The sequence below is a fragment of the Oxyura jamaicensis genome, chromosome 1 (genome assembly GCF_011077185.1).
Source record: "Oxyura jamaicensis isolate SHBP4307 breed ruddy duck chromosome 1, BPBGC_Ojam_1.0, whole genome shotgun sequence".
Classification (NCBI taxonomy): domain Eukaryota; kingdom Metazoa; phylum Chordata; class Aves; order Anseriformes; family Anatidae; genus Oxyura; species Oxyura jamaicensis.
In genome coordinates this window covers 34,555,728-34,668,727 of record NC_048893.1, presented here as the reverse complement: position 1 = coordinate 34,668,727, position 113,000 = coordinate 34,555,728, and the positions used below count along the sequence as shown (strand labels likewise).

Here is a 113,000-nt window from a genome sequence, read left to right as displayed (position 1 = left end):
AGGCTTGGCTGCCGCGCAGGATGGGGCTGGCTGGGAGCTGCTGTCTGAGGGGACCGTCCTGGCGGTTACATCTCACAAAATGTCCTTCTTGCAATAAGCGATTTCCCCATATTCTGCTTGCTGTATGTCTTCAGCCTCAAAGGCTGTCTGCCCGTAATGCAGGGCAATCCTGTTCTAATTCCCTAACTCCACAGAGCTGAAAACTTGTTCATTTGTAGTCTATACTTTCTACCAGAAGTCTTGAAAAATTGTCTTAAGCAAAATGGGGGATAACTTTTTACAGCCAATTACTTGAAATAATTCTATTTTAAATAATGGATTGTCTTCAGACTTCCCTGGAGTCTCCAGTTTTATTCAAAGAATGTTCTAAGATTGTGTTTTGTCTTATTTGTCTGTGCCTTTTAATGACAAAAGGAAAATAAATGGTCATAAATTAGAGCAGATTGTTGGTGTTCATTTATTATGATACACATTGCAAACCATACCGTAAACAGGCTGCCAGTGGCGCAGTGTTACTCTTAGTAAGCACATTTATCTGTAGACGCAAGTCTTCAGGTACGCTTTAAGAAGCAAAAAGTGCGGGATTGCTTGATAAATAACTTACCTTAAGATATAAGATATAAGATATAAGATATGCCTTCAGGTAAAAAGTTCAAGATTTCACCAGTGTGTTTAGTCAAATAAAAACCAGGAGTCTACTGCATTTTTAAGGTTTCAAAATGCATTTATTCGTGTATTCTCAAAGGCTTTGATTTTTATATGTTTAATTTTAAAACAAACAAACAAGTCTTTTCAGTAGAACTATTTATGTGCTTAACCAGTAAGCATTTTCTAAGGATTTTCCTAAGTACTTAAACTCGGGGCTTCAGGCTCAGTGGCAGCGCACAGCCCGATCCAAATACCTCGATAAGAAGCCCGGATGGTTTACTTGGAGAAAGAGGAAATGAATTAAGTCAATTTATGACTATGCATAGGTATTTCTTAAGTAAGCTTTAATTGTTTATTTCCTTTTTGTTGTTTGGACATTTCCACCTGTCTGTTTTGGACAACTGACTGGACACGGTTAGCTGTGGGCCTGTCAGTACTCACCAAGTCTGCCTATCTGCCCAAGTGAAAATAACTAATCTGTTGTGGAATGAGGGTCAGCAAACTGTTTTATAACACTGCCTTACTTATGAAAAAGGACCAGGTATTTTGGGTAGAATTTGAATGAGACATCTTGAGCTAGAGTTTCACGCTCTCATTATTATCCCAATAATCAAAATGAGGGAGATGAGCAAGAATGTCATGTAGCCATAGGACCCTATTAACAATTGTGAGACAAGTAAGAAGAATTGGGATTAATCACATTTAAAGGAAGCAAATTAGTATGTATTAGATCGTATGTATGTACTTCCTGCAGGCCTTGTTTTTAGCTTAATGAAACAATACTGTAAACAGCCAGTTTAGGTGGGAGGCCTCATCTGCATTGTGAATGCCTGTTCAACTCATGTATATGAAAGATAGATGAGTTTTTCTTTAATCAAAGCCATAGCAGTTGATTTTCCACCCTTCTTCACGGAATAATGCCTTACTTCTGAAGTAAAAGTACCGAGGGAATAGAAGATTACTGCACTGGAGTAAAATTTACAAGCCGTTGGTGTATAATACTTTTGATAAGGATTCTGTAAAAAAATAATGTAAAAATATTTCAGAATTGTAGTGATAAATATTTGGGAATGTAAAATATTACACCTCTCTTAGGAATAAATGTTTTATGTGTTGTTTGTGTTGTAATTAATACTATTTGTGTGAAATGATGGTTTCTTGAGTAAAAGAAAAAAGACTATTTAACAATGTTAATTATCTTTATAATGTCAGCTCATATCTGCTGTATATCTGTCTTTTCTTATTGCAGGTATGTATTGCCATAGAACTGGAAGCATGCCACAGGCCTCTTGTATTTGCAACACCTTCATAGCAACCCCGTCACCTCTATTAAATGTAAGATCTAAAAAAAAATTAAGCTTTTTCTAGCTGATATTCCACCCTTTTTGCTAGTCTTAATTTGTTCAATGCTCAGTGTTGCAGATCAGGAAAAAGAGGACCATATGTTAATCTCTGCACACTCAAAAAATATTAATGTGTTCGAGTCTTAAAATAATTTTCTCATTACATTAGGCTCATTGGTCTGTTGAGACCAATGAAAAAAGTCTTTTCTTTAGCTCTCTAGTTGTCTATTACGATCCGGGGTGTTTAGTTTTAGTTGTCCCCTCTCCTCTGTGTAAATTAACAGCACCCTCCTTTATCTATGTCAAATGAAAAATGGACATAAAACTGTAATAGTGCCCAACACTCAGTACTAGAATTCAGAATTATTCTTAAAAAATACTGTGACAGTGTATTCTGGGGATATTTTCTGCTACTTAAATTAAGATTATTATTTTATATCACAACTTCTGCTTATACATGGTGACGCAGTATAAGCAGAAAAGTGATTCAAATCAAGTATCAAGTGGAGGACTTCTGAATTTGCTGAGACCCGCAGTAATTCCAGGTTTTAGGTAATTGGGCATAAAATAACTTTAAAAACAACATGTGTATTAATTAAAGTTTGCTTTTTTTCAGGTTAAGCACAGTCTTTTGTGTATCTTCTCTGAAGGCCGTTGTGTGTTTGACATTTACGTCTCAGTAATTTAGTTCAAAATTTGTTCTATTTGCATTCTTTCACTTCTTGTCATTTATGTTTCTCGTGCGTTATCACTTCACCTGCTGGCCTTGACACTCGGTCTGCTCAGTGTAGGCAGCCAAATACCGCAGGATTGCTCACAGGTTTGGAGGTGAATCGTGTAAGTGCGTGCAGCATGGTATCCTCCTTCAGACCCGCTGAATACCAGAACTGGGAACTGCACAGTTCCTGAATCTCTGGCATGTCTCTTAAACATAAGATGATCTTTCTCACTGCTTTGATGTATGCCTTTTGTAAATGCAGATTTATTAGTTAAGCTAAAGCAGAGTGGTTAAACTAAACTAGTCAGGATCTTTGACACTTAATCAGGTGTGAATGCTGCTTATAGTAGTAGCATATCATTGCAATTGGTATTACTGCACGTACTCCTAGCCATAAGTAAAAACACTAGCCTGTCTTGGTATGTTTTAAATAAGTCAATTTCTTTTCAAGTACCTTTTGAATCAGAAAGTAGAGCAGGTGTATTGGGACTTTTCTGAGGGCATGTTTTGACTAGCAAGTTTAAAATGTTAGCTGTTAAGTTAACTTTGTGTTGTGCTGTAATTATTATATTGTTGTTTGCTTTGATACTAAATTGTATTATTTTGTGATGGGCAGTGGGTGATTGAAATCGTTCCCTGTAGCTTTATTGCCCTAATTACCAACAAAAATGCTCATGAGACCTATTGTGATTCATTCAATTACCTCTCAGCACCACTGCTCATGTTCATTCCAAGTGATGTGCATCAGTCCTTCTGATTCAATTAAAGATGGGATGGCACTCAGCTGTATTAATTTCAGGTGTCTACTCCTAGTTCTAATCCATCCTGATAGGCATTTACAGAATCAGACTTTGAATACAAGAACAGGGTTCTGCTGCTACAATGCACAGAAGGAAAACTGACAGAGTTCAACATGTTAATAGAAGTGGTTTCACGTTAATGGGAAGAATCATATTCTTTCCTCTGAGTTTGTTTTACCAATACTCCTGTACTCCTGTATACTTTTGTAACTAGTTGAATCTATACGTAGTCACAGTACTAAACAGTCTTCAGGATATGAGATACCATAAACTTATACGCCATAAAGATAAGGTATTTTTACACATTTCCTGTGCTTTTGCCACTGCAGAGTTAAGAGATTTGGTGAAGAAAAGTTTGCCTCATAGTAGATTGAACATAGATATCAAAAGGCAAACTTAAATTTTAAATTAAAAGAGTGGGGTATGGGTTAATATAAAATACTTCTTGTTGGCCTTTCTAAAAAAATGTGCATTTTATTGGTCTGTGTAAGCAGAAACAAGCCCTGAAGATGTGCAATACTATGGGAACACTTCATAAGCTCATTAAGTTATGAACACTAGAAGTTGGGCAAGAGACTGTTCCTGTTGTGGCCACAAATGGGTTAAAAGCAGATGAAATAACCTGCCCTCTGGCACCTGTGGTTGGCTTGTTTGTTTTTTAATGGAATAACAGACTTGTTCCTTTGGGATGTGGCTGTATTGGGAAGATAGATCTTCCAGTACGTTGAAGAATATTTTATTTTCCAGCATGAATTCCCCTTCCTGTGAGTTCAGGCTGTTCCTTTTTGCACAAATATGAGCGTGTTTACAGGCTAGTACAAATTTTGTTTATATATTTGCCTGTTAACATAGATTTTATTTTCTTCAGTCAACTACGAGAGCAATCCCAGTTGTCTGCCAGTGACTCATTCTCTTTGTCATTTGCAAACTCTCAGTAATTATGTTATATTTTCTTTACAGACACTAACAAAAATGTGAAGTGGGAATGCCCAGAATGTTCCACCTATGACATGCATTAGGCCCTCAGCAGTGATTCCCTACCACGTTACAGCACAGCTGCTTCAGTCACTACATACAAATCTCAGCCAGAGGCTTAGGTGCTTTCCTGACTCCTGTGTAACCAGCCAGCAAAGCTCTTTTTCCACTTTTCTTGCTTGACTCTTGTCCAAACTGATTCTCAAATCAATGTGGTTTTGTTTGCTTGTTTGTTTGTTTGCATTGCCCTTTTGAGTACTGGTAATTGAATCAGGTGAACCTGTTAACATCTTTTCCGAGGAAGAACTGCTGTCCACTGCTGGAATTAATTTATTGCTGTCTTAGAGCTAGCAGTGTAACAGCAGACAAGCAGATGCACGATATTCACCAGATCTTTGCAGCAGTTCCCGTCCCCTCAGTATTTACAATGGAGGATCCCTTCAGTATTTACAATGGAGGATAAGTCAGAATAGATTAAATAACTTTTCCTGCTCACACAGGAGGTATGTGGCTGGTCTGGGGAAAAAAAAACAAACAAACAAACAAACAAAAAAAAAACAAAAAACACTTTGAGCATTAAACTGAATCTGTACATTCCAAAATAATAACTGATTTATCTATTCAGGTAGCAACTGTGAGTTTTCCCTGGAAGACAAGAAGCAAGAGTCAGCATGGTATGTAACATGGTGTATTCATATGTTTTTCTCCTGCCAAATGTGGAATGTAGAAATACAGAAACTGCGATGGAGACTTTACTTGACAGTCCATTACACTGAAAACTCTCACACTGAACATCCCTGCTACCAGCTGAACAATTAGCACAGCATGAGGTGAGGGGTAGAGGATGAAGAAACTTCAGCAATGTTGCGCTTCTGATGAGAATTTACTGCAAGCTCATGTCTGTTGTCAGGAATTTCAGTTTAGAGATGAAGGCATAGATCTGTTGAAGCAAAAACTATCCTGATTCTTCCTGTGTGATTTGACCCAGCCCCTACTGCCCTGGACAGTGTGTTCAGCTGCCCTCTCTGGAGAAGTCTTTTCCTGAGCATCTCATTCTGACTGCAGAGTGTGTAACATGAAATTGCCTGTCAGCAATGTCAGAAATACACATTGTGCTGCAGTCTGTTTGTTTTGCTGTTCTCGCATCTATTTGCCAAGAGTCTCCCTGCATCTTTTTAATCATTTCCTTTTTATTTCTATTTCAGCATGTATGAGAAATACAGAAACATTTCCAGACGCCTTGTAGCCTACAGGCAATCTACTAATCACAAAGCAGCACCAGAGAGTAGAAGGGTGTTCCCCTGTGTAAAAATAATTCTTTTTGGCTGCTGCAGCAGAGAGACAAAGCCACTATGTGCTTTCCCCAGGCTTTTATGAAAATCCTTAAAGAAAATTGTTCCATATTGCAGCCCCGGGGCTTCAGAGTGATACTATTACTGCAGGAGGGTTTCCATCTACTGAATGGAGTATTAGGTCCTTTGCATTAGGGGTGACCTCCATCTATGTGGCCAATGTTGCAGCAATGTCTACAAATACAGAAATTATCTAAAAAAATAGTCAAACTCATATGAGTAGCACAGAGGCCAGCATGCTATGTAGGTATTTTTTTCTTCTGACACTGCCACAGCTGTGCTGCGGGCATGACTGCCAGGACTCAGCGTGGCCATGTACTTCTGAGATGTACTTGATGAAGAGCTGTTCCGTACAGAGGCATTGTTTGGTACAGAGTGTAGAGCTCTTCTTAAAACAGTCCTTTCTACATGTTTCATTCAAAGGACTTTGCCCTTTTTACAAATATTTGCATAGCTGCCTGTGTGGTTGTGTTTATAAGCAGCATCTGAAAGAAATTTTGTTACTCAGGTTGAGCCAAAACAGATAAACAGAATGAACACACTTCTCAGGGAGTTTGGAAGATGTCCAAAGAAATCCAATCTTGAAGATGCAAAAGCAGTAGTTAGTACGGTGACTACACAGATCACTTTCACACATATTTGGGATATGTATTCCAAATGAAGCAGGGCTGTACCATAGCAGGTATCTGTATCCTGGGCTGGGGGCAAGCAGGTGTGTCTGTACCCTTGTCTGCTGCATGTCTTGCCTACATGCAGCAAGTTCATAACGATTACTGGCATTTTCAGAGCACTTCCAGAAGTTGCATGGGGTATTTCCCAAACAGAAGGCTATTTTTGGTATTAGTTCACAGGCACTGTGGATGACCTTGTCTGCTTCCTCCTGCCAGCGTGTGGATGGGTTTTGGCTGGCTGCTAGCTTGAGCACAGGGAATACCTGGTCTGAACAATCCCTGCTCCAAACAGAGAGCCAAGCCCTGGAGCTACTGAAGGGACCATTTAGTGGGTTGTGTGAGGAGCTCATCTGAAACTTGTGCAGCCAGTCTGAGACCTTATTTCCCCTTTGACAGCATGGTCATCAGTAGATTTCTACGACCATTTATTTTTAGAGGTCTTACACCTCTGATCCTCTCTTACCTAACAAAACCTCACCGTGATCTAAGATCTGATAAATAATTTAGTTATAAAATAACAGCATGTACCAAGAATAGCCAAAGTCTTCATGAAATGGCTGTGCTCCTCATCAGCCCAGCCATGCTTGGCATGCAGGAAACGCAGGTGGGCTTGAATGTCTTATCTTGCTGGAGGCAAGATCATAGAAAGCCAGGACCAGCCTTATTGACAAAGTTACAGCAGTGTTTCAAAGCACTTGACACTTCTTTACTTCTTCCCTTCAAGACATTTGGAGCCTTCCTTTGTAAACATGTTTTTCAAAATTATACGGTCCTTGTACACACGAACTGCAGTTTTCTAGCATAAGTTAGGACTTGTCACATCGTATGGCTCTTCTTTTACTGTCTTATTTAAAAGATAACCTCATAATGTATGAAAACCACTTGTAGATTGTTTCCTTTCTAGTAGTTTTCCGTATGTTTCACTAAGAAGTTAAATCCACTGCTAGAACCAAGTTACTTTTGTTTTCTCACATTACAAGGCAACTCATAGCTATCAAAGATTTTGGTATTTGTTTGCCTGTTAGTGACTTCTTTTTTATATTATTATTATTCATAGGATGCTGCTTTTTTTATAATTTATTTGAAACCCCAGGCCCCAATCCCTATAAATATTCTACAGCTACTTTCTCATTACATTCATTTTTTCTATTCATGTGGTATAGTCTTTTGCTTAATCCTGCCCATGTCTCAGCTGTGATACATTGCTTTTATATACCTTTACAGTTCTGCACCATTTTTTCCTCTTTGCCGTGAGCTTTTTTTTTATATTATTTTTTTTTTTTTTTTAGGTCTCATTTTTTTACTTTTCTTTTTAACAGCACATTTGTTCATAGACCATTTTTGGAAGGTTTTATGGGTTAAATAAATTAAGTTGGTATGTTTATATGGGCTTTTTATTTCAGGGAAAGAATTACATGTCAGTCAAATTCTAATAATATTGTCAAATGCTACAGGGAAAACTGAGATATTATAATCCGTCACACTTGATATTAAGGGAGTAATTTGCATCATAAAAATGAGGTCTCTAAATGACAATCTCAGACCGAGCATGATGTTAACCAAACAGAAATCCAAAGACTGTAGAGAGGATGCTTCCCACAGTGCGTAATTCTACAAAGTTCTTTGATTTATCTCTTAATCTTCACCATCTTATTTAAAATTATTACCAAAACATGTAAGGTTACATTTCCTGAAGACAACTTCTAAGTCATCATTTCCTATACCAAAAATCAACCTGTTTAATTTCCTCAAATTCTATAAAAACAAATTAATTGATCAATTCAGAATAAATGTTTTATGAAGAAACTTCTATTGCCTCCATCCCATCAGTTGATCTTGGTTATTGTTTATTGTGAGCATCAGAAATTCAAATTTTTTATTACATTTAATCAAAACATTTCCATTGACTCTATTCCCCAGAAGCTTACTGGCTTGGTCTAAAAAAAAATAAATAGTGCGTTTTGTTTTAAATTGAGAACTTGAAAAACAAAACTTTTTTAGTACATAAATGATTTACAGTAAACAATAAAAACATTTGCATAGTGTCTGTAGCCAGAAACTTAATGATGGCAAAGAAATTTTTTAAAGGGAAATATATGAAAATTAAAGTGCTGCAATTGGCAGTCCCAGCACAGTCCTGAAAAATGTCCGAATCTTTGTTTCTGTTCTATAAACGCTTGTGCATGAGATTATTTGTGTTTGAGGTACTGCTTTATGAGTGTCTGAGGGTTAAAAACTTGCATGTGCTAATAGACTTATTTAACAAAGTTGAACAGAAGTCTAACAAGAACTGCAAACAAAATTATTTTTGCCCACACTCCAGGTTTCTCCCATTTCCAAATCCTTTCAGCATTATAAATATGCCACAGCTGCTTAAACTGCTATAAACTCCCTACTATAGTCAGGGGTGTATTGGAAAACCTTGCTGTCAATAGTTTATTTGATTCCAGCAGACAGGGTGGTGGCACCTGGCGCAGGAACATCTGGAGCAAACCCTGGGGTGCTGCAGCGTGGGGACACCCCAGGGGAGTGCTTGTGGAGGCAGCAGGGCAGGGTGCCTGCTATGAGATGCATGTCATGGCCCGTCCTAAGGGGATTTCAACACTTTCCAGCAGATAAACACACACAGACATGTTCATCCGTATTCATGTTTAAGAACTGGACATCTGAAGACTGAACGAGGCGCCGTCTCAGCTTACTGCTTATGATCCTTGTCACTCATGGCAAAATTACCCAGGCCACCAGCCTCACCAAATAAATAGGTCATTCAGACACTGCATGTAATTCACCGAGCAGCTATTAGGTCATGCAGAATCAGTCAACACGAGAGATGATGTTCTTTATTTGGTTTTGCAATGAAACCGCAGAGCAGCAATGCTGGGTAGCTTTTATTGACCCGCTTGCTTGTGGCTGAGGACACCAAGCTTGTGGCAGCTGCCGCTTCACCTTGGATGGGGGAGCAGAACTACAACGGGATCTGAGTGCCAGTTCCTCTCTTAAGCAAGTTGCAGAAGGAAACAGGTACAATGTGGGCACTCATACACCACGTATTCCTTCAATACCACAGAGAAACATATATCTGAGTTGGCAGAAGACATGTTGTTTGCAGTAGCTCTTAATAAGTATAGATGGTGCAGAGTTACTAATTACTGTCCCTTCTGTCTGAGCATTTTCTCCTCAGCAGAGACACTCACATTTACACAACACCCCCAGAGCAGTATGTTTTATAGCATCAACAGATGTTGAAAACAAGCAAAACTCATTTGAAGTCTTTCCCCATGCTTTTCATTGTGTATTAGAGAATGGTTTCCTGCCCTCAGACCCAACAGCAGACTTTATTTTGATAGCATAGTTTGTAGTTTTTAATTTTTATTTTTGAGGATCCATGTATTTTTCACCATGGGCATGTCAGCATCTGTCATTGTTCATTAGTGGAAATTTAACAAAAATAGCTGCAATACTCATCCAGCATTACAATGAAAGAACAAAAAGGAAGGTACATGTGCCAGTTTGGGAAGTAATCTGGCCAAGTGTTACCTTTGGAAAATGACAAAAAACCAAAGCTGTCATTGGTCATTCAGACAGGATTTGACGGAGCTTGATGAGTATGATTTGTATTAATAGCAATGGTACAGGGGAAAAAAATTATTTTGTATCCTGAAGTAAGAGTATGTTTTTTGTTTTTTTTTGTTTGTTTTTCCCTGAGTAACAAAAACCTACAATGCTAGCAAGTGAAAACCTTGACTCAAACTACATTGAGCTCAGAGGAAATAAATGCCTGCAGGTTCGAGCCTCCATTCAGAGCACCTCAGAGGTCTTGTAAGAGGTGTCACTTGGTGTGAACAGGCAAGAGCATTCCTCTGATAGAATGTGGTGTTTGCATCATATGCAGGGATTTTAAAACTAGGGCAGTTAAGGCAGATGGAAGTCTCCATTCTGGCAGAGGAAGGGCTGGTGCCATCCCAACTGCCTCTCTACTTGGTCTAGAAGAGGTGTCCAGCCAAGGTTTAACACACACACACACACGCACACACACATTTACTGTGGAGTTGCATTTTTTTTTTTTCCTGGTATAATGTCTCCCAGGTTACATCTTACCATTTAAAAGGTCATAACTCACATGGTGTGTTTTCCCAGGATCCTTACCACAGGAAGATTGAGCCACCCTCTTGTATCTGCTTATGCATCCAAGAAGTTCCTGTGCCACTGTTTCTCACTGGAGCTCTTGTGGAATCACTTGTCCCCTAGGGCAGCACAAGATTTCAGATATTTGCTACTTTCTGGGGTAGTAGCAAATATATATAGGTTATCCCCCACTTTCTATAGCTATGATTTGAGTATTTCATACGCTGAATAAGAACATTAATTTAAGAACAAATGCCACCAATTTCCCCAGTAATGCCCCTACAACAGTTTCCTAAGGAAAACTATTTGGAGACTGTTGCTTGGTTTGTACTCTTTGGAAATGTATTGGGTGGTACCTGTAGTGGGTTTACGTGGCAAGGTTTTGGTAGCAGGGGGGCATAGAGGTGGCTTCTGTGAGAAGGATCTAGAAGCTGCCCCATGTTTGGTAAGGGCCGCACTGCTGACCAGAGCTGAGCCAATAAGTGATGTTGTTTGCGCCTCTGTGAGAGCATATTTAAGACAGGGAAAAAAAAATGCTGTGCCACACAGCAGCTGGGAGAGTGAGAGGAGTGAGGAACAGCCTTGCAGGTGCCGATGTCAGTGAAGAAGGAAGGGGAGAGGTGCTCCAGGCGCCAGAGCAGAAGTCCCCTGCGGCCTGTGGTGAGGCCCATGGTGAAGCAGGATGTCCCCCTGCAGCCCATGGAGTACCACGGTGGAGCAGGGTTCCACACTGCAGCCTGTGGAGGAGAACGTGGTGGAGCAGGTGGACCTGCACTGATGGAGACTGCGGCCTGTGGAAGACCCCTGCCGGAGCAGATTCTGGGCCAGACCTGCAGCCCATGGAGAGGAGACCACGCAAGAGCAGGTGACCTGGCAGGAGCTGCTGCCTGTGGGGGACCCAGGTTGGAGCAGTGTGCTCCTGAGGGATGGACCCCGTGGTACAGACCCATATCTAGAGCAGTTCTTGAAGAGGTGCTGCATGTGGGAAGCCCACACCAAATCAGTTTGACAAGGACTGCAACCCATGGGAGGGACCCCACAGCACAGGGGACGAGAGTGACTGAGAAGGAGCGGCGGAGAAGAATTGCTATAGACTGACCATAACCCCCACTCCCCCATTCCCCTGCGCCGCTCGGGGGGAGGAGGTAGAAGAGGGTAGATGGGTTGGGGGGGGGGGGGGGGTGCTTTTGGTTTCTTTCCCTTGTTTCTCTGTTCTCTAGCTTGTTAGTAATAGGCAATAAATCTTACTATCTCCCTATGCTGAGTCTGTTTTGCCCGTCGCAATAATTACTGTGCAATCTCCCTGTCCTTATCTCAACCCTTGAGCCCTTTTCATCATATTTTCTCCCTGTTCCTCTTTGAGGAGGGGGTTGAGGAGGGGGTTGTGGTGGAGCTTGGCCGCCCACCTGAGTAAAACCACCACAGTACCACATGATATGCAACGTGAAACTTGATGTGATAATTAAGTGCCAAGCACTTATTCTAGGTGCACCTGGATTAGAATCTTTATCAATGCTATTTTGCTCTTAAGAACACCATAATAACTAAATAAAAAATATAAATAACAGATAATTAAACTTTTCATAGAACTACATTGACTGACGTGAATTCTTTATCATTTGAGTCCTGTGTCAGCTTTTCCATTATGTGGCCCAGGTTAATGCTGCCTGGCATACAGTAACCCAGTTCATTCCCTACCTAATGGTACACCTAGCTACAGATTTGTAACATTTGGACTCTTCCAGAGTTTCCATGCTATTCCAAGATTTCATTCTTTTCCCATGAGATTGCTCCCTCTGGATGCATTAGGAGCATGTGGTGCCCCTTCAACACTGGAAATAAGAAAATGGAACTGTTTTCACAATTTGTTTACCCAACCAAGGAAAAGGACAAAAAAATCTGAAGGAAAAAAAGCAGTTTGCCTGCACATTAAGAATATGATTATTCTGTCAAATATAGCTTTCATATTAATTGTGTCTTACTATATTTGTAGCGGTTTTCTTTGTCAAAGTAACTGGTACTTAAAAACAACATGAAAACATTCTGAAATTAGAGTCTGATATCACAGATTAAGGCATAATTTTTGAGGAAGGTTGATAGATCTGCCAATTAGTTTCTTTGCCTGTCATACTGACTTCCCCCTGATGATTTCACTTAAAAAATACATTGCACTTCATAACAGAGGGCAAATTTGCTGGCAAGGCTATAAAGGGTTGAGCCTTCCCATTAGCAACTAGCTGTAGATGCAGACGATGTTCCTGCATCATCTGGCAGGGTAACATCTGACAAGTTTTCTTGTCTGTCATCTCAACTGTAAGTCACAAACATTACTTCAGTGTGCCAGGATGACAGGCAGGACTTCAATTTTAATGGATGACAAAAAAGATCAAGGGACTGGTTGGCACCGAAGCACCCAGAATGCTGGGTGAGGCTAACTAAAACAGGAGGTCACAGGCAATCAGGCAATGGCTCCTCACCTCTCCTTGCCCCTAGCCAGGCTTTAAATAATAAGTCACTGTTGAAAGACCCGTGGAGCAACTGGGAATTGCAGGCTGTCTCCTGCCTCCTACTCTATTTTGTTTCCGTGACTCTCACATTAACAAGGTTTACTGTATGTTGCCTTTTTTTTTTTTTTTTTTTTTTTTTTGTTTTTGTTTTTGTTTCATGCTGATTCTTACAGCTGTTGAAAAGCTTGCTGTCACTGTAAATGAAATAAAAGAAGGCATGCTGTAGGTTTTTTGTCAGAAATGATTTGTAAAAATAAATGGCTGGAACCACTTTCTTGTCTATTTATAAGACTAGATGAGTGCCAATAACTTTTGATAGACATTGTAAAGAATAATGATTTTTCTGTAGTTTTAAGCATGTCCACACCGAATGAATTATGTGTGAATACATAACAATTTTACCAAACTAACAATTTGGCTAAATTCCCAGAAACCTTTGAGACATTCACATAGAAAAGTCATTGATTTTTATGTCTGGTTAGGAAGCTTACAAACTCAGTGTGTTAGAAGTCAAGTTAAAAATAACAGAACGTCTCTTAGAAACTAAAATATCTATTTTTTTTTTTTTTTTTCTAATTGACATTTTCCAAGAACTTCCAAAAGTTAGCCTGGGCATCTTATAAAATGTCCTAAAATACATAATCCTCATGAAATTTCTGCCTCCTCTCTCAGGTTATGAAAGTGGCATTCTGAGAAGGTCTGCTGGGAACAGGCTCTAAAAGAAAAAAGTGAGCCTGTCTTTCACTTCCAAAGAAGCCCCTCAATCACTTGAATGAAGAACAAGATTCACAATAATGAACCCTAGCTTCACAGTTGCCATTGCTCTGGGAAAATTGCGTTAGCTCAAGAAAGCTTCCTTGGAACTTTTCACTCAGCATGTTAAACCTGTAGGTACACGTGTCTCTCTGCGTCCTGTTCTCTTTCCCAGACAATACAAATCATTTAGGGAGCATCAAGAACTAAAAAAGAGCAGGTGAAAGAGTTTCTCTATCCCAGGTCACGCAAACTTAAAGCAACTATGATCTGGAAAGAAAAGCTGGGTTAGAGTGGTATCGTGCTTGGGCTGCTGCAATTACTTCTCACCACTTGCCTCAGGTGGAAGGCATTATTAAAAACATCAGTTTCCTAACCAGATGTCTAATAGCTAACTAGATAGTCAGGGAAATAAATATGCAGCCACATGCAAACTGCAGCAACAAGCTCCATATCTCTTCAATGACAGCCACTCAAACCTACAATTTAACAAAATCTTAAACCACGCAATAAGAACCAAGAGTAGGCACCTATTTTAAGGGACCAAGGCTCTTTATTGTAGTTGCTGATGTCAGGCTGGGCTCTTAAAAAGAGGAGGAATCTCACAGACAATACAAATATTAATGTCACTGATATTTTTGTTTGCAAGAATGAGGAAAAAAAAGGAGTATGAGCTACCTATATAGGATCTTCTTAACCTTGTTATTGAGGACCAAATAGTATGCATAGATACCGTTCACATGAAGTAATACAGTCACAGCCCTCTCCTCTCAGGCAAACTAACCTGAATAAAGATTCTAATTTCCGAACTCAAATCCAGAGTTTCTGTATCTTAACATTCTGGCAGCCCCCAAACAAGCTGCAGAAACACTGTAGAACTGATAGTCTAAAAAGGAAAATCCATGTAAGACCAACTAATACACTGGGGGGGAACTAAGTGTCCTTAGTTACATAAGCCCTCTTCCAGGTCTGAAGCACAAAGAGAAATCCTGAAAATTAAATATAAATAGTTAAAAAATGCTTTGAGATTAAAACAGTGATGTTAAACCAAGACAAAATTACCATGGTATCTTGAAATGAAGCTGGGAGAGGAGAGAAGGAAGGTTTGTCAAGTAAGTATGATAAAGCTTTTAGAAATAGTGCTTTATTACTTGCTGTATATAGACAATACTGGGCAGGTGGAAGCAGGGAAGATTTGCATTGTGTTGTAACAATCAGCATCATATCAAAAGCACATAAAAGCAGCTATTTTACTGTCTTGGTATCATCTTTTGAAAGGGGCTGCTCTCTTTGCAGCCTATTGCTGTCAGTGGCAGATCCATGAAAGACATTCCCAGTGTTGATTTTTTTCCTCCGTTGCTAGCAGTCTGAATGAGTTCTGGTGAAGGTGGTTAAATTTCATCTACTGAGTTTCTATAAGAACATTTGAATTACTGGACAAAGTAACTGATTTCATGGCACCTCCATCTAAAATGAGGGTTCTGATTATTCTCTTCATGGAAGATTTCCTGCAGACTTGAGTTGGGACAATCCTCAATATCAATACAGGCTAGGTGATGAGTGGATTGGGAGCAGCCCTGCAGAGGACTTGAGGATACTGGTGAATGAAAAACTGAGCATAAGGCAGCAGTGGGCACTTACAGCTCAGAAAGCCAACTGTGTCCTGGGCTGCACCAAAAGCAGCGTGGCCAGCAGGGCGAGGGAGGGGATTGTCCCCCTCTCCTCTGCTCGTGTGAGACCCCACCTGGAGCCCTGTGCTCAGGTCTGGGGCCTCCAGCACCAGAAGGACATGGACCTGTTAGAACTAGTCAAGAGGAAGGCCATGAGGATGCTCAGAGGGCTGGAGCACCTCTCCTATGGGGTCAGGCTGAGGGAGTTGGGGTTGTTCAGCCTGGAGAAGGATCCAAGGAGACTTTATTACAGTGCTTCAATATATAGAAAGACTTTATCAGGGCCTGTAGTGACAGGATATGTATCAATGGCTTTAAACTGAAAGAAAGTAGATATAGATGGGATAAAAGGAAGACATTTTTCACGATGAGCATGGTGAGGCACTGGCACAGGCTGCCCAGAGAAGCTGTGGATGTCCCATCCCTGGAGGTGCTCAAGGCCAGGCTGGATGGGGCTTCGGGCAACCTGATCTGGTGGGAGGTGTCCCATGGGTTGGATTAGATGGCCTAAGGTCCCTTCTAACTCAAACCATTCCATGAATCTTTGATGTGTGGACAAGTTTTACATCTGGTGCTCAGGCAGTCTGGTACTATTTATTTGGCACATACATCTAGCAACGAAGCTTCTAGGAAAACTTCTTTCAAATTACAATATCAATAGAAATAAACTCTTCTAAGCAAGGTAGAGGCTAACGTGACATAGGAAAACCAATGGGAGTATGAATGAAAGGGGCCTTCTGTAGGAAAGTAAATTTGTGTGGTATTCAAGGAGGTGGTTACTTTTTCAGCATTGCTTTCACACATCATCTTCTCTCAAGTGTTCTTATTAACATTAGCAAGTTCACCTGACAAGCTTTCATTTTGTACGTAATTTTGTACTGGACTGCTATACTCTATACCTAAGTATGAGGCTTTAAGCAAAAAACTTAGACCATTTTTTCCCTACCATGTCAGTTTGTCTAATCTTAAATATATCACCTCATTCCACAATCTAAATATAGGGTTAATATCTTCCCCACTTGTTAATTATTACAGTATTCTTTCTTTAATTCATCACTTTTTTTTTTTTTTCTTCTTATAAGTGCTTTTTAGAACCAGACAACGACAGAAGAGAATGTTTTACACATACTATCTTATGGAAATGCTATTAATCTTACTCTGTGTTGGTAATTAACTGTTTTGTAACTGATGATAATAGAAATCCTCTGCTTAGACAATGACTACCCACTACACAAATACTGTGGTGAAAGTTTTTGTAAGAAACTGAAAGACTAAATAAGGCCTTGAATAGCTTTATTGAAATCTGTATAAATAAACATGCGCATTTCAAATGTAAACCCAAGTGAACTCAAGTGCAGACAAAATTTTAACCTCTGTCATGCAGGAGGTTAGTTTACATTAAAAAAAACAAACAAAAAAAAAACAAACAAAAAAACCCCTCAAAGCAGCTTTAAAATACCAGGATGAAACACCAGTTTTAATATCAAGGTATAAAGCAAAGCCATGTCCAACATACCTCATTTATATCCTGGTCAAATGCAATTTTTTAAACTTTTTAATGCTAACATAAATAAATAATTTACCAAAATGTGCACTCACAGAGTGAACTTTTATTTACAATACACAATTTATAACCTATTGTATTTGATTAGTTCAAGTGAAGAACATCATACTTTTTGCTTTTTTTTTTTTAAATTATCTGTTTAAACAGTGGGACACAAAGCGATTCTCCAGGTAGTAGATATGTGAAGTGTGCCCCTGCAGTTAAGGGTTCCTCTCAAAGGCAGTATTGTATACAAATCAACAATACATTCTTCCAACTAGATCAGAGGGAAAACAGCAAATTAAAAAAAAAATGTTTCAAACTGTCACACTTATTTTGGCATCCTGGACTCCTGAACATAGTCAACTGAAATCCAATTTGAAGTTTTTATGCCTTATATACTGTACAGGTTCTGACTTGAACATGCAAATGCCAATTCTCTTATTATAATGAGTTACCTTTTCAGATATGCTGTAAGGCTATGGTGAATTCCCTCAGGAACACACACAGAAAATTAACAGGCCTACCTTTAAAACCAATTCGTTCATTGACAATTTAAAGGCAGGTCATATTGAAAAAAATCTCATCTAAGCCCGATGCACAGTCATTACTATTGATACAGAATACTATTAAATCTGACCCTATTACAGAGCAGTTTGCAAGCTGTCAGACTGAAAACTGGGGAGAGAACTTACAGCACAATTTTAAATTTTGGACTGACATCAGATTAAAATTATGCATGTCTTCTAAGCGAGATAACAGGAATTATGTCTGCAGCGTAGATTCCAACAAGCAACAAAGGATACTTACATTTAATTGAAATTTTTTTTGTTAATGCAGCATGACATCCAGAACCTGTTCCACAGCAGCAGTAAGGTGAACGTAATATTCTGGATGCTCAACTATATCACAAAAGGTTAAAACACCTTTTCAAGCTATTTCTTCTATCATGATCGAATTTAAAATAAAAATTAATTTTTAGGGAGAAACAAAAATTTGATGTTTCAAGAAAACTACTGCTTATATATTTATGACATTTTTACTCGTAGTCTGTGTGACAGCCTAAGATACATGAATGTATTCATCTAGGAACTAGACTTGGCAGTAGTATTCTTGCAGTACTAAGAAAATAAATGTCAGAAGTCCACAGACTTAACATTTTAGTTATTAATTCACATCCAAAACAAAAGAAAACATAATCCATCAGAACAGCAGCAGAAAACTTAAAAGGGGTTTATTTGTGATTTCCTATATATAGCTTGTGAATACAAGACTAAATGCATTAGAGACAATTTCTGTTAAAGGTTTTATTGTTTCACTTCAAGTACTGCACATGTTAAAATGTAATAAAGATTTACATTCTGTTATCTGAAATTCCCCATCTCAGATTTTTATTTTTAATTTGTTGGGCAATTTCACTCTTCCAATAGGTATCCCCACTAAGAAAGTCTCTTTTATGGCTTCTAGTTCTTCCATTAATTAGTGTGCATACAATTTTCATTTTCTATATCATTATCATTTTCATTGCTATCTTCATCACTTTCTAATGGGATGCCTGTGGCAGCTGAAGCACCTTGTTTAGTTTCCCGGTCAAGAGGAAAAAAGCCAGTTCCACTGATTGTGTCCTGTCTCTGGTAGAAGAGCACATATGCTGCTTTGGACTGTAAAAAAGAAGAGCATAATATGTTGATGAGACTCCAGACAAAATATTTAAAATCAGTTTTCTTTTTTTTTATTAAAAAAAATCTTTTTCTTTTTTCCTTCTAAGCCCATAAAGTAAAAATATATAGAAAAACAAAGCTTTCGTAATAGGTTATTTTTACATGTTGAAGCAAATAATTGTTATTTTGCATGGTCCTTTAAAACGAGACAAACGACTCCCTACAAATTTACTGCAAGGTTCATGACTAAGACTTTGCCTTTTTTTTCCTTCAAGTTAGTATCATCAACAGTGTCAGTTTTAGAAAAGCAAAAGGTACTTGCCACTATTTGGTCCTCACATGCAGTTGACACACTACTGTCATCAAAGTAGTACCATTTTCCATCATCTTTATTTTTTGCAAAAGCAGTATCTAGAACAACAAAAGTGCAATGTTTAAAGACTTTGTACCTTCTTAGATCAACTGAAGTCAGTTGCTACAGTTTGTACTTGTCAAACACTTGACTTTTAACTACTAAAACTGTTATCACTATTAGAAAGTCTACACTTTCACTTTTTAGATTATTTTAAACAACACAACCAATAATGTTCCCCTTCTAAGTAGAATGTATATAGAGTTGTATATATAGAGTATACAGTATTGCTGTATATAGAGCTTACTTCAACTACAGATAGTTGAAGTAAAAGCCCTCAGTCACTTTTTCACTTTTCTCTCTCCTTTCAAGGAGATGTACGATGTACAAAATAACAGACGAGTAAGACAAAATAAACTGTCAGCCTACAGTAGCTCTTACGGATCTCCTAACCTTTCTCTTTTCACAATATCCATAACTAGAAGCCAAAAAGGACTACAATCATCCTTGAAAGCTCATTTCATATGGTTTTTATTAGAACACCTGTGAAAATATTTCAAGGTAATGAAAAAGCTATCCCTCAATCATAAAAAATGCCATTGACTGAAAATGATCAATACTTAAATAAACATAAAAAGTTGCTATGTAAAATGATTATACTTGAAATAACTTACAATGCCCTCCTCCCATTCCTCCATAGTGGTTGGAGACAGCAATCAAATTGTAGCGGCAAGGCCCTGCATTTGGATTAATAAGAAACTCTGACATGTCCAAGTCACTGTTAAAAAAACACAAAAATAAATTAACACTACTTATCTCTCTCTATGTATTTATCCATTTTGTGTTTTAGTGGTCTTTCAGCCCTTTACTTTACATTTTTCACAAAACATGCATATACCACACCATACTGACAGTGTATCTCTGTCAGTCTGAAGAGTGGAACCAGAACCAGTAACCTTACCCCAAATGCTTGGTAGAGCTCTTCCATACTTATCTACTCTAATTATGTTTTTATAGAATTCATACTTTTCACCTACAAGCATTTTATCATCAGTAGTTACTGGATCCATGCGTGGAAGCTGAGAACAAAAACATTCTACACAACTGTTGGATTAAACATATGTCATAGTCATGCTGTTACACTTCTAGCACCAAAACACTTTGGTTTCTTACTTTATTGGAAAGTCAACCAATGTGTCCAACTTGTCCCTCATGTATCTGCTGTAGGAAAAGCGCTTCAGATGAACTACCAATACTGGGGGAAGTGACCACAAGTCTAACTTTTTGGTAGCTTGCTGATGTTCTTTACAGTTTGGACAATACCTGAAAGAAAAACATACTAATTAAATAACTGCAGTCCATATATATGTTCAATACACTGCCATAGAGAAAGCCAGCATCATGGGAGGAACTGAATGAGCAACAGTTTACGCACGCTGATACCGCTTCTAGCTTAAAACATGAGATACTGCTGTGTAAGAAGGCTTACAGTGAAGCTTGACAGTGTTTAAAACGCATTAGTAGCACCCCCCACTATAGCAATCTCTTCTGCTATAGTAGTCTCTGTAGTCTTTACTTAAAGTAGTTTTCTCACATTAAGACAAAAGGTCAGGAAAACTCACTACAAGCAAGTCCATAATTAACAGGCAACTGTGGTTCTTCCAAGTTTCGGTTTTCAAATCCATCCATCTCCCACCCCATCCCCCTCACCACTAAAACGACTACTGGAACCTGCAAAAGATCTCTACGCCTGTTCTCTAATTAGACAAGTGCTAAAAAGACTGTGACTTTTAATAAATGTTTCTGCTCCCTGCAAGGCATACTTGAATCTTTCAAGAACTAATGCTCAAGGAGGAATGAAGTAAGAATCATGCATGAAAACAACTCTTCTGTAAAGCTGCCTATGCATATTCTACTTCTTGGTATCTAACAAGTAAAGATCTAGGAAAAGAAGATGAGCCCTAATTAGTAAGGGCTGCAAATGACTGCATTGCACTAATTGTAAGGGAAGGCTGTGACTGAAGAACTGCATTCTCATTTGTCTGAGAATATCTGCAATACAAATATCACTGGACTAGGAGTCATGAGACCTGGGAAGACCAGACAAATCAAGAAAAAAATGTGATGAATGACTTCTTGTGAAACGTATCTAGAAGCAGCTGCTCTACTTCAGCAGTACCAGTATTTTATTTTATTTTTAATTTCCAACACTCTACTTAAAACGTGTTGCAAAAATGGAAGCACTTCATGGTACTTGAGCTATATGATATCTCAAATAGTTTGTCCAATGTTGTATAATCTACTCAACCTAGAAAAAATGAGAAGTTTTAAGTCAGCCTTCTACCCTGCTTAAATAAAGGAGGATCTCTGGTTAAAAAAGTTTGGAACTCTCCAAAACTTTTAAGTATCTACAAAAGTGGCAGACCCTGTTTTCAAACTGAATTCTGAGCTTCAGGTGTTGAGGAAAACTCTTAACTGTTAGAACAATCCTGGAGAAGGATGATCTTATGGAAGCATCCTATAATTGTAAATATTCCGATATCCTTCCAATTCCAAATTTGGAACAACCATGAATCACAACAGTCTCTACCAAAAAGTTAAGGGCATATGGTTGGAACATGAATTTGAAATGTTCTGTTGATTACAGACATCCCCCATTCTTTCCCCATTCTTTCAGTCTGTTGTTTAAGCACATCCCTATTTCATATTTTATGCAAAGCAATTTATATATTTGCATACCTCTAGTATGCACCAACCTCTCTCATCTCAGAAAAGAATACTTGTTTAATCCATTTTATTACACCCAGCACAGTATTTATTCATTCACTGTGGATCGTATTTCACAGACTATGATATCTTATGCATCTCACCCTTCCTTATAATTCTGAATAATCATCTCCCATACAAACATAACCTTCTATGTACAGTGACAACTTTTAGTTGTACAATGAATTAATATAGAATATTATTTTAGAGTATAACTATGCTTGGAATTTAATATATGGAAAGATTCAAAAAGACCGTAAGAAATCAATTAGGTATTTGTGATGTTTGTTTTTGAGTAAATTTGAGAAACACAGACTACAGAATGGGACAATTTTAATGTCCTTACCATGGGTCTTCAGCACCTAGTTTTTCCTTTGTTGTGAACAGCTCAATGCAATCTTTTAATTTCACAAAAGGCTTTTTGGGAGGCTTATATTCCACACTCTCATGCTTTTCAAAATCCTAAAGAGAAGTATTTCTTGAGTTAAGAGAACAAATGAAACAAAACTCATTTTAGTGATGTCGTCTTACTATGAACAGTAACTACATAGCTCCTATATATGGAAAAACTGATCAGAAACCATTCAAGCAAAAGTACTTTTCACAGTTTTAGATTTATTTCTAGAATTGTAAGCCTCAGGTTTGGTAATTACTTACATGTGTAAATGAAGTTTATTTATGGTAACATTTACTATCAATAACACATTAAAAAAAAAAAAAAAGATACCTTAGCTCCTTCTTTTGAAGAGTTTTACTATCTCTATGCCACACGAAGTTAAGTTGTATTTTTCACATTTAAATTTTATTAGTGCTGGAAAGGGGAGCAACATGAAAAGCTTACCTCTGCTGCAGTATCATCAAAGTATCTCTTCTTCAGTTCAGGATCCCAATCCAAAGCAAGGAAAGATCTTTCTAAGATTAAAAAAAACATGTTTTATCTTAATTTTACTTCTTGTTTTACATCAAATTTTATCAACTTTGGGCAAACACTCAAAATGAATTAAACAAAACTGACATGAATTTAAGACGAAAAACTGAAGTACAGACAATTTCTGCATTTCTAAGAGTTAATTACAAGAACAAATTATTTATACAGAATTTTCTCTTAAAAAGTTTATCAAATAGCATAGAGAGAGAATGAAACATTATTCTGTGGAAGTGAGAAAAAAGCATCAGAATCAAATGTTGCCCAACCTGTTCCCTGTGACTTACCGTCAAGCCTAGGTTGCCTGTCATCAAATCTAATATGTCTGGTATCATCTTTGATGTAATTTATGTCAGTATTGCCTAAATTATTGAACTGGAATGTAAACAATCGCTTTTTGTGTCCCGTGAGTGGTTGACCTTTGCAAGTATCCTCAGTACATAATCCATTTTCAGAGTCATTGTCACCTCCAACTGAGTCTTCTGATTGGCTGTTTTCGTTCTCTGAAGGAAGTTCCTGATCCTGGCTGGATTCATCATCTTGTTCATCTGTCTCCATTTCACCTGAAACAATCGAGGAGCGAGAAATGAGGCAGAATAACAATAACTGAAAGACAATACATAATTAACTTCAATTTCAAATCGAACACAAAATACTGTACAAGTTTAGATATTCAGTCTTACTTGGAGAACCTTCTTCGTGTATTCCATTTGGGCCATTACCATTGATACCATGGTCTTTACAGCAGTGTAGGGATCCTTCAGTGTCTTCACTTTCAGTGCATGTTTTTACATATCGGCTAAATGTAACAAATGAAAGCAACACTTAGATTCAATGGATTTTTTAAATACTTACATTGTTCAAGCCAGAGAATTAAATGGTTACAGCAAATCCTTTATAATGAACTGTGTTCCTGCAATCCTTTCTGATTTATTCAGAATAAATAAAACTACTGCTTGTCTATTGCTACAAGCACGTCTGAAATTCTGTTGGTCTATGATCTCACGTTTTTGGCAGTTATTTGATTTTATAAAACTTGATTCTTCTAACAGTTTTTATCTGATGAGCAACAACCTCTTTAACTGTTAACTAACTACATTTTTAAAATAAGAAATATATGCGTTCACTTATGGGGAGAGTTACATCAACAGAAAATAGAGCATAGATTTCAATTGGAGGTTGTAGAACTAACTTCTTCCATATGACACTTAGTCCAGTCTAGTTTGAAAGAGTGCCTACTGTATAGTTTAGTAAGATAAATTAGTATAGAAACTTGTATAGTAGATACAGGAGGTGTAACTACAGCAGGCTAACTGACAAAACACTTCTGTTTTACCAAGACCTAACAGATATGAATTACTTCTGTAAACTGACAAATATAGATTAACTCTCCACCTACCTCTCAAGTTTTGGATGAGGTCAAGCTAACAAAAAAAACAAATTAAAATCCACACTAATTCATATCTCAAATGGCTAAAATTTGAGATTTAATATAATTAGCAGAAAGCAAATAAAAAAATTACTGAAATCTAATCAATTTGTTAGCAATGCATGTAAAAAATAGGTACCTACTGATTCTAACTATTAGCATTTTGCTTTTTTGTTTTTCTTTAAACAATAAGCTTACCACATTCTTAGCAGCAGCAAATTATATAGTTTGTCTTCAGTGTTGTTTCTAGGCACTGCTATGAGAAAAGGTTGACCAAACAGTGAAGAACCACTATGGCTGTAGCTGGTGTGCCTGCACTTTTCCCTTAAACAAACAGGAATTATAACTTGTTCAGTATCTTCTGTTCGATTGATAGCAATTTCAAACCTAAAAAAAAGAATTGTAAACAAAGGATAATTATTATTTAAAAGATTACGAAGGAAAAAAATGAAGAAAATAATAAAAAAGCCATGATTTGTCTTTATCTTATGTTTTAATCTTGTTTTAATCTTATGCAAATAACTAAAACTGCAAAAAAGTCATGAAGCATGTAAGCTGTACTTACACATAAATGTCATCACGTTCCATAATACTACTCAAATTTTCATCCATGGCAAATATCCTGTGGAACCTGTGATTGTATATATCAGTAACAATCATCTAAAAGAAAAAGGAGTATGTACGATTAAATCAGGTTGATATAAGTTAAAGTGTTCAATGTTGTGCTTTCATATAAGAAATTATTCTCACCTTATCTGCAGCAACACCTGACATAACTGACAATGCTGTGCAAAGATCCAGTATATTTCCAATTTTTGGAACAACTACTTTGTACTGAAAAAAAATAAAATAAATAAAAATCACTTTATTTCCTAATAGATCAAAGATACGTGAGAAAAAACAAAAACCAAAACCTTAATACGTGTTCAGTATACTTCATAGACATATTTCACTCTTGAATTTAAGGTACAAAGTATTTAAATCAACTAACAAATTCAGTAAGATGTTGAAAACAATGTGGTTACCTTCACAACTTATACAAAATCGCACGCATTGAATGCTTTTATTGGTCTATAAAGTGCTTTTTCAGATTTTATTTTCTCCATAAGAAGACTTAACAGCACCAATTACTTGTACTTCAACAGCATCTACTTATTTAGGCACCTAAATATTATGCATGCTATTGACTATATATATTCTTTAATTTGGAACACAGTACAAATTGTTTATAAAATACCACCAGAACTTATTTTTATTTTAACTTGTCCTATGAAAATATTTTGGCCTAAACTTCATATGTAAAAAGAAAGGAAAGAGAAAAAAAAGTGAAGCATTATTTTGTGTACTCTTAAAACCAAAGCCAAAAATTTTTGGTAGGAAAATGCAGAATATCTTTCCTCCCCCACACCCTCAGGATGGTTACACTCTGGAATTCTTTCCTGATTACTAGTCTTAGCCATTGATTCTCAAATATCTCAATGGCCTTTACTGAAAGTGCAGCATGGATTGCTATTGTGTTAACAGCTTTTTCTTTGGTACTTTCTGCCTGAAATGCAATGGCTAATGGCTGAACTCTATAATTTCATTTGAAGAAACAGAATCTGATAATTAACAGTCAGAGAAAACCTCTCTGTGGCTTCTTAATGCAGTACACTTGCAGTTGGTAATGAAACTCCAAATAGCTGAGTTATTTGCATAATAAATGAAGACACAATTAAATATAAACAGAATTAAAAATAAGGCATTATAAATTCGTAATTAATTAACACATACAGCATATATTTGGTATCTCATTAAGTCTTATAGTTTGGAAAGAGCATGAGTTCAGGTGCACTTTTATGAGTCAATCTCTATTCATTCCTCCATTCCTATCTCATGTCATAGAGGGGTTAGCTTCAAATATTGTGGATCACTCGCACAAATCCAGTCAGATTACACCACAAGTTTATTTATTTTTTCCTTAATAAAATATATCCTGTTCTCGTAACTTACTGAATTACTAGAAGACTCATCTTCCATTAGTTAATATCTGCTCCTGTACCTTTGATTTCCCTAACTCATATTGCCTTTGAGAACACTAAAGCATTTTTGCAAGTCTGCCTAAAGTGTGTATTATTTTATTTCACCTATCCTTCCTTACAGCTAGAGCCATTTCATTATTATTTTGTTACCATTAACCTATGTACATTTTTTCATGCCATTCTTAGGTGTGCAATACTATCCTTCCAAAAAATTAGGCAACAGAGATTATTTTATAAAGAAATCCTATATATATTTTTTTTCTATTAAGTCAAAGCTTATTTTGCCTATTAAGACAGCATGAAGAATTCAGAACAACCTAACACATTTCATCCTTTTTTTTTTTTTTTTTTCCATCACATCAGCAGTCCTCTGATATTTTTCTTTTGAGGCTAATAAACTCAGGAAGTAAATCTAGATTAAGCCTATATATATTTTAAAAAAACATATAAATCCATTATAGCAACATTAAAAGCAAAAATGAAGAAAACATGTTTAAGATTAAGAACCTTATTAACACAACCATAAATAAATTACCCATATATTCCTTAAAATGGATAGAAATGTATGAACATATTTATAGTCTTCCTCAGACATTCTAAGTGGCATTTCAGAACATATGCCAGAAAACTAAAAATTTGTTGGATTTGCTTATTGTACTCGTAAATTTCAGCAATATAAAGGAGCTCAGATTCATTGTTAATGCTGCACGAATCAGGCATTTCATACATAAACCAAGAGGCTTACCTGCATAGGCTTAGCTAGTGGATCCATTCTAACTAAATAAACTTCCAAAGTGCGTTCTTTTTTCATGGGTAATGGAAGTGTCAAATAACAAAATGGATCAAAGGTTACAGAAATCTTAGCACATTCAGGACAGACTAGGGTGGATTTAAAAAGGCCATGAAATATATCTACAATGATGGAATCATTTCTTTTTAAATGGTTTTCCCAGGCTTCTTCGGCAACCACCTGTAATAAAAGCACATCTTGGGTTATGATAAAGCAGTAGCAAATGAATAGTAAGAATTACTAATAATGGTATTGGTAGAACATTCTCAGTTCCCAACAAGGCATTGAAATCTTACTCCAAAGGACTCTGTAAGGTATGTTACTACTACCACGATCACAGTTTAAATGACGTATGCTTTTCCTAGGACAGAGATCCTTTCAGTTTTGGGTATCACATATCCTGTGAGAGACTTCAAGAGGCTTGGGGCAGGACAAAAGAACATAAAACTAAAAATCCCATCTGTAGTTCCTCATACTACAAGAGTAATAACTTGTATGTTTGTAGCTCAATGCCAGAGGAGTTTCCCTGAACTAAGGGTATTAAAGACAGAACACTGCATACTACAGACATAAAAATAAAGGAACAACAGAATGGAAATTGTTTTTCCAAGTGAACTCAGCACTGAATTGAACAAAAAGCAGTTAAAACCTCCCTTGCTTCTCTTCAAATGAAACAGAAGTATACACATATATTTGAGTAAGATCTCCACATTAAGGTCTTGGCTTATTTTTTGAAGTCTCTTCCAGAAAAAGCAACTCCTCATCAATGTCCCAACCCTTCAGCGCACAATTATGCAAAAGTATCTTGCAACTTATAGCTTTGACTAAAACCAAGAAGTCCAACACCAGAAATACTACCTTGTCTGGTCTCCCATCTGCATCTTTTAACTGAATATAAGGCTTTTTCCTAATTCGATTCAAATCCTCATGTAAGCCATCCAAGAGAAAAGCCAGTAGCTCTTGACAATCTTGTTGCTGATAACCAGAGAACTGTGGTGCAAATCGTCCCACTTGTGTCTACAAAGACAAACAGAAATACTTCTAGCATCTTAATTATTATACAGAACAGCTTCTTCCGAGATGCTACAGCATAAAGTTGAAGAGATAAAACTTTAAGAAGATAAGCTTTTCAATGGAGACAGGAAATCAAAACTAATTTACAAAGACCAAACCAAAATGACAGTTGACACCACTAACTGGTTGTTAAAAAAAAAACTTGGATATATATTTAAATATATGAATGGACAATACACAGTTGAATATTGCTTCAAATTCTTATTTTTGCATATTTTTGTAAGTTTTGCATGCTTAAACTACAAAAACAAACCTTATATTTTACATTCAGGTTAAATTCCATACTAACCTTAAATGCTCTTGGGGTAACGTAACTGTATTTTCCTGACCACATTTGCTTGATGAGCTCTGCATAAGATTTTGCTATTTCACCCCGCATTCCCAAAGGATTGTCAAAATTCAACTCTTCTTGGTATTTATCATTGAGAAAATATTCTGTAAGAGGAGGTGTGTTGCTCAGACACTGTAAATAGAAATACAGAATCTTTAGAATGATTGAATTAGTTCTAAAAAAAAAAAAAGTTTGAAGTTTGCTAAAGTAGTCATAAAAATACTTTGAACTGTAATACTTAGTGCCAGAAAGGATTTTTTTTTTTTTTTTTTTTTTCAGAAATAATGATTTTAAACCAAGACTAGCTATGGCTATCATCACAAGTCACGTATGGATGATGTTTCTTGAAATCTTTACATCAGAATTTATTATATACAGTAAACCAACCAACCACTGTGTGACAACATAATTTCTATCCAGGTTCAAAACAAACAGAAGGTAGCTCTTGACAAATGAATAGCAGCATTATGAAACTCCTTGCTGAAAGATGTTATAAATGCACAAAGATACACAGTGTCAGAGACAATAAAAGTACTTGGAAAAGACTGCTTATTAAATCAAAGTGCACAATATTCAGTAAAAAAGTGAGCTGGAAATTGTTGGAAACACTTTTTGGCAGGGGTAGAAGGAAGGAAACATGAGGATGTTTGCCCAATTCCTTCTCCTCCTAGGCATCTGCTTCTGGATGCTGTTGAGAACAATAAACTACGCTGAATGGACCAGACTCGGGATCAGAATAGCGCAGCCCTTCCTATGTTCTTTGAAGTTCTGTGAAACATGTTCTTTTAAATTTTGTGAAGCTGTTCATTGCTAAAAGTAGCTCAAGGAAAGCAGGGACTTAGTTTAGACTGAAATAATCATTTATCCTCTGTACCAGTTTCTCTTTTCTGTCAGCACTTAGAAATAACAGGATGTAATCACTGCGCTATCATTTACAATTTTAGGAAACCACTTTGAATTTGTGTGCACTTCTCGCACTTTGAAAAAAAATACCACAAACAACATTTCCATCACTCAGAAATGCCTCAGCATTATAGATTTAACAAAGCTTTTTCATCACGTATTATTAGGCTTTCTGCATGCTTCATTACAGATTCTAAGAAAGATCAGATATTTAATCAGTCTCACCTGCCTTTCTGTAAAAAAAAAAGGGGGGGGGAACAAAAATTCTGGTCCACATACATTACTGTGCAAGATGCAACAATTGAGACTGGAAGAATTACAAGTTTATGAAGCAGGGCAAAAAAAAGTTATTCTATTTTTTGCCTGTTACACTTGTGAAATATTTCAAAGAAAAAACAGTTATATGCTTGAGAGTTGAGTTTCATGGCCATTTCACACTCCTTCCTCTCTTTCCCTCATCACCTGAGGCTTTCACAAGCCGTGAACATTACAAAAAGTATCCTTATGTTATGGGCCCTTGTGGACAGAGAGTTGACAAAAGCTCATTTTTCTCTTGCCAAATGGCAAAGGGGTTTAACTCCTGTTAGTGGTCATCCCCAAATCCCCTGACCTCACAGACTTATGTTGTCAGTTCTGAACTGATCCACGCATATAAGAGTTGGAGATTGGTCTCTCAAAGCCAGAGAGAAATGGTCAGAGCTTTCAACAGATTATTTTTAGTATCAACCTGAACAAGTGGATTGACTTCCACGTTCAGCCAGATACCTGGAAACAGTACAATGCAAACCATGCTAAACTAACTATAAACTACAAACTACATTTCACATAAAACTGAATGTTCAGTCTGAGTGATATGGCACATCCTGCTGGCAAAATAAGTTCTCCTTCTCTGCTGGTTCTGATAGTCAAATCATCTGATTGCACAATAAGCATATTTATCTCACTAACCTGTCAAAAAAACTTTTTCCTCCTCACTCTTCTTCTGGTCTGTATTACTTTTGGGCTGGTTTAGGAGATCAAATCAGTTCAGCTGATCAGCTTAGTGTTAGAAATGTCCAGAACAAGGAACTAAATAATGCAGAAATAGCCATTTTTTCTATATATTTTTAGTAAAGCACTACACTTAATGTGCTGACAGTTTGTTGTTTCACCAAAAAAATAAATATATGTTTTTCCACTTTTCACCTGAAAAATTAGTTTTGTCTCTTTCTGAGAATATTCATTTATATCTGTACATATAAGGCAGGAAGATGTCTATAGTACATTTCACTTTTTCTTTATAACTATTTCCACATTCCAATATAAGATGACATTAATAGAAGAACTGTAATGCACAAATATCTACCTGAATCTGGTCATTTCTGAGATGGAGAGCTACCATCTTTTCTACAATCTCAGATACCTCAAGTTTTGGAGATGGAACCAGGCTCCTCACAGTATTAAATAGCGGGAGGACAAGAAACAATGGGCTTAGATCCGTAATCTCTCTCATTTCAATGTAAGGTAAAAAGTTTTCACCATGTGGAGAGTAAACAGTGGAGCCAGTTGCCCAAAGAGGTTATGCAGCCTCCCTTCTTGGAGATTTTCAAGACCCAACTGGGTAAAACCTTTGGCAACACTTTCTGACCTCAAATCTGATCTTCCTTTGTGCTGGAGGTTGCACCAGTGTCCTCAAGTCCCTTCTAATCTGCATTATCCTTTGATACTACGGTAACCAGGAAACAACTTATTCACATCTCATAGGGGATATTATATGGGAGTGATAATAAAACTTCAAAGCAAATTACCTATTACGCCAATAAACTGTGGAAATGAGAAGTAGACAATGAGATCATGAAATTAAGCTAAACATTGGGTATTCATATAGGTATCATACTTCTTGAGCTGCCCTACTTAATACAAATTTTACACAAGGGACACTAAAATTTCCTATTTCAGCTGCCTAATATGAGACCAAGAGCTGACTGACTGAAAAAGAGATCCCAGTTGTAGAAGAAAAGGTGAATTACTTTACACCTGTCTGTCCTACTTTTTTGTCTGAAGAGCTTAGTATCAGATGTGGTGACAAAAACATTCAGCTAATACACTCTTTAACCCAGACTCTGTATGCCTATGGCAACTGAAACAGAACAATAAAACATACTAATTTCAGTTTTTGGTGAAAAGCATTATGTTTTGTTTGGATAAAATCACAGCTGTAACATTGATCATCAGAGGGCTGAAGCACCTCTCCTGTGAAGAAAGGCTGAGAGAGCTGGGACTGTTCAGCCTAAAGAAGAGAAGGCTCCGGGGTGACCTCATTGTGGCTTTTCAGTACTTATAGGAGTGACTCTTTGCTCAGTCAAATAATGACAGGACAAGGGGGAACAGTTTTAAACTGAAAGAGGGGAGATTTAGGATTAGAGGTTAGGAGGAAACTCTCCACTTGGATGGTGGCACGGCACTGGCACAGGCTGCCCAGAGAAGCTGTGGTTGCCCCATCTCTGGAGGTGTTCAAGGCCAGGTTGGATGAGGCCCTGGGCAACCTGATCTAGTGGGTGGCGTCCTTGCCTATGGCAGGGGGTTGGAACTAGGTGATCTTTAAGGTCCCTTCCAACCCAAGCCATTCTATGATTCTATACTAACCATACCATGATTCTACTAACCATAGAAGGAATGCTTTTCAGCTTTCTGAAGACATTTCCTGAAATACTCCATTTCAAAGTTCTCAACAACTGTTGTTCAAAAGTATACATAATGATGTATATTGAGTGATGGCAAAAACAAAACAAAACAACAACAAAAAAAGAAAATTATAAAAAACATATGAAATGTTTTTGTTTAAAAAATACTTTAATTCTTTTCCTATTTTTGCTTCATAAAATGAAAACTGTGAATTCTCAGGTTTTCATAGCAAAAGAAAAAAAAACTTTACCCACTAAGATCTTAATACTATTAACACACAAAAGAGCAAAGCAATACATAGGAAAGATCCACAGGTGGCAGTACAGCAATACTTCAGAAAATGCAACCTCAGTGCTGGGTGGGTAGAACGAAAAGCAGAGAAAAGTGGGAATCAGTAGAAGTGGATAAATTATTCTTTGTTTCTGTTCAAGGAAGCTACATTGAATATACTTCAGCACTGACTCAATGGAAGGAATCAAGACAGAGCTTTTGCTACAGAACGTACATGAATGTAACTGGAAATTATTCCAGCACTTAAAAAACTCTACATCAAACTATTTAATGACAGAGTTAACCAGCTCCTTAATCATCTTTGTCACCTTTCAATTGTTTCACTATGTCCAGGTCTCTCCTGTACTGGGGAGCCCAGAACTGAACCCAGCACTCCAGGTACATCTCATCAGGGTAGAGTGCTGAGAAGAGGACGAGGCTCACCTCCCTCAACCTGCTGGCAGTGCTTCTCCTAATACAGCCCAGGAGGTTGTTGGGCTCCTTTGCCCCAAGGGCACATTGCTGGCTCATGCTAGTTTTTTTTTTTTGTTCACCAGGACCCTAGGTGCTTCTCTGCCAAGCTGCTTTCCAGATGGTGGGCCTCCATTCCTCCCTCAGTGTGTACTGGCGCTGGGGGTTATTCCTTGCCACGTGCATGACTTTGCATTTCCTTGTATGAAAGTTGATGAGGCTCCTGTCTGCCCGTTTCTACAGCCTGTGGAGATCCTTCTGAATGGCAGCACACCCATCTGGTGTGTCAGCCACTACTACCAGTTTTGTATCATATCTAAACCTGCCGAGGGTACGGCATACTCCATCATCCAGGTCAAAGACTACAGCATCCAATATTCCCAAGGAGAATTCCCTAGTTTCCAATCAACATCAATGTACTGAGCCCATCCCCTCTTTGCTTCCAAAATCAAATGTGTTCACAGTGCTTTGGCCATAGGCTTTACAAATTACTAAGCAAGCACTAAATACCTTTAACCTGAATAAGCAAATGTTAGCCCATTAACGGTAGAAGTATTGGTAAATTGACACAGTAAAATCTACACTTTTAGTGCAACTGAAAACATAATTGGAAAAAATGCAAAATTTAAGTGGTTGCAAAAGGAAAAAGACAGTAGACCTTGCAGTGTATGAGACTATAGCACGTTAATATCATGTCATACTCCCAATAAAAAGCATTTTCATGGATTTCTTGGATAACATTAAACTCTGAAAAATCCTTTCCTTGAGAGATATAGCAGATAGAACTGAAAGATACATCACACTTCCTTGCAAAGAATGCTGCCGAATAATGCATTTGAAATAAATGTGCTGCCAAGGACAAATGAATGGTAGCAAGCCAAACTAAAAGCTGCATTGCTCAAAAAACACGAGTCCTTTTAATTTTCTTACAACGGCACTCTCTTGTGAATCAGCAAAATTCTGTTTATTCACTTACACTACATTTTCTTATAATTCTTATTTAAACACTCAATTCTTTAGATAGAACTGAAAAGCAACAAAGGCTGGCTTGTTTTGGAATATAAACATCAGAATACATTTTTGAAATCCTGTTAACACAGTGGGATATTGATGTAAAGTGTAATAATCTGTATAAGATACCTAAACACAACAACCCATGCTAATCATTCTCACCTAAAAGTTTTTATATCTACATGTATACAAATGCAAGCTTATCTGTTTTACAAAGATTTGAACAAATAATCAAAATTAGCTTTGTTTTTAACCAGTCTAGCCTGAGAGAGAAGTAAAGTTTTATTAAAAAATGTTTTGCTATGTACTAAGAATATTCTTAAGCCTCTAAGTTGATTTCTGGCTCACTCACTAGACACAGAAATATACTCTTAATTTTTTACTTTCTAGTAAGTAGTATGATGATGCAATTCAATAATCAAGAGAGGTTGATTACATATACATATATATACAGTTGTGTATATGTATACATGTGCATATATAATTTTATTCATAGAATCACAGAATGGTTGAGGTTGGCAGGTACCTCTAGAGCTCATCTGGTCCAATACCCTGCAAGAACACCCAGAGCAGACTGCCCAGGACCACATCCAGGTGGCTTTTCAGGAGCTCCAAGGAGGAGACTCTACAGCCTCTCTGGGCAGCCTGTGCCAGCGCTCAGTCACTTGCACAGTAATTAAGTGCTTTCTGATGTTTAGACAGAACCTCCTGTTTTCCAGTTTGTTCCCACTGCCTCCTGTCCCAGCACTGGACACCACCGGTTCTGTCTTTGCATCCTCCCTTCAGGTATTTATACACATTGACAAGATTCCCCGAGCCTCCGCTTCTCCAGGCTGAACAGTCCCTGGTCTCAGCCTCTTATGGGAGAGGTGCTCCAGTCCCTTGATCATCTTGGTGGCCCTTTGTTGGACTTTCTCCAGTATGTCCAGGTCTCTCATGTACTGGGGGGCCCAGAACTGGACACAATACTCCAGGTGCAGCCACACTAGGTAGAGGGGAAGGATCACCTCCTTCCACCTGCTGGCAATACTTGGCTTAATGCAGCCAAGAATACCATTAGCCTTCTATACCATTAGCTTTCTCAGTGCAGAAGGCACATTGCTGGCTCATGTTCCCCTTAGTGTCTACCAGAATATCTACATCCTTGTCTCCAAAGCTGCTTTCCAGCTATGTAGCCCCAAACAATTACTGATGCCTGGGGCTTTTCCTGCCCACTTTATACTTCTTGCTGAACTTCATGAGACACTTTTCAGCACATTTATACAAACTGTGGAGGTCCCTCTGGATGGCAGCATGATCCCTCGTGTATCTGCCACTCTCCCAAAGCACATTTCTATCTGCAGCTGCCTAATGGGAGGCTATAGACAATGTAGAGCCAGACACTTTTCAGAGGTACACAGTGACAGGACTACAATCAAGCATGCAGAAGGCTGGACCTATGATCATTCTGAGATCCCTTCTAACCCAAATTAATCTTTGATTTTATATACAAAAAAGGATAGAGAACCTGCATAGGCTATTCACCTCTGGAACATTTCTTCCTCTGAACAAATTTCAGCAGCTTCATAAACTTACAAAGACAACAAACTTACAAATGTATCTGAAACTACTTCTTTCCTGAACAGGCTAAAGAAGAAATTCAATGTAAGTCAGGAACCCCTGTGATGACTATGGAGATTAAATCTGAAGTATGCTTGGTAAAGACCCAGGATCTTTATACTCAATAGGAAAAAAAACATGAAAAAGAATTTAAACACACTTCACAGTTTTTTGACCTAAGACTGCTTTGGTGACAAAAATATGAGTTCCAGAATTAAACAGAAACAAGCTAAATTATTGGGTCTTTCTGATCAGTAATGAATTTGATTTAGAGAAGAAAAGGCTCTGGGGAGACCTCATAGCAAACTTCCTTTAAAGGAGGCCTGCAGGTAAGATGGGGAGAGACTCCTTATCAGGGAGTGTAGTGACAAGGCAAGGGGTAATGTTTTTATACTAAAGAACAGTAGACTAGAAATAAGGAAGAAATTCTTCACTATGTGCGTGGTGAGCTACTGGAACAGGTTGCCCAGAAGCTGTGGATGCCCCATCCCTGGAGGTGCTCAAGGCCAGGCTGGATGGGGCTTTGGGCAACCTGGTCTGGTGGGAGGTGTCTCTGCCCCTGGCAAGGAGGTTGGAACTGGGTGGTCTTTAAGGTCCCTTTGGAACCAAATCATTCTGTGATTCTGTGATTATCCTACTGGAGCTTCCACTTTAAAAAAAAAGTTGTAGTAATTTCACTTTTTTTTTTCTTGCCCTGGTAGGACTACAGGTATACTAGTATTTCTACTGCAACCAATAGCAACTATTCAAAGGACAGGGGTGAAGCGGAAATGTATTTGAAGTTAACCATGTTAACCTGTGCACCAAAAGCCCATAACAATTGATTAGAAATTAAGGTCTAGTAGTCCACTGGTCAACTACTTTTTGACATCTTAGCTCTACAACCAATACACAAGTATATCTCAAAATGGAAAGGTATTTTTCAAAACACGCCTGCATGGCAATCATTACAAAATCAATGAATCCCACTTAAGTGTTCATTCATCTAAAATGCTGGTCAAATCTCTTTCTGACAGTGACGACTTTCCTCACTGCAAGAAACATGGGAAACAACGAACACAGCTACATAAATCGATTTTCCCAATATACCAATATAGTTGTATTATTTCTCAGTATTAAGTCTATCCTGCTTCTTAATGGAGTCTTTTAATGTTAGTTTCCAAATATGGCAAGATATAATAACATATTTGTTTCCAAATAATAAGATGAGCTCATTTTATTCTAAAGTACATACCTGAATTGCTGAATTCATGAAACATGTATTCCCCAAGTTACTCAGGCCACAAAGGCCTGGTTGTTCATTGTGTCTTCCTGGCTCTGAATAATCATAATTCTTATAAGCAGTATATGATGGGAGACAATAGTTTGAATTTTTCACACTGTAAAAAAACAAGACATCTTTTAAAAATGTAAACATATATACTATAGTACTTCCACACATATAAGTAAATTAAATGATGACAAATTTTAAAGCAACTTCTGTGAAAAAGAAAGGATTTTAAAAAATGTTTAACATTGGTAATTACATTGATTTCAGTTTAAAAGTCATCTCTGCAAACAACCAAAATCTAATGTACTGCAATAACTGCAATTATTACATCCCTACCCCTTTTTGATTGGAGCAGCTTCACAGCTTACTCTTTTCTTCGTTGCTCCATCAAATTTAACACACTCAGACTTTAGACACCACCAGCAGCAATCAATCATTTATGTCTCTTTTGCATCCTGCTACTGCGAGAGCGAGGACAGTGGGAATGTGAATGCAGATTTACAGGTGAGAGCTGAGATTTCCAAGGCCACTGTGGCATAGCTGCCTCACTGCATCAGGCGTTCTATTTATAGCTCCCATGCTAGGGCAGCACAATCCAGCATGCAAATGCAGGAAAGCCTTGAGAGGTAAAAGAATGCACAAAGTGCCTTGTAACAACGTCCTTATCGATCTCTATGACGTGTCTACTTGGAAAAACTGGACTGAAATAGATAAAACAACAAGATTCAAAGCAATCTGCTTCCAGGTGAAATCATGCAAATACTAAATACAGAAGGACCCCCCCATGAAGTGAACATATTGGAGAACAATAGAAAAGAAGAAGAATCATGTAAGAGGATGCTCTGCAATATCACAGATGTTTAAAACAAACAAACAGAAAGGTTAAACTCTTTCTTAAACAATTTCAGGCACTGACCATACTTAAATCTGCTTGATAGCTTTGGCTAAAGTTCAAGAACATTTCTGCAGTCACTGAGCATTGTTCACATTAGAAGAAATGCGAAAAAAAAATCTGAAAGCTAACTGTTAAGGATGACAAAGAAAAATATGCAGTGAAAATAATCAATCGTGATAAATATTTGAGATTTATAATTTCAGAAGTCTGAGGATGCAGCAGTTTCCCTTGGTATATACTCCAGCCGTTATCCCTCAATAGTGTAACACACTTTACATCCAGCTGCATTCCAGCTGTCCCCACAGTGGATAATTACTCACTTTTCACAAATAAGAGTTGTTGTTTGAATCACGAGATTTATTGAAAAATTCAAACAGAAGGGGAAGAAATTTGCCCCATATTTTGATGGCCTCACAAACCTGTGTAGTTTATAGCTCTACTACTCCCTAGAGACATCATTCTCAAACTTTAGCATCTGACCATTTTTATTTAATAGTTAACTTTTTAATCCATATGTATCCATACCTCCATTTTCAATACTTAAAAATTTTCTCCACTGTCTTGCCCCAAAACTGGCTAAATGGCATTTTGTTTACTGACCATCCTCCATGCAAGACCCCTGTAAAGCTAGTTCTGCCTGTTCAATTTAAGATTAACTTCTATCCTGTCCTAGTTTAGATATTTTCTAAACTCCATGCCCCCCTTACCCTTTTGAAGCTTGTTTCTGTGGTCAGCCCTCCCCCCTCACCAGAGCCGGGTCCATCCAGGGAAAATTACCTTCTGTCCCCCCCTGGTAACTGCAGCCTAACTACTGCAACCAACCCCAACTCCCTTAAGCTGGCAGCCTCAGTTCCCCCAGGAAGAAAAAGCACAGTCCGGTCACTGGTGCAAAAGGAACGTGCTCCTCACAAGCTGCACACATACAGGGTACGCAGTAAGCCTCTATTCTCATCCCTGCTTGCTTGCTGCTGCTTTCCGCAAATGACTCAAAGAGCATGCATTTCACATGGTTATCAGGAGAGACCTCTTTGGGAACTTTAGGAGCTTTATCAGTTTAGTAGGGATAACAAACAATTTTTTTTTTTTTAACTCTCTTCTTCACCACATCTCCCCCAACCCCCAACTTTAAGAACCATTACCTTAGGAGGGAACTAGAAAGTTATGAAATGCAACTGGTGTCTTTTGGTTACAGTGCATTCATGTGAAAGATTTCCCTAAATTAGCTGAGTAACATCATGGTATTGTAATTCAAGATAACTGTAATGCAGACAGATCCCCAGTGTTGCTCTGCTGTAAGAAATATAAACTATCAGTGTTTACTTAATATGGAAAGTCGTGCCTATCTCATATTCTGTACTGGCCCACAGAAGTACATTTTAGGGTTTTAGAGAATATGGTTACCAAATTCATCCCTTGAGTCAGGTGTATTCATTTATTTTTCTTCTCAGGGAACAAACAGTCATAGAAAAAATTAAGGTAGAAAAAACCCTTCAAAATTATCGGGTCCAACCATCCCCCTACCACCAATCTCACCCACTAAAGCATGTCTCTAAGCACCATGTCCACTCTTTCCTTGAACACCCCCAGGGACGGTGACTCCACAACCTCCCTGGGCAACCCATTCCAATACCTGACCATCTTCTGAGAAGAAATGTTTCCTCATTGTTTTAATTGTTGAAGAGTAGGGGCATGATGTTTCCATTTTTCCACTCACCAGGGACATTGCCTGACTGCCAGGACTTTTCAACTACGATGGAGAGAGGCTTGGCAGCTACATCAGCCAGTTCCCTCAGGACCCTGGGATTCATGTCATCAGGTCTCATAGACCTGTACCTGTTTAGATTCATCAGGTGGTCTCGAACCTGCTCTTCACTTAAGAGTTGGTAGGACTTTGATCCCCCAGCCTCCATCTATGGGTTCAGGGAAATTAAAGACTGGGGAAGCCCGTCTACCAGTGTAATGAAGGCAAAGAAGTTGCTGAGTACCTCAGCCTACTCCATGTCTGTCATTACCAATTAGTCAGATATAGAAACTCACACCTAATATAAGAAATTAGCCACCCATAATCACTTACACACACTACTATTTTCACCCCTCAATCTTTCCACAAATGTTAAAGGCGCATAGGGGCCCTCGGGGACCCCTCCTGTCACCCCAGTACAGCAGCCCAAAGGAAGCTGGGTCCTCTCTTGTGCTCTTCCTCAAGGCCCTGTGAGGAAGGGATGCCACCTCTTGCACAAGGGCTGGGGGATGGATGGGAAAGAAGCACTCACGCAACCACTGAGAATCGACAAGTTCTTTATTGCCAAGACATCTTGCAGGTAAGCCTGCAGGATGTCCAAGGTGTTTGGTGGCTCCAAGCTAATGCTTGGGATGGAGCCTGTGAGATGAGTAGGGAGCTTGCCGGGCACTCCTGCAATGCTGCTGGTGTGCTCTGATGGCAGAGAGTGAAGACATGCCAGGGTAGTTGCAGGTCTGATCTGGCTGAGGTGGATCCAATTCCATTGGTTCCTCCACATCTTTTGGTGGATCCAGCTCCATGGGCTCGATGGTGTTTGGCAGGAAGATAAGCCAGTCCTTGCCTGGGACTGCCCAAACAGGATGCCTTCCATCAGGAATGTTTTCTGGCCAGGGTGCTGAACCAGGGGGTCATCCAGTTCCACATCCAGGTCCCATGCCACTCTCCAGTTGATTTCCATGCATGGGTTCGACACTGCCGTCTGGTTTACGGCCATGGCTGGATCTCACACTGTGTTCTGGATTATGGGCACGCCTCTGCTCCACACAGCTGTCCAGCTGATGCTCCTGCCTTTTCCCCACACCACCACTGCACTGATGGGAAGGCCCAGGCCCCCTGTTGCTGTATGGCTGAGGGAGAGGCCTGTTCCCCATGTCATTGCGGTACCAGTGGTACCGCCTGTAAGTGTCTGTGGGCTGCGCGCCAGGTCCCCTGAGCACTGGTGTCAGTTGTGTTGCAGGCGCAATCCCTCTGCCCACAACACTTCTTCTCGTTAGCTGCCTTCCTGCTCGGTGCTTTCTTGGACTGCATCGCTGTCCTCTCACACCAAGTAGGCCTGCTGCTCGCCTTACTGCTTCTGGTCGTCTTCCCGCTGCACAAGCTGGCTGCCAGAGGGCCTAGAAGCTCAGAGAATGGTGGGCCAGCTGCAGGGGGCCTTTTTATATATTGGGCCCGGAGCAAAGGCGGGGCACTGGTGGCCACTGTGACCTCAGCAAGACTCTGTGATGGAGTGGCCCACACGTGGCCAAAGGCGGCTGTGTTGGGAGCAGCCTGGAAGATGTCCTCACGTGGAGGAAGGAGGAAGGTTGAGGGCCCCTCTTCTGGGGCTGGCTCCCCTTGGCCATTTGGCTTGCCAGAGAGAAAGGATGCCCCATGCAATCCTGCCTCAACCCGTTTTACTCCAGATCTTCAAGGGTTAGAATCTCTCATTAACAAAAGAAAACACCACCAACAAAACCAAGAGACCAATCCAAAAGGCTAGAGCAGTCAAGAGTGAAGCACCCGTCATGACTGTTAATAACTTGCAAAAGTTCTTACTGCACATTTGGAATGTGATGGTAAAATTCTGCAACACGCACATGGTGTAGGAGGAACAGAAATTACATTCAGAGTCTGAGTCTGGAAATTTGCCTTAACAGGGAAAAGCAAGGGATGTGTTTAATCAACAGGCTTGAGCACTCTCTTCTTATAAGAAAAAGACAGCACTTAAAGTTGATAACTCCTTACAAACCACAAGTGAGGAACAAAGATAGGACATCAGCATTCCTCAAGAGGGAGAAGAAACATGAAATGGAGTTAGAATGAAACATGTCCTTTACACACACACATGCACTGTGTATTGTAGAGTACAGTGTGAGTGCACGTCTAGTGACTTCCCTACCAGCACTCCCAGTTGGATTACTGGTCTTATTTCTGTGCCCTGCAGTACACCCTTTTATAAACCATATGCTTGATTCACTGGGGGGGGGGGGGGGGGGAGGGGCTGCAGCTGAGAGTAGGGTCCTTTGGTGGGAGTCATTAGATACTCACCCTCTTCGTAACACAACAGCATTGAAATGAGTAAGAGGAAGGAGACTGAAGCACTAAAAAGCCTTTTTAAACTAAGGTTTCCCCTGTAGCAAAGCCAGGAACAGCAGTCAGGGTGTCTGATCAGCAGCCTCGTGCCCTCAGTAGGAGAGACCAAGCAAGCAAGGTTGGTCTTGTGTCCTTGCCTGCCAGGGCAGCAAGAGCCGCGGTGAAACACCCAACTGGATTTAATTTTAAATGGGAGCAAAAGGGGCAGGATAATGAGGAACTGAAAACTTCTCTCCCTCCAACTGGACATCTGAGTGGGACTGAACTCATCCTGGAGAGCACCCCCACCTTGATCAGACAAGAAACAAGCCACCAGCACCCTTCTGGAGCTCTCCCCAGCCTTAGGGACCAGGAGCCAGACTTTTTGCCTGATTCACAGGCATCACTGTGGTTTTCTATAAAGAGCTTATCCTATCCATCTGTCCTTCCACAGCTCATAAGGCAGCACTAAACACTTTCCCAAGCTGATACCAGGACTGTCTCCAGTGGGTGTGGAGGAATGAAGCCATCCATGGACTAAGGCTTCTGGACAAAGTTGTTGGCTCACCTTCTTCATAATAGGCTTCACCAAGTGGAATTCAGTTCTGCGTCAATCAGAACACAGGGATCAACACTTTGGTCATCGCAAAGCTTTTGCAGACTTCAGGGAAATTCTTGAAATATTCATGCCCCATTCACATCAGACAAAGATCTTGCATCTCCCCTGCTAGCACCAGTTCCTGTACTGGACTAGCAAAATTTGGAGGATGAGCTCAAGCAGCAGCTGTAGCAGAAACAGCATTGAAAATAAGGATATAAGGGGGTGACCTGCAGATAGCAGGACTTTTATTTTGCCACCACAAATACTGGCATTCAAATGACCCTATCAATAGCACATATGTTCTGGAAAGTCTTCCCAGCACAGGCTGGAGCTTAAAGGCCACAGGAACCCATCTGATTATTGCATGCAACCCTCCAGTGTTAGACCAAGAAATGCACCTCAGGCTTCCTGCATCAAACATTCACAGCTCATAACTGAGATAGAGCTCTTCTTCTCAAAAGGCACCCAATTCTTGATTAATAGTCCTTTCACTGGTGAAATAACTGTGCTACCTGATTTACGAATAAGTCTGACAATCATAATGGGCATCAATGGACTGGAGAGGATACCAGGAAGCCCATAAACCCCTTTTCTTTTTGAGTTAAATACCACATACATGCAGAAGCTTTCAGGTTTCCGTGATATTTCATCCAAACTCATCAAGCAAAATACAGTGCCTACTATACTCAGCAGACCAGGAGATTTCTCTTTATAGCTTTATATAGTCTGTAAACTTCATTTTTTCTGTAAGTTATTTTTGTTTAAAACTACACTGTGTTTCTTTCATTCCTTTAGGACTGGACAAAAATACAGGATTAATAACAGCCATTAGTAAACGGCTAAGAATGGAAAACAAGACGAGAGGCAAGTCTACATGAACTATTCAAACATAAAATGCCCCAGAAAAAATAACTTCTCATAATGTACCCTCACATCTTCTTTTCCTGAAAAACCTTTAGAAAGCTGCCTGTAATGAAGGAATAATGCATGGAAAAGCAAAGGGGTAGTACAAGAATGGGGGCAATCAAGTAAGGGTAAAAATGGAAAGAAAATACTGATGGCTCTTATAATAAATTGCTGCTCAAAAAACAAGGCAAGACCTGGAGGTGGGGGGAATCTTCAGACCCCTGAACAGCTAGCCAGAATTCTTGGAGTAGTGAAAACGGTAATAAAATGTCAGTCAGAAACCTACCTTTATCTGTAAACTTATAAATTTTGAGTTCAATGTCCGGCAGTTGAAATGAGTTTTATGTACTGCCTTTGTATCATGCCTTTTAACCTCCCAGAAAATTTCAGATTATGATACCGTAATGCAGAGCATTCATTGTACAGTTGGAGTTCTGTGAAGTGTGCCTTCAATACAGAAAAGTTTGGAATAGCATTGCTAGCTTTGGAAATGACACAATTTGACTGTGCAGTGCTCCAAAAAGAATGTGAGCAGCAAGAATCAACTCAGAAGATGAAAATTTTGGAATATTTACACAGTCCTATAATATTTCAACCATTTTAACGTATTGTCAATGTGTTTTTGTGACCAACCACTTTAACAAATGCATAATTAGGTTCTATCAGTTTTTGGAGATGCCTGAAGCAGCAGCAGTGTATGTCACTATGCAAGTACTACTACTGTCTTTTAGATTTTTCATGATCATCTATAGTTAAAAACATCACTTTCCCCACACTATTTGCTTGTGTGTCAGGTGCAACAAGAAGAAAGTGTTTCTATGGATGATATGCAATTAACATTTATACATCTTTAAAGTTATACTTCCCCAGCATTAGAAGGTCATGGACCTGTTGGAGTGAGTCCAGAGGAGGGCCACAAAGACGATCCAAAGGGCTGGAGCACATTTCCTATGAAGACAGGCTGAGGGAGTTGGGGTTGTTCACAGCCTGGAAAAGGTTCCAGGGAGACCTTACAGCGGCCTTCCAGCACCTGAAGGGGGTCTATGAGAAAGCTGGAGAGGGACTCTATCAGGGAGTGTAGTGATAGGACAAGGGGTAATGGTTTTAAACTAAAAGAGGAAAGATTTAGATTAGATATTACAAAGAAATTATTTACTACTGAGGGTGGTGAAGCACTGGCATAGGCTGCCCAGAGAAGCTGTGGATGCCCCATCCCTGGAGGTGCTCAAGGCCAGGCTGGATGGGGCTTTGGGCAACCTGGTCTGGTGGGAGGTGTCCCTGCCCATGGCAGGGGGTTGGAACTGGGTGGGATTTAAGGTCCCTTCCAACCCAAACCATTCTTTGATTCTATGATCAGTAATTTTAAACAAAAACAAACAAACAAAGAAACATAAAATACACCCCAAAACTTTATGCTATATTCTACTATATAGAAATGCATACCACGTAAAGAAATATGATACTTTTCAGAGTGTTAACAAAATTTTATTAACATGACCACTCTATAATGACTGCAATAACAGCCTTGTAAAGTACTATCATCTCTAACTATCCCTACACATAACCCGCTGTTTGCTTTTTCTGCCTCACAGATCAGCTGTGTCAGCTAAAATTATCTTCAAAAACAAATGCTGGTATTTTCTTAGAGTCACAGTGTCTTATATCCACATAGAGGTGCCAATGGATCCTAGAAAGCCACAAATGCCTAATTTTGCTTTTGTTTTGGAAATAATGTGAAATGTAAAAGACAAGCAAGGCATAAACATGAAAATAAATTCTGGGCAAAGCTGACCTAAGTAGTTATTTAAGAAAGCAATGAAAAGATGATAGCATGAATTAAAGGAAAAGAAGTACTTTCTTAGAAAAGGAGGTATTTGGGAGAAGAGTCGAAAACAGGAGAAAACTGCTGCTCTTACTCCTGAATTATATAATTAAATACATGTACTTTTTGAAAACAAAAATTCTTCATGTAAGAGTACATAGTATATTAATGGATATGACTTCTCTATTACTGACCTAGTCCATCTTGAATATATATTCTGACAGAAGTTCTGCTACAGATTTTTATGTATTATCTATTTTAGCAAATTGTAAATCTGTGGATTTGTTAAAAATATATTTTTTAAAATTCACCATAAATAGATTATTGTACTATAAGGAAAAATACATGCTTCTGAATTGAGTATCTGCGTTACATAACTGTCAGATATACAGTGGTTTGAGTTACAACAAAAAGATGGCTGATGTTTCATAACACTATAGAGCACACACACCTATTCTAATTTAGGTTTTCTGATGTTATATTTAAGGCACTTCAAATAACCAAAAACCTCATCAAATCTCAATTTTATATCACTTCCTTTTAAACACGTATTTCTGCTGAAAATCCTCAAATTATAAAATAAAAACAACAAAACCACAACTAAAAACCACAACCACAGCTCCCATTTGGCTTCAAAAGAAACCAAAAATTAAAATCAGCTAAAGCAAGTGGGGAAACTGTCTTTAAAAGCCGCAAGAACTGGCCACAGGTTTCAAACCTGCTTCCTAGAACTAAAGGAAGCATCACTAGAGAGACAATAAATTTAAATAAAGAAAAAAATACTAACAATTTAAAATGGGACCTCAATAAGAAATAATGACTGCTGAGCTTCGCTTTTGGCATTACAATTGCCTTTTGCATATGCAATGGGGGAAAGGCATTAGTTCTCAGCTCGAGGCTCAGCTCGAGTCAAATGATTTTTCAGACAACAATAGATACCGTATATTTATTTACTACACACTCACACAGAGTACAATGGATTGCAATTAACTACATGGATTTCAAACTGAGACTTGGGGCTACTCACAACTGGTAGAAACACAAGTGACACGTCACCCCTTATGAAAAATTACTTCTGATAAATGCAGTATTTAACTGGAAAATACTGTATAAGACATTTAATATTTATATCACCTTTTTAATACTTAACATCTTCACGTTTGACCACAAAATGCATGTTTGGAAAAATATTCTCAATTTGAAGGAATGGTAAGAATAAGCCTCTTTAATTTCCCCCAGCTTACATTAGAGATGGGTGCTTTCTGGCGTCAAGTATTTGAAAGATGCTCTATCAAGTATCTGTTAAAGTGAAATAATTCCATGTTTTTCTGTATTCACCAACTTTTTACATTTGCCACATATAAAAAACATTACACACAAAGTTGGCCACTGGCATATGAAAGCCCCTCTTTTAGATTTTTATCACAATCCTAATAAAATATCTACTTTGTCACAGAAAGGAGAAAACCTTTACAAGTGAAAAGTCTCTTTTGCTAAGCTCCTGTACATTGCAATACTTAAGCACATCAATTGCAAACAGATCTCTGAAGTCTCCTAGCACTAAGACACAGAATTTATGCTGCTGATAGCTAATCAATGGCTATAATTACTATGACAACCATTACAGCTAAAACAATTCAGCTGCCATGGTCTCAAATCAAGGTGTGCCATCATACATCCCGCTATAATACCTTAGAATCAATAAATAAGGGAAAACCCGACCATCACAACTGAAAGCAGTTTATACTTTTTTGTTCCCCATCTAAAACTAGACAGTATAATAATGTATTTTTGGAAGGAAAATAATCTAAGAAAGTCTTTATACATTTTCTTACAGTGCTCAGCATTGTATTTAGCATCCGAGGGCTAAGAGTTACTAAACATTTTAATTGAGTTTTGTTTCCTGCTATCATGCTTTACAACACCTACACTGCAAAATAGTGACCAGTAACAATTCATAATCCAAATACTGTACAACCAAATCAAAATTCTTAAGATAGGTAACATGGAAATCTGTTTATATCACACTGAGGTGATTCAATTAAATAAAGTTTTTAAGATATATTTGCTTACTTTCTGTTGTTCATGTTGTTATAATTATTTGATAGAGATGGAGAGATCTTTGGTAAAGTTGAAAAATTGGATGCACCTGGGGACCTTTAAAAATATGAAAATGGTAAATTAGATAAAAATGCTGAGATATTAAAAACCTTGAAAGCAAACTAACAAAAGAGCAGTGCATATAAACAAGCATGGATTTTTTTTTTTTTTTTAAAAATGGGCAAAGCACTAAAAATACTCATGACACACATCTCTCAGAATTCCTTTTTTAAAACCTAAAAAGTTTCACAGTTTCATATTATGTTGAAGAAATAGTGCTATTAAAACAAAAAGCAAACAAAACTCACAGACCACTTTGCTAAAAAAAAAATGCTTTCAGTTTACAGTAAGACAACAGATATTTTGATGTTCTACAACCTAGAATGCAAGTCTTCTAACTTAAAAATTTTAGGGATTTTTCATTTAACCATAAATGGATGTTGAGACGTGACATCAAAATGCTTAAGACACATATTCCAAGGTTAGTTTAACAGCAGCATGAAACCATTTCAGTAAATTTGCCCTATTAACATTGTTAAAAGAACTCCAGGATATAATGCAGAATATTAAGCAAGCTATAAAACCTCTTGAGCCAAAAGTAGTATCATCACTGTTCATCCCCAGTGGTTAAGTAGTTTCTTCTTAACTATAAGAATACTGAATATTTCAATCGTAACCCCACCCTTAATTTAACAATTAAATACAATACACAGCAACATTGCTGAATTTTTCTGTTTGTTTCTTCCTTTTCTAGATCTTACAGAAAACCATGGAAAAGGCTCAATGGTTTTTAGGCAACTTCATGCATTTTTTTTTCTTTTTTTTTGTGGGCCCTGTGCAACTCCAGCTGGGTTGGATAAAGCTCCAGCTGTCCTTGGAAAGCTTTGAAATACATCTCACAACATTAAGACAAGAAATTCTGCATGCTCAGGATATTTTAAGCACATTTCAAGCAATAAGCTCTGCAAGGAGATAGACATATTTACACAGGGAATTTTTCCAAGTACATTTTCACATTTATTTTAAACTTCTTATTAATAAACCTCTTCCAAAAGAAAAGCTGTATTATCACATGAAGAAAAATGTTACTTAAAAGCTTTCCTGTAGATTTCCATTATCAATCTAAATCCTTTGAGCATTATCTTCAAAGTAAAATACCCAGATTATGTCCACAAGATAAAAATCTGAAGTTAGTTTAGCCCTATTTGAATTCAAGACGAAAGGTAAATTATGCACATTTGTTATTTTAAAGAAGGTATTTGAACGGAGTCATTTTGAATGGAAACCTAAATTTTCAGAACAAATGTGAAGCTTCTTCTCTAATTTAAGCCAAATTCTAATGCAATATTGTTTTAAAGTTCACAACTTGATGCATAATAATTGTTGTCTAATGGTTCAAAGAAACCAGAATAAATTACACAAATACAAATCTCGTTTCCAGCCAAAAACTAAAAATAATTTGTTTCTGAGAGAAAGTGACAGTTGTTTTACTCATTGCTTTGATGCTCTGCCAGTATGATAAAATATCTAGTTAAAACTCAGCATTTGCTATCAAATATGAAGTGATGACATGTAAGAGATTCCTACAACTCTGAGGTGTGCAGCCTTTCTATTTGCTTACAGATGGTTACATTGCTAAATCCTATGCACAAAGATGAGTGGAATTCATTCATAGCTCTTAAGAACTTTCAATATATTTCAACACTTGTTGGAAAACTTGGTAACAATATTGGCAGAAATCCCCCCAGTCACTAAAAGGAAGATGAAAACAAGAATAACAAAAAACCCTGAAAGGACAGTAAGCACTAAAGCTGAAACTACTGCCCTACTTTCTGTTCCTTAACACTGTATAAGAAGAATGACAAAAGTATCCATCAGAAAAATAAAAATAAACAAACTGCAATAACTTAGTAATTTCCTAAGCAAAAATGAGCCATCAAGAATACAACAAAAATTCAACTCTGTTTTAAATACAAGGTTCTAAGACAAAACATATACTCTTTTAGGAGTGTGCTAAATTCAATATGTATTAGTGTGACTGTGGCATTTCTCAACTGTATACTTAGTAATCTGTGTAAAAGGTAAAAATTTCCAGTTAAAATTACTGGTAGAAGTAAAAATTTCACTCCAAATATACTAGATTAAATGATTAAAGTTAGTGCAATAAGTCTCCTGCATTTAGATATAAAATAAACCCTAGATTTTCTGTGACTTAAGTGGCATTATTTGCATTATTGCACTATCTGTATTTATTGAGGCTTTTTGACATCAGAAGATAGATGTTATGTATAGGATAAAAATATTTGTAATGTAAAGCAAGAAATAAAGCAAGAGCTCCAGAGTAATTTTCAAGTGTCTAAAGATTTAAATGTTTGATGTAAAAATCATTTAATCAGATTGACTACTCACATGTATTTAACATTTGCTTCATCAGTGGTATGTACTTTACTTTCTTGTAATCAGCTGTACAAAAGTTGGACTTTGTTATTGAGTCTAAAAGTATTCTGTATAATTTTCTTATCTGTGTCATTGCTAGTTAAATTATATTCTGAAAATTGAATGTGAACAACGAATACTTAATTTTACTCTGAAGTTTCAAGGATAATTTAATATGCTAGAAGTTGTATGGACTTCTTAAAAGCATGCATCATTATTCAAGCCACCCTTTTGGAATTGATTTTGATCTTATTTTAGGATACAATTACAAAGAGATAGTTGAAATAAGAAATATTTATTATTTTTTTTTTCCCACTCAACTTCACTCTACTGCAAGAAAAAAACAGCATTAATGAGTTGTTTCAGCATTCCCTCTTGTTAAACAGAAAAAGAAATAAGAAATATGACTAGTATTTAACATCCCTATCTCAAAACTTTGTAGATAGCTGTTTCACATAGTAACTTAGCCGACAATTGAACTCAAAATTGTAGAAGAATGCTCTTCTATCCACTGTTGTGGGCAGCTGGACTAAGCTTTCCAGACTACACTCTCTTCCATGGCCAAGCTGCCAGAAAGATTCTGAGTAGCAAAACCAGAGCAATTCTTGCTCTGAATTTCTGTTCAGGATGCATAGAAGACAACTGTTTTGGCTAGAATTCCTTGCCTAAAGCATTTCGGACTTATTGGCAGAGTACATTTTATGTTTAACACACCCTAATGTATTAGATTGTATCAGTGAAATGAAGCAAGTTCCCTGAAAAGCCAAAGACCTGTTCTCCAGTGCCTGTGTATCAGACACTAAGCCATCTTAAGTCCCATTGTTAATAGGAACCAAGACGTCAAGCCTTCTACAGGCATATTTTCAAGAAGCACTTTGCAAAGAACTTACTCTATTCATTCATATTTACAAGCACAGCTTTGCAGACATACACACGTGTCTCCTTGAAAACGCATAATCAAGCAAGCAATAGAAGACCATTAAAATTAAAAAAGGAAAAAGAGTTGAGAAAAAATATAATCCAGGCATAGTGATCTCATTTACCAGTTATTCTGAAAAAAAGAAAACGTCAAGAGTGAGTGATCAAACCACAGTATGCCTGTAATAGCAGAGGCTCTGCAACACTTGAGGGGAATAAAGCCAGCCAGAGTGTACCTAGGGGATAGTGTACCTAGGGGATAGGTCTGATGAAGAAAGAAGAGGCAGAAGATACAGATACTATAAAGGTAGGAAAGAATAGCATGTGTACCTCATGTTCCTCTCCTCACAGCCCCCATACAATCCTAACCTATTCTTCACTAAAGCCTGGGTTTCAGAGGTTTCTGAGTTTAGCACTGCCCCTGATTTCAGCACATTTTAAAGTGATTTTTAAACCTTTGTAATGCACAAGCATATATTGCTTCTTTAATTATTTTACTTTTGGTTAAAAATGCTAGGGCACTGCCTAGCAAACACACAAAATGCTTATGTTCTGCAGCAGAATGTTACGTATTAGTAAATGCAAGATTTTCCATACTAGTTTTGGCAGTAATTGTCTTGTCTTTATGGCTAATAACTGAAACTCCTTTCATAAGGAAAACGCTGGAGCTGCATGAAAACATACAGTCTGAGATTGTAACTGGCAGTCTAGTAGGTATATATAGGGGAAGACTGCTATGTAAGTATTTGTTAGTAATTTGAAACACAATTGTAATAGTCAAATTCTCCCTATAATAAAAAGCAATACCCTTTAAGAAAAAAAAAAACTTTAGCAGGAACACAGAAAAATATGATTGCCTCAAACCAAATCTACCAGCAGTGTTCTAAGTAAATGTAATTTTATTATGCTAGATCAAATTTCTGCACATAAATTCTAAGACAACATCCAGAAGAACAAGGTAAGCTAGCAAACAACATGAAATTACTTAGGCTTTAAAAGAGTTTTGTGTGGGACTTGCCTTTCATTGGTTTATCATAAGAGCTGTCTTAATTAAATGATATCACCACAACTTATACCCTCTTTGCCCAGTTCGTTTAAGTCAGTAGACCAATTCAGAGCTGACACAACTAGAGACACCAAAAAGAACAAGATAAAACTAAAGTATTAGAATTAAGATTAAAAGCAAGTCTCAACGATTTTTGTACGTCCCTTCTAACTTGAGATATTTTATGACTATCTCTGCATGGCACAGGACAAACAGCCACCTTGTTTCTCCACTCCCAAAACAGACTGAGTGGTAAGGTAATAAATTCTCACATAAAATGATTCAGTACTGCTTTAGAATTGATATAATAGGCTTTAATGAAGATACTAACTAATCACTTGAACAAGTGACTTGCAAATACCTAATCTCATGCTTAATCCAGATCTGTGAAGGACTTGCGCACTCTTTTCTTGAACTAATTCTGGTCAACTGAAGACGGTCAACAGGCAGCACTGTAACAATCAAAAACCTTCTCCTTTTTGGCAGACAAAAGTTGGTATTAGCATCCAGAGCTCACCACAAGAAGTCAAAGACATTGAAACTAGTTTGATACACAACAGTTCACCTACCAGCATGAGAAGGGCAAGGAGGTAAAGGACCTTACAAACTTAGTAACAGGATACAGAGAAGTTACTGTAATCCCCGGCAACAGTACACACTGAGGGAGGAATGGAGGCCCACCATCTGGAAAGCAGCTTGGCAAAGAAGCACCTAGGGTCCTGATGAATAAAAAAACTGAGCATGAGCCAGCAATGTGCCCTTGGGGCAAAGGAGCCCAACAACCTCCTGGGCTGTATTAGGAGAAGCACTGCCAGCAGGTCGAGGGAGATGAGCCTTGTCTTCTTCTCAGCACTTTGCCCTGATGAGACGCAACTGGATTGCTGGGTTCAGTTCTGGTCTCCCTAGTACGGGAGAGACTTGGACATATATTGATCTGGGTATATATTGAAATACCTGAAATTCCATCTGAAAATAAGATTATGTTCACCAAAAAAAGTGATTAAACAATCATTTTTTTATAGTGAGGGTGGTCAAACCCTGGAATTGGTTGACCAGAGCAGCTGTGGATCCTCCACTCCTGAAGATATTCCAACCCTGACTGGACACAGTCCTGGGGAACCTGCTGTAGCTGCTCCTGCTTTGGGGATGGGGACTGGACAAGATCATCTTGTGAACTCCTTCCATCCTCAAGGACTCTGATTCTGTGAAGGTGTGGTTATAACTACGCTGACAAAGAATTTCGTATCTTAAAGCTAGCTTTAGTAATTTCCTACTTCAGTTTGGACTATCCTCTTCTTACAAAAAACAAACAAAAACACAAAACCCCATCAACACCAATTGATTCAGTTAATTGTATTTCTTTGGGAGTATGAAAGATTGATATTCTAACAGGCAGCAACCAAAAAAAAAATTTTTTCTTTGAGTTCAGGGCATACATTTGTTAGAGCTTCTCAACCCTGTATTAACTGGTATTAATGACCACTTTTGTTAAACTAACATGAAAACGTCTCTGTTGTACATTACCAATGTTTGATGTTTACCCACAGGGGCTCAGACACATGGTTATTGCAGTTGAACAAGTTATTATGCATCAGCAAACTGCAGGCTAGCTCTTGACTGGCAGAAAAGCTCTTGCTTTTACAATTTAAGACCTAAGAGTAAGTCCCCAGTTGCCAGCTCTGTTCTCCACAATTATCTTTCTCCCAGCAATGTCAGCAGAAAGGCACACCTGTCTGTGCAGCAACTGCTTCAGGGAAAAACACTAAAACTTGTGGTTTTAGATACTATTCATTCCAATACACAAGCAGTTTTTCTTTTGAAGAATTATGGATATTTGCTTCCTACAAACTTAGGATACCCAAGCATTAAATTATTTCTGAGGGGATAGCTATTTATCTTTTATTCCTTTTTGTTTCTGTAAAAAGCATAGAGATTGAGCTCAGAAACAAAACAAAAAAAAACAACAAAAATCAATTGAGAGCCTTTAGTGATTCTCCAAGATAAAAGCATGTCGTTTGGAAACAGAAAAGAACTTCTTACGGAAAAAAAACAACATCTTACCATATGACAAAAATTATTTATTTTACAAAGAAAAATATAGGATTGTTTCCAGTTTCAAATTTTTCTATGGTCAAAAAATCAACGTATTCCCTTTTACATAGAAACGTATTAAAGCTAACAGCACTCAATCTGTAAATCATGCAAAGTAGCAGCTAGCTATTTGGAGGACTTAACTCCACAGTGATGTCTAAAAAAGCAGGCCAGAATTAAATTTATTACTTTTATTGTCTACAGATACATATGATAAATAGGAACTTCTTAGGCTTTTGCCATGTAAGAAGCAGATTGAATTTCTGAAGAACCTGATGGATTTAAATTAATGCTTTTTTATTAAGTTTTCTAGGAAAACGGCATACAACACCTTTCTAAAATTAGAAAATAAGTTTTTACTAAATAGTCTCTATGTTTCTCTGACTTGCTTGTATATATATTTGCATATAAACAGGTAACAACTTCTTAAAAAACTATCAGAAAGCTTGTCCTGGCTATTCATTTGGTACCTAATTGGAACTTCAAAGCTTAAGTTTGTTTTTTCTCATCTCGTTTTAGAATCACGGATTGCATGAATATTTTAATTGTTGCAGTTTTTCCTGAACACAAATAGTTTGGTTTTGTAGTAAAGTTGCTCAGTTACGCAAACTACAGCCCGAGATTTTTGTTATCTTAGTTTAAAACATGTCAATGACAATAAGCCACTAAAATATTTTTCCACACACATCCCAACCCCCGCACCCGTGAAATAATCTTCAGTAGAAGGATACAAACACGCAGAGTCAGTTTAGCACAGTTTTCTGCAGAACTATCCATTAATGCTGAATAATAGCTATTTTAGGAACAGATGACAGTAAAGACATTTGATGAGAACTCCCTATGAGCTCCCTAGAAACAGTTTCACAGAAGCCAAACTTCCTGAGCAACAAAATCCCAGTAGCTGATACAAACAGTTGATATAAACAGAACCTTGCAGAGTGCCAAAAATCCAGCTGTTCCCAAGGCAGAAGACTGACCCTGTACACATTAAAAAATGCACACCGCATTCAGATACTTCCAGACAAAAACACATATCAAAAGCAGTGTGAAATGTGTGTGAGACAATGGCAGATATCAGTAAACTTAAGAGGTGAGTGTTTTTTTTGTGTGTGTGTGTTTGTTTTTAAAACAGGAGATGTTGCAATTGCTTCCAAAATAACCTAAGTTCAGACGTTAGAAGAACAGTACACAAAAAACAAATCTAAGCACTGACAAGCTTGGACATAGAGCTGGAATTCTCAATTGCACAGCAGTCTCTCATCCTATACAAAAACAATCTCAAGCCTAAAATCAATTCCTCCAAGTTCTTTATAAGGAAAAAAAACAATTGTTTTTGTAACAAAAAGCTCACTAACAGGTGAGCTTGTAATCACTTGTACTGATTCATTATGAGAAAACCAGAATTATTTTCCAAGGTGTTCTTTTCTATACCAAATTGAGGTCACAGTTTTGCCTCTTTCAAAGTATGTTCTCTTGCTGCAGGAAAAGATGATCATGCCTTTAACATGTTACTTACGGAAAAAAAGCCTCCCATCACTTACAGTAGGTATAAAAGCTGCCAATAGAAGCAATCAATTTAAAGACTGCTTGTTATGCTTCTGCTACGAAGAAAAAGGCAGGGAAAATGTGCAAAACACCTTACTATCTCATTTTCAACTGTCACCACACAGGCTGTGCTGCCATTCAGAGGGACCTCTGCAGGCTGGAGAAATGGGCAGACAGGAGCCTCATCAAGTTTCATACAAGGAAATGCAAAGTCATGCATGTGGCGAGGAATAACCCTGTCACCAGTATACACTAAGGGAGGAATGGTGAGAGCTGAGATTGTTCAGCCTGGAGAAGAGAAGGCTCCGGAGGGGATCTTACCAATGTGTATAAATAATTGGTGGTAGAGAGACCTCAGTGGTGCCCACTGAAAGGACATTCTTGCAGATGCTCCAAACCTGACTGGACCCAAGCAGCCTGTTTCAAGGGACCATTCTTTGAGCAGGTGGTAGGTACGCTTCCAAGCTTGGCTATTCTGTGATTCTACAAAAAGCTCAGGTGATGTTCTGAAAATGGTCCTGGCCTTTTCAAGCATTAGAAATACTTCACATTTTCCAATACTCTACATTTTGACCTTTTAAAATGAGGCATTTTATTCTCTGGACTCAGAAATTACATTTGCAATTTATACTCTTCTAAAAGAGGCGCTACAAAGAGCTACTCCCAGCTCTCAGTGAAATGTATGTACTCAATGACAGGACTATAGGCAGGTGCATGGGGGCATACGATTACTGATGACAAACTAATACTAACAATCCCAGAGTATCTCACACAGAAGACTCAAAAGCAAGTGTATTATATTCTTACCCCTTTAAACATTTTTCACAAGGTTTCAGATAGATGTAAAAACCTTGGCTCAGCACTGCTTGCTTACAGCTTCTATGTGAATCTACTAAATATTGCAGACCCTCCATTATTACAGTGCATCTGAATACCAAATTTCAATCAATGTTTGTGACAGTTGCCGAATCTCAGAAACATACCCCCGTTTCACAGTAAAACCATTCACCCTCGTTTTCCGATTTACTTATAAGCCTTCTCTGACACCAGAACTTTCTATTTTACTTGTCCCCAACGAAAGATTTTCCAGATGATATACATTAATTTACATACTGTTTCTCAACGCCTTCTAAAAAGTGTAATAAAAATTTGGCAGAATTGAAGCAGTTACCAGTACTGAGAATATCTTGCTATCAAAACTTTCAAAAGAAGCCATGATACTCAGTTATCTATATGCATATAAACTTCAAAATCTACATTTAAAGTTTGACTCAGAACTTACATTTTAACTAGAAGCTTTTTGAAGTCAGAGATTAAACTTCAATTAGTTTGCACCCTATTCTTTCTGGTGCTCTACATTCTCATTTCTTTTTGTCATAATATCTTGCTAAGCAAGATTACACTGTTCATATTAAACTTAAATTGAACAACTCAGATTTCATTAAGCAATGTAATATAAACTGTTACTCCCAATAAGTGCTTAAGATAAAATGCAAAAAAGATTAAGAATCTCTGTCCTTCAAATGACAAGCAAAGATTCTACAAAAATATCTCAAAAACAGTGAATCTCATTACATGAATTCAGATTAAAAAAAAGGAATAAAAGAAACTTAAAAGAACTTTTCAGTAAAAGATATGCTTGAAAACCCATCTACAAAAGGGAAAAAAACAGTTAATTGTTTGTAAGGCTGGAATCCTGCAAGGTTACTAGAAGTTCCAACTGTTCTTCAAAACCCATGTGTACCTCAGAGAACATGATTTAGATTCTAGAAACAAAATTTTAAAAAAGTATCCAGCTAAATGAAAAAAGCCATACACGTCTTCTATTTACTTGCTGTTATCAAGATACTGGTCATAATGGCAACAGAAAAAAAAAATGAAAAGAAAAATAACATCATAATCTGTAAATTGATGACAGCCCAACAAAGAACAAAAGCAACATCCTGGCAATGCAGACTGAAATTTAAGTAACGTTTATGTGTAAGTATTACGTGCTCTGGAAATAAAAGGACAAGCTAGTAATCAAAACATTTACATGAAAGAAAAATACTGATAAACTGCATGCATCTATGTTCTCCTAGCAAATACACTTGAAACAGAAATCTTAAATAAGCTAAGTTTTACAATTTTCTACTACAGACTTTTTTTTTTCCTATTTTAAAACAGGACAAAGTGTATCACTGGCCTAAAACAAAAAAAATATGCAATGCATATGCAGGAAGTCACTTTTTAATATTATGTTCTATAATGTGCAGCACTTAAAACAAATACACTATTTTGCATTTTTTCAGCTGAAACATCTAAATGTTGATTTTAAAAATAGAATGCCACTTTTAAAACCAGCTGTGTTTGAGAGCAAAATAACATGGGAAAATAGTTAAGCTACAGCAAACGTGACAAACTCACAACTTACTTAGGAGTTGAAGGACCTCTTGGCCATGTTCCATCCTCATTCTTCTGTTCTATCACCAGTACCTACCACAAAAAAAAAAATGTCATAAAAACACTTTGGGCAACTTTCAGCACATCACTTAATATACCTCAACAATTTTTGAGTAAATTGGCAAATCTTAAAGAGGTCAGAAGACCAACACAAACAGAATCCATGAATTTGTAGAAATCATGTCTATACAACAGCCCTGTTAAAGAATGGAACCAAAGGAATTTTGCCTCACATTACACAGGTAGGTAACAAACAAACAAAACCAAAAACATTTTCTGCCTTGATATTCTGAAAATCATAGTCTTGAGGTTGTTTCGTTTGTTTTCAGAAGCATTCATCTAATACTGATTTTCCAAACAGGACAGTTGTTTAATGAAATTCATTTAACTCAAGTTGTTATTGGTACAAACAGGAGTACAGAACACTCAGTCCCAAACACAGGCAAGTGCCATTTGAAACGCCTTTGGGTATTTGAGATATCTACCCTACGCTGGCAGACATGACACAGGACCTACAAAAAGCTCACGCCTTTCTAGATTGACAGCTGGGATAGCCAAAATCATTTGAAATGGCAACTAGATTCCAATATTTGAACTGAATCTAGCTCTTCGTTTTCAAATGAAAATAATTCACCCTAATTTTATGCTGATATTTCAGGACAGTAACTGCCAAGCTATATCTTTGTGTGTCTACACACAGACATACATACACATATGCACTTGTCCTCAAAACCTTACATAAATCATGCTGCCATTTGAAGGTGAAATCATATTTTCAGTCTGAACAGATTAAGATGTGCCATTGAAAACCAGCTTTCTATCATGAATAATTTTCTGTCTGGAAGATGGAAGCTTGCTATCTTTGGCGCTGAATGCTAAAAAAAAAAAAAAAAAAAAAATTCCTTTTGGTTCTCAGAGACCACTAAATTAAAGGAAGATGCAGATGTAAAAGTTCAATGGAATCCTAAAAGGCTCACTTCAGAAACAAACTGAAAAATTCAAAACAACTTATAGATTATAATTACATGGTAAAAAGTAACTACTAGATTAGATAGACTAATATAATAACTATCTTTAAATTAGGAGGCTAGACAATAAAAATAACAACCTTGTGTGTCAGCAAGTACAACTGACCCAAACACATTCTCTGACATGGCATTTAGCATTTTCAGAAACCATGGTTAAACTCTGTTTTGAAAAAATATTTGTTCTGCTGAAAGTATAGATGTCACCCGCAGATCTTTTTATAGCTATATAAGACCACACGTGCTTCACAGTTAATGTTTCACTGGAATAGAGGCTATTTATTTGCATGTTGTATCTTTGACGCAAATCTTCATTGGGACTTACAGCAGGACCTCTACATTGTGAAAATTAACTGTGTGAGGGTTTAAGTGCGTGCGGCATGAAGTTAAAGGGCACAATAGTTCAAGCTGTTATTTTGGTGCACTGATTACTTACCTTCCATGCCATAAAAGAAAACTGAAGCACAGCATGAATACTGCTGTTGAGTAGGCCAAAAACAGGTATTTAAAGGTAAAAGGAAATATTTTAACACAATGTTGTGTACAATTACTGCCATCAAATCTTATCAACTTATATTTTGCAACATGACTGCATGAACCACAGCTGCTGAAAAAATCCAACTTTATTTGAAGACTAAAGAATCAATGTAATCTGAAAAGATATTCTGATGATAAAATTCTTCAATCAGATCACACTTATATTTGTATAGCTTTATTCTCATTTGTAAAGTTAAAAGAACTGTAAAGTTAAAAATATATTGTAAAAAATCTATAAAAATTATTTTTAAGTGATGATGTAGTCTCATGCAAAAACAGGTTATTGAGCTCTTATCTCTATGGTTCTTATCTGAAAAAGATTTCATTTTTTCTTAACTTCTTTCTGAAATCTGGACGCTGGAATTTCAAATCCTAAATGTTTCAAATCCATTTATTATCCTAAATGTAGGTTTCATTGTGGAAACATATCCCGGATCCTATTTCAGGTTTCTACCAAGTTCAAGTCAGCAATGTAACATTCATTTGCTTTTAATTTAATTGGAGTGTTAAACTCATCTTTACTTATGCATATATACCCAATGACTACTTTAAGTTGTTTAAAAAAAATCCTCTACCCCAACATCATCTATTAGGACAGGAGTTAAACTGCACTTAAAAAGATTGAAAATTTATTGGAATGAGCTATATTTTCATAAGCAAAAAAGATATGTATAAAAAAAGGAAATGATATTACACAGTACCTGTCCCTGGTATAAACCAGCATCTTGTATGGTACTATCTGGTTTATTCAATGGTTCAAAAGTATTACTCATGTATTTGTTCCACAATCTGGTCTCTTTTTCACCTGGAATATTGAAGATTTTTCTTATCTCTTTTTCAATTGTATCTGTTTTGAAAAGGAGAAAACAGAAGTTTATAGTGTTTATCTAGTTAAATGCTAAAGTCAAATAAAGCATTACTATTTTTTTTTATATTGAAAATACAGATCAAACCGTAGAAATGGACATACAACTACACCATGCTGTAAGAAAAGCAGGAAGTTGCCAGTCGGCATGCTTTTAAGATGGAAATAGTCAGAAGTGTATTTTATTCCCTCCTGAATCTCCTAGCAAAGCATACCAAATAAAGAGAAGTGCATAAGTAACAGATGACAGGAGATACCCCTAGGTATCGTCTACTCATTTCACAAAGCGTGGTACCACAGGAGTGTGGGTAGATAGGGAATGATTAGATGCGAAATTGGCAACAACAACAAAAAGGGGGCTGGGAGGGCAAATCCTTCTGTTCCTCTCCTTAAATTAATCCGTTGTTTTTTTTTTTTAAACCTTCTACTACCCGCAGCCCAGTGCAATTAGCACTGACCACCACAAACACATACTAAATTTAACTCTCATACTCACAGAAATTAAGGACTACTCTGTAAAACTGAAGTACAGAAATATATTCCAGAAGAACCATGAAAGATTTGATGTTCCTGAAATATTTGTCGTAAAAGGTCTGTCATCTCCTACTCTACTTGCCAGAAACATAATTTTGAGGCAGTATAACTCCAGTACAACTGGAGTTTAAGTTCATAATTAACTCCATTCTCCTTACGCAAAATCAAATTTATGAAAGAGTGCTTTAATTTGAACTAATATGTGCAGTGCTACATCACAGCAACCTCATTTCGATGTTTTTAAATTGGTACATTCATAAAGCCCCCTGGCAGTCAAGCCTTGTAACAACTAGCACAGAAACAAAACAGGAGTCACGAAACATACAGTTGCCTTCCTGATGGTCACTGAAAACACTATTATTCTCAGGATAAAAACATCAGTGCTGAAACACTAGAATTCCCCTTGCCCCCTTAAGATTCTCTTCTAGTATCACTGTGCTAAATATGAAAAGTCAAAATGAGACCTGATGCTTGGAAGTACCTTTTAAAAATCCAGCCATTGATTTGAGAAATGCATGACAAGCGGCCAATGATATTTGTAGATATTGCAGACAACTAAATACAATTTCCTTCTAAACTAGTTAACTTACATTTTAGTATGAAAGCAACTGTTTAATTGGATCATCTGTTTCTGTAACAAAGATGATATGTAGGCAAGGTAGGAGCTAGAAATAAGGCTTTTTGTTGCCTTTTTGGTCAGAACCAGTTTTTAACCAATTATTTCAAATAACTACATTTGAATGTGAGAATGAATCTAGCTGGCACAATTTTCCAAAAAAAAAAAAAAAAATCTAGATCTATCAATGGCGTTTACTGGAACAAATAATTACAAAAGATACTTTTCCATTAACTTATTAATAACCATGAAAATTAAATATTTGAGCATTTCAGCTCTTGTTCTTAGCAAATACTAAATTAGTATCTCCTATTCCAGCTTCACTCAGAGAACTGTTATGGGACAGGAAGCATCAATCTTATCAGATAAGATACAACATACAGGATGTCCAAGACCTTGGGAAGAGTACATTCCCACCAAGTATCACTGAACTGCTGGCGTATGGTCTAGAATGAATGTGCCTGTTCAAGTACAAATATGACCAAAAAAGAAAAAAGAGAACAGATGCATGATTTAAGCAATATTCCGCAATGCTATGTAGAAGAGTCAGAGTGAGACAATTGAGTTCAGAGGATCCTAATAAAAATACACCCTGGCTCCTAAGGGCTAGTGCTATCGCAACTACTGTCTAAAGGAAACTGCAAGATGTTAATCTGTACTAAGCAGCAGTAATCTCAGCTTCCTAAAGAAGGGAAAGGCTAGTCACTGATCCCACAACAAACTGTCCTCAAGGGCAGAAAGCTTTCCATTCTTCTATTGCGCAGCAAATTAATGGCACAGACAAGTCATAAAGCCATTTGCCAAGATAATTTACTGGGAAAAATCCCAAAAGACCATAGATTCTGGGCCTCTGGTGTAATTTTCTATGAAGTTTATCAGCTCAGTTTTGGAATTGTTTTAAAGCATTGCAGACACAACCTGACTCTTATTCATCCATAAATGAGGCAACAGACAGTCTGTCATTTTCTCATTTGTAAAACTCTTGAATAAAGGTAGAAAAAGCCAACAGATTAGCTAGTGACTGAGCTGTTTTCATACATTCATATAAATAAGACTCCTCAAGAGTTCATTAACTCATTTTCACTCAGAAGTCCTAATGGTCAGCAACAACCAGACTGAAATGCTTCCTCCTAACTCATATTCTTTTTATACTAAAACGATCAAAATAAAAATGACTTGGTCATCAGTCTTTAAGATGCAATGCCTCCAAGGTGAGTGTCTTCAACTGTAGGAGATCTCCAAGAAGGTCCAAGGAACACATTGGATATGTCCAATACAATCCCAAGAAAGTGACTGTCATCATCAGTTCTGTCCTCTATAATTACTTTTTTCCTACCTTGTACTAGCTTGCTGACATACAGGCTAACTTAGTTTCTACTTGAGTAGAAGAACAAAGGAATTGTAGGAATAACACACATTTGAAGATCGGCAGGTGAATGTTATATTGTGCTTAGAGTATTTAAGGTTCTCCAAAACCTTCTCTGTTTATAAAAATTAAGGAAGGTCTCGTCCTGACTTTTAATAAATAATATAAGCAATGATGACTAATGATGGGTAGAGATACTAAAACTTCTTGAATAAGACCTAAGTACTTTTTCTCCTCTCACCTCAGTGGAATTGATACTGACTTCTATACAACACTTCTGCAACCCATCATTGCTGGCATATGCAAGCAAGGGTGAACAATATTCAAAGTTTTAAGATTCCTCTTGTGTATTATTTAATGATACAATAAGCATCTCTGTTACAAACTCAATGAATACCAGAATAACCTTAAATATACTTAATGTAAGGACAGAAAAAAAAATCACCTTATTAAGAGATAATAAGAGAAATGCAGGAATCAGTTATTCTTTTACTCTAAAAACTGGTCTTGATTATTCTGGTTCTTTTCCTGAGATATAAACTCCTTTAGATGTCCTGGCTAGGATGGCACAGCTTGCTGCTCTGCTTAAGAAGATTCAGCTTCAGAAAAGATATGTTTTTAAGGCTTCCGAGAGCATCTCATCCACATCTCAGGAAACCAAATAAGGCCAATGTCTGGAACAGGGTTGCCAGTGAGCCTGATTGTTACTTATTACTCTTTATGAGAATTTTCTCATAATTATTATTCTCTCTATGCTATGAAAAAAAAATGAACACATCCAAGTAATTCCAGAATGGTCATTCCAAAATGTCGTTTCTGATTAGAGAAAGCAAATATCAGAAACTCATCCATTACTTATAATTCCAATGCTAGAATTTAATTCAGTATAGCTGTAAACTAGCTTGTATTTGGTCCTCGGGGAAAGATAACATGAAATTGTTTTTTTCTAAGTTTCTAGGTTTGCTTAGAGACTAATGAAGTACATCTTGCCAATATAAACCAGATCCCAAAAAGGCCAATTAACATACAACATCGAAGCTTTGTTTCGAGGACAAATTTGACAATTTTTAAGTTTTTATTCTATTACAAGCAGATGATTATCTGTTTAACTTGAAAATTAAAACCTAATGAGGGAAAATTATTCTGTTTTTAAAACAAGCATTCTTCAAAAAACTAAAGGGTAGCAAGTATAAACTACTACAAGTTAAAGCTGAAAAGACTGTGTTGATGCCAAGTAATGAAGAGTAATGGCTGGGCTTGACTTTATGCCCTTGGCATAAAGCACAATTTTAACTGCACAAATGTACTTCATTGAAAGAATCTTGCCTCAGAAACACATATAAAAATACACCCAAAACTGAGCTTATATGATCAACAATATCTTTGTATACATTCTGCTCGTTATTTTCAGAGACAAGTATGTTTTTAATATGGTTTCAAAAAATGACACAGTGTTTAAAGAGCAGGCAAAATAAAAATAAGATACATGTTTAATACAGGACTCAGTTACTTTAAGAAAGTGTCTGGCGTGCCATTTCACAGCCCAAAGAAGTTTACCTTTGTAAGTGACCTTTATGCATTAATTTATAAATCCAATTAATTCCTGTGTTTTGTAATATGCCCTTCTCTTTATGTATGACTATGAAGTTTTAACTAATGAAATACATCTATGGAAACACCTGAAAAATTGCACTTCTAACACACCAAAAGCCAAGAAAAAGCACAATGGAATCCAATTACGGTAATGAAAAACATTACACTGCTCACTTTCTGAAAAATGCAAATCTCTAGAGTTAACACAGCTGTCTAGATAAAATACATTTTTTTTTAATTTTATTAGAAATTCTATTACAATTGTTTAATTTCCCATTTTGACCCAAACAAGACCAGTCTCATTCTTTGTAATGGTTACAATGCCCATCTATCATTTTATATAGAGATTTATTTATTCAGAACTCACTACAAAATACTATTTAAACAAGCAACAATCACATAATGTTAAAATAGTTGCCCATACCTATTGTATCAGCTTTACTAAATCTTCGCGTGACAACATTGTTCATGTTTCCATTTTCACAAAGCTTTAATTCTGTTAGATATACTTCTACTTTGCAGTGCTTTACAAACATACCCTGTTCAACAACCTGAAAAACAGATTAACATGAAGTATCAGTCCAAACATATTTTTATATACACACTTCAAAACATTTGAGACCTCTTAAAGAAACTAAGTTCAGGGAAAGCAAGACACTTAATAAATGCTAAAAACTAGAACTGAAATTCTACTATAATTTTTTAGAAATACAGTAAACTGAAAAGTAAAAGTTTTCTCACAACCATTGTGTCTTATCTGTGTATAACACCATGACTTTCAAGTCTTAAGTACAGTGGAAATTACAAATATGCATACTTAATCTAAAGGTAAGATACTTAATCTAAAGACAAACACCAAAAGTTATTTTTTATTTCAGAACAAATTCATTGTATGCTGTTTCCTCAAAACATGAAGAACTAGTTTTCACACTTAATGAATACTTAGCAAAACCAATACACACTACTAAATTCTGGATATCGCATAACTGATTTTTAAACAAATCTTGTATTTAGACAATACCGACAAATATCAGCTATGTTCTGATAATGAATACATTCATTTGAAATTTCAGCTACTCGTTACAGTTGTTTGTTATTGTTCACTTTTGTAACTCCTATTACAAACTAATAAAGTATACAGGAATTCCTTTTTTTTTATAAAAGTAAAATGTAGAAAAATATATTCAGGGTCACCTCTTAAATGTTTTTCCTTTTGATCTTCCAAAGTGTAACTGCAGTACTTAGTCATGTAGACTGTTCCCAAAATAACCATCACCCTGATATGTGATACATCTGACAAATATGGTTAAAAAAAAAAAGCCACCAGCTAATAGCTAGAAGAGATCTTCTATCTGCTGTACAACTTGTAATATAACTTGTATGTATGTGCTATAGGAACAAAAAAAGTGAACAATTCCATTGTTCTTCAGTTGTTTGCCTTAACTATCATGGCTGGCAGTCATTACATTTAAATAAAAATGTATCTTAAATTGAGCACCTTACTCGGGTTTTCAGCTACTAGAGTAACAACAAAATAGTTGCAGTAAACAAAACTGAATGTGATTAAGGCATTTCTTAGAATAAGATTTAAAACACAGTACATGCATTACCACATATAAATTCATGTTATTTGACATGAATAAATGTCAAATAACACATTCAACTTCCTCATGCCCCCCACCTCCTACCCCCAAAAGTAGAGGTAACGATGGGGATAAAAGAAAAGTTTCAAAGCACCATGCCACCACTATGAAAAAAAAAAAACACCATTAAGACAGATAGGAAAAAGATTCGTGAACAAATGAGAAAAGCATCGAAAAAAAAAAAAACAACCCTCACTTATTCGAACTGGAATATGCATCTCAGATGACAACTACTGCTCATACTGGCAGAACATAATGGATCTATGCCAATCTACCTGGCCACTCATTACACTGCATCTATTTTTCCAGTCACTTCGTTGCAAGTACAAAGCAAGATACTTTCATTACTTTCTCTCTCCTTCCACTTCCCTCTAAAATTTTAAAATTGCTGAACATTTACAATGATGATGTAAAAGCATTCAGTTTGCTGAAACTCATCTTCAGGAACAACAGTACCAAGTTGATACTACATATACATCTTTAAAGTAGAGCCATTTAGACAAATTTCAGCTCTTACAGAACTAAAGAAAAATAGAGACATTCCAGGCATGTTTCTGTAAAAAAGAAGGTCTCTTAATGTACTAAAGAAAATGTTAAAACAAACTTTCCTTGCTGACCAAATGGATCTTGAAGACAAAAATCATTCTATAGCTAAATCTGGCAATTGCTTGAAAGGAACACATTTGAATTAAGCAGCCAGCATGCATGTATTTAGACCACATTCATGTCAAAGAGGGAAAAAATTGTATTACACCAGAAAGCATATCAAACTATGTTTTAATCAGATTCTTTCAGCAGCTTTTAAAGAATTGAAATAAAGATCTCAGTAATTTAAAAAATATGCCCTAAAGATCAATTTTAAATACATTTGGGTATGTTTACCATTTCTAATACTTAGTAATTCACTCCACTTACGATGCAACTATAATCACTATTCTGAAAATATTAAGAAATAATACAAACAGAAATGATTATCTCATCGATAAACTGGTAAAACATTATATTACTGTAACAATAAGGATGACAGTTTCTAGAGCAAACAGTGAAATATGTTAATTTTTGACAGTCTCATACTGATATAGGGTCACAGTATTCCACTGTACCATGGACTAGTTATGCTCAGATGATTTTTTTATTTCTTAAACAAAAAACTACCATAGCAAGTTGCCGAACACAGAAGATTCTGCTCATCAGAAGAGGAACAACCAATTACTCTACCAGTGTTAACACTATTAGAACTAGATTTTTCACTAATATAGCCAATAGAGTTTTAGGGTTTTATATTTAATTACAAAATCATTTGCATTAATAGACTTACAAGCTTCTAAAGCAAGACCTTCTTGAAAAATCAGTGGGTTTATTTCCAGAAAAAAAGCATTACATTCTTTGCATCCTTGTTTCTCAGTTTTCAAAATTTTGAGTCTCTAAAATATGAATAAAAATTAGGTATGCATAAGCAACTAAAGCAGAATTTGTCTATACAGTCATCATAGGCCAGGGCTTAAAACCTTCTAATAAATACAACTCTTAATGCATTCCTCTGGAATTCCTGCATATTTGCAGGACTACATTTGAATCACATTCATCCCAGTGGGTAACTTAAGAGTACCTTGCGAGCTATTGGCTCTTGACCTTCCATCAGCGTGTACCAGCTAACTAGCCTATTCCAGCCTTCAGTTGGCAAAAGGATGTAGTCCAGCTCATCGATGAGATGTTCCTTGAGAGACTGAGAATCACCATCTGTAAGATAAAGATATTTTCACTTCAGCACGTTAATTCTGCTAAGCTTTTAAAGAAACATTTTTTCACATAAATAGCAAACAATATTTTCTCAGTTATGTTATGGCATTCAAAGCTAAACTTTTGAAACTATTCTGGCATGCTATCCAGTACACCTGTATCATACCTATTACAGGTAGTATGCCTGCTCTCATGAAAGCAGACAAAAACCACATGCAATCATGAGCACCTATCTTGTTATCACACACCGCTTTTGGAGAATCCAATCCATTTCCCCACCTTTGCACACATTTCCACATCACCATGGACACTTCCATTTCACGTTACTGCCACATCCTTCACTGAATAGGAAAGAATGGGTAGCTACGGTAGATTGAGGCAAAGTTCAAAGTTATTCACTCCATGACAAGCTGGGAAAATGGCCTGGTACAATCCTCCTATTTAAAGGATCCTACGTGCTTTGGAAACACAGTCCCTACCAAATTCTTCACAGGGACAGCGAGGCAGCACTTGAACGACGTACAGCTTGGCAATCTCTTACATAAGTAGCATGCCTTTAGCTTTGGTTCAATGCTTATTACAGTAGTAAGAGGGCAGCTATTCTATATGTGTAAGAAGTGATTCTAGATCTGCATCACTGCAAGCTTCAGACAATCAAGGGAGCTGTCTTTCCATTTGGCAGCATACAGCTACAGGGCTGCAAACATCCCTCTATGCAGAGTGAGAACAAACTGAGACCAGACATTTATCTCCAAAGAATGAAGCAGGCTAACAAGCTTAATTAAGTATGAAGATATATATGAAGAATAGACTGTAGTAACTAGACAGTCAGTTTTCATTGTCCTACAGGAATAAATTGTAGAAAGTACACAATTAAAACTGGGTGTAAAAGTAAGGCTAAATAACCTCAAATTGCTTCAAATATTGGCTCTCCTCTTGGAAGTATTTTTGTAAATAATATTTCTAAACAAAACGAAGATGGTTACCTACATTCTTCTGTAAGGACAAAAATAAAATCTGAATATTATATGCACATGAAAAGCACTAATGACTTCTCTTGTGTCCCGTCTGCACACATTTAACAAAGAACATAAGGCATCCGCAACTAAAAAAAAATATCTCTGAGCATCAAAACCCCTCACATTTTTAAAAATTAATCATCCTTTAATAATAACTATCTTTTTTGTGTGCGTAAGAATTTAATAAAATTAGTTTTAACAATACCTTTTTTACAGGAGGTCAACACTATTCAGGACATTTAAGAGATGGGTGTTCACTTTCTTGTGGGAGGAGTGAACTAGATTCCAGCTTACCAAGACTCTAGGCATCCCCCTACTCCACTGTATATGCCACAGCTTCGGTTAGCTTAGAGGGTTTGTGGCTTTATGGCAAAACGAGGGAAACAGGAACACTTTTTGCTTTAGTCACTAGAATGGTGAAAACGCAGGAAAAGAAGGATGCAAAGCATTCTTCTACTTCTGGTAGTGTACCACTTGTGCTGACTCTTTCTCTCTCCAGCCAAGTACTTTGCTATATGAGCATAACATGGTAGAAGCATATTGTTCTCAGTTCATGCATTTTTAAGCGTGATATTTGTTGCTAACATTTAGCTCAGAGATGACAAAAGGATACTGTTTTGATAATACATAAACTATCCAGATTAAAGATGACTTGGCGAGCAGTCAGAGGGTACAAATGGTTTGCATGCATTTTTCTCAAAATAAAATCATAAATTACTTAGTAGGAAGAGCTAAACAAAGGAAACCCAACAACACACCCCCTAAATACAACCAGGCAGCTATTAGTATTATGAAGTTATTTTAGAAGAGGGGATAATGAAGTTCAGAAACGGCCAAAGTATTTGTTGCAATTTTAGCAAGAAAAATCACAGGCTTCAACATGTTCTCTTAGCTTAACTACCTTGCTTCTAACTACTTCAAAACTCTTCAGGATTTTCACGTCTCAAAAGCAAAAATGATTTCAGCTGCTTTTTCTTAATTTTTCCATATCTTTGAGTAGCAATAGCAAAGATGGAAATGCTGCTACAGACAAGTTGTCAGATACTGTTTGATCTGTTGAAGTATGTGTAAGAAGTGATTCTAGATTTGCTTACACAAAGGTAGACTTTTATATTGTGATGTCAATAAATCTGATATTTACTTCCTATCTGGTTGAATTATAGAAATCATTACGGCTGCTGCACCCGTCTCCTCATTTGTCGAAGAGCTCTGCAACGTTCAACATGTCAGTCAGAGAAGAGATGGCAAATGTCAGGGATATCAACAGGGGCCCAACACAGAATGCAAAGAAAGGAAAGAGGAAGAAAACCTCAGACTGTGGATTTCTCTTTGGGAGCCGTAATACATACATTGTTGAAGCAAAAAGTAAAACGGAATTTCACATGAACATCTCAGTGAATACACAGGAAGATCAAAATGTAATTCTTTATGGAAATAAATATAATTAATGTGACCTAATAAATGAGATGTCAACCAATGTACCTGTTGAAAAAAAAAAAAAAAAGACTTTCTTCTTTCTTTCAGTCTGTTTCAAACTATCTGCAAAAATAACAACTCTCAAGAGCCTTAAATTTTGATTCAAAACTGTCTTCACTGATTAGGAAAAATCTATATTCAGGAGCTCTATCCAAGAAACATTTGCTGAAACAATTCACTTGTTACTTAGCCCACTCAATACTATGCTTCTGGTGGTTGGTAGTACCATAAGACCATTTCACTCTAACTGGGAGTAGATTGTGGAGAGAAATACATAAACATATATTTGGGTCCAAATATCTCTTTAAAAAGTTCATAATGCATTTCTATACTGACCTGCTATTGCTAAAAGTTTGTAAGTAGAAGATACCATTTGGATTCCATTCCATCTTTCTAGAGACTCCAGCTTTTCCCTATTACAATTTTTGCAGATCCTTGTTCCCCCAAAGAATCCCTCGACACTGACAACTGAGTCCCTCATATGGAACAGTTTTCTAATTATAAAAAATTAACTATTCTAGATAACTACTTCTTTGTTGCTTGCTTTGCTTATCTAACATTGACTATATAACTCTTCTTTTCAAGATGGCGTACTTTCAACACATCTGAGAATGCTAAGATTAACCGAAGTCTCCACCTGTTAATTTTCATTGCTGTCTCTTCATCTAAATGTTCTGGAAATAAGGGAGCAGTATCTAAGTAATATGAGCACAACATACTACATCAGTTTTCTGAAATTATTTTTTCTTGAATTTAGTAATAGTTTTCCTTATCACTGGATTGTACTGAAAAACACCTGAGAAAGCATGCCTATTTTAGATTATTAAATCAGGTTCAAACAGAATATTATGATAACCACCAGTGTATACAATATACAGCTTTATTAAGTGTATTTATTAAGACAGGATTAAAAAACATAAGCATTTTCAGATTCTTTTTATACTACACTGAAAACCTAGTACAGAGTATTGCTGCTCTGCAGCAGGTGAAGCACAGCTCCTACTTGGTAAGTGTCAATGCCCTTAATTTTAAAACTTCCTTCACACAGGAACAATAGCTGCCAGACAGTAACTGGATGTATGGTATCACTGCCAATGCAGAGCTGCATTTTTAGAACCATGCCTAAGCAAACAATGAAGTTCATCCCCAAGGTTGTGTTTATTTTGAAAAGGGTATGTCAAAATGATACTAAGAAAAGTCTGTCAGGAATTTTTAGCAAAATGGCTAATATGACTTTAGATTTGGATGGCTAACCCCAACACAGACTTCACGTTCAAAGTAACTTTAACCTACTATGTTCAGATTATGCCTAATTTATCAATAATCCAGCACAGTGCCTTGCACATCTAGAAGTCACCTTTTTTTTTTTCAAAGTGGTTAGACACAGAAGAAAGAATAAGCTGTTGCTGCCTCACTGAGGATAAAAAAGGATGTTGCTACATCTGATTTCACCGACAAGTGTCACCTGAACATGCCTCCCTCACTACCAGATTTACTACAAGATTGTACAAAGGAACTAGATCCTCACATTTCAGAAAAAAAGTCACTCACCTGGAGCAAAGACCTTCAAGCTTTTGAGTGAAGAGAGCATATGACAATATAGCACCTTCATCAAAGGCACTGATACTAGTCAGACATGCACTCGCTCACAGTGACAACTAGTGCAACATGGTAGGACAAATCCCATGAAAAAGGCAAATGTCTTTAACATAACTTGTGAAATAATGAGATATGAATTACAGACGAGAAGTTTTGAATTAAGAAAGTCATAGGTCATCATAAACCCCATCAAGTTGTAAAAATTTGCATTACTACACATAAATTATGTAGTACTATTATATTTTCTGTAACTACAAAGATGAAGACCAGTTAGCTATTAGATATTCACTAGGATTTACAGATTAAATAATTATAGCCTTAACACTATTTCAATACCAGATACTGAATATAAAATTTGACCTGAGGATTAATTTTTTAAATTATCTGGGAGATAATTCTGAGACCTACGTCCACAAATCTGACAGTTCAGCAAAAGTCAGCCAGAACTGTGCAATTAAAACAGTGACAGAGTTTAACCATACTTAGAAGACCAAAAAGCATCAAGAAACTACCCTCAGTCATTTCTGACCACTTTATATTATCACTAAATTATATAACACCTTTTCCTTAAATGTTCCAGAATCAAAGTAAGGGTTTGTTGCTCGTTGACAAACATAAATTTTATACTTCAACTTAAAACCTTATCTTAAAACAACCGTTTTAGTTCAGCTAAAAAAAAATCTTGGTTAATTCAGATGAGCTGTTTGTCTACTCAACTGAATTTCATCTCCCAAGGTATCCCAAGCCATCATAACAAACTAGCAATTTTTATATCGTTAAATATTTGTTACCATTGCAAAGGAGTTCCAATAATTTTATTTATAAAGTTTTATTTCATTAGGGAAAACTATTCTAGTTCTCTTGTCACTGAAAAAAAACTCCAACAAAGGTTCACCTTCATGAATGCTGAGATTTACACAATTGACTACAAAAAATGAACAATCTGTGACAAATTTACACTAAGCATTAGTATTGGCTTACTACACAAACAGAATCAGTTACCTTTGAGAAGTCCAGAATTATCAATAGGACCAGGATACACGTTCTGATCTCCCATCTGGTATTTGTCCCAGCTGTCAAAACCAACATATTTTTTCCACTGTTTGAACCAGCGACTATCCACTAGATACCTGAAATGGAAGAAGACAGGTAAGCTCATTATTGGCAAAATCTAAAGCAAAGTTACAGTATTGCATCGTAATTAAGAAGTTACGCGTAATAATATAATTTTATTTTAGAGGGAGAATTTGAGTGGCATCTCAAGTGGATGTTTCTACCATAGCTGCTAGACCATCACACCTTTCATTTATAGTCACTTCAGATATTATAAAAGGAAGTTAAAACTCAGAGAAGAGTGTGATCTGTATGCTACTACTCCCCATATTACCAAATCACTCCTACTAAAGCAATTGTACATATCGACCTCTGAAAATGAAGAATGTTTTTGTTCCTGGCCTGCTAAACATTATCAGCATCTCCTACCAAAAAAAGACTTGTAAATTGTGAGGAATTAAAGATCCCACTAATCACAATGGACAAGTACAATTTTGCAAGACCACCAATACAGCATACCCGATGTTGAAAAATAGCAAGTTTCAAAAACATTTTCCTTTTTAGCACGAAACATCATCAGTTTTAATTCCTGTTCTCAATTCGTGAATTCAAGAGATTTAAGTTATTATACCTTTAAAATTATAGACAGTCCTTTAACAAATGAGAGGCAACTTTCAGTAAAATATTTTTTCTGCTGTGGTTTATTTATAACATTCATATGCAAGCCCCCAAACCTTGAAACTCTGACATCCTGTCAAGAACCTGAAAGTCTAGGTGTCTTCTTCTTTGAGTCAGCATCAACACATACAATAAATGTTCTGCTTTTGAGGCAGTACTAGATGTTCCTGCTACACACAACTAACAACTTCACACTTCCATATAAAGGAATCTCTCTAAACCCAGCTTCACAGTATTTCTACCCAGGTTAAACTATTGCTAGCTTGACTTTTACTGAGTCCAGTGATATCTAACATTTTATATTTCTTTTTAGTATAGAATTTCATTAAGATACCAAATTTCTTTGGTGATCCCATTTGTTTTTCCCTAAAGACTCACTTTCATTCTTTTTCCTAAAAGCATCCATCTCATCTCTTTTGTGTACCAACCCTTTTGTTACTAACCTATTACACACCAAAATACAATTATCAGGATGAATGACTGCATCAAACTAGAGAGCATAGGTAATCTTCATTCTTTTCTCCAGTGTTTGACTACTGAGCTCCTATTTGCAGCACACCAATAACATCCTACTGAACCTTTAAGACATCTCAAAACTCTTCCTGGTGATTCAAATTCCAGTCTGCTAACGCATATGGCTTTAGTAGGCATTCACCCTGTCAGAGTTACTCACAAGTACCATGGAAGAACCCAGAACTAAAGCCACAACACTCCCAGTTCTTGTAACTGAAGAAGTTGTTTACGAACAAAAACATTGCTTGGATAAGCACTTTTCATAACAGTTTTTTTTTTAAAAAAAAAAAACAAAAAACACATGACCAGAACCTTAAATCTGCAGTGACAATAAGAATTAGCAAACCAAGAACACTTAAGTCTCGACTTATTTCTTCTTTTCAGGTCCAGTTTTTCTCCCTTACACACACAGATGAAGCCTGGAGACAGCCTCAAGAAGAACTGATGGCAAATTTCTGCTAAAGGACTGATCTCTTCTGAGTAGTACTTCGAAGAAGGCTTGGTAGTCAGCTCATCAGATTTTCTTCTCAATAAGCCCCAACTTTTCAATTTCTACAGAACGCACTCCTTAAGCATATGGATCTATAGATAAGGTCCTTTAGAAAGTATGAGGTAGGAGGCATTAGATACCTGTATGTGAGATCACCACAGGCTTTTGGATGCTTACTTGCCCTATATTTCTTCAAAAACATCAAACACCAAGGTCTGAAAGGCAACTTTACAACATCTGTGAAAACAACATCCTAATTTACACGCTAAATAGTCTTGATTCAAAATATGATTACATCAACACTAATAATAAGTCTGTGAACAAGCTACTCCTATCTTTAGGAATAATTACGAACCACAGCCTTCGTTTGTAACAACCATATGTACAACAACATAAATAGCAGGGGCCGAGATGTGGCTCAGCTGCCACAGATGCAGGTCTGCCAGTGCAACAGCTCTGGTTAAGGACCAGCTCTCTGCCTCACTGCCAGCCCTACTCTGCTGCACATACCTCAGCCACCTCGCAGGTCTCCTGTCTACTCTACTACCACAACCTGCCACCACTGTTCAAAAGTTATCTCCACTACTAGTTGCTGTCTCTTCTGAAGTTGCTCAGTACATAACTTTGCCCTTGTACTTGTAAAAAATGTTTTCTTTCTGTAATCTTAAACACTTAGCAAAGTCAGACAACGGTCTCCAATTGCTTTTGGAACCAGAACTTTAAAAACAAACAAACAAACAAACCAAACAAACAACAAAAAAGTTTGGTTTTAACTAATATTACGGAAATGTATTTGAAAAGTATTTTGCTGCAAAAATATCCTTTTCCACCCTCACCAAACTTGGAAACTGGCAGTGACTTAACAGGCTGTTTTGGGCACACTGCATCACATCAGACTTGTCATGAGCCAGCATGGTTGAAGCCCTATTCCAGAATGGTGAGATACCTAACATTATGATTTTGCAATACTAAACCCTTCCAAATTAGGCTGCCCCAGCAGGCTGATCATCTTTGCGGCCCTCCTCTGGACTCATTCTAATACATCCTGTGCTGGGGGCCCCAGAGCTGAACATAGCACTCCAGGTGGGGGCTCATGATTGTAGAGGAGGAGAATCACCTCCCTCAACCTGCTGGCCACACTTTTGACACAGCAGGACTGCATCTTTTGATAATCAGAGGGCTGGAGCACCCCTCCTGTTAAGCGGGGCTGAGGTAGCTGGGGTTGTTCAGCCTGAGAAGGCTCCAGGGGACCTCAGAGCGGCCTTCCCGTACCTACAGGGGGGCTACAGGAAAGCTGGTGAGGGTCTCTTTGTCAGAGGGTGTAGTGATAGGACAACGGGGGAATGGCTTCAAACTAGAAGAGGGAAGATTTAGATTAGATATTAGGAAGATGTTATTTTCTCCAGGGGTGGTGAGGACCTGGCATAGGCTGCCCAGAGAAGCTGTGGGTGTCCCATCCCTGGAGGTGTTCAAGGCCAGGCTGGATGGGGCTTTGGGCAACCTGGTCTGGCTGGGATGTTAACTTTCCCTGCAGCAGCCCATACAGTGCTGCGCTCTGCACTTGTAGCTAGAACAGCAGTGGTATCACACCGGTGTTGTGTCTGCTGTTGAGAAGTGCTGGCACAGCATCAGGACTCTCTCTAACCCTCCCAGGGGGTGGGCAAAAAGTGAGAAAGAAACATCACCAGGGCAGCTGACCTAAACCAACCAAAGGGATATTCCATACCATATGATGTCACACTCAGCAATAAAAGGTGGAAAAAGGAAGAAGAGGGGAGGGGTGGGCTCTTGTTGTGAAAACGTCTGTCCTCCTCCCAAACACCAGCTACATGTGTTGAGGCCCTGCTTCAAGGACGTGGTCAAGCATTGCTCATTTGTGGGAAGTAGAGAGTAATTTCTTTCCTCTGCACTTCCACATAGCCTTTACTTGTTTTGTTTAGTTATTCCCTTTCCCCCTCCCTCTTCCCCTTTCCCTTTTTTCCCTTTAGTTGAATTGTTTAATTAATAATAATATTTCCTTAATAATATTTTTTCTCTTAAATTATCCTTATCTCAACCCGTGAGTTGTTCTTTCCTTTACTTCTTCCCCTCCTCATCTGAGGAGGGGGAGTGAGAGAGCGGTTGTGGTGTTCAGCTGCCGAGCACAGTAAAACCACCACAGGGAGGTGTCCCCGTCCATGGCAGGGGGGTTGGAATTAGATATTTTTTAAGGTCCCTTCCAACCAAAACCATTCTGTGATTCTCTACACACAGAAAAACACATTTTGCAACACGAGTATCCACATAAAGCCTTACTTTCTTACATTAAAGCCTTTGCTGAACTCACCTTTTCAGGTTCCAACAGTACCATACCAGATTTAATGATCACTGCAGCAATACATATGTACCAAACCTCAAACTTGTGAAATTAAATGAGAATCAGCTTCTTCTATCAAAAATGACAAGCCTGTGAGAACAGGTATACAATGTGAAGTGAAGCAGCATCACAACAGCTCCCATGTATACTTTAAAATATTTGGTATGTTTGTTACTAGAAGCTCTCAATTATATTTTTACTACTTTAAAGTCCTCTTAAGCCATACTGGAGGAAAAAAAAATGAGCAAAATAGGTTTAAATTTTACAAAGATACTAAGTACCTCTGTTTCTAGAAATCAATAGATGCAGATATCTTCAGATGTGATTTGGCTCAATGAACACAAGAATGTTTTTGGAGTTAAAGACCCAAAAGAGAAAGCATGAGGCTTTTAAAGTTTCTCCTCTAAACTATTCCCTACCAAATTCATGAGAAAAGTATTTATCTATTACCCACAAATGAGCGGGGAAAAGAGAATAGAGTGAACAGAAGCCTGCATTAGGCAATTTAATTTACTTAATTTAAAAGATCACATGAATAAAAATTGGAAAATTCAGTGAAAACCAAATATAGTTCACTTGAAAATTACAAAAAGAAAATCAAATCTCTTGCAAACAAATTTTCTCTGAACAATAACTAACCATTGCAATCAAATGAGTGTTACCTTCTGTTTTCTGGAATAGAAAAACACACACTAGACCCTACCATGGAAGCTTGAATTGGTACGATCAAGTTAAATGGAGTGACTTTATTATACAGAGTTCATATATAATTCAATATAGAGTCTGATATTAAAGATAATTGTCCTGGCAGACCCAGGGCAAAGGAAAAAGGCTGATAATTGAATCATTGGTATTTGTGTGTTTGTCTAGTTAACGTACAAATAGCAGCAGTTCTTCCCACATTTGCAAAAATCAAGTTCTTTCACTCTGCCTATACAAATCCCAATTCCTTTTACAACCAACTCTTAATATTTGAGTCATTTTTCTTTAATAAATGGAAAAAGGGATACTGAATTGGATTACTGTGATATGCCATCATCCTTTGTTTTATACACAACTTCAGTCTTGTGAGGATCCTGAAGGCCAGCAGCATTCTCACCTTTCTCCTCCTCTGCTGTGGCCTCCCAGCACTGTTCCATAACAGCCACAAAGGTGTGTTCAGGAACACAGCCACCCCACAAAGGTGTGTTCAGGAACACAGCCACCCTCAGGCATTTGTTCTCCCAACAAACCCTCCAGTCTCATCCCCCTCTCCACCCTATGGCCTCTACTTAATTCATCTCAATTTGAATGAAACTATGAATCTTAAAAAAGGAAAGCTGTAATTTTGCTCAGAAGAGAAATTATCACACAGGCATTCATTAAAACAATGGACATGTTGCCTAACAAATTACTGCTCCTGTAGAACCATGTTACTTTCCAAATGCTTTGCATTAAATGTCTGATCATACAAGTAACAGAAAATTTTGATTTTTGGACTTAACAGTGCAAGAAAGCTTGGGATTCATTGTTCTAGATTTCACATGGTCATGGTTAACACTTCATCAACTTTTATTCTTCTGCATTCAATTAATTAATTTTGCTACTGACCAAATTTTCCTCTGCAACGTCTCTTTACAGAGTTCTCCTTACTGAAGAGTTCTAACTTTTCTGCTTCCTAACACAAAAATGCAAAAACCTAGAACACCTCTTTTATAACCTCGGAACCTGTATTTACATGCTGAAATAGATTCATATTTCTAGCACAAAAACAAAGGCTACCTATAAATCATTGAGGTATGTAAGACTGATAAGAACTATAAGGCACTGTCAAGTTCTTTGCCTGGAAAGAAAACATGTTAAGGACAACCAAATCTTAAAAAAAAAAAAATCACTTGAAATCTGAGTTTATCTGAAGAAAACCTGTCCAATAGTACAATGCAGAAAAGCAAAATGAAAAATGGACAAATGTAAAAAAATTGAAAGCTACTCGAATTATTTTGTCTTTATCTCTTTCCTTTTTTCTTGCTTGAATTCACCATGAGTAGTACTTGGTTTAGCTAGTATTTTGGACGTATGGACAAAGACACGATGACTAATTAAATAAAGAAGTTAAACTGGTGCAAAGCACTGTTCTTAAAATTGAATTCTGTAGCTATTAAAAATAAGTTCATATCTGTTAAGCATCAGTAAAACTGATTATTCGCAGACAAATAATTGGCTTCATCCTTTTTTTGCAAGATGCATTCTGAGGGCTAATGAAAAGATCATGTAGAAAGAAGGGAAGATCGTGTAATTTGTGTGCACTCAAGGGCAAAGCTTAATACTTCAGTTAATACAGAATGTATTATGAAGCTGTATGTATCTATACTTGAATAGTTATTTTTAAATAGCAAGATCAAAACGAAGAAGATCTAACAAAATGATCTTCCTGGTTAAGGAAGAAACAGTCCGATGCCACAGTTAGGACTGCTTACAGACCACATCAAAACCTAATAATCAAACTTGGATTGAAACTATTATAGATTTGATAAGGCTCTATATGTCTTCATACAACCACAGAATGGTTTGGGTTGAAGGGATCTTAAGTATCATTTAGTTTCAACCCCCGCTACCATGGGCAGGGACACCTTCCTCTAGACCAGGTTGCCCAAAGCCCCATCCAGCCTGGCCTTGAGCACCTCCAGGGATGGGGCAACCACAACCTCTCTGGGCAACCTGATCCAGTGCCTCACCACCTTCACAGTAAAGATTTTTTTCCTAATATATAATCGAAACCTACCCTCTTTTAATTTGTAGCTATTCTAGCTTGTCCTATCACTGCACTCCCTGACAAAGAGTCCCTCCCCAGCTTTCCTGCAGGCCCAGCTTTCCTTTAGGTACAGAAAGGCTGCTCTAAGGTCTCCTGGAGCCTTCTCTTCTCCAGCTTGAACAACTCCAACTCCCTCAGCCTGTCTTCATAGGAGAGATGCTCCAGCCCTCTATCCTTGAGGTCTTACCAGAGCCTACCCATGATAAGAAATCATAACTTAGAAAGTACTGCTTTATTCATTATCCCAATATTCAGCTCTTAACAGCCTTTATGAACAAAGATGAGCAGGATATTTATATAAGAAGTCTGGTAATGACTTTAATTTCTTTTTAGAGATAATGTCCTTTCATCAACTCAGGATCCACCAACATTGTTTATGCTTCTTAATTTAAACAAGTAGGGAGTTTATTCTCAGACTGATATTTTTAAGAGTGAACTCAGTAGACCAGCTTTACACAACTGTGAGATAACATATGCATTACACCGAACAGAAGGTTTTAGTGAATTATGTAGCCAAGAAAGAGAAATTACAGATATAGGGACACATTTTGAAAAATGCTAACAAATACTGTAGCTGCGAGTTTTTACAGTGAATTACTGGCTATATGTATGTACATATATATTTTGCATATGTTAGGCATATTAGCATTGGCTGCATTCACTTCAATGGCAATCTGATATGGGTATGAGAAGTTGTTTTGATTTACTAGGGAACACAGTCCCAGTAGCTGTAATCTTGCACCTTCACAAGAACTTGTTCTCAAGCAACACATGAAACAGGGATTTTTTTTTTCCATTTTTCCATCCCTCCCCCCCCCTTATTCCAATTTTTCCATTAGGAAAAATGGAAATTTGTGTTCAAATGCCATACAATTCCCTCATCTTTATGCAAGAAGGATTTAACATGTTCAAGATTATGCTACAAAAGAAATGCAGTTACAACATGCTCAGCTTAGGGGATCAATATCCTAAAGCACTTAAAGCACATTACTAAGATCCAGACTTCTTAGCACTAAAGAAAAAAGGGAAAAGTCAGAAATTAAGACTATAGATTTTGATCTTACAACCAAACTAGGTGCAGCATTCTCAGCAAGATCAACAAGGCTACTCACCTACACTAAACAAAGCAGGCAAACCTTACAACCTAGTTTATCTTTTTGTCAGTGTTACAATACCCATGATATAATCAACCATCTGAAAACAAAGTATTTACCTATGATAGACCTATGATATTTTAAGAGGAAAAGACATACCTCGAGTAAACAGAACTATGTCTGCTAAAACCTTAATTCTTACGTGAATTTCAGCACATTTTAGGGGAAACATCAAAAACTTTTCACATGCACTTGAGATTAGATATGCTTCACTGAATATGTACTGTCCCAGATACAAAAATAGCATACCATGCATTAGTAAAACAGAGATAAAAAATGCCTGCACATCAGGTTTGTTATGATGTTTCACTTGTACATTTGTTACTATTACCTAATACAAGGAAGGGTTTCAAAGCAGTCCAATGCTGCAGCAGCTTTCTGACCTCTGGAGCTGATGGAGAAAGCTACCCGAAGACATCAAGTTCAAAACTATGGACTGTTTCTTTTTTATAACCATTATTTATATTTGTTACTTATCCCCGCTGGAATGAAGACTTCACTCAAGCAGGAAACACAACATTTCACTCTCGGACATCAGCGGCCAAGCTAATGGACAGGCTAACAAACCCAGCTTCAGGCCTAAAAGGCACCCAGAGGACTTGTAGCCAAGACTGAAGGAGAAAATTGCCTCGGATTCCTACATATGCTGTGCTGAGGGGCAAACCTTTAAAATCAAGACAACTTCAAAACAAGGTGAGCTGATTAACTTTAATAAGTAAATGCTTGGCATTTATGGGTATAAATAGATCTGTCACCTCACATCACTTGTTTAGAGGAAAACAAAAAACAAAACAACAAAAAAAACCAACAACACCTTGTAACGCACACAGAAATGGCCCCAGTTCAAGCGTGGCCTACTTCACTACTTCTGACTGGAGCTTCAGAAGGCTTCAAAAGATACACCTGCTCCCATTTGTAAAATGTGGTTTGCCTGTCTGAAGGAGATTATAACATACATGGGACAACTTATACTCCAGTTCTCCAAGATGCCATTTTCCCTTTGAAAGGCAACAAGTTTCAATACCGCATGGACTCAGCATCATCACCACAAAAGGTGAAAAAGCTGAAATTCGCAATCTTGCACCATAACCTCCAGCAACACTCCCCTCTAAGCAGCTGATGACAAAAGGCCTTATTTGAACCCTTTGTCCTCACATTGCATTTGCTCGTCTTCAAGTCTTACTTCAGGCCAGTGTGAGCTTACTAATCATGTAAAGGAATTGAAAAGTATAGTGAGGATGTCCCTTCATATCTTCTGACATTATAGAATCGACTATTTCCTCAAAAAGCAATGGTAACTGTTGGTCATACCTAGCTGACCCCATACAGAAGCTATTTCCCAATATTAACTTCCCCATTTGGTACCATTTTTCTCTAAGTAACTCTTTCATTTGAATGATTTCTCAACAGCTATTGACAATTACAAAGCACAATATTTATTCCTCTTCCTCTTTTCCTATGCTTGGGTTGTTTACAAGGCACAGATTACTTATGACCTTAAACTATTTTAAATAATATATATCTCAAAGTTGTATTAAGGCATGTGATCTTTTACTTCATTCTTATTGTTAGAGGCAAACAAGGTTTGTTTAGAAATAATGTAAACCAGCATTAAAAAGTGAAAGATGACTATTTCAAACTTGCTTTAGCTGAAGACACTAAACAGACTAAATCTATATTTAGGCTGAGTTTAGACCAGTTATTCTGACCTCATCTAGCTCCTACAGACAACCACACTCAGCAAACGGTTCACTACATGTGTTGTTATTCTGTGGGTCCCATTAAAGCGAGACAAAATGGTGAATATTTCCAGCATTTACAAAAGACTGCTGATCTCTGTGCTGCAGGGCCATTCGTCTGGTTCCCACTTGTGTTCTCTTATTAATTATTGGACTTGCAGTTTCTTCAACATAACCTATGAATTACTGGGTACGTAACACTTTTAGTGTATTTTCCCAATATATGGATACCAGTGACAAATACCTTGGTCCTCTTAGCCCTATGTTGAAATATGAAAACAATTATCAGTTAGTAGCCATGCATTATATTCAAATGTGTGTTCATATTAGGTCAATCAATTAAAGTTACCAACAAGACCGCATCCTTATGAATGATCAAGTGTAGAGAATTTTGGCAGGCAAAATTGGGATGACTTTATAACAGCCTGCAAACACTAACGAGAACAAAAAAATAAAGCTATAACCAATAATAAAATGTTAAATACAATTTTAAATAAATAAATAAATTTATAGATAATTATTAATTTTCTAAATAAATTTTCTAAAGCTTTAAAATTTTGCTGCTGCATGGGTATTGTTCACTTAACAGAAGAAATTAATAGAACTAGCAGGAAAGCTGCTAATGGATTTCTAAAGTTCTTTCATGGTCCTATGGCTTTTTGTGTAATTTAACTTCACCTGTGGTTTACCACACATTTTGATGCAATAAACCTTAACTCAGCATCAACACCATAGAAGCATGACTGGATTCATTCTTTACCTTAACACACAGGCTGATAGGAAAATGTTTGAACAGTATGATTACAATCTTGGTATGCACCATTTTTGTCAAAAGCATTCTGAATACGTTACTCAGCTTTATACTGAGACAATTAACAAGAGGTAACATAACCTGAATTTATTTATACTACCCAGTAGGTCAGTCTTTCACTTTCAAAATCAAAACAGTTAACTTTAATGTACTACTGAGATACTTCGGAGTGACACGCTCATTTCCCCACTGTGTACTGCTAGAACATCAAATCTGCACACAAGCGATCATGATTTTAACAGCAAAACTGTGCAAATTGTCCAGAGAGATAGCTAAGGATTTTTTTTTTTACCCTTGTCACTGTGCATGAGTATAGATGAAGCAACAGTGAGGACAAAGTGGAACGGTGTTGCTGAAAGCAAATTAGGACTCCTGTTTAAAGGCACAGAATCTAATTTTTGTTCTTTCTTCCAACTATGAAGATAATGAGGAGTTTGTACCTGTATTTCTACTTTGATTAACCTAGACAAAATTGCTTGATGAGGTGTACCCATGATTAACAAATGCCTTCAAAATTCAAATTTATTTCAGAATTAACAAGTGCTTGAAAGTTCAAGAAGGCAATTATTCTACTTCATTACGTAAAAATTAAACCATCAATTTATTCAAAAAGTAGGTAAATCCACAAGCAAAAAACAGGTCAAGAAAAAATAAATCACTTAAATCAGTTTTATGAACTCTTAGTCCATATTTCACATCCCTCCTCTGAAATTAAATGTTTATTGAATGAAATGCACCCACGTATTTCCAAATCAACTTTCAGTCAAATACCCGCTACAGCCCCCCATGCTCAGTTCCCATAATGTACTGCAGTAGCCTAAGCAGCACTTCACACATAACACCAAGAGCTGACCAAAATCCTGAGTAAGTCAAAACAAATGACTGCATTTGTGCGTTAAATTTTAAGTTACTTGTGAATACTACATTAACAAGCACGTATTTTGAATACATACATAAATTCCCCATTTAAGTAAAGGTTTCTCAAAAAAAAATAATTTAACTCCTAAATCAATGTTTGACTTCTCGTTTTCAGGTAAAAGCCTAACACAAAAATGCCTTTCTCACCCTGCCCAATCAATCAACAGAGGAGATTTACACCTACTTATTTCCATTGCAAGCATTCTCCCAGAAGAATTTTAAACAGAACACTTTGTACATCTCCGTAAGCTGGTGGTGAAAGGGTGCACCACTCCACAGCCAGTGAAATAAATTAAACACAGAACTTCAGCAGTAAGATCTTGAAGTCAAAAATCAGCAACCAGAGCCTCATTTGAAGGAATAAGAACCGAAATGTCAATTCTATCTTTGGAACAATAAAAAGGGGGTTCCCTGTTTCTCATCATACTGGTTTCTCATTGTAATAGTTTAGGATGTTTTTCCAAATGTCAGAGGTGCAGGTCCATTACACTTCACCATGCTGTCAGTGAAATCAAGTAAAATCTTCCATTACTGTTCTATCTAGAGTCTGTTAATGCACAGCACAATGACAGATGATCAAACATGGAAAACACTAGTAAGACCACAGTATAAAATGCTATTAAAGCTAAGCACTTCAACAGCAAGGTTAGCAGCAGTGACGGGCACTGCAAGGTCTTCAGGTAGGGCTGTATGTTCCCGATCAAGAATCGGGTTTTCATTATAACCGGTATTTAAATGCTTACCAATTTTTTGAGGGGAAACAGTTTAAAGTTGTGTTCCCCCCATCTGGAGGGGAAATCCTTCAAATATGAACTTCCTAAATCATTCATTGTAAAGCATTTTACCCCACTTAAAATTGTACCTATTCTCTTCAGTGACTATGACTTTTACAATGAGAAACAGCCAATAAAATTCCTACAGCACAAAAAATTATTATATTTTCTTCACCTGCCAAGAAATATACTCCTTCAATAACAGTAGTACCCCTCTGGAATCACTAGAATTTCAGAAGTGATGTGTATCAGAGACACATCTGAAAGAACACAAAATATTACACTTCTGTGGTTTTTGTAATTTGCAAGTCTTAAAAATCAAGAAAAGGTTGAGCATTTGTCTCAGCATTATGTAAGCTCAAGAATGGCAGCAAAATTCATTGGCTAGAAATCTTTATGTGCTAGCCTAAAAACCCTTATCCTAGAAGACGTCTTCTTCTTAAGAACCCTTATCCTAGAAGACATCTTCTTAAAAACCCTTAGCTTAGATGTCTTTTTGAAAACCCTTAGCCGAGAAGATGTCTTCTTAGTAAGTATGCCAGCACAGCACTCAACAATCTACTGAAGTAGACAAAGGCTCTTAAGTTCTGTTAGGCAAGGATTTCTCCTTCTCTATTAAAATTTGAGAATGTTGACCTCATTCCAAATGAACACCTTCTGTGACATGCGGGCACCAAAACTGGGCAGCAAGAATGGTATCAGTAGTATATTACTGTACATCTCTACACTGCTACTCAGTATTCCCTATTTAAGCATCTAAGAATTGCATTTGTTCCCCTAGACGCCAAATAAACTCATGGCAGTTATCTGCCCACTGTAACAGTCTAATTCTTTTTCAAGTTGCTGCTTTTAGAAATATAAATGCCATTTATATTCTCTTCTGTTAGATGAAAAAAGCACATTGGGGAAATTCTGTGAGAAAGAGAGAGAAAAGTTGGTGAAACTCACTGATAAATCTGCGCTGTTGGTCGTTATTAGTCACTGCTACCCATTACAAAGTGAACCATTTACTGGCAGGTGATACCCAAAGGTGAGATATGTGGTCTCAAGCCTAGACCACAGAGGGCCAATGCGTGTAAGAGGTAGCAAAGTAAAGAGTATGAAACCATCTACAATGTCTTATTTAAGTAACTGAGGCAACATTGCTGACTAAGAGAGCTTCAGCAGAACAGGAACTACAGGGAAAGCAGGGCTGAAAGTGGTCTTAAAGGTAAAGACAACAAGTTATACCTCAACATGAGGGAGAAAATTAGAGATAATCACACAAGAGGAAGTCACACACAAGAACTGACAGAGTCTTCAGCAACCCTTGGAGAAAACTGTTCCAAGATCAATATCTTTCAGTGTTGAAAACTATCTCAGTGACACTGTAAAAGCAGAAAAACTTGGCAAGGTTCTTAAAAGTAGCACTGCAGCTCCAAAGGCATTAAATGACAACATTAAGATCACTTGGTCACGCAAAATATTCAATGATTGAAAACTGATGAACGCCAACAGCTCTTAACTTTCTGAGAGTGGATACAGGAAGACACTGAGTTCACATTTCTCTGCAGTAGTAACAACCCCCCTTTTTTTTAAAAAAAAAAAATCTTTCTGAATGAGAGGTTAAAATCTCCACAAACACTAAAAATTCTTCTCAGTTCTCATCATAAGAATTATACTGAGAAGTAATCATACGCAATCCTAAGACTGTGAGATACAAGATGAAACTGAGCATTCCTTCTCTTTCAAGACAGAACAATAGGTTTTTCAACCACAGAACCTGAAGGACCTTTGGAAAATACTGCAATATATATATTTCAAGTTCTGTGGAAAGACAGCGTGTTTTTTAACGCTGAATTAACAAATAAAAGTTGTTAGCACTTTTTAAAACAACTAATAAACTAAGGAGGTTCTTGCTTGGAAAAGCTTATATTTGATGTTAAATTGATTTATCTGTTTATAGAAATATGAAAAATTGAAAGATGGAAGAATCCTCAATCTCTCCTAGTTTATTCATTTAATTTATTAACTGCCCATAAAAGGATGCAAAAAAGACCACCTGGACAGATTAGTCCATATTCCTGTCCCTGATGACAGAACAGTTAGAAGATACTGATCTTGCCCATCCACTGAGGCAATATATTTTTATCCATACTACACCCAAGGTATTTTTGAAAACATTCCATGAAGCAAATTTTACAGCTCATGGTCTGTTCAAATAGGGTATTTGAACATAATTATGCCCTATCAAACTAACTTTTTACTATCTAACTTTAGAAACATTGCATTTAAACCAGTTTCATTTCTTTCTCTCTACAGTAAATGTGAAGAACTGATGAAGAAGTTCATTGCCCTCTCTATACGGTAAGAGGCTTGCCTCTCCTTGCTCTATTCTTCATTTCCTTTTTTCTTAAGGGGAACCCCCAAAGCCTTATACTTTATACATAGCTACAGTTCTCTGAATTCTTGGGAGACTGTCTGTGTAAGCTGGTAATTTTAAAAGCACTGTATTAAGTATAGTGCTTGAAAGCTCAAACAGAACAAGCTGATACAGCATTGCTCACATTTTTCAGCAATATTTACTATTGAACGAATGAATGAAAATTGCAATTCTGAATCATGACTTACAGCACTTTAACTATTATGTTTCCTTACCAATGTCCTGAAAGAATAAAAAGGTACTACCAAAATATCTCTGAATAAAGCACTTGGACTAAACACACTCCTTAATTTGTGAAGTTAAATACATAGCTCTAACTATTAATCCTATGAATGTACCTGTATACGCATTCATGTTCCTAGACGCAATAGTTCATAAGTCACAATGAATGGGACTTTGCCATAGCTTATTCAGCTCTGCAACACTGGATTAACATTAGTGTCACAATCACATTGAAATATACTTATTTTCAGAGAATGTTTAGAAGCTTATTTCGCTTAACTGATTTTTCCATTTAAAAATATTTAGCGTAATAATAATAAAAAAACCAAACAGCTCTGTCCGTAAGTGCACTGTGTTAGTCATTACGCAAACCAGTCATAAAGTTAGTTTCACTTTGAATAACACTAACTGTTCTAGATTTTTTTTTAGTACTCAGGAAATACTCAACAAAACCATTAAAAAAATCTCTTAGAAGATTACATGCCCAAGCACTCTTGTACTACTGCCGGTCATTTTCAACACTACCGTTCGAATTGATTTTCTTTTTCTAGTTGCTTGTACTTTTTCAGTTGAAAGCAGCCTGCTCATATGCCAAAAAGTGAACATATACTCAGCAGTACTTGAATAATGCATCAGAATGTATGCTTCTGACACATGCTGCAGTATCAACACTGTTAAATATAGTCTTTTATAGAACTGGAACAGTGAGTGATGACAGCTGAAACGAGGTGGGTTAGCTCTACTTTTGCGTATTCGTATTTAATTTTCAGTAAGTTAACGTTTCAGCCTTTGTCTTTGGGTGACAGCTTCACGAGGAAAAAGATGAAGAGGTTGAGTGGTGGAAAAAGTGTCAGTTCCCTTTTTTTTCGTTCCCTCAAAAAACCCTAACGAAACCCCCCAAAAGACACCCAGCTTGCTACCTAGCCTTGAACAACTACAACTAGAGGCGCAGCGTTACCAAGCGCACGCTGGAAGGCCGTGTTTATTTAACCTAGATCTTTTCAGCCATGGGTTCTTGCATTGACAACCCGCACGGCCCACCAAGCAGCATTTTCTGCTGGCCAGGAATCCTGTTTTGCTGCGGAACACACCATCAGGTAGGCCTGCAAGCACCTTTGGGGGCTGCTTCTTGGGGAATTCACACGTTCACTGTCAAAGTTTAAACGCAAGGATTGAAATGACAGCCGCGGACGGGCTTTAGGACACCCCGGTGAGGTCAGAACTGGTTTTTCAGGTTAAAAAAAAAAAAAAAAAAAAAAAAAAAAAAAAAAAAACGAGCCGTTTCCTCCCTACGGCGCAGAGCATGGCAGAAGCGCTGACGAGGGGCTGCCCTCCCCGGGCCTCGCAGCTCGCCCTGCGGCCTCCGGGCCCCGCAGAGCCCGGGGCCGCCCCCGGCCTCGCCCCCCCGCCGCCGGTGCCCCCCAGATCTGGGCTGAGGGGGCAGAACGGCGCTGCCGTGCCCCCCCCCCGGCTCCCCGTGCCCCCCCGGCTCCGCCAACCGCCCGCTGGGGGAGGGCGAGGGGAAGGAGGGCGCTCCCCGCGCCGGCCGAGCGCCACCGGGGGCGGAGGGAGCCGCCCGCGTCGCCCAGCCAGCCCCGGGTGCCTGTCGCCTTCCTCCCTCACCAAGTGTCGCCCTTGCGGAGGGCGGTTTTGAGCAGCGCCGCCACGTCCGTGCGCTGGGTCTCCAGATCCGCCGCGCCTCCCTCCGCCATCTTCTCGCCCCGGCGGCAACGACAGCGGCGGCGGCAGCGGCGGCGGCTGGGGCAGGAGCGGGCCGCGCTGCATGCTGGGACTGACGCCGCCGGGGAGCCGCCCTCGGCCCCCGCCCTGCCCACGGGCCGCGGGGAGGGGGCGCGGGGAGGCGGCGCGCCGCAAGGCCGCCTGGCGGCCGGGAGGTCTCGCCGCTGAGGGGCCGCATCCTGCCTGAGGGACGGGCCCTGGTGGTGTCCCCTTGTCCCCGTGTGCCCTTGTCCCCTTGTCCCCGTGTCCCCATGACACTGCCAGAGCCCGGCTTGCCCCGTGAGACCACGCTTCAGGATGGGGCAGAAAGGGGAGATCGCCTTTCTGGAATAAAGGGCTGCTTGCGATCCGTCAGCGTTTCCATCGAGGTGTATGCGCGGTGAGGCGCTGTGCCTTGCTGGTGAATGTGTTGTCCATAGGTTTGAGTGGTTTGGATTCCTGGCGTCGGGATAGCCGCATAACCCGTGTCACTGTGCAAATGCTGTTGTGAATGTGGATGTGCTGGGTGACTTGCTTTAACTTTCCCAGACCTTCACAAAACCACACGGTAATTTCTTGTGTTTGTTTCAGTCCCTCTTATCTGGGCCTGATGTCCGTACAAACACTGCAACTTGACATCTGGCATCTCACCAAAACCCAGACGAGTCCCCGTGTTACATGGCGGTAATGAGGAGCGCTCTCCCTCTCTCTTCTCACTCCAGTATAGGTTTCACAAAACTGTACAGAAATCTTGGGCTGGGGGCCAGGGGGGAATGCTGCTTCCAAGCACCTGAAAAGTTCCTTCCTGCAGATCCAGCAGCGTATCCATAATGCACACAGAGGTATGCTGAGCCCCCTTCCTCCGCCCATCATTACAGCATGCTGAATTGTATGACTAACGCTAGAAATGCATCATCGGCTGCCACTCGTATATTATAAGCTATTGGATGTTATTAGCTATTGGCTAATTAGCACGTATGAGCTAGTAGCATGCAGCTGTTATAAATAACACTAAAGATTGCTCTTTAGATATGCACACGACAAAAGAAGAGTGGGAGTAAAGTTCCTTTGCAGCCACGGTAGTCCAAAGCTAAGTAAATATTTTGCCAGGATTATCAGTAAAGATGATGATGTTGAAGTAAAGGCAAAGTCAGGGCCTGCATCTGGAAAGAGAATATGGATTTGGGAGTCATACTTCCCAAGAGGTTGGAGGGACTGGTATTGACATTCACAGCTTCTGTAAGAGCTGGAAGACGAAATTCCAAGATGAAGGACAAGTAAATTAAAGATATCTGTCATGTGGAGACATCTCCTCATCTTGGTAAACAAATACAATGTTCTAAACACCAAAAGTTACCTGTATGCCAAACAAATTATTACAAAAAATATACTTTCTTGTCAAATTGGAAAAATATTTCTTGATCCACCATGGTTTCTTTGCCAAAAGACTCACCTGGAGCCACCTATGCCTCTATGTTTTGGGTAGCATAAATGCAGTTACTTGTGTTCCTTAGATCAATCTATTCATGGCACAAAAAATGATGCTAGACAGATATTAGGTGCTACAGTTACTAGACAGAAAAGCACATGACATGCCATCTAAATCAGAGCTTTTTCTAAGAATTGAAATGGGGAGATGAGTAACTCTGGGACTCTCAGCGCAGTGCAAGAAGCAATTGTGCCTTTGACAGTACAACAGCAGTGTAAACTTGAGGTAGTCTTTCCTCGTCTCAAAATTATTGAAAAATGCCAATTAGTGATAAATCTTCATTTTTACAAAAGTTTTCTGAGCTAGCAAGGAATTGTTTCCAAGTACATCTATCCTCAAAGGTGCCTGAGGATCTTCAGAATTTAAACCATCTAGTAGATAGAAACAGTGCCGGAGATACTGATGAATGACCACCTACCTTCTCTGATGAAAAATAATCTTTTGTAATATAGATTTATATCTTCCTGCTTTTGATATAACTGAAAGCAGGAAATTGCAAGGCTAGCAGAAGTGGCAGGCTTTCCAGTAATCACTGGGCCTCTGTTGTTACCTGACTTCACTGCTATATGATGCATTTTTCTAAACAGGTTTTTTTTGTGGTTCTAAACATTGATCCTAAAAAAAGGAAACAATTAATGCAATGCATAGAGGTTCAGACATTCAGCAAATTGTCTGCAGATAAATACCTGTGTACGCTAATGATTCTATTGATTCCCAATACAGCATAGAGTTTAAGCTCTCAATTCTTGTTTTCAAGTCAATTAGTGGACTTGGATAAAGAAACTTAAAGTATGGCTTCATTTTTTTTGTGGATGTGAGCAGCTCTGCTTTTCAATGGAGAAAACTCATGTACACAATAAATTCTGTAGAAAAATGATAGACATTTGTAAGTCTCACTCACAGGTTCTACAGAAAAAAATCTCAACTTTTTATTTTCTTCCTAAACCTTCTATACAATAGTTATGAATTTATGGAGGGGGAAAATGAGGCTTCAGATTCTCTACTCCAATGGTCTACCAAGCACTCGTGTATATGGTGGCCTTATAACTGAGGTGCTAGCATGAATTTCCCTTTTAGTCTAGAATTGCATCAGGCACAGAGCCTGCCACAACAGAATGGGTATAGATGAGTGTGTATTTAACATTCACGCATATAGTCATAGGTAACATAAGTAAATGCACTTTTAGGTGAGAAATCTGATGGAAGCCATATTAGAGCTAATTTTACTAGCCTAACGTGCTTTTGGAATATTTGAAAGGAGGAAAAGATCAATTATCAGTGCCACCACTGCTGTTTTTGTTCCATACTCTACTTCCTGGGTGTGTATATATATATATATATATATATATATATATATATTTCCTTAAATGCTAGAATTACAAACATCTTTGAAACAGCTCAATAATAAAAGAAAGAAAGCAGAAATAGCAATGGACTGGAGTTATGTAACAGCAAGACAAAGCAGGGCATCTGTAAGGTAAATACAAGAAGGGAAGATGTGGGAAAAACAAAAAAAACAAACAAAAAACTAAACAAAACAAAACAAAACAAAACAACAACAACAACAAAAAAATAGTACTAAACAAAGATGGGGGAACTCAAGGAAGCAGGGAATGAATGAGGGATAGAAGCAGATAAGAATGCACTTTTTTTTTTTAAAGAGAGAAAGAAATGTGGTATACATTTGGATGGCAGAGCAGCAGGGAAATTAATATATTCTGTCCTGGAAGTTAAAACATGACTGCACTGGAGTTTTTGGATAGTATTCCCTCTAATCTACTCAGCACACGGTTTGCTCCATTCACATAGGCTGGATGTGACCATGCTATATTCTTTTTTTTTGTAGCTAGATAGGATTGCAGTTGCCAGATATAATTGTGAAAACAAACCTTTGTTGAGATAAGAAAAAAAGCGCAGCATTTTAAAATTTGATATTTATATAGTTGATTTAATCAGCCTACTACATTTTAAAGTACATTTTTAATAATCACTATTGCTGAAAGGATTTTCAAATGAGAGAACAAGCATATAGTCTCCTGAAGAAGTGACTGTTACTTTTTAATTTATGTAACACGACATACTCTGTCTTCTTTACCTTCTTATCTCATGGTCTAGTAACACAGTGTCCTTGGAAGAATTAAGTCAGAAATTTCATCAATCAGAATAGAGGGGGATGATGATAGAGAAATTTCAGTAGGATCAGCTAAGGGTGTTCCAGAAGTCTTCCTAATTGCATCACAGTGGAGGAAATGACAGTGTTTTCCCCTTCAGTTTAGAATTTTTTAATACTAGGAAGCATTCTTTTATTTGATTTTTAAATTTCCTGAAGAATGACTTCTTAAATGAATATACGATTAATTAGAGAAGTAATCATCTAACAATGCTGTCTCACCATTAAAATAATGTTTCCAGTTAATTTAATATATTTAGTTATTAATTTGTACTTCTATTGATTAAGCATTTGTTTAATGTACACTGAACACTTCAATTCTAAGAGCCTTGGACTTGAAAGAAGAATGATTGAAACACAGGCTTTTTATGATTTGATTTAATCAGATCAAAACCCAATGCTTTTATCTAGACATAAAATGTTTATTTTCAAATTAGTACAAATTAATTGAACTTTGTACTTCTCATTAAAAAATGTTTTTCTTTCAAGAATTTAAAACACAGCAATTAATTTCAAAGGTATGGGAGCAGTAAGTTTTAGCCATGATTGACAGATATGTTAAAATTATTATCAGTTTCTATATCTGATTTGCACATCAGGATGGATCCAAGTTTTTTCCTGCATGCTTATGAAATGAACTGCTTAGTTTTGAAATTAAGAAGTAAAATCAAATACTTTAACTGTACATGAAACATATCAACTAACGTAATTGTTAAAAGTTTTAAAAGGAAGATTCCTAATGTAAGGTTAAAGCATTAGCTGCTGAAGATGTAGGAAATTTAAACATAATGTAGACTTGGTAAGGTTGGCGCTCTATGTGCCAAAAATAGGCTGCTGTTCTATGAAGATATGTTGTGCTTAAGTGGGAGGAGACAACAAGAGATTTATAGCAACGTTTATTTAAGCAACAGTTAATTTGCAGAAATCGCCATTAATTTCATTAGGCAGAAAGAAACATCATCACGGAATTCATAACACAGAATTCCATCAGAATATGAAGCAATGTATCAATATAGGATGTATTAGATCAACATCTGTTTTGTTGTTGTTGTTTGTTTGTTTGTTTGTTTGTTTTTCCACAAACACATACATACATGGATGATAACCCTTAAACTAATATCTCCACTTCCAGCACAGTGTGAAGTGGAACAGTCCGGGGATCTCCTCCCTGTGAGCTCTTTACAAGCCCATTCATCCCTACAATAATGCGATGTTACCTAGTATCTGAATATCCAAAAAGTATTCCCTTTAAAAATAATATCTGCCCCTCATAAAGCTGTGTTATAGACTTCAACATGAGTTTTAAGTATGAAAAAATGAATGTGTCAAGAAGTATTTGTTTCGAGAAGTATTATGCTACATGTTTAACAGATTTAAGTAGTAAGCATTGTAATAAAAAGGACAAAATATAAGGGATAAAGAAATCCTTTCCTTGATGACTTTTGTGATGTCTATGCCTTAACATGTGTGTAAACTCCTTCTAGCAGCCCCAGTGGGTTTTCTTACTGGCTATTTTTTATTTTCAGCTGAGCTAAGAGGAAAGAAGTGTCATCCTCATCCTACATGGTGGAGAGAGAAAGGATGCTTCTGTCACCTCTCCTGGAAAAGATGGATGAGTTAGGAGAGGTATTTTCAGTGGGTGATACAAACAACACCTAAGGGAACATACTTGTATGTGTAGCAGGTCTTATTCTTTGTGTTTGTGCATGGGAACAAGTGCAGTATCTTTTCAGTACTTGAGATGAGGCAGAAAGCACAACAACGCCAATATGTTAACCACTCTAGATATAAAATATTCTTAAGACTTTTAAAACTGTGTTGTCAATTCCATTTTCAGTCTTTTCTTTAATGGCATGTGTGCTTTAGTTAAGTGTTTTACGTTACAAATAAAATATATAGGGGCTTGGATATATGAAAGTATCTGGATTAAAACAAACAAACAAACAAACAAACTTTCTCTAGTATTACCAAAAGCTATGTTTTAGTAAGGAAAGAAAGCACCAGACTAACACACGCAAAAAAAGATGTAAACTCTTAAAACAACCAATGAACATCATGGCTTTTATTTTTTCATTGAATTCTTTAGTATAAATTACTGGCAATTTCAAAGTTTATACTTAAATAAGTGTGTCTATGCTAGTGGCTTTTTCTGGCCTTTTCTTTTTTTCCCCTCTTCCTTTTTAAGTTACAAATGATACTAATTCACATATGACTTCAGCACTCCTGGAACACTCATTGAGCTTTGATTTAAATTATGATGCCATTTCTGTGTGACCTTGGACAAGCTTGGATAACTTTTCTGATGCAGGAGCTCAGTGAAGCTTAACAACATGATGGTATCTATAGAAAGTTACTGATACAGATGCAGATATTGATACAATTTAAACCTAAACATGGACACAGACACAGAGACAGATGTAGATGTAGTTGTAGATGTAGATGTAGGTATAGATAGGCTGCTATTTTATTTTATTTTATTTTATTTTATTTTATTTTATTTTATTTTATTTTTTGTGCAGAGTATTGCTTACTTCAAGTGGTTGCAAGATACCTTTGTGAACTGTTTGAAGGTTGAACTATGGTCAGATTAACTAAGGACTGGGAAGGGAGGTTGGTTTCTGTTAGATGGACCACTGATCTATTCTATGGTTTTCTTCCCCTTTCTTACCTTTATGTTCCCTGTTTTTGTGGACATTACTTGTTTGTTGGGTACAAGGGCTTTCTCTTACCTTGTGAATAGTCTTGACCACAATTGGACTTTAATCTCAGGAGGCCATCCACATTTTTTTTTTACATAACCGATGATGGAGATGTTAAGATTTTAAATTGTTCATAATTTTGTAAAGATTTCTTATGTTGTGTGTGTTGGCCTTAAATTATTTGTTTGATTGGTAACATTGTGTTTTGTTATATATTGGTCTATTCTCTTCCCACACATGTAAATTACACTTCCAGATGTGATTTGATATCTGCTGAACATAACATAATACATTCTAAGAGAAGAAATTTAATATTGCTATGTTTGATCTTCAACGGAAGTGGAAAATCATTTTAAAAAGAAAAAGAATGACATGTAGTTTCAGGTACCAATGAAAATATATCCTGTGTGTAAAATGGGTTCATGTGATGTAGAGCAAGTCACGTGAAAATGGTCCAATGCAAGTACCTATTACTGATTTAGGGTGAAAGTTTGATAACTGATGGAAAAATGAGGTATATTGTGACAAACTGTGGCACATATTGCAAATGGACTGGCTTAAGGCCATGAAAGAAAAGGCATGAATGAAAATGGACATACTATTTAAAAACAAACAAACAAAAAAAACCTTCTCCCCCACCTCTATGTATTAGTATGAAAAAATATTTTTTTCTAAGTTCACCATGTATAAGACTCAGCTGATCTGAGTTTAATACCTAAAGGTTGGTGTCTAGTCTTAGCTTGTTGGATATGGTCCTTCATTAGTCAATAAAGTCAATTAGAGATGGCCTCTTCTAAAGGATGACTCATCCCTTCTGTGTTAAGGTGAGATAAATTGCTGTCTGGAGGTGTATTCCATTTGTTTATAAATAGAATCTAGAGAATGAGTTGTTAGGCAGCTAAGCTTGGTGAGGTCTGTCTTCCTTCATGTGGCTTCTGAATTTTGAGATCTAAATGGCTTGTACTCTTTCTAACATAAAATCATTGTTTATTTAAAAAATCGAGACCCCTGTATTATTTACCTATTAATCATTAATTGTCCTCTCAATAGAATGAAATATCTCCTCTTTCCTATCTTTGAACAACTAAGCACCCAGGATGAAGTGTTGTATTCAGAGAAAAATCCTATTGACATGAAGACTGAAATGGTGGCTTCACATTAAATAATTAACAATTAAAACAAACAAAAAACAACAAACAAACACAAAAACTGCCTTAGGTAATTGTGTTTTACACTAGGATTATTTGTTGAGGATTGCAGTGCTTTTGATTTTATGAGGGATGAAAGCTATATTAATGTCCATTTATCATCAACTTTGGCAAAACTAGAAACTGATTGGCATATATATCAGCTCGGAAGCTGTTTCTGGGCAAGGGTGATTTAAATTTGAAAAAAAAGTTATTTCTGAAGGATAAAGGAAACAGTGACATTAAGCAGCTGACTGATAAATTCAGGTCAAAACTCCTAATTTAAAAATAACTATTTATCTCTTCTGTTAGAAATAAAAATTATAGAGAAGAAGAGTGAAAGGTACCTCACACAGACATGTTAGAAAGCACAAAAGTTAAGCTTAAGTTACAGACTATCCTGTGCAGTCTAGAAAACAAATGAATTTGCACACTTTCATAGTTTAGTTGACTTTAATAGCTACCAGGTGAACTTCCAACATAATACCCACAATTTTTGACTTTTTTTTTTTTTTTGTATAATAATCCACCAGGAAATAAAATTATTAAATAATAATGTTCATAATAAGTTTTTTGACCTCTATTATTTCTCAAGAAATATTTTCAACCCTCAAATTATGAAAAGAGCTGGAGAGAGATTGCATGCATCTACTATCAAATCAAACACAGGGGCTCCAACAGAGAGAGTGCAGCCTTTTCTGCAGGGTTGGCTGTGTCTGGAAAAGGACATTTACCCACTGCCTGTGTAGAAGAATCAAGTTAATTGGCAAATTAATTAAATGTGTTGAAAAATAATTCCAATCCATTTATCATTTTTTTTTCTTCCCCAGCATTATAGCCTTCCATCTTTGTAAATTGAAAAGCATTTTAACTGAAATATTGAAAATGTTCAAGGTGCTGTTTCATTCCCGTATTCATAACATGCAGTTATAAGTGTACAGTTACTGAAAAAGTGAAATGTAAAGGTATTAGAGGTTATTTTTGGGGGGGAGAATATGGGAATCCCAAGGTACAGTGCATAGATTTAACATCAAGGTCAGGTCCTGGACCTCTTAAAAATACCTGTGAAGAATTGGCACCCAAGAAAAGGGGCATTAGAAACCCATGGTTTGGGAAGCACCTAAGATAATCTTGAATTAAACATAAGAAATTACACGCAACCATTTCAAGTTTTCTTTCCTAAGAATCCTATGCTGTGAACATACTCCTAGAATTATGCACTTGTTTAAACCAGATCATCTTTGTAGGCAGGTTTTTTTTTTTTTTTTTTTTTTCAAAAAAGTAAATAAATACAAGGGAGAATAAGACAGACAGCTTGTACAATAACTAGGACATTTACCTCCAATATTAAAGTTCCTTTTAATTCCCCATCCTGCCCCAATATGGATGGGACTTGAATTTATACCGCCTTCCTCCCAGGGAGGTGCACTGATTATGGGCACAGTGCTCTCTGCTTGTCTGCTGGGGGCTTGTTCTGGCCTCCCAGCCAGGTACTGCAGGGGATAAGTGTTGGCTTTATGGGTGAAAGAGATTTGTATGGTGGTGTGCAGACCTTGCTATCTACTGAAATCCAGATATTCCTGAAGCTGGCTGTATGACAGGAGTCTCACTGGATGATGGATGAGGTTTACACAGAGAATCATATTAGGGCATACAGGGTTATGCAAGAAGTGTTCCTGGTCAGGTAGTAAGGGAGAGCCCTGGACATTAGCTCACTGCTGGGGAATGTGCCTCCTAGACTCTAGGACTGCATCTGAACTGGGTTCTGCATGTAAAGAACTGGAGGGGAAAAGTGGTTTACAAACATGTCAGGTTCAGCACTGAAGGCTTGGCAGGCTCCTTCAGCTTTGGATGTCTGGGGTTTAGACCTAAAATAAGCCTCTCAATAGCTTTCTGGCTGCAGGGATATCATTAGCCATGTCACTTCCCAATTGCAGAGTTGCAAAATGATGAATGTCTAGGGGTTTAGACATCCAGGAACATTTGCTGTGCCCACACAGTAGATTTAGTAGAGGAAATCCAGCTGTAAGAGTGAGAATGGGTGTTGTGGTACTCATCTGCTGCAGCTATACCTACACTGAGCAGCAGACCTATAAAAAATCCCCTGACTCATTTCTTTTTGTGTGGCTAATGGTGGTCTGGGCTCAAATTGCTGCAATGTTCTTAGAAAAAAACTAAATCTCCGGTATTTCCTACAACTCAAACAGCCAATCTAGGATAGAAAGCAGTCCCAAGACATGGGCTTGAGGATTTATGGGGTGGTGGTGGGAATGGGAAAATCTGGTTTTGAGAATGTGCTTAGCTAGAATTCTTGATATATATCATAACAAGTGTTTAGATACCTAGCGCTCTAGGTATCTCAGTGATTTGTCTGCTTTAACCCCAATCTACACCTTAACCTTGCACTTGGGTCAAAGCATATTCTGCTGCTGCTGTCTGCTTCTGACAGTGAAAATCTGTTTCAGTCTTGCCTTTTTGCTAGCTGACACTAAAATAAAAACAAATTATTGAAAAATAGGACACATTAGCAATGGAAATATAGATATGCTCTTCCTTATTTGGGAGTTAAATGTAAATGCTGTAAGTTATGCAGGACTTTCCTTGAAAAAAGAAGCATGAAGTACTTCAGGAGATGGTCAGTCAGTGTAGGTCAGACTCATATACCTTGTTCAGACAGAGATGTAATTATTTTACTGGTGACATTTGGAATGACCTTCAACCTATAATGTAATAAAAAGGCTCATTGACTGACACTGTAAAATTAAGTTCATTCATTTCAAATTTATAAGGATCTTCAAATAAATACATAAAACATTTTTTTTTTTTCCCTAAAGGTGAACATTTTCAGTGTATTAAGTTTGTGGGCCCTACAGAAACTCCCCCCAGCCTTCTATTTGTGGTCATCTGTGTGAATATCTAGGAGAATATAAAATGCAAGCAGGTACTACTGAAGCTAGATGCAACTGAACTGAAGATGAGGCATTGGTTTCTTGTCTGAATTGAAGGTGTGTTCCACTTTTGTCATCCAGACTTCTGCAGCCTGGCACTTTTGGTAAGATCCTGTGTAGCATTACTGTTTCCAAAAAGATGGCAAGATATGCAGATCTTCACAGCTATCTGCATATTTTATTGCTTCGAACAGGAATACTGGAACATGGTCCACTGTGGCTTGCCCAGGGCAAACATACAAACATCAGTTAGATTCAGGAGGATCCAACAGCCTCCTGAATTGCAGTCATTTTCTTGGTACAGTTCATTGTTGTTTGTGTTCAAGAGATCATCCTAAGGTCAGGGTTTTTACACATTGAAAAACCACTATACTTGTATGCTTTCCATCAGTTTGGACTGGAGGACAAAATGTAGCTTGTCACTCTTATGTGAGCAAAACCATCTTGGTTGCCCATTTATTGTTCCCTCCTGATCTGTGACAACCCAAGAATGTTTAGTTTCAGTTTGTGTTGGAAAATCTATTTCCACCACTTCTTGTCTACTTGTTTACCTGTTTGAGGGGTGGTAACAGGGCAGGTGGGGAAGATGCTTTTAATGTGTTGGGAAAATGTGAATGAATTAGTTTGACTTTTCTTTAGAATGAGCAGGGTGTGCATATGGAGACTTGTGTAAGTACTTAAAAAATATTGTCTCATGTTAAATTATGGCATTAAAAATTAAAAATTCATAAACTCTGTCAGCATTTATGATTGAATTCAGATGTCTCCATTTAGTGAGTGAATCCATTGACCTCCAAAGATGTGCATCATGTAATGAGAGCACTGGATTATCCTGGAAGAAAGGCAGACATCAATGAACGCTAGGATGAAAGTTGCCCTTACCCCACAGTACCTGCAGTACTGACAATAAAGGAGAAGGGTTAAAAGGGAGAACAAGCTTACCGTGACAGAGGGAGCTTGGGATGAAATAGAAGTGACAGAGTGGAGGTGTTCTGAGCAAGCATATGCTATTCCAATGTGGAGAGAGTATATTATGGTGTTATTATGCTATTAAAAACAAACAACCCCCCCCCCCCCCCCGGAGGTAAAAAAAAAAAAAAAAAAAAACAGCAACAAAAACACACAAAACCCCCAAACCAGGCAAATCTAACCCCAGGAAATCAATAAGGTGTATGGACTTTGCTTCTGAACAAGGGTCATCATCATTTCTCAAACTTGTTTACAAAAGGAGTAAATTTGGCTCATGCTTATCCACATATGCATTTTCCAGGTACAGCATTTAGAAGTTTTGCTGGGTATGACTCCCACAACAGATTTACTAATTGTGTAGTTGTGTTACCAGACATAGAAATGGCTCTGGATCTATTTGCTTAGAATGATATTTTAACATGAAATTGCTGAAATTTGTTTAAAATGTCAGTCATGTTAAAACCTTACCTTCTAAGTTTTCATAACATTGACCTCTTTCTGTAAAAATAGCTCAGAAGGAATCATTATTATAGACTAGTATAAATGAGTCTGCATGGCTTCATAAAATTTCCCTTTAATTTTTAAAATCTGTTGCTAAATTTTTATGATGCCATATAATCTCAGGTCAGGAAGGATAAGCAACCATTTTAATGCAACAAAAACAGCTTCACACTACAAAGGGATTAATTTAAGGTGATCATTTAAATAATAGCTAATAAAATCAAACTTTTTATGTACATTTTAAGAGCTAGACTAATCAAAGATTAAAATGTGATGGGATAATAAAGCAAAGATCATTAATTTAACATAGAAAAATACATACAATCAAAAAGAGCTGCATTAAGCAGAAGCTTGAAGTAAGAGAAAAGTGCTGAGCATTTAATCTTATTCTCTCTGGAATAATTGTAGAAATTCTGGAGTTTAGCTGGAGTTAAAGCACACAGAGGAGGCCAATCTGCTCTTCTCTCACTGTTATCAGTGCTGCCTGTTTCACTGCACTGGAAGAATGTCAAAACTTGATGTAAACAATTGTATTTCATGCTATCTGCTTTTTTATTTTTTTACTTTTATTTTTTTAAAGAAGGCAGAAAAAAGGGAGGAGAGGTAACCCACTAGTATGCAGTTATAGGAACTAGGGTTTCATTAGCAAAGACTAAATGGTCAATTCAGGCACATTCCATAAATTCATAATTCGGTAGAAAAATTAAGAATCTTCAGAAAATTTAGTGGAACACTTAAATTGACAGTGCAAGTTTAGGTGTTAAGTAATTTCAGCAAAGTTATAGTATAAAATAAATGGCCTCGTAAATCTGAATGTGTAATAGATTAAGCAACCTGCATTTTCTTTTGCTAGGTTTCCTACGGAAGCAAAGTTTTCACGTTTTGGAACCACACTTGATACCAAAAAAAATCTGAAAGATGGGCAGCAGTCTTAAAGCTATCCAGTTACAATAAGAAAAGATGCTTGGAAAGAAGAGAGAAAGGCCACAAATGCATCTTTGAAGAGCTGCTCCTTGGGATCATCCCACAGAAAAAAAGAAAATTCAAAGTTCCCCAGCATAGGAAAAGCTTCAATTAACCATAGAATAAGATACATAGGAAATGAGTCTTCATTAACTCCAGAGCTCACAGAACTTGTTATTGTACAGTTTGTTTAGCCACTGCAAATTTTAGACAACTCTTTTCTTTGCCCTTTCTTTCAAGCATAACTGGGTATTAGATATTCTGTTTTTTGTCTGTGTAAGGTTACAATGAAAAAAAAATAAAACAAAAAGAAGTATTCCCTGGGTGATTTTCTTCCTATGTGTATATGAATATATGTTCTAGGAGAGGAGGAAGGGGGAAGGAAGGGGAAGGAGAACTGAAACATCCTTTTCCAAGATTTCCTAAGGTAGTGTCGGGTCTGTGCTCTGCCTGCTGACATCTAGCGGCAAAATCTCTCAATTACCGTACTTGCCCATTTTTTTCAGGCGTGTCCCCGTGTCGTGTCCCTGTGTCGTCCCCCCCACCCCCCTCCCCCATGTGGTTCTCTGACATTTGTGGGAGCTTAACGCCAGTGAAAACCAGGGCACTCGTGGATAACAAGGTAATTCTGGAATAAGGCAGGGCAGGGCAGATCTTTAAACCATGGAGCTTAAAGTGGGAGGAAAACAAAGATTTCCGCAGTGGGTTTGTCTCACTAGCAGTAGTGGGGTGTGCCTCCTAGGCTGTGCCTTCTGCGCTTCTCTGTCCAAGACACCTTTGAAATGCTCTGGAAAACAAGTTTTTTTTCCACGCTGAGCCCCGAGCACTGAGTCTGTTTCCAGGTGCCAAATCCCAGCATACCTCCCTGTCACTGCAGCTGCTTGCTATGTGTGTCCGTGCCCTGGAGCACTAGAAAAAAAAATAATTCTGATTTTTGTGAATACTGAATATCTGGCCTGCAAAGGACACACTGAAAGGATTGGTCCTAAGCTATATTTTAGAAGACTAACACAAGTGGTTAAGCATTGGTCAGAATGATAATGTCAAAATGATTCTCATGACCATGCAAGATACATCCCCCAGGACTAGGGCTCCAGCAATTATTACTCACCATCCTTACATTGTTCTTGGGATGGATTTCAGAAAATAAGTGTTACCCTCAGTCAAGATCAAACCAGGAGATTTAGTCTCATGTTTACCGTGCCCCACAGGTGAGAAAGAAATGGGAATTTGAGCTGATATTGTGCTACGTGAGGCCATCCTGCAGGTGGTGGAGCCCTCCAGCAGCTGATCCCGCAGGGCGAGCATTTCGGTAGATTGCCCCAGGCAGGGGCACACATGGCCCAGGGAGTCAAGTGGGGACATTTCTGTCCACCTACCTGTGGCTTTTTAACGTGGGTAACCAGGTATTAATTACACCTCAGCCAGGTGAGTATGGACTTGTTTGTAACACCAGAGGGAGGCTGTGTATCGAGGCATTGCAGCACTGCCATCATGTAGCTGTGAATAAAGCAAGGTTAATCGGAAGGACTGCTGAGCACAAATTTACTCCCTTCAAAGGAATCAGACAATAAGAGCCACAAAAGCAGAAAAAAACTCAAAGCCACACATCCTTTAGCATTTCCTACCATGTATTTGATGAAGGAGGAAAGCAGAGTTCATTCTGCACAGGACTTCCTAGCTCTGCGTATCCTGAGATCTAAGTGGCAGTAATCCTCTCTAGGTACATCCAGCTTGCTTTCATATTTATACAAAGAGAGATGCCTTATATTCAGGCTGTTTACTATGCAATCCGCTAGCTACACGTTAGTAATCTCATTGAAAAGTATAGCTACTCTAAGTAGAAAAATGTAACTTTTTATATATATGGAGCTGATTTTTTTTTTGATTCTTCATTAATCAGAGCCATTTTTTTTCATGCTGAATTAATAGCTGCTTGTCCTCAGCCAAGCAGAAAGATTCTTTAATTCCTCCCCTCCTTCCCCTTAAAAAAGTGCTTTCTTTTAATGGTTCTGGTTTTGAAAATGTCTTAAAAATCTGCAATTCAGAACATTTAAAAATTATAATTGTCTGCTCTTGTGTTGGTTTCTTCCCCCCAAGTTACATACTGTTTTGGAATGAATTCAGTAGATAATATTCTAAAAAATAGTACTTCTGCTCTTCACTCTCAGAAGATCTACTTTTGCTTGTACTCAGGATTCAGAAAAATGATACCAAAATACACTCTTTTTGCCTTACTATTAAAACACCATAAAATGCAAAGTCTATAATAACCTTTAAGGCATCTTTTAATGTTTTTTAATGCACATACACAAGCCTAGCACATTCCTGAATGTAATTTTCCTTTCCTTATTAAAATATAGGTGTTTAAAATTCAGAGTAAGAAAAACTTTAAATCAGAAAGAAATACTGGGACAGAACAACTTATTCCTATTTCATGCACTGTATCCTTCACTAAATTTCCTTACTGAACTTTGTATGATATTATTGGAAAGACTGTGTTGTAACCATAAAACAGACAGCATTATTTCTCTAGAAAAAATAACCCAGGTAAGTTCATGACGACTATTTTTTTTTTTTTTTTTTGCAAACAACACATCTGACAGACCCCTTATTTATCTCCCATCATGAGGGAACTGAGTTACTGTGCTAATAAGCTTTGACACCTTTTTACCAGAATTTGTGATGCCTGTTTTTAAATGAGACCACACAGATTAGAAAATGCTATATCATGAGATAATAAATGGCACTATGAATCTCTACAGTGAAGTTTAATTCTTCTTGTAGATGAGTTCTCAAATCTGCCAACGTATGTTGCCCCCAGTAAAGAGGTTTCAGAAAAACCTTATTATGATTCATTTTGTAAAATCAAACTGATCCTTACTTATCTTTCCTACTCGTTGTCTGCTTTATGTTCTGTTTTCACAAGGTTTCCTTTTCTTTAATATAATTTAATTATGTAAACATAATTCATGAAAATAATTCAAGATATCAATTTTAGAAATAATTATATTTGTTCTAAAATGACACAAAAATCTCATTAGGTAAGGAGGCCTGCCCATCACTCTTGTGCAAAATTTTAAATTAAAAAATTGCCTTACCCCCCTTCCCCCCCTCCCCCCTCCCCATTTTGTCTGTAATGCAATCTTTAATACAAAATTGAAATAAAGTTAACATATGTTTAACCAGGGGTAAAACATTCTTTGTAAGCATGGCTGTAAGGGCTCATGCTGTTTGATACACAGTAAAATGGGAACTTCCATATTGTATCAGATTAAGACAAATGCATATAAGGGCAATGAATGAGTACTTATATTCTAACCCAACTACAGGCCAGATGTGTATGTTGTATGAACATTTTCCTCTTCCCTCCCCCCTGCCCCAATTTATTTCTTCAGATGCCTGATTTAATATTTGTTTCTATTTCCTGCTGAGTTCCACAGATGTAGGAGGAGGAATAGTTTTTTTTTTTTTTTTTTTTTTTTTTTTTTTTTTTTAAAAAAAAAAGGAAAAATGACTCACAATTTCTTTCTCAGTGTAATTTTGGGCTTTTCCAAAGCTCATGCGTAGTACTCTAGCTCTAATAGGCAACCAGCACTACATTTAATGTTCTTGGCATTTACACCTTTGCTGTGCAATACAGGTGGCCTTGTAGCCATCCCAAGAGCCATGCACCATTCCTTTTGGTGTAATAAAACACAGACACATTGCTTACTGAATACATAAAGTAATTAAGCAAGTGGTAGGTTCAACAGAAAATGTAGGTCTATTTCCAAAAATGTTGTCTTACTTTTGATCTGATTTTTTTTTTCATATGGATTACATAGATTCAGAAAAGTTTTGGAGCCGCTACACAAAATATTTTCAGCTTTTTGGTATGTGCCACACCCAGAGCAAGACTCAAAAGCTGCAGCTGGCAGCACAGGGTCTCTAACACATGGAGAAAGTAAGGTGCCTTATGATGATATATAAAAGGCCTAAAAAAGAAAAGCTCGGTGGTGACTTGTCAAGATGTAGCAAATGAGAAATGAGGAGTGAAAGTTTTTAAATCTTTCCCCTTTAGGGAGCTTAGGTGCTTTACAAAGTATTAGAAGGAAGCATCCCTGTTTTGAAATAGCTACAGTACTTACAGCCTGAGGGATTTTGCTCTTTTTGATTAAATAGTGTAAGAAGAAAGATCCATTTGCATCATATTCCATGCAGCATGTCAGACAAACAGCATTCACCCCAGGATTTCTTAATCTTTGTTTAACTCTGTTTTGAGGATGAGTTTGGGGGAGCATAGCATGAATTGGGCCCTCTTTAGCAAAATGCACTTTACTCTGTGGGACCAGGTGCATCCACGTGCACTGGGTGCATCCAAGTGGCTGATACCACTGTGAGACCACTACCTATCATCTGTCATCATGGTGACGGGGAAGGCCCCAAATGACTGCAAAATGGCAAATGTGCCCATTTTCAAGAGGGCAAGGAGGATATGGGGAACTACAGGTCAGTCCCTGGGCAGGTGATGGAGAAAATTCTCCTGGAAGCCATTTCCACACACATGAAGGACAGGAAGGTGATTTGGAATAGTCAATATACATTTAACAAGGAAAATCTACAATGAAGGGACTGGCTGTGAGGACCGCAGTGTCTGTTTGTCTTTACTCTGTGGAGGCTTTTGACATGGTCTACCATAACATCCTTGCAGCCAAATTGGGCAGATATGTACTGGATATCTTATAACGTGGGTGCAATTTGGTTGAAGCACCAGGTTTAATGAACAGTGGCTACTCACTGGTGGCATTTCTCGGTGTTCAATGCCAGAGTCGATCTGCTTAAAGTCCTCACAGACAACCTGCAGGGCAGAGTGGAAACACTCCCAGCAGGTGACACCAAAGCGGGGGGAGCATTCAAATACACTGGAGGGCAGCACTGAAACTCAAGAGGGATCAGAAGAGGACATCTGATGCTGACCATCAGTCTTAGAGCCTGAGGTGTCCCTACTTATTGTACTACCTATAACTCAATGGTAGGCCCAAGCAAAAAACTTTTTTTATTTTATTTTATTTTATTTTTTTTTATGAACAAAATGAGAAACTGAGAACCTAACTACTAATCTAAAAAGCAGTGCCATTGGTGGCACTTTTAATTCATATAAATTACTAGCATGGTGGGAGGGGAAGGATCTCATGGTGAAGATAAAGAATAAAACTTGTGGGTAGACATTATTGAACTTACCAGTTCTTAGAGGCCAAATCTACATGTGTCTACCAACATATACATTTTCTTTCCCACTGCTTAGAAGCTCAGAAACAAGTCTGCCCCTAGGTAAAATCAGCATATAAAAATATACTAGATCAATGTATATACAACTATTCTGAAACAAATGTTTATTTCCCTGCTTTTTATGCTCTGATGTTCAACTTGAAATGGAAATGCTAAAGTTGTTCCTAATACTGCACCTGTTGTGAGTGCCAATGCCCATTTTTATGTTTTATGCTTTTCTTTCAGTGTGTAGAAGAGCCCTGCAAAGTGATGAAAAGTAAGAGGTAGTGACACTACCTCAAAAACTAAACAAACTGAGGAAAGAGAGAGAGGACATTCATATAATGACTGTGTTTTGTAACTGGGCTGCGTTCTAGGGCCACAGCATTCTGTTGGGGATTTTCCAGTCAGAAAGATATAAATACAGGCCGTGTAGGACGAAGACAGCCTATCTGGTATTTCCAGAAAATGGTAAATTTATCATACCGTGTATGTACAGCATGCACAAATGCACTTTTGGAGATGAGTCAGACTTACTAAGTAAGCATCTGTAAAACCAGCTGTACTGCCTAGGTGTAATGGATCATTTCAGTTTTTCCCAGGAGTGTTGGACTTAGTATGAAAGTACATGGAAAAGCTTCCTGAAAGCACATCTTCCTGCACGGTGTCACGCAACCCATGCCTCAGTACTGTGCACGTGTTCAGAATTCCATGTGTCAGGCAAAGGGATCTAGAACAACTGCTCATGTGCAGCAGCATCACACTGTAGAGAATGATTACGTTTTCCAGGACAAGTTATCACTTATCCATTACTTTGTATACTGTTTTTCTTCTGTTGTTTGCATGAGACTTCTTGGTATTGTTTAACTAGGTTATAATAGTTCTGTGTCTTAGATGTGTTTGCCTAATTCTTGTAACTGCAGGGCAGCAGTATGAAACTACTGAGTATTCTCTGGTCTCACCATACACAGTCAGGGTAATGATACATGCAGCTAATATAGGTCTATGTGCTCCTATAATTACAAGGTGTTATCTATGTCTGAAGTGCAGTAGCTGCTGTAGTTGCATTTTAGCTGCTGTAGTTGCATTTTTGGTGTACTTGGGCTACTTTTAATCCAGTAACAGTATTTGTGGTCCTACTCTTAGCCATGCAACAGAAAAGGCTACCCATTCTAGTATGTATTCAGAATCCTGTCCCCAGTTATTTTGCACTGGGGGTGGGAGCTTTCAGCCCCAGGGGATTCACATTAGTTTTGGTCTACCTCAACATACTGCTGATCACAGCTCTGGTTGTTTCAGTTCCTGCTGCATTGTTCTAGCTGCTTGTGAAAGCAGAAACACAGTTACCAGCTAGGGAAAGTGTGATGCTAGTGTATCAGCTTCCAGTGAATGAGGTAAGACCACATTTGTCTTTATAACCAAACATCCTTTTAATTTGGCTCCAGTTCGCACCCAGGAATGTGTACTGCAGTGCCTGCTGCAACAGTGTTTGTGACAACCACACACCAGGCTACTCCAACTTGCCCTTTCCCGTACCAGCCTCTTAGCATTTTGTCCTACTTGTGTGCCAAGTTGTCAACATCCTTATTCTTTCTTTATTTTGCCTTTTCTTTCTGATTGCATGGACCTTTAGGTCTGTATTTGTTCTGAAAAAAAATCAAACATTCTGCAGATCTTTACTCACACAGAAAAACTCTAGCGTGAAGAATAACAATGAAGAGAGTGTTTCACTTCCCTCTTCCATTTCTCAGGGTTGACCATCAGCATCATACATGGATGACAGCTAAAAGCTCAGCAAAGGCTTCTTTTCTGAAAATATGCTGTTATACTAGCTCATACAAATAAAAATATGTATAAAGATAACGAATGATTAAGTATATCAGTACTTCTTAATCCAACATGCATTAATTCCCATTTTAACCTAGGAATGGACAAGCATTCTGAGAGATAACCGAGACCTTGGCCCTCTGTTTGATATTCCTGGAGTGACTGAGGGCCCTTTCTGCCCATCTCTGGCCCCCTCCCCTCCACTTCTCTGCATCCCCTTCAGACGGCACAAACCACGCTGCAACAAAGGAGCAAGCTGCGCTTTCACTTATCCTCACCCACCACCATTTCCCCCCTATCCATCAGCAGTCGTGGCGAGCCACTTCCGGGCCCTCCCGGCTTTGGGCAGGAGGAGAAGAGCCCTTCAGGCTCTGACCCCTAACAAATTCCCCTACAACCCCCAGGCCCGGCAGCACGGAGCCAGCCCGGCAGGCACCACGGGGGGAAAGCGGGCTTCCCCGCTGCCGGGAGTGCCTCCCTTCTCCCTCTGGAGGGAGACACAGTCCAGCTTTTGGCTGCCGGCGCCGCCGCGTCCCTCCTGCCCCTACCCTGCCCCTGCCCCTGCTGCAGCCGCCGCGGCCCCTGCCCCGCGCTCCGGGGGAGCCGCCGGGGGACCCCTGCCCGTCCCGTCCCCGCGTCCCCGTCGCGGGGGTCCCGGGGGTGGTGCGGGGGTGCCCCTCTTCTCCCCGCCGCCTCCCACGTGTGTGTGTGCCGAAACTTGGCAGCCCCCCGCCCGCTGCCCAGCAAGGGAAGGGTGGGCAGCGGAAAGGAAGGAGGGAGGGAGGGAAAGCCGTGCCGTGCCGTGCCGAGCGGTGGGGGCGGGCGGGAGGCGGCCGGAGCCCCGCTCCCCGGCCAGACCCTCGCCAAGTGGGCTCGGCAGGGGGGCGACGAGCGGAGAAAGGAGAAGGGGAAGGAGCAGGAGCAGGAGCAGGGCGGGCTCCCCTCTCCGCCCCCCGGCTGGGCGGCCCCTGCGCGGTGCTGCTGCTGCTGCTGCTGCTGCTGGTGCTGAAGGTGAAGCTCCGGCTCTCCAATTACTTTTCCCAAGAGGGAGAAGGAGGCAGCAGGAGGGGAAGGAGAGCCGTGTGGGGAAGGCAGGCCAATCAGAGCCGCGGTAACGGAGGGATTGCTGCAGGACGCCGCGGGTTTTCCTCCCGTCCTCCGCCGCCGGGGCTGAATTGGGACCGCACACAGCTGGCGGAGGGGCCGGAGCCGCACCGGGCTGCAGGACTTCCTCGCCCCATAGCCAGCCCCTAATTCTCCTCCTCCTCTCCGTGTTTTATTTATTTATTTATTTTTTTAATACTCCGAGCCACTTCGAGTCTCCCCTCCCTCCCCACGCACTTCGCCCTCCCTCCCGCATCCCCCCAGCCGGATTCCCGCTCCGTTCCCCGACAGCCGGGGGACAGCCGGGCACCGACGGCCGCCTGCCTGCCTGCCTTTCCCCTCCGTGCCGAGCCGAGCCGAGCCGAGCCAAGGGGAGCCGAGGCGGGCGCGGCGCCGCTCCATGCCCCCGGGCGCCGGCGATGCTGGGGCGGTGAGGCCGGGGCTCCCCCTCGCCGGGAGGCGGCCGCTCGCGGGGTGCTGCCAGCTCGGAGCGGGGCTGCAGGTAGGTGAACCGACAGCCGCGGGGACGAAAAGTTGCGGGAGGCCGGCTGAGGGGGTCATCTGCCGCCCTTCTTCCGCGTTTTATTTTATTTATTTATTTATTTATTTATTTTTTAATGTATTTTTTTCCTCATCGTTTGAGGTCTTCTTATTCAGGCGAAGGACCTCAGCCGCGGGGGACTGGGGGAGCCCAGGGGTCTGTCAGCTCCGCTGTTCGTGTGGGAAGGGTGGGCGCTCACTCGCTGCACCCCCGGGGATTTGGAGACCGGACGCTTTGTCGGACGGCTCCAGACGGGTTAAAAGCGCGTGGAGTCGCCTTGAGAATCCTTTGAAACAAGAGCGATCAAGAGATGGCTCTTGACTCCCTTTCTGTGTGTAGCGCTCCCCAACTTGTGTGTAGGGCATGCAGCCCCTCTGCGTGGCTTTCTTTCCATTTCAGGGAACTCATTTACCTGCTAAATACACCGGAGGTTCGGTATTCTGCAGTGAAAAAGCTCTTTTCTTGCTCGAAGCCATTTATAGCTTTGCAAGAGTGAGTTTTAAAATAACCCACTTTGTTCCCTTGAACTGTAGGATCGGACACCCCGTTATCTGGCAAAGGATAAAGAGCAATAGATTGCACTGCCTGGTTAGGAGTTGCCATTCATGTCCCTGCTGTGTGGTTCATTCTTACCAGGAGTTAAAATCATTGCTTGAAGCACTTGAAATTATATGTGTACTTACAGTTGTCTCCTTCCAGCTTTTGCTCGGAGATTGTCAGTATTTTTTTAAGGCACGAAGCACTTCACTGCCACCACTCTCCCCCCAGCAGGCTCCAGCTCTGTATTTAAGGAACAGGGCTTTGACTCCTGAAGAACAGCCAATTTGAATAATAAACACACTCAGCCCTTATCCCTGGAAGCCCCATAAAACATTCGGGGTCTTAGGGTCTTCTCACAACACTGGATACATTTAAATGACTATTGACTAAATGATAATTGTTATCTGGTTTCTCTGTCTTACCAAGTGGTTTCAGACATTAGCATTCAGCCTGCTATATGCTTAACACTTCAAAGCTGCTTTATGGGCTGACCTAAGTGATGTCAAATTGATAAATTAAAATTATTTTCTGTAGCATAAGGTACACGCTAAAAATGAGCAGTTCACTGGTACTGTGAATACAGCTGAGCTGAAGTTGGGAAAGAGCATACTAAGGCGTTTTTATCAGGGGTTGCAAGGGTTACATCTGTTACACTTTTTCACAGTAATTGCATAGTCATTTCATATTGATGTCTCTAATTTATTCTGTGTGTAATTAAAAGTAGTAAAGTAATTCATATAAATTTCATTATGAAAAACATATTTTGGGGAGCTGATAGTGCTGAGGCAATATTGAAAGCTATGTGTTTTTTGGTTTCATAAAGTCCCGATTCCCCAAACTACAGCACTGCTACTGTTATAAATATAAACTATCCAAGTACCAAAATTTTAGTGGAAAGCTTGGCTCAATTAGTTAATCACAGATCAGGATTACTATTCAGTGTTTCCACATGTTGTCTGAACAGAAGGGGGCTTTCAAAAAATGTGGTATTAATTCTAGATATGCTGCTGGTAGTGGGTGACTTTGAGATAAAATCTTGATTCCTGTCAGACGGTTTTAATCAGAGAATGACGTCTAATGTGTCAGTGTTTTTATCATACCAGATATGAGACCAAGTAACCTTTTTCTCCGTCTCTTCCTATGAGCAGAGATCTCGTGTAGGTGCTTGTGATGCACTTGAGAATTCTGGTGGGGAATACATGAATAACTAGTTCTGTGCGGAAGTAAGTAGATGTGTCTACAGATGGGTACTGGAGATTGCTTTACTGGCAACTTGCAAAGTGATGATTCATTGAACCCCATCTAGATTTACATAAAGAAAATAATACTTTACACTGAATTGTGACAGCAGAAAAACATGTAGCAGCCAAGAAGTTCTGTAATTTCATCACAGGTGATGACAGGCTTGATAAAGGGCCTCTTTACAAATGCAGGCTATATGTTTCTGATGAGCAAAACATACCATGGAATTTTTTAGATCTGAGCTTCTTTGCACTTAAATTTATTGCTGTCTGTATTACAACCTGTGTAAGGCATAAATAGTGTATTAGCAATATATTGCATTAATTATATCATACCTTTTACTTACTATAAATAAGTAATAGAAAAATGCTAACTAGTTATCGTGTTAAAGGAAATCACTGAC

At 38.0% G+C, this 113,000-nt stretch overlaps 2 protein-coding genes across 14 annotated transcripts in view; one reads left to right on the top strand and one right to left on the bottom strand.

Annotated features, from left to right (window-relative positions):
• Positions 1-16,838: 16,838 nt before the first annotated feature.
• On the bottom strand, positions 16,839-89,239 carry USP15 (ubiquitin specific peptidase 15). 7 transcript variants are annotated; one of them, XM_035332642.1, is made up of 22 exons: positions 89,072-89,234; positions 72,531-72,658; positions 67,304-67,434; positions 64,476-64,602; positions 59,779-59,924; positions 57,487-57,548; positions 47,012-47,095; positions 36,607-36,751; positions 28,413-28,586; positions 27,905-28,066; positions 27,005-27,226; positions 24,989-25,072; positions 24,804-24,898; positions 24,437-24,625; positions 23,493-23,608; positions 23,097-23,372; positions 22,726-22,796; positions 22,231-22,346; positions 20,292-20,441; positions 19,793-19,896; positions 19,089-19,177; positions 16,839-18,766 (listed from the first exon to the last, which is right to left on the bottom strand). In XM_035332642.1, the coding sequence occupies exons 1-22, from the start codon at positions 89,158-89,160 to the stop codon at positions 18,581-18,583; spliced, it is 2,946 nt and encodes a 981-aa protein (XP_035188533.1). In that variant the 5' UTR covers positions 89,161-89,234; the 3' UTR covers positions 16,839-18,580. The 7 variants fall into 7 exon arrangements, 6 of the variants coding, with proteins under 6 accessions (XP_035188533.1, XP_035188525.1, XP_035188543.1 ...); XM_035332634.1 differs by having other exon boundaries at positions 27,005-27,229; positions 27,908-28,066; positions 89,072-89,233; XM_035332652.1 differs by lacking the exon at positions 47,012-47,095 and having other exon boundaries at positions 27,005-27,229; positions 27,908-28,066.
• A 20,747-nt stretch (positions 89,240-109,986) lies between these two features.
• The window catches only part of TAFA2 (TAFA chemokine like family member 2), a 198,946-nt gene continuing 195,932 nt past the window's right edge, over positions 109,987-113,000 (top strand). For 2 of the 7 annotated variants that reach the window (XR_004752688.1, XR_004752687.1), the window contains exon 1: positions 109,987-110,776. The gene's annotated coding sequence lies outside the window, so the exon portion shown is untranslated. The remainder of the gene's footprint in view (positions 110,777-113,000) is intronic. The other 5 variants (XM_035332550.1, XM_035332560.1, XR_004752689.1 and 2 more) reach the window with 4 other exon arrangements.

Excerpts from the sequence above, each read along its gene's own strand:
- USP15 (XM_035332642.1), bottom strand. The coding sequence starts at position 89,160 with ATGGCGGAGGGAGGCGCGGCGGATCTGGAGACCCAGCGCACGGACGTG. Across the intron at positions 67,435-72,530 it reads TAATTCTGGACTTCTCAAAG|ATGGTGATTCTCAGTCTCTC; the intron begins GTAACTGATTCT and ends TTTATCTTACAG. Across the intron at positions 23,609-24,436 it reads TTGCTGCTGCTAAGAATGTG|CCGATATGTAAAAACATGCA; the intron begins GTAAGCTTATTG and ends TGTTACATTTAG.